Here is a 123,274-nt window from a genome sequence, read left to right as displayed (position 1 = left end):
CTCTTTGCTGATGCACACTTATATTTTGTAGAGAAATCCTTGAGGATCTTCTAACCATTAAATCAGCCCTTGAGTTCTCTAAGTCTTTCTGGCCTAAAAATTAATCTAGCTAAGAGTGGTCTTTATTTCAGTTCTGACATAGGTTCATCCATGCATACTTCTCTTGAAAAGATTATTGGTATTTCTCCATCCACGAACAAGTGTGAAACACCTTGGACATCCCCTGGACCTTCTAGGTCATCCCCCATCAAAGATTTTCAATTCCTCATTGATCAAGTATATTCAAGATTAAAACTTTGGAAATCTCATACCTTGAGCTATGCGGGTGGATACCACTTTAATTAAGTTTGCACTCTCTTCAATTTCCATATACCTTATGTCTTTTCTTCCCATACTGAATTCCATTTATCATAAACTGGATTTTGTCTTTTCCAAGTTTCAGAATGGGAATATTTCTAAAATCAACAAGTCAAATTTCATGGAGTAAAGGCCTTCCACCCTTTTATCAGATGGTGGATTAGGTTTTCGAAAAACAGAAGTCTAGAACAAAGCTTTACTGCTCAAGCTCTCTTTGAGGCTTCTCACCCAATCCTCCTCTCTTTGTGCTAGACTTTGAAAGGTGAAATATTTCCCTTCAACATCTCCTTTAACCCTTCAATTCTTAAGAAGTCTAGCTCTAAGGTCAGGTGGGTTTTAAAGTCACTCATCCGTTCCTTTCTCTCTAAAGTTTTGTGTAAGATTGGTACTGAAAATTAGTTTTTTTTCCATATGATTGTTGGTTTTCAGGACATTTCTCCTTTTATCTGGTCACTTTTATTTCTCATGTGCTAATTTTACAAGGGACTAGTGGGTTCTCTATCCTCAATGATTTGACACAGCCCAACTCTTCTCTTGTTCAAGCTCTTAGCCTCAAGAATAAAATATTTATGTGAGGCAGTAGTTGGGGTTTAAATCCAAATCCGTTGCCTTTTCGGGGTTCTTGGTCTCGGCTCTTCTTCTCTTGTGGTTTTGTTTGGGGTGGTACCTCTCTGCTTAACTCATGGGGTTTTTGGTTTGGGACTTATCTTGGTTTATGTGCGTGTTTCTTTTACCATCTGTTGGTTTTCTCCTCTTTCATTTGGTTCTCGGTCATCTCCTTCATTCTCCGTGTCTGGGGTTTCTTGCCACGGCCTCCTTGGATGAGGTCCGTTTGTGGACTGTGGTTTGTTGGTTGGTTCTGTTTCACAGTTCTTTTCACTCTATCTTTTTGTCTTGTGGTTTTGATTAGTTTTCAATAATGATGAATGAGATATTACAACCTATTTATTGGGAGCCGTTGTCATTGTTCTACTCTGTTCTTGTCCTCTCGTACGCCTCGCAAGGGAGTCATAAAGCTTGTCCCGAAGGCCTTAAATTGTTGCTTGGGCGGTCCTTTAATGAGATATCCAAATCTGATCAATTGTAGAGATGTAACAGCTCAGTTGTTTGGAGGCAACCACTCATGACAAAGTGATCTTTTCGATGTGTTGGTGTGCATTCAACCTTAGTCTCTGTGTTGCCCAAGTTGTCTCACCCCAAGGAGGGTTGATGTCCCAGCTCACATAGGGGCACAACCAAAGAACTCATTATTGTGGCTGTAACCTTATTCTTTGGATGCGATTGGTTGCTTAGAACTCATATAGGTGCTTGAAATGGAATTACCGTCGTTGAATGATGGAATTGGGCAGCTCTAGTCCTTGGTATGTGGTAGGTGAGATTGGAGCCCAAAGACCAAACCATGAGAGGTCCCACATGTCAAAATGTTTTCATCGCACTCATGCTTGATTTGCCTTTGTTGACTACAAATTGGGTGTGTTGGTCTTTTGTCTTAGTGCTCGAATTCGGCCATCGGTGTATAGTTTAGTTTTTCATGATAAGAAATCCAAAATTTACTTTTGTTGAGTAGATATAACCCATGGTGTGTCTTCCTGCAAATAATAAAGATTCCTAAATCTTTGAGAGCAAGGTAGCGGCTTTAATAATCACGATCATCTGTTTTCTCTTCTCCACATATATAAGAAAGTAGATACTACACTTGATGGGATAAATGATAAAGAGGTGTTGGTCTTGGGCCTACAGTGGGGCAAATGAACTTAATTTTGCAACTACATTTGCTTGAATTAGGATTTGCCACACACGTGATCAAGAAAGCGTGGATCAACAAACCCAGTGGTTGACTCATATAAACATCCTCATTAAGATCACCATGTAAGAAGACATTGGACACGTCAAGTTGGAGATTAGGCCATTTATTGGTACCTGCCAATGAAAGAACAACTCGGATAATAGTCGGGTTCTCATGAAAATCAAATCCGGGCGTTAATGAACCCCTTTGACACAACAAGTATAAGCCCTTGATGGTACCATCTGACCGTTGCTTAATGTGAAAAACCCATTTGCAGCCCACAACATTTTGAGACAAGGAAGAAGGAACAAGATCCCATGTTCCATTACGAAGGAAAGCATTAAATTCATCTAACATTGCTGCCCTCCATTGAGGAGATTGAAGAGCTTTGGTAGAATATGTGGGCACCGCCGAATCTATACTAGTGGCAACAAGGTGTAAATGTTCCTTGGACAAGTAACACTGGTTTTGGAACGTGTTTGCATAGGATGGTTAGAGCCAGCAAGCTTACTCAGACTAGAAGAAGAACCCAAAAGTAGTAATGACACAGTGGTCAAGCGTGGAGCAGACAAGGCATGTCCCGGATTGTCAGTCACAGATGGCGCTGTTAAAGCGGAAGCTGGTGCTAAAGGCACCGAAGATATTTGAAGCTGACAAAGCTCAATTGAAGTAGATGCCAAGGGGCCATTTGGCAAAGCAACAGGCCCATGAGGGAAAACAATCCTAGGAGGGTCCACCGTAGGCCCAAGGGACCAAAGCGGTTCTAAAGATGTCCCAAAATTCAAACCCAAGGAATCTTGTTGGGGATGGGGTTGTGTTGCACTATTTGTAGCACTATTACAAATTGAAGATGAAGGGGCTGGGGAAGTACAACATAATGACGAATCATCAATTACATCAGAAATTTCTGGACTATGCCATTGATCAACAAAAACATAAAAAATAGTTGTTGCCTTTAGAGGAAAAACTAACTCTGCAAGTCGAACATGGCAAGAAACAAACAATCATCTAGCTGAATAATCCCAACACTTATAACCCTTGTGTTGTAAACAATATCCCAAGAAAACACAGGGAACTGACTGCGGCCCAAGTTTAGACTTAGCATAAGGTTGTAGCCATGGAAAACTCAAACAGCCAAAAGTCTTCAAGCTCTTAAATCTGGTTAGGATGCGCCTAGAGGGAGATATCACCAAGAGCAGCAATCGAAAGCCTATTGAGAAGATCAACAGCAGTAGCTCTGTCAAGGCCTGACGATGTTTGCCTTAGTGGTTTCTATATGTTCAGTTGCAGCTTACTGCTAAAATCTGGTTCTTCTCTAGTTAATCCATGCCTCTTATTATATCCAGAATGCTAGAGATATTAACTGCCTTGGTGATCAATATCTCAAGCCTCTAGCCATCCTTCATGAAACCAATTCAACTACTGGATCTCCCAGCTTCAGATTCTAGCTAGATTTAGTTTACATTCATTCAAATCCCTCTCTAGACCCACCTAATGTTTCTTCTTCTTCTATTTCGTGGTCAATCACTAATGCGCCAGCAATGTAGACTGCAGGGATTGCTCGTCATGCCTTGAAAAGAAGTTGATGGTCTTTTTGTATTGTCGATCGAGGATCATGTTTGATATCTATGCAAGGGGTGTACTAATGCTTCACAACTTTTGGCAACACTTGAAGGACTTTTTGTGGCCTAAAAAAAACTTAAGTATATATATATTAAGCACATATGTATCCGAACATGTTGCCCACAGCTTTCAGAACTTCTACCTACGCCTACTAAAACTATCCCTTATGTGTTTCTACCTCAGTTTTTGGCTCTTGTATGTAGGTTTAAATGTAGAAGTGTATTTATATCTCTTTTTGTAAATATATGTTTCCTAATAGGTAATAGTTGGGAACAAAATCTCTCGACATGATCCTGTAGAACCTCCTTTATATCAATATAAATGTCCACTTTCTTTGGCTGATCAAAAAAAAAAAAAAAACAGAAAAGAAAAGAAAAAGAGAATAGCATCTTATTAATTTGCCTCCCAATATTTTCATACATAATATTTCAAAGCCACTCTAAAGAACTCCAAAAAATCATATGGGTTTATTTTACTTACAATTAGTTTTCCCAAAGGTTGAGGTTTTGCAGAGTGGTTTGCACAAAATTGGGTTACACTTGACTCTCACTAATCCTTAAAATTAAGACCAATGGATACCTTGGTTTGCTAAGGGAACAAAAAAAAAGAAAACATCTCTCCTCTTCACAATTTTAATTGTGTACAGTGATATGGAGGATGCAATGGTTGTCGTCTCATCTACAGTCTTAATTTGTTTCTTGGAATAGCTAAGCTTTTGTGGTGTGGCTAGCTCCAGAGAGCTTAGCAAGGGCACCAATGGCGAGGGAGTTGATGTAAGTGGTAGGTTCAAGCATGGCAGAGGCGGAACGTTGGTCGACGAAGTCGTCATTGCGGTCTGGTCCACCAACGATGGCTCCAGTGAGTTCGTAGGCGTTTGGAGTATCCTTGGAGTAATATAAGGCGAAGCTCATGGCGCAGTCTGTGGCGGCATTGGCTGACATCACTGGCACAGAAGAGGCTCTATGGTGTGGTTTGGTTGGTGGGTTCTGGCCGAATCCCACCATGTATGATCTCTTCTTTGGGTTGTCTCCCAAGATATAGTCCATTTGTTTTTTGGCGAAGGCTATGAGGTGAGTAGAATCAAATTCTTGGTTCCCACATTTCACTTTCTGCTGCGCTTTGGCCAATATGTCTCCATAGACGCTGAACAAGAATGCATCGCCTGTGACATATTGTGTGTTGGCTCCATCTCTCATGTGAACCATCCCACCTGCTCAATTCAAACATATACATAATTAATCTGTTCATCAGGATCATGTTTTCAAAAAAAAAAAAATCAGAAGTAATTTGATCTTGATGTTCTTGCCAATATTGGGTTTTGAGACCAATTCTGATGAAACCAAAACAGCTTTTCTATGTTAATTTTACATAGTGTGTATGTCTCCCTCGGGAAAACGAGAGAGAGAGAGAGAGAGAGAAAGAGAACCTGGTGTAATGTAGACTTGATGGTAGGGACTTTCTGGAAGCACAGAACATACAAAACTGTCTGCCTGTGTCTTGAAGCTCGCTAGAGATTTTTCCCCTTGGAAGTAAAGCTGCAAAAGAAGAAGAAAACAATGGTTGCAGGACAAATTATACCAGCTGGCTTCCTGTGAATTAGAGAGAGAGAGAGAGAGAGAGAGAGAGAGAGAGAGAGAGAGAGAGATTGTGTGTTACTTTGGAGAGGAGGATTTCGGCTCCAGCATATTTGAGATCCCAGCTAAACTCAGAAATACATGCAGTGATGGACTCATCATGTATGTAAGCCAAATACTTGGGGTTCCTACTAGCAGCGTATAGCCATGATGCTGCCCACAGTAGCTCATCCTGCATCCATTAATCTTCACTCAGTAATTCCATCAACTATATATATACAGGGAGAGAGAGAGAGAGAGAGAGAGAGTACGTTATAGCCTGAAGAAGAGCAATAGAATGGGCATTCTCCATCAAAAGTTCCTCTATATCTATCGGCAAACTCGAAGAGCTGCATGATGAATCACCAAAAAAGAAACAAAAGAGAGGTAAGTAGGTGTTTTCCAATAATAAAGTCATGCCATGAAATCAAGCAACACATCGAGTTCCAAGTTCCGGCCAATATACTAGTTTGGCCTTGTTGAGGAGTCGATGAGCATAGACAGGATCAGAACGCTTGAAGACAATGGAAGAAGCAGCTAATGCTGCGGAGGTTTCAGCAGCTATCTCAGTTCCAGGCGTTTTCTCATCTATCTGCAGAACGATTCTTGGTGTATTCATGTTTTCTGGCCTCATCCAACACTGGTGATCCAAGTTAGGGTCTCCAACCTTAATACCCAAATCAAACCAGGAAAACCAAAAATTGAATCAAAACCATAGAATCTCATGCAGCTTATCAATGGGAAAACTCTGGAGGATTTGGTTATATATCAGTCTTACCTGAACCCATAAATGGTTATGTTTCATACAAGCTTTAAGGAAATAATCAGTGCCCCACTTGATGGCATCCATTACATTCTTCATTTCTCCTGCTGCTTCTAATTCATGACCATAAAAGGAAGCAGCCCATGAGAGAGTTGTAATGGTGAAAGCCATTGGTAAACCATACTTCACGTTGTCTCCTGCATCATAGTATCCCCCAACCAGGTCTACCTGCAATTGAACTCAGCCATTATTGCATGTCAATATATATCCCTGCATGCATGCATGCATGAATCTATATGAGAGAGAGAGAGAGAGAGAGAGATAGAGAGACCCACGTTAGCCTGCTTGCCATCTTGAAGGCCAGAGTCTCCTCGCCATGGAAGCCTACAGTTGGGAGGAAGGTCTCCTGACCTCTGTGCTTCCAAGAATATAATGGATTTGGTGAGTGCCTCCTTGTAGTTGAAATCACCATTGACGACCACAAACAAGAATCCATTGAATAAAGCCAACCATGTCACTGTAGCTTTTATTGATGCCCTAGGAATAAACGACATTGCTCTAACTGGAATTACCGAGTTCGATCATCCAACAACAGTATTTGAAGAATCACTACAAGAACAACCAATAAAATTGATTTGCTGAAGAAAGAGTCTTTCATAGAAGAATAGATGCTTGAGTTTCTTATCAATGTAGGGTGAAATACTGAGGGCGCATGACAGTTATTTGGAGGCTATTCAAGGTGGAGAGAGGGAAGGAACGTAGGGTGTGAGAGGGTAGTTGTGACTGGATTTTATGAGAACCTCAATCTCTTAGTTACCTAATTTTAGTGTGTTTTAGTTTTAAAAAAATTGATGGATTAAATCTTGGGAGTTTTGCCTAGATTTTATGAGAACCTCAGTCTCTTAATTACCTTAAATTGAAAACTAATTTCTTTTCAGATTAAGGATTCCTTTGATAATCCACCAAGTGTTTCTGCTTTGAGAAACACCAAAAGCATTTTTTTAAAAGTTTTTAGAAGCTGAAACAATATTAACAAGCATTTTGTCATAAAATTTCAAGTTATAGTGCCCAACTTTGGCTTTGGAAAATAGACCCAAGATTAGTCAAAAAGTGTTTCTCTAAATAAAAATTTTCACAAAATTCATATTATGTTGTAAAAATAGCCAGAAATAGAACAAATTTTACCAAACTGTTTTCCACCAATTTTTGTAATCTCTCAAAGCAATAAATATTAGAAACTTTTTCTAGATACATTATCAAATGGTTCCTAAGTTTTTAATAATTTATGAAATCACCTCATTTATGTGATTTAAATATTACCACTGTTTAGTGGGACTTGTTATATTATTACCATAATTCTTTATTCTAATAATGGATGATGTTTTAACTTTATTTTATTTTGATAGGATTTATTTTTTCCTAGTGATTTAAAATTTAAAATATCACTATTTTATTTTTTTGGTGAGATTTGTTGTTGTTTCCATAATTTAATTTAATCATGAATGACTTATGCACTTCAATTCATTGATTAATTTAAATCTATCTAGATGGTTAGGTATGTTAGATGTAAACTATTTAACTACATGTTTTCAATCTAAAAAGCCAAAATGAGCCATTTAATAAACGATCACATTTGATTTTGATACCCTTGAGATGAATCAGGTGTTGACACATTACTTTTTGGTTCCATAAAAATATTGTTCTAGGACTACGAAGAGATAATTATAAAGAAAACAGATATACCTGAAGAACATAGATATAAAATAACATTGCTAATTTTTCCTATTTTTTGGAATTGAGGTGTCCAAATCAACTTACGTGTATTGACTAATCCTTAAGGGAGCTTATATATAATATATATATATATAAAAGAGAGGATCCCATACCCTGAGGATATTCAAGATTTGAACCTCATGAGGAATTGGTTATGCCACTCTTTGGGCTTCAATAACATTTATTTATTTATTTTAAAATTAAGGTTCTACCAATATAGTTTATGCGCATCTCAACTATATCCTTTTGGGAGGGGGGGGGGAGGCGGGAGAGGATATAGCTTTAGAGCTATTTAAATATACAGCAGGGTTTCATCGTGGCCCAAAGATATTCGAACTCTTTACTGCATGCTAGATAATTATTTATTAACATTTTTTTCCTTTTTGGAATTAAGGTTCGTCCAAGCTAGCTCACACCCACCACGACTACATCCTCACGCGGTATAACTTTTTAATTATTTAAATATGGGTCCGCCCATGACCCCAAGGAGATTTGAAACTTTTGACATCATCTTATGAGGTGTTGATCTTTACCAAGTAAACCAACCTTTTGAGGTCTTTAATAATATTTGATCTATTTTTAGAATTTAGAATTTTACATTTATGGTAGGGGTAAGGAACCATTATGAGTACCACCAAAGAGAGTCAAACCCAGACCAATTTATTAACAAGCATTGATCATCAGACCTGTAAATGGATCGGATTCGGCTTGGTTATACCACTTTCCGAATTAGAATCTAAAAAGTAAAATTGCTATCCGAATTCGATATCCATCACAAATTTTGCAGAAGGCATCCAAATTTGAGTTTAAAATTGTTGGGGGTGAAAATGTGCTCTTAGCTCCCTGGTTTGTTCCTGATCTAGTCCTGGTTCCTGAGACCAAAACAAAGGTGAGAGTGGGCCGCCTTTGAGGACGGGAAGCCACCTCCAATGATTAAGTTAGTTCAGGTAGGTAAACCAGAGATTCCATTTTGAGGAGTAAATGCTCAAGGGGATGAAGGAGAGAATGTTCTTCGAGAGTAAATGCAGGAGAGTAATGGCTGGAGTCTTCAAGTTTGCTTGGCTTACCATTACTTGTGTGTGTTGGGGTTATTTATGGAGCTGGTCTATACCTAAAATGATGGCTGATTCACTGTGGCCCTATGATCAAGATGACTTAAGTGGGCGGAGGAGATGGCCTCTTGACAGGGCTTGCACAGCCAAATGATACGCATGGTTCCCAAGACAATTGATGATCCCACAAGCAAATCAAGAGATCAACGTTAAGTTGATCTTGATGTGACACCATTCCTCAGTTGAGGGGACAAAATGGTGGTATGCAGGACTCGAAGCAGGCTTGGAGCGAATGAAAAGCTTTCGGTCTATCCATAAACATTTAATAAAATTCAGTGTATTCAATGCTAAATTAAATGCTAGGGTTTGACATGTGAGCACGGATGCGCCAAATCTTCCGCTAGCATTGTTTTTGCTGAAAAGTCATACGATGACAGTTGTGCACCATTGTGATGTGTGATTCCTAACTTCTCAACTGACATCTGCTCCGAAAGCATCATGACTAAGACCCATCAATTGGTTTACCCTGGACCAAGCTTGAACCATTGATTCGGTTCAAGTGGTCTGCGCCGATTCAAGGATTTGGACCGTAATATCCATAACAGGAACATTATCGGATATAATCCAATCCTTCGAAATCGGATATCTTCCGATCTAATAAACTATCCGATTGTTGATTTCTAATTGTCATTCTCTTTTTATTTCTAATTTTCAGTTTTTTATTTTCCAATGACCGATTACTGTTTCCGGATTTGATTATTATTCATTTTTAGAGAAAAAAATGTTTAAAACTTTACGGATAATTTCAGATTTCAATTTTCCGATTAACAATTACAAATTTTCGAATCCGATTATTAGCCATTTTTAAATAAAGAAAAAATGTTTAAAAGATTACTCTAACCGGATAAATTTTTATCCGAATATTATCCAATCCAATAAGTTATTATCCGAAGTTGAATTCAATAGAGATATTTTTGACACCCTTAAATAAATACAAATACAAATTTAGAGAAAGATTTCATCTATCCATTTATGGGTTATTGGTCGTTATCAACTAAACCAACCCTTTTGATAGTTCAATAATACTTGGAGTACTAGGATACACTTTCATTCAAAGTAGTGTATCCACACGATCAAACAAGAAAACGTTTATCTCATCTCATACAACAAACAGAAAAAAAGAAGCAGCGTTTATCTTACGCAGGAAAGGATAGAGGATTCGGAATCTATCTGATTTAGAAATTTCCGAAACTTTTCTAACGAGGTTGTTATCGGTGAAGGCCTGGCCGGAACGGTCACGGCATATATATATATATATATATATATATATATATATATATATATATATATAAAATATATATATATATATATATATATATATATATATATATATATATATATAGTCACGTGACTCACGTGCTTATTTTCGTGGTGGAAATGCTACACACCAATCCAAGATCTCAAGATCCAAGATTGGATAAACTCTTCTCTTTCCTTGTGGTTATTGTCTCGTCACTATCGTCACTTATGGTCATAGCAACAGATATATTGATGTTGGAATTAACGGTTCAGATTTCGTCTCATTTCCGTATCTTCTGACACCAAAGATATGACACGTGTTGCTGGCCGAAAGCGTCCACGTCCGGGTCAGAGCCGCCACGCCTACCATAACAGCTCCGGTTCAGTTTGTCGTTTCTTTCCAAATTTCGTCGGATCGGATTAGACCGGGGTCGTCTGATGTTAGATTTTTCGAGAGGGATATGTGTCACGTGGTCTTCATGACGTCACGAGTGACGCCAACTCCAACTCATCATTTCTTAAGATTCAACTGATCTTCATCGTTTTTTTTTTTTTTTAGAAGTTCATATGTATTCCATGCTACCTTCGTTTAGATTTGAATTAGGTTCAATTTAGGCTAATCAGATAAGGTTTGTATTGGATTGGTTTTGAAATTCTTACTAACTTTCGTATCATATCGTTTTATTTAGTTTTAAATTAAAAATAATATTTGAATCTTTTCCCTATGGGGCTTAAACTCAAATAAATCGACCTCCTTAACATTTTTGAATTGGGTGAATTCATGAACTTGAATGGTTCGATCTCGATCGTTCATTATTTCAAAAATATGAAAATATATTTTTTGAAAATAATCTCAACCTTTCGCTACAGAAGCGGAGCTACACATTAATTGAATTAACCTCGTATTGATTCGGATTTCAACAATACTTCAGACTTCATAGGTGGTGGGGGCTTCTGTTGTACACCAAAGAGGAAGCCCAATCCAAAAGCTTACTAATATTTCAATGGGAGCATGCAAATTCTTTATGTCTGTGCGTCTGATTGTTGGATGCCCTACAGATCTGCACCATGTCAAGAAAGCGCTTTGTGCTCCCTGACGAGTTTTCCACCACAAAACATGTGGGGCCCACAGCTAAAAATCATAAAATATAAAAAAAAACCAATTCATGTGAGTCTCACATGTTTTTTCTGGTGAAAAACCCGTCGGAGAGCACAAAACGCTTCCCTGACGAGGTGCATGTTCGGAATTTGATAATACTACGTACGCCTAGCTCGGACGAGAAAATTCAAATTCTTAAGGGAAGTGGCTTGGGAGAATTAGAAGTCTGAGGACCATGGAATCGGAGACGACACGAAACTGAGGGGAAGACAAAGATCTGAGGCGGGTTTCGTTGCCTGAGACTGGGTCCCACTTAATATCGCTTTAGATTTACGTCTCTGACTAGTCACACTTACACATGTCGCAACCTCAGAGACCACACCGCCTCACAACAAATTTTTTTTTTTCTTCGTTAGACGCCTCGTCGGCCAAGTCACCGCTCGTCACACCTCACGCACGCGTGCGGATCACGATGGTTTATCTACAACCCTAATATTGACCGTAGGATTTAGGGAATCTTCTAGGATAACAAAAAGTCGCAATTCTATTGGATAGATACAACAATTACATATGATGTTGTAATACAACTGGATTTATTGTATCTTTTGTTCCCATCCTCTTATATGGTAGATAAGGATAAGGTTTTGGCTTTACTTTCCCTTTTATTAATTCCGATTTTTATTTTTAGAAAATAAGTGCATTATTAATGGAAATTATATATTTAATATATTATCGTACTGAAATTAATAGCTCCATTACTTTTTCTATCTAGCTGTCTCTCTTATCCCTCTTTCTCTCTCTCTCGTCTCTCTCTCTCTATCTCTCTCTCACTCTCCATCGCCAAGCCTCTCTGGTTCCGAAGAAGAGATCTATGTTGGCCATGCCGGAGATATCGGTTTAGCTTTCTCATCATGAATCCTTCGATCATGATAACCAGGCTAACTTTTTGATCTTAATCATCCGTTAACAGTCTCTTTTGTCTCGGAAGATTTTGGGGGAACAAGTGGGATGTTGTCGATCGCTTTGGATAGCAGCATCAGTAGTAGCAGAAACAGGATCGAAGGATCTGGGTTCATTAGAGGGATGTCTTGTGTTCCGATCTTTGAGTCGCCGGTTCCCGGTAGATCCATGGCGGCTGCCTTACCTGGTGATAGTCGATTCTCATCTGGGAATCTGGCGATGCCATCGTCGATGAAGGAACAACAAAAACAACAACAACAGCAGAAACCACAATCACGGGAAGAAGAAGAAGAGCAACCTGATTCTTGTAGTTCTTCCATCGGGAGGAATAGTGATTTGTCCTGCAGGTCTTCTGACGGAGAAGATTCCGGCGAAGTAGAGGTGCAAAGCTCTTATAAGGGTCCTCTGGATGCCATGAATGCTTTGGAAGAGGTTCTTCCCATTAGGTGACTTTCTGCTCTACTCTATTTCATCTCTTAGTTGATTCTTGCTTTAATTTGAAATTTCCAGTTTAAGGTGTTCAATTTAATTGCTGCGAAAAGCCGATTTAGTTAACTTTCCACCTTCCTGTTGTTTGCTAAGAGATTCCCTTTAGGGTTCATAGAGTTTCCATTAAAAAAAATTAGAGACTAAAAAATTACTAATTAAGTTGATGCAAAGAGGACCAGTAAAACCTACTGATAAATGATAATCAGATTCAAAATTTCAATCTTTATCTTACTGGGTTTTGTTTTTTTTCCTTCTTCTGGGTCTGCGATTGCTAAAGCGGTTTTGTGTGAACTTCATTTTCTTTGCGATTGAACATGATATCTATCGCGACACGGTTTGCTTCTGACTTAGAGGGTTGACCGATGCTGGAATTATCTACTTCCTTCTGAATATTCCTTTTTCTAGTGTCCCAACTCCAGACCTTCCATTTTAAACTTTACGAGAACCACCCATTTTTTTGGGAATCATATGAGTATATTCCAAGATCTAATTTGATCAGATGAGACATCTGAGAGGGAAAATACTGATTAGATGAGAGATGCTAACCTTAAATATGGTGTAAACTGGCAACGATCGTTTCTTATTCAGGATTTGCTTTAATAAAGAGTTTTTCTTGGTGGTTGCAGGAGAGGAATTTCGAATTTCTATCGTGGGAAATCGAAGTCATTCGCGAGCCTGGCAGATGCTGCTGCATCATCCATCAGGGAGCTTGCCAAACCAGAGAACCCATATTCCAGGAAACGCAAGAACCTCTTGGCTTTTAGTACCTTATGTGACAGGAATCGGGGTTCACCTCTGAGAAGTAATGGTGGTGGAATATCAAAGAGAACGACACACTCCAGTCGAAGTACATTGGCTCTTGCAGTTGCCATGAGCAGCTCCGAAAGCAATAACTCCAGTGAGAACTCGAATTCAAACTCATCGTCCCCTACACGGTTTCCTCTCCCTCTTCATCCACAAGCTAAGCCAGCAATTGCTAATGGTTTGCTCTCGGACTTGTCTCCACGAAGAAACTTCTCTACATGGAGGTCGTTCTCACTGGCGGATTTACAGTGCGCTGCTTCAACTGGCTCGGCCATCGGCAATGCAGACTGAAAACCGCTCACTGGCTTCACGGTGTTCCACCACCCTCTACTCTACTCTCTCTCTCTCTCTGTGTACTGTGTCAAGAAACCTTTTCTCTTGGGTTATCTGTAAATTGATGTCCTTAGATTCAGTTATGTGCTGTAGTTTCTGGGCATTTTTGGCGCATAATAAGGAGGGATTTTTGATATTTGCGAACTAGTGCTAGTTCATTGCAGAGTTTCAGAGAGATTAGAGGCATTGAAGAGTCCTAAGTCTTATAAGATTCGGATTGGGCGATTGTGCTGTGTGAAATGTGTTAATAGTCCTCTCTCCGTTTACTTTAGGTCTGCCTCTCTCGACCTGCCAAATCATAAAGTTGTTGGTTAAAACTAAGAAGTCGTCTGGTTGAAGATGATGATGATGATTCTATGGTTCTTATTGATGGAAGGGGATTCAAGACTGGGGTATAAAACAGTCTTGCACCTCATAAGTTCCAGCCAAGTAGTCGAGAGTCGACCTTCAACTGAGCGAACGTTTAAAAACAGAAACCAAAACCAGGGAGACTCAATTCGAGCAACCAAGCCTGTACAGGAACTAGCATTAGTGGGCACATTCTGATCGACTGACATTGTACAAACCAACTATATTGTTAAGGATCCCATATCCTATCAGTAACCTGTCTTAACTAATTATGATTCGTTGTTGCACTAGGTTCTGAAACACTGCTCCAGTCTACATTTCTGGGTATAGCCTGCCCTGTCTCATCGAAGAGGGATGTTTCTGACAAGATAGCTGACCATATACCTCCAACATACCATACCTGTGGAAGCCACAACAGAGGCCGTCGTCACCACAAGTATTTCTTTGGCTCAATATCAATGGGACTAACCAAATGCCCGCCTATATCATGCAGTTTTTAACACCAACGTTATTTCATGATTCAGTTTTACGGGAGGATTGTTGGGGGGAGGGTCGGCGCAATATAACAGAATGCCTTGATTGCATCCACATGAAATCAACAAAGTAAAACAATGGAAAATTGGCAGAGAGTCGACAGAAATGAGGCATTCCCTAAAATGCATTCGATTCATAGAGGTTGTGCTGAGCCTTGCTGGAATGAATTATATAGAAGATGGAACTCCAACAATGATTATATTACATTGTAGCCAATTGCTTGAAGCTCAGGTAAGCAGAGTAGATTCCTATGGTACACATTGTGAACTAGTCAACCACCACTTAGAACAATCACATCCATTGGCTACCGAGCGTCCCGTGGAGTCTGGATCACATCCTGAGGATTCACAGCGATCCATTCTTTATAGTCAGCATTTGCAAATTATTGACACAATTGGCATCCAGAGTTGGATCCATCATCGAGCTGTCCTCTTCCAAATCAATTCCTGATAACCATTTACTCGGCGTGCAAAAGCCTTAACCGTGCAGAGGGGTAATCATGCAAGAATGATGGTAATTCAACATCTGACGGATCTACCACATGGATGGCCTTTGATATATCTTCCGTAGAGAACGGAATGCTGCAAACATGGAACAATGTCAAATAGAACATCACAACTTATGACATGCAAATCTGAATATCTATTTCCAAGAACATGCCATGCTGAGTTTTTAAGACTGTTTATCATTAGAGAATGCCCGAAACTGAATAGTGGCAAAGTGCAAAGTGCTTTTATCAAATCAGATCTGTAACCAGACTGCTCCGTCAAGCATCACAAAAAGCTTAATTTAGAGATGTGGAACGTCTTGTGACAAATAATTTCTCAGATAGCATCATGCATTCGAGAGCCTAGACTGGTATTGACCTAAAAAAGGACCCAAGACTGGTTTATTCTATATCCATTCCATTCTAGAATGGGGCCTGACTAATGCAGGAGTCAGCCTCGAACCGGGAAAGCTAGCAGCAGAACAATTGCAACCAGGGTCCAAAAAAAAAAAAATGAAGACTAATAATTAGAACTTTTATTTGTTTTGTTTTTTCCACATAAAAACAAAGATAGGTAGAAGGAGGGAAGGGAGATGGGCTATCTCAGCCCTGGCTCTTACCGACAGGTTATCACAGCTGTTGAGCATGAAGTTTACTCCAAATACAAAGCCACAAAACAATTTCTCCAAAAGTCTAATCTTGTATTGCAATGAAAGGGGCATATTTATAGCTTGGCTAAAGCTTTATAAGAAATAGAAACTAATAATCTAGTAACTACAACCTCTCAGTAATAATTGTTCGGGTAAGGCTGCGTAGGTAAACTACCTCCACACACACCCCCTGGAGAGCGAATCAAATACTAAAATTGACATCAAAACAAGGGAATTAACAAATAACACTAAAACTAATATCAAAACAACAGAATTGACAAGAAAAACTGGTTACACTGGTGCCGGTCCCACAGCATAAGCTGCCCCTCACCCATTGGCTGGCCTAATATCACACATAAGAGCTATATACCCTCTCCTCACCTCTTCCCCCTATTTATAACCCCCAAACCAACAATAACCCCCTCTCTCTCCTCCACATGGCATAATCCCATGGCCCTAACACTATCAGCCCTCGAAATTCACCTTGTCCTCCAGGTGAAGGAAAATCAGAAGCTTAGTCATCACATGTTTGCCACATACCCATGCCAGCTTAGAGTCTTCAAGAAAAATGGCCGTGAGATCTTCCCCTCCCCATACATCTCCAAATCAGCATAAAATGGAAGATCAGTATCTTCACCTGTGAAGCCCCTCGTCATGGCCTTGAATCCCAGTTTTCTTGAGGTGAGTGAAGCGATTCTTTGTGTGAGTTGTTTGATATAAGGATGCTAGACTTCTTCCCTTGCTCCCTATATCTATACATGATCTGGAAAAAGATTGTCTGCAAAAATTTCACAGGCTGATTCTATGACTGAAAGCTGGGCACCCCAACTACCAGCAGTCATGTCCCTCAGCAATCATCTCCACTTGGGGTAGTGGAGACTTCAAAGCATGAACAAGGTCCTCCTCAACTATCATGTGGTAAAGCCAATTTGGGTCAAGTAAGAGGATGGGGATCCAGCAACTGTATGGGTTCCCACTTTGGTATCTGCCTTTTACGACCTCAGAGACAATGTGATCGAGAGACGAAAATAGACAACTTGCAAATTGAATCTCAACTTGTGCTTGACATCCCATCACCTCAAAACAAACCCCAAATCCAAGAGTCCCAAGTTTGCAAAGAGGAGTTTTGCAGCCCTTGTGTATACCAGGGGACCGCTGCAGAAGGGTTAGTGTGAAGGGCCCCCCAAGCACTAATCATAATCTTGGTTCAATCCCGAATTGATAGCCAGACCTAACAGCAGAGTCGAGCCAAGGCGCTAGAGTTGTCATGATTTGAAAACTTTCCGCAACCATCATCGGCTCCCAGTGTCCCTGGCTCCCTGCCATTGGCCTTTGATGGATGGGGTTTGAGTGCTTGGTCTCCGCCTCCTACGGCTGCGTTCTCTGGCGTGCAAGAAGAGTCGAGAGGATACAGGTAGGGGTAAGTGAACAACATATCGGTGAATTTCGGCGAAATTTGCCAAGTTCGACACAGGGCAAAATAAAAAAAGCAAGCGATTCGATATTCCAGCGAAATATGCAAATTTTCAGTTTAGGTGACAAAAATCGGCGTCGGATTTAGCAATGGTGAAAGAAACAGGGTCTCCTTCAGTGTAACTGATTATGGGCAGGTTGGTGAAAGCATCCCTCTTAAAATTTTATTACCGGAAACTGATTCAGAACCCAAAAATTCATCCAGTTTGGCCAAGAACAATTTTAACATGCCATCATCGTGCTTCTCCATCAGAGTCCTATCTAAGATCAGTAACAACTCAGGTGAAGGAGACGGAGTTGGAGCTTCTAACTTCGAGATTGAAGCCCAAGTCTTCATGAAAAGGTTGAATCCTCTTCCAACGCAACAGGAATGGCTTCTTGTGAAGGCAATACAGATGCCTGCATTTGGTTATGATTGTGCAGATAATGAGGTGGCGATACTTGATGATAAATGAGATTCCTTAAGAGTGATTGTTTAAGTACCTTAGTTCAATCATTTAAAAAAAAAAAAAAGCGTGCAAGAGAGAGGTGATATAGAGGATGATGTTTCTCAAAGAATTAAAATAGGGTGGATGAAGTGGAGAGGTGCGTTCAGGGTTTTGTGTGATCAACGTATTCTTTTAAAGCTTAAAGGAAAATTCTATAGGACTGTCATTCAACCAACTATGATGTACGGTGCACAGTGATGGGGGGTATTAAAAATAATCATGCAGATAAACTCAACATAGTAGAAATGAGGATGCTAAGATGGATGAGTGGCAAAACTAGGAAGGATAAGATAATGAATGATCATATTAGACTTGCTCTAGGAGTAGCTCAATAAGTGATCAGCTCCGAGAAAGCCGTTTGAGGTGGCACAATCACGTTCAATAGAACCCAGTAAATGCCCCTGTTTGAAGAAGTGATATAATCCAGATTGAAGGAATTAAAAGAGCCAGGGGCAGACTTAAGAGCTAAGATAGAAAGGATATGAATAGCTTAGGCCTTGTATCTAGCATGGCCCCAAACAGAGCTATTGGAAGGCAAGAATGCATGTAGCCAACACCATCTAGTTGGGACAAGGCTTCTTCTTAATGTTATTGTTGATAGGAATTAGACTTTCTTAGGGAATAGTTAGGTCTAGGGTTATAGTCAAGTCAAGGAGGGTGTAGGAAGAGGATGATCCCAATAGGGTTTTGTTTTTAGATAAGTGGTCTGAAAGTCATGGTTGAAGGCACGATAAGATCAAGTTTATAGGTTTTGAAGATGGAAAATTAGGTTTTACTAGGGTTTAGGGGAAGTGAAGGTTGAGATAGGCAATCAAAAGTAGGGGAGAGGAAGAGAGGCTTGATTCCTAAAGAGGGTGGAGATTGGTAAAGGGTTATGGTTAGGTTTAGGTTTTACGTAAATTCTAGTTTTTAAGAAATCTGAAAATTCCAGCATTGAAGCCAGGAAGAAAGAAGGAAAAGAAGAAATAGAAAGAGACCTAGGGCTAGGGAAGTGTGGGGATTACAGATTAGGGGTGAGCAAGGGGAGGGAATGTTGCTACAGGGTTAGTGATGTAAGACAGCCCTAGGAACTAGGGTGTTGAACAAGGAAACAAGATTCAAGCTAACTAGGACACTAGGAGGGGTTTGCATAGAAAATACTTAGACCGACAATAGAACAACAATGTGGAATATAATTCAGCAATGAAAGATATAAATAACATGCAACAATTAAACTCAATCATTCCATAGAACTAGACTCGCAAAAAGGGGGGGGGGGGAGGGCATTGCATTCAAAATGATTAAAAAAATTAAAGCTTGATATGACCATAGAATTGGCTCCGCCCGTGTCACCTCTAAGCTTGATAGATTCCTTGTCAACCAACCTTGGTTCACCCTCTTCCCCTCCGCTCATGACCATTATGGTCCTCCCATTCTTTCCGATCACTCCCCCTGCTATCTCAAGCTCCTTGACCATCCTTCCTTCGGTCCCAAGTCTTTCAAATTCTTCGATATGTGGGTTTATAATCCTTCCTTCCTTCCCACTGTCATGATTGCCTGGTCCCAACCTGTCCACTGTCACTCACTCCCTCATGTGGCGTTTGCTCGAAAACTCCGAAACACAAAAATTGCCCTCCGTTCCTGGAACTTAGCTACCTTTAGTAATATTTCCCCTAGGGTCTTCAAGAGTCAGGTTGACCTCGCCAGAGTCCAATCCCAACCTCAGATTGACCCTTTTTGCCTCTCCTTGGCGGAGGAGAAATCCCTCTCCTTGCTCTCCTCTCTGGTCTCCCTTGAAGAAAGTTTTCTCCGTCCCAGGTCAAGTGGCTTGATCTTGGAGACACCAATACCACTTTCTTCCACTGCTCTCTTAAAACTCGCCACAACTTCAATTCCCTTCCTTGCCTCCTTATTAGTGGTGGTGTCTGGATCTCAAACCCCCCGAGTATCAAGGAGGAAGTCGTCTCCTATTTCTCGAATCTCTTCTCCCCCCTCTCCCCTCACCCGTCCCTCCTTCCCTCCATTCTTAATAAATTCATCGACCCCTCCCTTCTCCCTTCCCTCTGCTCGATTCCTTCTCCTGATGAGATCCACACCGCCATTCGTTCCCACAAAGCCAACCAGGCCCCTGGTCATAATGGCTTCAGTATGGGATTCTTCCTGGCCACCTGGGATTTCATTGAGCCTAACCTCATTCATGCTATTTGCAGCTTCTTCCTTAACCCTTCCTAGCTCTCCACCATCAATAATACTTTTCTTTCTCTTATCTCCAAAAAAATTGGTGCCTCCTCTCTCTGGTTTTCTTCCAATTTCGCTCTGTAATCTCATCTATAAATTCATCTCCAAAGGCCTAGCCAATTGACTTAAATTGGTTATCCCCTCGCTGGTAAGTCCCAACCAATTGGCTTTCATTGTTGGCCAGAGCATCTCTGACAATATCCTCCTTTGTGCGGAGATTATCCGTGGTTTTGATAGAGCTAGCCATTCCCCTACTGCTCTTATGAAGGTTGATCTTCATAAAGCCTTTGACTCTATTCGGTGGGATTTTATCAGTGAAGTCCTCTCGGCTATGGGCTTCCCCCCTCCTTTATCCACTGGGTTGAGACTTGTATCTCCACTCCTCACTTCTCTGTCATCACCAATGGCTCCCCGGCTAGGTTTTTCTCTTCGCGAGTTGGCATTCGTCAAGGATGCCTCCCATCCCCTTACCTCTTCACCTTAGCGTTGGAAGTGCTTTCTCACCTCATCCAATCCAAAACTGATCAGATGCTCATTTCTCCCATTTCCAAGTGTCGTTCCCTCAAGCTCACCCACCTTGCCTTTGTTGATGACCTCATGATTTTCTCTAAGGCTGACCACTCCTCCATCTCTTCTATCCTCTCCCACTTCGAATCCGGGTCTTATAGTCAACTTCGAGAATTCCACCATCTCTCTCTGGTATCTCTGATTCTACTAGAGCTTCCCTCCTTTTTCTCTCTGGGTTGAGCCCAAGCTCCTTCCTTGTGACCTATCTTAGTCTCCCCTTATCCCCAGTAGGCTCACTCGCCACCATTGCTCCCCCATGCTTGATCATATTTAGAAAAAGCTCCAACTCTGGAAGAGCAAGCTGCTTTCGTTTGCTAGGAGAATGGTGCTCATCCGTTCTGTCCTCCAATCCTCCTATCTCTACTGATGTGGTATCTTTTCCCTTCCTAAATCTATCATCCACTCCATGGAATCCATTTTCTGTGCTTTCCTCTAGAAAGGCCTTGAGTCTCCCCGCTTCCTTCATCCTATTAGCTGGAAGTCTGTTTGTCGTCCCAAATCTGAGGGTGGTCTTGGAATTCGCCGTATTCGTGATATGAATATGGCTTGTCTCATGAAGCTTCATTTGGAAGATCGCTTCCAAACATGATTCCATTTGGGTTTCCTGGGTCTATTCCTACCTCCTCAAGAATGACTCGATTTGGACTATCTCGCCCCCTCCAACCCCTCCTGGATTTGGAGGAAGCTCCTGCTTCTTCGTGGTCGTGCTCTCTCTGCCATTTCTGTCCTTGTCTCCAATGGTGTCTCCACTTCCTTTTGGCTTGACCCTTGGCATCCGATGGGTATCCTGTACACTCTCCTTGGCCCTCGAACTGTTTATAACACTTGTTGAAGTATATGTACTTTGAAATATTTACTGTTCACGTGAACAATAAAGTATGATATTTACTGTTCACGTGAACAGTAAAGTATGATTTTTACTGTTCACGTGAACAGTAAAGTATGATTTTTACTGTTCACGTGAACAGTAAAATCTGTTTGTATGATGTTAGTGATGCTACTCTACTTTCTATTTCTAATGTTGGAGTCTTGCTACATAAGTTTTGGGAGTTTTTAGAGAGCATAGTTTCTATTTTGGTGGAAGTTTCTATTTTTAGAAATTTCTATTTTAGGAGTTAGGAAGTTACTTAAGTTGTAATTTTTTGTTTCCTTTTTCTAGAGGACAATTACTTGTCTCTCAAGTTGTATTAGATTCATTAGAAGCTATAAATAAAAGGGCTTTGTGATTCTAGACTCTTAAGCAAGAATCACAAGCCTCTTCTACTAGTTCTTCATCTCTCTTCTCTTCTTCTTCTTCTCTCTTTTCTTTATTCAAGTTCAGCGGCTGTTTTGATTATTTAATGCTTGTTTTCTAACACACCCTTATCCCAAAATCCACCCCCTTTCCACGTTCATTTCCTTTGGTTCTTGGTCCCCCTGCCCCCACCCATGTCTCACACAGGTTTGGAGCTCCCTCCCCCCCCCTCTTTCCCCACACCGACGACCACATTACTTGGTTGCACCCCCACCCTACCTCCTTTTCTACTACCTCGGCTTGGAACCTCCTGAGAACCCCGTCCCCCCTATACCTTGGTCCCCCCTTATTTCGTTTAAAGGCCACATCCCTCGCCATGCCCTCTCTCTTTGGAGAGCCCTTAACCTTGCCCTACCTACCCAAGCTTTTCTCATTAGCCGCCACATCCTCGCCAACCCAAACTATACCAACTGTTGGAATAGTTCAGAGGACATTGACCATTTCTTTTTCTGTTGCCCTATTTCCCACTCTGTTTGGTCCCTAGCCCTTGCATCCATTTGGCCCAAATTGCGTCGTTCTTTGGGCTTTGCTCAAGATTGGAACTGGATGTTGAGAAATTTTGTTGGTACCTCTATCTATGACCTTATGGGTAAGCTTGTCTTTTCCGCCACTATTCACCATCTTTGGTGGGAGCGTAACATGCGAAGATGGACTTCCAAATCCCGTTCTAGAAATATGATTTGGAATGCCATCTACTTTGATGTTTCTTAGAGACTTCGTTCTCTCTCCCACCCCCTATTGTAGACTCTCCAAGAAATAGGTTGATTGTTAGTTCTTGGAGTCTCTCAGCTTCTTTCCTGTCCCCTTCTTGACTGTGACTCTCCCCTCCCCCATGATCCCATTTGTATGTGCTCCTTTTGGCTTTTAGTAATTTAATTATTTATTCATCCCAAAAAAAATAAAATTAAAGCAACTCATATATATATATATATATATATATATCCTATTCAATAAAAAATAACGTACATAAACAACGTTCAATCTCAATACCAAACCTAGACTAACATCTTACCAAGCACAACGTACATAAACAATGTCCAATCTCAATACCAAACCTAGACTAACATCTAACCAAGCACCAAGTAGGAAAAATTAGGAATAACAGGGCATGTAATGATGTAACCAGCAGTCTCAAATAATTAGATCAAACAAAACAGCAAGGGTGATTACTGTAAAGGGGAGAAAGTGAAGAGCAACAGCAGGGGGAAGCAACAGAAAAATACTAGGCAGAAAACAGTACTGCCACAAGGAGCGAAAAGGAAAGTGGGACAAGAGGTTCTTGCTCGACAGAAAGGGGAAGAGAACCAGCAGGTAGGATAAAGGTCAGAAAAATACTTCTGTTGCAAGGGTTTTTGACAGCAAAGAAAAGCAGGCAAAGTAGGAGGAAATTTTTTTTTTTATTAAAAACAAAAAACAGTTAAGGAAGATTGCCGTACTTAGAAGAAGAGAAAATGCTGGAGATTTCAGACTCGAGAAGAAATCGAATGAGGAACCAGACTTGGCTGAGAAGAGAGAGGAGAGAGTTCCGCCAGAAATTCCCAAAGCTGAATTTGAGTGTTTTTTTTCTAAATTTTTTCCCCTTTGGTGCTTTAGATGCTCGTAAATAAAGACAAATCCTTTCCTTAAATAGCCTTAATGAAATATAGGAAAATTTAGGGAAGGGGAAAGGGCTATGTGCAAAGGGATGGAGGGGGGGCTGGGATCATAAGTTTTACGGTTAGAGGATGGGGTAGGGAGGTTGCGGATGGGAGAAGAGGAAGAGAGAGACTAGGGCTGGAGGTGGGCTTCCTTATAATTGTGGAAGAAGAAGGGACCTTGAATGACTGAGTAACTGCAAAATTCATGCAAGCATGACACAACCCAGCCACAAGTTCCCTCTCGGGGAACCCACGATTCCTCACTTGCACCTTCAGATCTCAAATTTTGTTCATCAATCATGACCTCCCCTTTAAAAGCTTGGGTGGCCTTATTTATAGCCTTTACATATGTGTAATCATATTAGGATTTAACATAGGAAGGTGACACTAACCAGGACTCTAGCTAGACTTAAGACTTACATTCATACAAGGACTCTATCATAACTTATCCTAGGATGATCCTAATTTGCAAATTAAAAGTAGATCTAGGTTTCTTGTATGAGTGCTTCTTTGTATGACTTAACACTCATACAAGGACTCTATCATATTTTATCCTAGGATGGTCCCTCTCTACTCGGAATCTTACCCTAACTAGGACTCTTCAATAACTTGACAATTAAGGACTCAAATTAATAAAATTAAGCGTAGATCTGGGATACTACTAAGATACTGGATAAAAAATCCTAAGTTGACATTACTCCAGTGATGCAAAATCACCAAAATACCCCAGGTTTTAGTAAAGAGCTGTAAGGCATGGGGTTATCACTCGAGGCCCCATTCGGTCCTGATTCAGGTTCCCATCACTTTGGCACCGAGTTCACCCTTTTAAAATTACCTAGCAAGTAGTGACAATAGAATTTTATGGAAAATAAAGAGTACTTAAAATTGGAAACTACCAGGCTTTATAATTCAATTACATGCATAAATAACTAAAGTAGAGATTCCTAAAATACAAACCAAACCAAGATTCTAGATATCCCAAGACAAAATCCTCATGTAAAGATGTAATCTGATCTTGGGACCACACATCTTCTGAATATTCTTACTGAACCAAATATGGGGCTGTAAGACAGTCACATGAACAATGACGTGAACAGTGTTTGATCTTTTTGGTTTTTCATCCATGCTTTTATTTGGAGGTCGAATTGTCTTATGCCAAGTTCTATTCAACCAACAAAAACTCACCAAATTATTAGACCAGGCTGCCTCACAGCAGTAGCATCCCACAACCTTGGTGGGCAGGGTTGGAGCTTGTTCCTAAAGGTACATATGGACTTTTGATCTCCATCAAGTCAGCAGTCGATTTTCCAAGAAAATAATTGAAGCATGTTGTTAGTTGGATGACTATCACAGGAAGCGAGCCATCAACCATTCCAAGATATGTTTACCAGAGAATAGTACCATAGTAAATTAGGACAGCCTAGTTTCTATGAGTCATGCACTGCAAAGACCTGATCATATCCATCAGAAACTTTGGCTAGATTTAATCATGGAAGCTATAAAATATAAGTAAATATCCTCAGACAAGGTTTACTAGTAAGGAATAGCCACTGCAAATCAAAATCACCTAGTTTCTATGAATCCTGCCGATGCAAAGACCTAATCATATCCATCAGAAACATCAGCAAGATTTAATCATGGAAGCTATAAATGTAAGTAAATAACCACAGGGTCAAGAACCTTGTAAAAATTGCAACCCAATAACTTTTCTTGTCGTGCCTCAGCTTCCCAGCAAATCCTAGACTCCGAGTGATATTATTCATAGAGAAAAAGGAGAAAAATTGGAAGGCAATGAAAGAAGATCAACTGAGTAGCTGTATACCTTAGGTCATCATCCAATAAGAACGAATTTGTATTAAAATTCTGAGAATCCTTGCTCAGAATCTCTCTCATTTGTGCAACCACCTGCCAAGTTTACTTATCAACTTTAGAAGCAAGAGGACAATTCACTAGGAGGTGATTTTCCAACTGCAACTTACCTCAGTTGATACACTCTGTGTGCCATATTTGTCATCCCAATACATGGTACTAATTCTGTAGATTTGCCTTATCGTCAATGTCTGCCCAAGAAAGAAGAGACAAGACCAACTAAGTAAATCAGTATTAAAACCGCTTATAAAGTTCTTACAGAAAATACCTGCAAAAAGAAAGAAGCATGCAGTAGCAACAGATCATACCGGACACAAATCTTGTCTGATCTCTTCCAGAGACTTTTTCCTCTTTTGATGTATCACCTGCAAATTTCAACAATCAATTAGAAAAGGAATAGGGGAACCATAAGAGGTTTGCACTTAAAATGTGTTCCTTGCTGATATTTGTCGTGTACCAGAAACCCAACAGCTTGTCTGATGTAATTTAGCTCATGCCAAGAGGTTCCTGCATACTACATTTGTTCACAAATTAGACGCTTTAAATCCAACTCAGAAACTATATTCAGCAATTTCTCTAGAAGGTAAAAGTTACTATTTACTAACCTCCTCCGTAGCTTTAGCTATCCATTGTTCAAGTTCAGCAAGACCAGATTTAACATATTCTCCATTTGAAAATGTGCAACATTCACGCCGCAAAAGAAGGCTTTGGTGGGGTGGGGGGGTGGGGGGAGAGAGAGAGAGAGAGATCACCACTATAAGAATTACAAAATAATAGTTGGCACAGGAGACTATTGTAGCAGTTAGAAGCCAAGCTTACCTATTGAAAAGAGAGATATTGATGAAGGAAAAAACTTGGGTAATGAGCTTGCGAATGAAAAAGGAAGGCACCTAAAAGAATATATTTATCCTCAGTCAAAGAAAGTGAAAGCAAAAAAGACAGATTAAAGATATAGCTTTCGATAGCATAGAGATGTTATTTTATAATAAAAACATAAAATACACACTTTGAAACACCAAAGCTCGACAGCATTGAATAATAGGGAGCATAACGCGGTCTAATGAGGCAACAAATTCTCCAAGTTACATTTGCGTATCTTTTCATTTATTTGTTATGCAAAAGATAAGATATATGAATGAATAAGACCATCACTACAGTTGACAACCAAATATATGTCACAATTTTTTTTAATACATATGTTACTATCATAGGGAAATACTTTGAACAATGTCATATGGACAATTGAGTATCATATATACAGAAAAGCTAAATGCAATAAATAGCACTCACATAATTTTCACGCAATCGACTCATAAGAGAATCCAAGAATTTGATGATACTTTCCCAGTGACTGTTCACTGACTGCTGAGGGACATTTCCCGGTGATCTAGACAATTTCCCGGTGTGTGAACGCACAATTTTGGGCGCCTTAAAAATGACACATCAGATGTGTCAAAAACACTTGATGACACATTGCATATAATTGCATTAAACAGAGAAGAAAGACACAACTCACCTGAATGCAGAGTCCCAAAAGTGGAGATATCTCTTTCTTCAAATTATCTCTAATTAAGCCAAAAATCTTCTCTACACAAGCAGTCAGTTGCTGCTTAAATAGTATAGCCGGATAACGAGCATCAACATGCGGAGCACTTTCCTCGAATCCAATGTATTTAATAGGTGATTTTAAACCCTGAATAGAAGTCTCAAATGAAATTAACAAAGCCAGATTATGAATTGAAGTACTAGGAGGATGCAAAGTGTCAACATCGGGAACTATACTGAAAAAGAAACACTAATAGGCAAACCAGTGAGAAGCAATTATATTGATGAAGTAATAAAATTGGAAACTTGTTGGAGGCCCAATACAAGAAACTAATAATCAAAGAAGTAAGAAATAAGGAATGGATAGGTCAAAGGTCTACCAAGTCAAGCATACCAGACAACTGGAATAATGACATGTCATACAACACAGTTGTACAAATAGAAAACAGATTTCTTTTATATTTCAAGTGTAACTACTTTGTAGAAGACTTCTCACATTGGATTATCTTGCTCCAAGACAGCATTTGATTTCTTACCAAGCAAGCCCAGAGGCACCTATTTTCTACCGCGCAAACCCAGCAAAATAGGAAATATGAAGTATATTGATCAACGCACTTGGTACACTGGGGCACAGATAAACTAGGTTGTGTAATATCATACACTGTTTATCAAGCCAAAGCTGAGTAGTAGGCTTACAAGACTACGAAAATCTATTCAGCACCTCAGCCTATGTCATACCCAATTCAAATACTTAACTATTGAAGAAGAGGGAAAACTATATGCTCATTGCTAATTGGTAAAAAAATGTCAGCTGATAATCGTTTTTCTTGAGACAAAAGAATGATTCAGTTGACAGTGCACACAGTAGTGCCTGTATGTTGGTTGTCATTGTTGTCAACACAGTGCATGCATGATTTTAATGTTAACACAATGCATCTAGGTAGAGTACAGGGTAATGAGGTGGTTTATGGTGGCATTTCAAGGCAGTTACAAAGGTTAAAATCATATAGGCGAGATTTTGGATGAGTTGAGTGAGTTGGCAGCCTTTTGGTAGTGAAGAAATGTCCATATAGCTCCTAAAGTGAGTGTAAGTCCAAGGGCATTTCTGTCTACCACATTGGTGATTAACCACAGGGTATTTTTGTCATTTTATAATGATGTGGCACGTTGGACTTGATGATGTGGTTGAGTTACACTGGTAGTGTTGGTTGACATGTACACATGGCCATAAATGATGCTCACGTTGGAGCTATAATGAAGAAGTTATAGACTAGATTCTATTCCAGGCCCTAAGGTTGGCCAAGAGCATCAAAGGGAAGATATATGGGTAATTCAGATTATGTCATGTCGTCTGATACTATTCATGAGGCTATATGGAAAACATTGTGTTGGGACATGCAGTAGAATATATCAATCCTACGCATCCCATTTAACTTGATATCCAAAATTTGGATGAATGGCTGAGATTGTTTAGAAAACCCCAAACAATGAGAAAGTGAAACACGGCTTGCCACCTCTGACTTCATGATGCACTAGTAACCACATATCTAGTATCCTTCAGCCATTTGCAGCATTTGTTTTTGTTGAAAACTCTGTATGTTGTAATCATGTTACTAAGGTATACTGTTACAGTGTTAAAAACTCTACTATGTGTGGTTTGTGGTATGTTGGATGACTTAATATAGCCTAATGTTAGTTCTTTTATTTTATTAGATACCATATATTTATAATGAACTAGAGAGTATGGGATGTACACTAAAAATTTCACTTAAAACGGCTTGACCGCCTCAAAAGCGCCTCGGCAGGCGTCATATCACCTCACCGCCTCAACTAGCCTAAACCGCCTCGCATTACCTCGTCGCCGCGACAACTATGCTTTCAGTACATATAGATTCCATTTAGATTGCTTGCAACCGTACAGCATGTTGAGAGAAGAGGTTAGTGTTTGGGTTCCATAGGTAGAATAACTTAATCTTTTTAAAAATGAAATGAAGATGTCAAACCAAAATAAATTTCCATGGATTCCTAAATATGTTTTTGCATTGCCTTGCCTAGATAGACTAAGTCAACGACAAAACTACCTGACAATTAAAATGCACAAAATCACAAACAGAGCCACATAACTCACTTGTGCCATCCTTGCAATGTGACCAGAACGTTGAGAAGATGGTGTAAGAAAACCATTGGACCGTAAATTCTTTTGTAGCAGGCATAGAAGTGTTGAAGAATTGGACAACCAATATGGCAAGATAGTGCTCCCATCCTCCACCTGGAACAATTGTAAGCAACAGCAGTTAGAAACGTACCAATAGCATCCACCCTATGGGGTCTGCCATTAAAATATGAATTATGACTACAGGAAATGATGTTTTTATTGGAACAGACAAATCAATAAAGGACATCAGCTAAAAGAAACTTGCATCAACAACGATTTTAAGTGAAGTTATTAACAAATAAGTGAAAAAAATAAAGTAAACCAAATCATCATCATTCTGATTAGAACAAAAACAACACTAAACAAAATTGAATGAGGCTATGGAACAAGAACGAAACCTTGAGAACTTCATTAATCCCCTCAATTATATGGTCGAAAATAGCCGTCCTCTCAGACTCAAATGCATGTGATCGAAGGAGAAACTTATATATGATGCAAGCTGCAATTGGTTTTCCATCTTTAAATCCCAAATCTTCTTTAATACACCTTAATAAGAATTCATGATCCTCCTACGCGACAATATCATCAACTCAGGTCCAAGAAATCATAAGTAAAGAGCGTAAAGATATGCAAGGAAAGCAAGAAGAATGTAATTGCTTTAGAGAAAACCCCTTCACTTTCTGTCTATGAATAACATGGAAATTGACAGAGTGAAACACAATGGAATCAGACATCTTGATAAAATCAACAGCAGAAACCTGATGCTTGTCGGCAGTCATTTTTGATCGACGTGATTCTGAGAGGCTGTGTGGAAGAGGAGGCATAATTTTTGTAGGAGTAGGTGACTCCTACATGAAGAAGTATAAAAATAAGAAATCAGAGTAGCAGACCACGAATATATGATACAAGAACACAAACAAGAAGTGTCTTACATATATAGCATTTCGGCCACCAATGGAATGCATAAGTGCTCCAGAGTACTTCTGATTCATCAAAAACAAAGTGATTTCAATTCATTCATTATATAACGTAGTTCTTCAAAAGGCAATAGATTATTGAGGAAATGAAGATCACAAATTCATACCTCAGAGAATGACTTGGCAAACCCAGTAAGGTTGCTCATTGGAGTTGTGCTTAATGCCTGTTGTCGTAGAACTTTATTTTCCTCCTCAAAAGTTGAAAGCTTTTCCTGCAGACTAGTTATTACAGAAAGCACATGCATTAGAGAAACACTATTATGGTAGGAAGGAAACAGTGAAGCAACAAAAATGGCAATAAAAGTAAGGATATGTCCAAAAAAGCAACAGAGAACTCCATAATAAATGATAGGTAGGTAAGCCAACAAAACAGAAAAGTTGAAAAAGAAAATAATCTATTAACAATTGGAAAGTGACATGTATTTCAACAAGTAATCACTAATAGGTAGTACATATATGACAAAACACCTTTGCAAATTCTGCTCAAGCTGATAATACTTCTCTTCCACATCCCGCAGTTTTTCCATGGTACCAGTACAATCTTTCCGAGCTTTGGCAAGCTCCATCTCCATCTCTGAATTCTTCTTTTCCAAGGATCCCAGTGAACTCTATCAAAAAAAACATAAAACCAAGTAAGTGAACATCATTCTTGAAAGGATGCAAGAAACATCAAGGACCCCTTATGAAGACGATCCCTGGTGGGGTGAGACAGAATGATGATTTGGATCAAGAAGTTGCAGTCAAGATGAATGGTCAAAATGCTTATTTCACAGTTAACCATTTGTTAAGAAAATAGTTGTCAAGGCATCACCTGGGTGGTGCACTGGTGTCCAGGCACTTTGTTTGCTCTGGGTGCCTGGGTCACCCAACCAGGCGTCAATGCCTTGCTACCCTGATTAGTTTTACCTTATATTTTAAACTTCACCACCTTGGGTTCTCTCAAGGCCTTGCCAACTACAATTGAACTCATTAAAGGACAGATATCTTGCATCATAGCAGAAAAGGTCAAGATGACCAAGACTATTTAACTATCAGACAAACCTGGCCTTGGATACAACATGATAATTAGATAGAATGATGGGGGCGAAACACCCAAACGAACCATATATATTGAGGACACTGACAAAGAGGGTTTACTTGCTTCAACATTTATTATAGTTTCTCAGCAGTCCAAATATCTACATGTCAATGACATTATATACTTGTAGTCTTGTACTAGGAGTATTTTGTGCAGCTAGCTAAAGCAGTAGCTAGAGACAATATAAAGATCCATCACTTTGCTTTAGCAGTTGAAACTGTGATCTATTTAAAATGAAATCAAAGAATCTGCTGCAAGTCTGCAATTGGGACACTTCAATGGCTGAACTTGTTATGTTTGATCTCATACACGGAAAAAATTGTATTTAGCAACCAAAGAGTGAAGTTATGCTTGGATTTACTTTTTCGACAAATTATTGGAGACATCTAACATAGACAATAAATAAAGTTTATATCAACAAACATGCTTTCTCTTTTATGGAGACTGAAATAAATCATAAGAGAGACAAATGCCGCTTTTTTCCTGGGAACCTATATGGTGTAAATTATTTGGGTCCTTACGCAAAGTCAGGTTTCTTCCATATGGAAGATCATATTATAAATTTTGGCCACCCAAATCCAAAACCACCAATGGGGCACTTGAAATTGCTGCAAAGTTCTTTAAACTTTAATTTACTTGAAACATTTGATCAATTAGTTTATCCCACATCTTACATTCACTTAGTTTTCCATCAATGAAAATATTGGAGTGAAGAGTGTATTCACCTGCAAAAACAGGGCACAGGAATTCCCATCCCAAAAAAGTAGTCAAATGATGTGTATAAATCTAAATCTACTGGCTTTAAACCTTAAAATCAATTTAATATATGTTGACTCTATTATAATATCATAACCATTCAACTAATCTTTATCCCAGGAAAATGGAGTTAGATACACGGATCTTTCTCCAATGGGCTCCATATTCAAATAACATTATAGAGTAGTGCCGCACATGTTACTCTTAGTTTCCATATATGCATCGATGAAAACCTGAGAAGTAACATGTGTGTCAATACAGAGGGACCAAAATAACCCCACAAGACTAGAAAATGCCAGAGTAGGGAAGCTGAAAAGGTTTTATGTCATAAATGTGGTAATCAACTGTCTTAGCACATTCAGTAGAAACTTAATTCTAAATTTAAATTCTGCAAGAACATGAACCAGCACATTTTCATAACAATATTAATAGCACAATTTCCCAGGAAAATATTATATTCAAATGGATATATTACCAAAAGATAAATAAGGGATATTGCATTTATCAAGAACAATGAATCTTGACACAATTCAGACCTTCAAAATGGCATTCTCCTTGTCTAGCTCCTGCATTCCGACAAGTCTACTCTCCAAAGCTGATTTCTCTTGCCTGGATAATTCCAGTTGATTCTGAAGCAACATGTTCTCATTGGATTGATTAGTGGTGATTGACTTTGCTGCATCCAGCTCCATGTTCAATGACTCCATTGTTTTTCGAAGCTTTGAAATTTCTGTTAACTTGGCCTCTTCATTAGACACCTACAAACCAAAAGGTTTAATCAAAGGCAACGTATACATATGCATGAATTTAATAACACAAGGTTTTTCTTGAGAAGAAGAAACATAAACCAAAAAAAGGCAGAAATATTCAAAAAACATAAAATCACATAGGTCGTTTGACAAAATGCAGACAAGAGAATGCAGCTAAGCAGCTATAAGAAGACATATATAAGTATTAAGAACAAACTGGAGTTTAGTTCACTACTTTGGAAACTTAAGAAAGACCTATGTCAAATATTTTAATCAAAGAAATCAGAAATTTTCAGAATACTCTAACAAGCAAAAGACAGGTAATTACATCTTCGTAAAAGACTATGAAAATTTTTACTTTTATTTCTAATTTTCAAACCGGTGAACTGCTTGCAATGCTTCTATAAATATCTTTTCCAAAAGAATAGAAATGGCCATATCTGGGGCACAATGCTCCTGCATTTGGAAGGTTCTACGGAGGGCCAATATATGTGGTATCATGTTTCTAGAATGCACCAGAATGAGATTTATCCAAATAACTGGTTGAGACCATCATAAGATCTAATCGATTGCCTTTTTGGTAGAGCAGTGTGAAAGCAACTTGGGCTACAAAATTCAAGGCCAAAGCCTCTTTCTCATCATCCAGTACAACGTTTACGCAAAACTTGATTTGGAAGAGGATAAATTAGGCATGCATCAATTTCACATGAAAACTTCCTACTTGACTACTCATTCTTTCTCTTACCCCTTCAGAATTATGTTCTTAATTACATCACAAGAAACAAATGACAGCAACTAGGTAATACCTCAAACTTTTAAGAAGTAATTAAATAACACAACCAACCCACAATAAAAAATGTGTACAGTCTACCCATGATTTCAATCCAACAGTTAAGAGAATTAACTAGTCATCAACAATTTAGAAAGTCAAAAGCATAAAAGAGAAAGATAAAATGAGCAGCACAGAGAACAATAGAACTTTGTTTTGAAGGACACTTCCTCAACACAACATGTCACAAACCTAAAACATTACTATACCTACCATAGAACCACTTAAAACAATTCTCCCCAAAAAAAATTACGTCATGAGAAGAAACTATACCCGTAATCTTTTCTCTAGATGCAATCTCCATGTAAGCTCTTCCAATTGCTTCTCAAGCTTATTCTTTGCCATGCGCAATGCACCAGCTTCATTTGCCTCCTATTAAAATTGACCAAACAAATTTTCAGAACATCAAACATTTCCATCAAAAGAAAACAACAGTTTGGATACATCCATAGCTAAAAAGATTGTTGAGAAGAGTTTCTGATTTCCTGATAGAAGGAATAAATCAACAATATGTACTCAAACTTCCCATCCCCAAATAAAAAGCATAATCATTACAGATAAATAAATCAACAATATATACTCAAAACTTCCCATCCCCAAATAAAAAGCATAATCATTACGGACACTAAGCTAAGCATTTAGCAGTGGATTTATTTTCCTACTGTTTCAAGGAGAAAACTGTAAAAGCCATCATTAATATTTCACAATGCATTCAAAAAAATCAAAATAACAATACCTCTGATTGCAAGAAAGAAGAAGTACAGCTAACAGTAGGTTACCAGCAAAGACTGAACTCAAAAGCATAGGAGAACTTTTATTTGAAACTTAAGCTTACCCTCATTCTCTAAGATCTCATCATGAATTTGCAGCAATCCAAGGCACCAAAATTTTGGTTCACCCACCTAGATTAATATCAACTCACTTGAGCAAATCAATGGCAAAGTTGAGTTGAGAATAATCTGAAGCTGAGCCAATTTGATGCAGATTCATCACCAAGTGGACTCCCCCCCCCCCGGCCAAAGGGAACAAGCCTAAAATTGGGTTCTATATGTTTTTTTATTCCAACAAAATTTGATATTTTCATTTCCATATTAGTTTTTTATTGTGTGTTTCAAATTGAATCGGTCTATCTGCGTTGAACTAAAAATTCAAGTTTAGAATATTCTATTTTTTTACTATGAAAATATTCCATTTTAAGTTGCAATCGGCTTTATTCTGAGTCTCCTTAGTCCTTGCCAGTTTAACTACCTAATAAGGATTGAATTAGGCCTTGTCTTTTTTAGTGGAGAAAGTCAATTTTGGAGTCTTGTATAACAGTAGTAAGTTGGATCATCCCCAACCCCTCATCTTCTTCTTCTAATCCTCTAGTATACTCATAACCCTCCCTTTTTGAAGTTTCAGTTTTATAAACACTAGCCCCCACAACCTTCCACATCCCTATTTCACAATTAAAAACCACTCAGCCCATGACTCCTCATATCAACCCTGACACTTGATGCAACTGGCTGCCAAATTCTTCCAAATAAAACCCTTTTGAGTTGACCATAATTCATGAACCCAGTTACCATAGGGAGCATATCATGAATATCTATGAATAACATTCAAATATTTTTATTTTCTTTCTCTTCCTTGAAAGAAAGGTATGCATCAAGGTATCCCTTCCAGTCAAGAATTGGGGCCTCACAATCACTAGCCAACATGCTTTTCTCTCATGCCTTTCTTCTTTCATAGTTCGATATTGTGGGGCCCTAGGTGCGGAACCACAGAAATCCATCCTGAACTTGGTGGCTAAACTCGAGTGCAGTGACAATCTGTAGGGAACGTCCTACCTCGATGCCAGGACGAAAGAGGGGTTCATTGAAGACTTATTCCAACAACTACTCGACAAGAATTGAGAGCATCGGTTTCAGCTCATCAGGATAAGAGCAGACAAAAGAGAGATTTTCATCGTTTGTGGATCACTTAGACAAAAGCAGTAAATCATGAAATATTTTTTTTTTTTGGTAAACCTAATTGTAAAATACTTGCACAAATAACTATATCAAATCAACGAGGACATTTTCTACTCCACCCGACTAGTTCAGAGTTTGAATCCATTGCCATTTGGAAATTTTACTAAAGAAAAATCCAATTTGTATTCTATTTTCATCTTTGAATAAAGTATTTTCTACTGCAGCACCCAATACGCCAACCACTCTCATCACATGAAATGGGTTTAAGGTCCAATCATAAAACCCTTGGAAGAAGAGGATGAATCGAAATATAGCTGTTACACCAAATTCCATCAACCTAATGATCCTAAGAGTGCACTGGATTTTATCAACCCTAACCTCAACCAAAGACCCTAACAGTGCAGTTCTTTACACAATTCCACGGATTTGAAATCTGTGAAATCATCAGTCTGATTTTTAATTAGCTTACTTTTGTTAAGTAATTCGCATCAGAGCCCAAGTTCAAAATTTTGGTTGAGGCCGGATTCGGCCAGCCTCAAAACCGAGATGGGGGCAAAATTTTGGCATCCGAACCAAAACCTAGTATATCTTCATAAAAGAATTCGATGGCCAGATTCGTCCCTATTTTGATGGGGTTTTGACCTGGATTATTGAATCAACCTATTTCAAGCATAAATAACATAATGGAAGAGGTAATTTTGCATTTAAAAAAACAAGAAAAAGCACTTATTCATATCCTACCACTCCAGAGACGTGTGACAGTTCCGACAAATACAAAGGGTTCTAAATTGAAACAAAAGTACTTTAAATGTTCCATGCAATCAAATAGAATGTTAAAATACACAATGTTGATCAAACGGAATCCTACCATTTTGCCTTTTTAAAACTATTATTTATCATTATTTATTAACTACATAATTAACTAAATTTAATTAATACCATAAGCATCATCATAATAAACCACACCAATAATTACATACATACTTATACTAATATTTTATTATTTCTAAGTACTTGTACAGTTGTACTAATATATCACAATTTTTAAGGACAAAACAGAAAATAAGAATCAAGAAGCAAAAAAAAACCAAAAGATGGCTGAAATGGGCAAAATCTGCAGAGGCGAGTTGAGACGAGATCTGCAATACCTACAGATCTCGTTAAACCTGGGATTTTTAAGTGTAAAGTGGACCAAAATGAGCTGAAATAGTTCAATAAGGTTGGGAGTTGAGACAGCCCATCATGGTCAAAAACCCAACCGAGATATGCTGTATTTATTTGACACTGGAGTTTCATCTCACTTTTCGCCAGGGCCAGAATTTCGGCCCGTTTCAACCCAAATTTGAACAGTGATCAGAACCAAGAACCATGTGAACTTATGGATTTTGCCAAAAAAGTTGGAATCATTTGGATTTCATGATTTGAGGTTAAATCTACAGATTCCTCCAACTTGAACCCAACTCCCTCGGTATGAAAGCCCTTGATTCACATAGTCATGGTATCCACAAGATGAATCAGTTGAAGGGATCAGCGTAATCGAACAGTTGATGCTTCAAGGAACTACAATCCAATGGACACTGATTCCATGGACTTGAAATCGGAGTCAATTCAAGTATCAGTGGAATTAAATAACCAAATACTCTATAAAAGAAAACATGAAAGGATGTAGGGGAAAAAACTGTGCCCGGGGATAAACGAGGAATATGGACAGTAGGAAGGTTTGCAATCACACACAGCTTCACACCAGAGAAGCAACTATTAAAAAGGCCTACTAGTACTTCATCCAATTCTGTTCTCCACTGTATACATAAGGAAAACAAAAACATATTAATTGAAACCTACTAGAAGTTGAAACTAAACAACCTAGGCATCGTCTAAACTCTGAAGAAGCTATCCAAAGAACTAATACATAATCTAACAACCCCAACAGGGAACACAGTAAATAAAGATTACATCTTATGTAAGCTACCCGCCCCAGCTGGACCAAATAACCATGTAGACCAGATGCTTCAGTTCTTGAATTCCTGGTCAAGCTTTGGTAAGGCAAAACTCTGTTCCTAGCAAATCTACCAACTTATGGACTTGTTGGAACATAGGACCCATAATATCCTGTTTTTCTACCCAGCAGCTTGGTTTGCTGCAGAGCACTTTTAATTTGGTTATTTTAGTTGTTTTATTTCAGCTAATAAACGGGCAGTTTGATCTCTACGCATCCACTATCATTTGTACTAAAACATTGTCCCATGATTCAGGGTAGTTGTTTTAAGTCATTGGGACTAGCTCTCCTAAGAGTTAGCTGTTAAATGAGCCCCGTTTTATTAAGAATCTATTTCCTGAGTTAGTTAGGAGTTTGTTTGTCAGTAACTATAACACCGTACTCAACACGCATAGTCTACATAAACAATCCCCCCCCCCCCCCCAAAAAAAAAAATCAGAAGAAACCCTAAAAAAGAAAAAAGGAAAACCAGAAGAATAAAATTACAGTTTATTTGACTTGCAAGCCTGCCCTTCGAGTTCTTGCATGGAAACCATCCTTGGAGGAATTCAATTCTTGCTTCCCAGTGGTTCAAGTCCAAGAAAGCATCATGGTGCGTTGGAGGGACCCTATTTCCATCTGCTGACTGTGGAACCAGCCTACACCCATCCAGCAATAATCTTTCTCTGGTCAGTTAGATATTAATCCTGCATCTTTCCCCTATTAATTTCTATTTTTTTCTGATCCAAGAAACCCTCCATCAAGCCAACCCTAAACCCTTAGGATCTGGAGACTTGACCATCAGAATGAACCAGTATTTCATACAAACCATCGTACCAAAGTCCTTATGTTCGATCCAAGTTGCAGGTCGAACGGAAAACCAGTTCTCGCCATTCTTGAATAACCCTAGTTTGTCAAACTGAAAATCAACAAACAATATAACTTCCAAACTAGCAATGGAAAACATCCAAACTTTATGAGGACAAACCTCACACCCCAAGAGAGAGAGGGGGGGGGGGGGGGGAATTCGACCAATTCTAGAACCAACCCAAACACATCCAAAGAAGTTACCCCATAATCAACCCATATCAAGAAATCTTCCCAACAGCCGGTAAAACTAACCCATTCTGTTTGAAACCTAACCTAAACTTCCCAGATTCCCATCTGACATTACCTGGCCAAACCACTAAACCATCCCCACCATTAACAAAACCAGAAGCCACTTGAAACCACACCACCACAGTTACAACATACCTAGCCAAAATTTCCATAGCCCAATCCTATTTTGGAAGTGTTTCTGAATAAAATCATCGTTACTGATCCTCATACAGCTGGGGCTACATCAGTCCTCTCCCCCTCCCATCCCCCCCCCCCAAAAAAAATAAAAAAGAAGGAAAAAGAAAACCAATGAAACCACCCCCAGAACACCGTAAAGAAAAAGAGAAAGAACCATGGTCCTACCCAACACGATTTGGTTGCACTTCATTTAACTTACCCCCATTCATACAAGAGCCCTGCTCCATATACACCCAACAGACGAACACCCATACACAAACACACCCAGAAAAGAGAAGGGAAAAGAGGGGGGGGGGGGGGGATTGCCTATTGTATCCCAAATTAGTCTCCCACCATTTGTGCTAGGAGAAGCCCATACCTTGTTCTTAACCAAACCTCCACTCAATGCCAGTGGATGAGAGATAAGAAGACCATCAGGAAAAATAAATTCAAAAAGCAGGAAAGCTAGCGAGAAAAGCATCGAGAATGGGTAATTGGGTTAAATGTAACTGAGGAAGGGTATTTTCTCCACTTAAAATGCATTCAAGTTAAATAAGGATATCGTTGAACTTCTTTTTTTATATAACAGTTTTGTTTCCCTAAACATTTTTATCAACACAAAACTAGCATGGCAATTATCAGATATAAAGTTTACTACAAACAAGGGAACTGCAAAAGCAAAACTAAGTAGGAATATTAGTATAACTCATGGAATATGGGTCATTCAATAACTCCCACTTTACATACTAACAGTCAGAACAGACTGAAAATGGAACATCCATTTCAGAGACAGAACAGGAAACTAAAATAAAGATCAGGAACCAAAACAAATGCATATGTACAAGCCAGAAGAAGATTGAACAATAACCTAAATGGGACAGGGAAAAGAGAGAGAGAGAGAGACGCAGAGTTTGCACCATTATGAACAACCCCCTCCCCTTTTCTCTCCCCACAAAAGGCCCCACATCGGTGGAGCCACATTTGATGGGTACATCCCCATGCATCCAACATTACCCAAGATTTTGAATAATGGAGAAGTGATGAAGCATTAGTATTGGTGCAATAGAGTTAGCAGCCAGAGTAAAAAAATAAAGATATATGGATACTTGACAAAAGTTTATTACTCTTAGAATCCAAAGGTAAACCCAAAGGTCAAAAATAAAAAATAAAATGCGACATCATTGTTGCAAAGAAAACAAAAGGCAAATGAAGGGCTAGCTAAAACCACCTCATATGAAAGAGATGGTGGGGGGACACAAACCATCAATTACCACAATATTAAAAAGTATGAAAGACGTAAAAGACCAACCATTTAGCAGCATGGAACAAAACTTTATTCTCTTCCAGATATTTTAATATTTAAATTCTAAGCAGTTCAAGCATGTAATGTACCAAGTTGAATTCTCCAATTAATTTAAATATAAAATAACAAAACAGATTTTGCAATTAAATTAAAAGTAAATGCAACATCAAAACTTAACTATGGACACAGAAACGTTGACTCCCTTCTTACCAGTTTTAGCCTCCGAAGCTCTCTTTTTGCCAGTTTTTGCCTCCAGAGACATTGCACTTTAATTACAGAATTTTGATGGCATCGGAAAGAAGAACGTGCCTTAAACATCCTCCATTGGGCCTACATACCAGTCAAGAAAAAGAAATAGAAGCATCAAGATCAGTACATCTGATCACCACAGATCCAAATGCTAGTTGGGAAAATAAAAATGAATATTCAAGTCCAGAGAAAAACTATGAATATTCAAAGAAAAACTAAAATCACATCTCTTTCTTTTGCCAAGTGAATAACTGGATATATCCAAGTCAATTGTCACATCCTACACAAGTAACGTGTCATATGCTTAAGTGATGCTTTCGCCTATGTGAATATAATACAGATAACCATATGAGTCAAAAGTATCCAAGTTCATGCCCAAAGGAATAAACAACCATGTAAGATCAATGGATATATAATTGTGTGTTATTACAAACTTTATAGGCCCAGGAGTTATTTACTCGTTCTTTAACAAAATTACCTGGATAAATAAAGCAGCTCTATGTTCCCTTTTGTGAAGAAACTTCCAACGGGTTGATGAACCTCGGATGCTAGATTGTAAAAGAACAACAGCTGAATAAAGTCTCAAATATGCACGGCGGGATAGCCACATACGAGCATTCTTTTGTACTGAAAGAGCAGCTGCAGCTTCACGTTTAACAGAAAACAACTGTCGACCAAGGCAACCTGGCAAATGCAAGGGAAGTCTCAAAATCTTGGCAGTTCTAGAACTTCTACCAAAAGATAATTATATAAATAGATAAAACAAGGGTTATATCAGTGTCCAAGGATTGATTTAACAACCAAATCATCTCTTCAAGAGTAAAACAGAGCATCCAACCAATCAACATATAATCCATATGGAAATCAAAAATGTAATTACCATACCAAGAAACTTTTAAGTCTAACCTATTGGGAGAGGGGCTGTATTGACCTAAATAGTTGAGACCTTTAATGGTAAGAGCTTTTGGGTATGTGGTTGTATATATAACTATAGGGGTATGATTGTCAAATCCCCTGCAGTACTTCATTGCAATTGGTTGATCATGATAGGGGGTGCAACATTCATGGTCAATTGAGTCCTAAGTGTTATGTTTTGGTTTTTCTTTCCCAGCTGAATAAAACATCAAGTATCAATCTACCAAGTGTCAATGAGTTATACATTTAAGAGGGGGGGGGGATTCAGATTTCTCTTTCGTTTCACATGACATCCTGTTTTGCCACCAGGTAAGTCGATCCTTGGTTTATCTTAAAATACAGGATCGGGTTCGGGGTAACCTATCACAATTCAACCCAGCAGACAATAAAATTACAACAGAATGTGCCGAAAAAGAAAACTATCCAGAAACTAATGACAGAATAAACACTACCTTGAATCCCCACAGTAATACTCAATTCAAATTCAGAAATCTAATCTTAGTATGCAAATCAACATTAAAACCAGACATCTCAAATCAGTTTGCTTAAAGCTTTAGATCAAGAAAAATAGAAACTTGTAGTGAGAATACTAAAACAGACATAGATTACCATCAGACAAACATCTAGAATAGAGAAATAAAACCCGAAAGTTTCAACCAATTCTGACCAGCCAATTTTTCAGACAAGTAATATTCTGATTATTAAAGTTGGTAGTTTTTGGAGGATAGAATTAATTAATCGAAAAGGACACCAAGGGAGCAAGTCATGCATATTGGTCCATTAATTCCAACCCTCCAAATTTCTAGGCACACTTACTTGAACCAATATGATCAGAAGTACTAAGCAAATCTGAAGTAGAATTACAAAAAACAAATCCATGAATGAAAACACTAATCTGAAAAGAAAATCCAATGGAAAAACCCCAGTTTAGAAATAAAACTTTTCCATATTTTTTTCCTAGACAAGGGCAATTCTTGGTAGTAAGACCGCTGATATGCAATACGAATTAAGGAGTCAATAGTCACTAAAAACTTTTCATGATAATGAGCAGTAAAAATAAAGTGGACCAAAAACCTCTGCAGTATGATTGGAGAACAATTGCAGCTTCACGAGCCAAAATGAAGTTCCTTTGAGCAAAAAATGTCCGCAACCGACCCTGAATAAGCCTTGCAGCATTATCCAGAACTTCAGCCCTTTGAGAATCTAAAACTGCAATCTGACCGGCCCTAAGGAAAACTTTGCTCTTACCCAACTGTAAAGAGAAATATTTTCCACAGAGAAAGAATATTATACTGAGATACACATGTAGAAACCATATTGTAAAGCCTAATGAAGCGAACATCTAAAAGAAAATCAGAAATTACTCTGTGAAAACCTATCATGTTACTAATAGACAATTTGAGGAAAAATATTTGAACGCATACTTGGAAGTTCTCAAGATTTAACTTTAGAAGAATCCGTTGTGTCAAAGTCTTTTCATCAAAACTGCAAGCCATAAATAAAAATAAGTTAAAGCAAATAATCAGAAAAGAGAACAAGGACCAGCAAACATGAACCAAGACTGCATTAATCCCCATTGAGGACAGATATAACCAAAGAAACTTAAGCTCTAAGTGCAGTCCAAAGAGTATGGCAATACTCCATGTGAAATCAACAAGCACAAACCAACAGCCATATTCCTTAATTCAATTAATGGAATTACTCCCAAGTCCCACCAATGATACCCAATATCATTCAAAAGATAAGGCACTTACAGAAACCTATATTAAAACGAAGAAATTGGGGTATGCATGGTTTGGGTGGTGTTGAGTCTAGCATCTATGTTTGCTAGGATGATGTGGGATGGATGAAAACAAAGGGTAAAATCAAGATTAAAAAACTTGAAAAGAAAAAAGAGGAAGAAAGAAGCCTCAAATATAAACTCAGTGACATATGGCAACGTCAAACATCATATTATGAGACATGAAGTGTCTCAAATGATAAGATTTCAAACGTTGGGCATCTTATGAGCAATTTCTCCAAACATTAGGTGCTTTAGGTGTCATTAAGCCTTCCAATGATTGAAAAGTAAGTAAAATATGAAACTGAAAGCAACTAAACAAGCAAAACTTCCAACAACACACACATCAGCACCTATGATAAGAAACACAGAAGAAATAGAACAGGCCCAGAAATATCATTCAAAAGGACACTCAAAAGAAGCATTAGAAATATAATTGTTGAAAGCACCTTCCATCCATAAGTTCTGGAGCTAAAATCCCAAAACGATCAAGAAACTCTGAGTAAGTCCTTCGAGTGGGGTAACCAGCAAGGCTTATTCGAACAGCCTCCAGCACACCCTGTAATTAAGATCAAATCTCAAAAATAAATAAATAAATAAGCATATACTACAATAAATAAACAAAACTGACTGGAAGGCAAGAATCCATGTAGTCAACCCCATTTAGTTGGGACAAGGCTTATAGTTGTTGTTGTTGCTGTTGTTGTTGTATACTACATATAATTTGAGATAGAAATTGGTTACAACAAGATTGTAACATTTCTGCACTTTTAGTACAATAATTTTTTCTGCAATGAAGGTAAATCCTGTCTTTTCACATAAATAAATGCATTAAATGACTTTCAGCTTTTGATTATCCTTTTCTATGTTGCATTAAATAACTCTTAGAATAAGATGATGGCTAGTTAAAAGAATGTTACAGCTTAGTTCACCACTTTGATGACAATGGACTATGCCTTAAAATGAATATCAACAATTTAAAGGAAAACAAGAATACGACAGACGGACAGAGAGTACAAGGCTACATGCTTACATGATGTATTATAAACTAAACATCATCCACCACAAAGTAGACAACCAATACATATAAACTTTAAAATCAACCATATAAAACTAAAAAGATGAGGCAAGCTAACCTTATATGTTTGAGAAAAAACCAAATAAAAAAGATGAAGTGGGGACTTGTGCATGTACATGAGTGGGTGGATATTGAGTGGGTGTGCAAGTGAACGTTTGGCCACCCATCCAACAGAAACTGTAGTACAGATTACATAATTCCTATGAAACATTTATGAGCAGAAACATGTTGATATTTTAAAGCATTATAAATCAATAGCATTAACATCATTCAGTAACTTAATTGCATTGGCTTTAGATAAGTAATGTCAGTTCAATCTATTTATTATGGATTCAGCCAAGATTGCAGTATCTTCAAATGTTATGATCATAGATATTTTAATCCTTGTGCAAAAAACTTCCAAATTCTTCAGAATTTTGAATGCATTTCATTTCCATAAGGTCTTCTTCACTCTTATTCAAAAGGTCCAATAATGTATGTATACTGGACCTTTTGAGGCAATTATAGGCCTTGGGAGAATTCTAATGGTCAATAAAAATATGTTTCCATGCCATTGCTTTTTTGTTTTTGCTTAGTTTAGCCAATTTATTATGAAAGATAAAAAGGGCAAAGCCACCCTGTTTTGATTGTCCTTTAACTTGATATCCCCTTCTTGTGCATATAAAAAGGGGATAAATAAATCAATCAAATTCCAAGAGGCTTCATAAACTACTTCTTTAGGAGTTAAACTTCCATTCGTCCATATTTGGAGAAAAAGGATCTATTGTTTCTTGTTTCCATTCCCATAAGAATGAATACTATAATTCGCATTTCTAACAGGCATGAATACAGCATCTATAGGAATATAGGATAACTTCCATTTTGAGAGTTATTTAGTGTTTTCATACGATATCCGCGCCTCCTCTCAATTTGTAATTCATATATTCAATAAAAAAATCAATTGGGTCTGTCAGGTTAGTGTGTTTCAAACAGACAAGAAAACCTCAACAGCCTTTGATATATCACAGTTCTAAAAGAAAATGAACTAAAAGTGTTAAAAGGTAGTCTATTTACGTATTCAACTTTATATCATCATACTCTGTTTTACTTTGTATAAAGTAGGTAGCGTTTGCCAAAGGAAAAAATCTGGGCACGTAATAATGCAGTTTCATTATGTTTTTCTCTGTTCATACCATGTAACCACCATTAATGACCACATTGTGAGGATATAAATTAGTAGCGTTGACCATGGTTGTCAAGGTGGCAAGGCGACCAAAGTGATTGGAGCTATGCCTAGGCAATTAGGCAACAAAGCGGCACCTAGGCGGCAATAAGGCTACCAAAGCGGTTGGGTCAAAAATTTTCAATACAACTACTTTCTATAATAAGCTAAACAAATATTCTCAAGTCACATATTCTATTGCCGACAGGCACGGGGGCCTAGGTGGACGTTTTGACAACCATGGCGTGGATTGTGTTGTGTAGCTTCTTCCCCTTTCCCCATTATTTCTGTGCAATTTTCACATCTTGACTCTCCTTCCCTTTTTTGTCCTCATGGCTTAGATGCATAATCTCATTTCTTGAGGTAATTCAAACCCTGTAATAGCAAGACTCTTCTTTGGTAAGAGCAAGTTCTGCAGCCATACATGATTTTCCTTCTTTAAATAAGAGTTCCGTTGCTGATACTGTTTATAGCGTAATGGGTAAAGATCAGGGTGCTAATACCTGGCTTTAGAAAGTGTTAGTTGTAATTCAAGGCCTTAATCAGGCTTGGTTTTCCTGCTTGGGGATTTCTCTGGTGAAAGTCCTAACTCTTTCCCATTGAGGCATCAATCACTCGTTGTTCCCAATATAACCCCCCCCCCTCCTCTTGAAGAATTCAATTACCAAAGTGTTCATCTCCTTTGCAACCTCAGGATATCTACAGAGTTCCTTGTTTTCTTGTATTTGAGTTCTAATTGTCTCAGTAAGGCCCATAAGCGACCCCAACTGGGTTTTAGGACACCAGGATTGCATCCCTATTTGAAAGGATAGGTACTTTATTCATCTTACTTATAACTAGTAGCAAACCAAATTTTTCCTCAAAATATTCATTAACATAAAGAACCATGAATGTTCTAAAATATGCGAGTAGAAGTCTGAATCTACTGACCCCACATCGTAACTGATGTAATACGCTCTGATTCTCGAACTTTTGAGGTTGGTTCACAGAGTTCGGCTTTACACAGCGAATGTAATGAGGTTCTGTTGAGTTGAGGGTTTCCATAAGTGCTTGAAGTTGTTGCTACAAACAAAAGTAGAATCACTATCAGGATACCTTGTCAGGCATATTTTAAGCAAGAGAAGAAAGATTCACATCTTTCTAACAGCACAAAAACTTAAAGCAGGAATTACTAATACCAATTACCTGTTGAGGAAAAAAAGTAATTCGATACTATCTATTTCCAACAAGAAAGAAAAAACAACACCTATCAAACACACCTCAATGACAAATAACATTTATCAAACACACCTCAATCAACTTGTCATTGGGACTAAACTTGGAGCAGAATAGACAAGACTCAAACCAGCTCATGCAACCCATTGGAAAATGGGAAAAGATAATAATAATAATTATAATAATACCAACATGAATATAATACCTATAAGGAAATAAAAGATACTACTATTCCCTTACTGTAATTACCTTAAATCTGGAGGCAACAGAAGAAAACTTGTATGATGATCTAGCAGATTCCTCCGGAGAAGGAGGGAAAAGGCCAGCAACGAAAGAGCATTTAGAGGAAGACAATAGACTGCAGTGTTCTACCACAACATAATCTCTGTTTTTATCTAGGAAAGAATCTGTGTGATAATTAACCTACCAAAAGAATACCAAAAATTAGAAAAAATAGTGTTATCAGATCCAACAGAATCCATATCACAAGATTAAGACGTGTAACATGCCTTGCCAGCATAGTGTGAAATGGTAAAGTCTGTTTCTGAGAACTTTGCCTTTTCCAACCGAGGATGTGTATGGAAGCTCTGAAAAAGCTTCATAGCAAATGTTGCATGGGTTGATTTTGGAAACATGCTGCTCAGACAAAATGCAGTAACAATAAGAATACCATGAAATAAATTATTCCATCGCCAAATTTATGATAGAAAATTGTTGAACAAACAATACCAAGCCTCATCCAAGAGTGCAACTATTCCAACAGGTCTCTGCAAATAAGATACAAGGCAGAATTAGTGAAACAATAACCCTTACAGGGAAAATAATATATCACAATACAAACCTACTTCATAAGAAATTAAGAACTACACTAACAATGCTTCCAATATGAAAAGGAAAAGAAAAAAAAAACCAAAAACAAGGAGAATAATATTTAATATCTCAAGCATGCAATTTATCAAAACACCAATCTAAACCATTGTGTTAGTGATTCCCTCAAGGCCCCACCTTCCTTGTTTGCTGACCTTTCAGTGTAAGGAATTCAAAACAACCCAACTTATCTTGGGGCAAACAGGTTCCCTATCCTGCGTTTCTATGACCTAAGGCAAATACTCAAGACAACCAATCTGCATTCACTGGCTAAGCTCTCCTCTCGTATCACCTGATGGTCCCTAACAATACAGTCTGTTGGACCTTCTAGGCTCTAGCTAGGAAGAAATCTATTTAGCTGACGTGTTGTCACTTTTGTAGGTAACAATAAACCTCTTCCTTTTCTCAAATGATCTCTTCTCAATAGACAAGCCATAGCCACAGAAAAATCAAAAACTAATAATGCCTCATTTTTCTCTTAAAAGCTATATCATCCACTGATGGAGGTCCAGCATCAAATTAAGCTTCTACACTTATGGAAAAGCCTAGGGAGAGGTCATATAGGTCATGTGATGCAGTAAAGAATGTCCAAAGGGGTCAATTAGGTTTGAAAGACTTAATTTGGGCCCATGTAGGTTCTACAGACATTAAGCTTCCCATTTTTGAGTTTACTGATGTAATGGACCTGATTTGTAAGCCCAGAAAGTGGAGGTGATGATGGTGCATGGGATAAGGTGTTAAATCCAATATTTGATTTGGTGCTTCAGTTAGATAAGGATACTTATTTTTTAGATACAATTCTGTTTTGATTTTATTTACTTCGTTGAGTCTTAAAGAGTGATTAGCAGTCCTCTTATCAGTCAAATTAGGAATTTTAGAGTGCATATATATGTAACGTCTCCCCCCCCCCCCAAAAAAAAAAAGCAACTATATGAATCAATGAATTAACTTTTGCTTTTATTTATTGCTGCCAATAAGGTACAATGACATAGCAGCCATCCCCCCCCCCCCTTCTCTACACACACACACACACATGCAACTTCTTCTCCTTCATGTTACTTGAATTTCTAACAAGATCAAATATCCTTATCAGCAATTTAACCTGCGGTTTTCTTCTAAAAGAGCAAGCTGTATAATCCCCATCCCAAATCTTCTTCTGAAATTCTAAATTCCCCAACCCTAAATTTTTTTTCCCCCTTTCTGTCTTTGTACTCCCAAAAGTAACCCAAATTTCAAACTAAGACCCACACCATTCTAACCGTTAGAACAGACCCAAACTTTAGAGATCATCACCGATTCACCATATATGATTACTGTCAGGGATTGCCAGCCAGCCCTTAATTTTGATGATAACAAATACAAGGCATTAATGCCTTATTCAAGAAATGCCCAATTAGGGCTAATACAAATTGATCGAGCCTAGCGAATCAAGTCAAGTGAATCAGATCACAGCAAAGCAATCAAGACATGGAGGGGATCAAGGCATGAATCAAAGGCCAAACCTAAGGCTCAACAACTGAATTGGAGTGCATAAACTTGAAGCTTGAAGACTACATGAAGAATTGGAAATCAACAACAAGGACCAACCAAGTTCAAGTTGATCAAATGCACTTACAACATTCTAATACACTTGTAATATTGCACACACTCATACATCTACAACATGCTAGAAAGGCTCAAAATGGATTTTGGGATGGCTAGAAAGATGAAAGTCCTATATTATACAAAGCCCCATGCTTGATGAACAAATGGCAAGCTGTTTCAGCACAAGCAAAACGCTTGCAAAACGGCACGCCGTTATCTCCAAATGGCAAGCCATTTCCCCAAACGCAGGCCGTTTTGTTTATGTAATTCATGTATTTGAAAAAAATTTCAATTCCAAAGACCAAACGGCTAGCCAATTCACAAAAGAGATGCCATTTGAACTCCAACGGCTATTTTTCCAACAGTAACATTCTAAAACGACAAACAATTTGATGGAAAATTTGAATGTTATTAATCCATTTGAAGATGCCATTCCTAATACCTCTCCTATATATAACCCCTCACCTTGCTAGTTAAAACTCTACCTTTCTACCAATTTTGTGCCCATCTTTAAGTGACCAAAAGTTCCAAATTCTCACTTACAATAATTTCAAGCCTCTCATCCCTTGTGCACACCTTGAAAAACTCTTCCAATGAATTAAGCCCATCAAGATTGATTGTGGATGTGGTGAAAGAAGGCTAGTTGGAAATCAAGTAAATCCCAAGTAGTGCAACCATCTCACTTCTACAATTCATTCCACATTGCATCACAATTCAATCAATGGGCAAAGTATCACAACCCTTGATAGGTAACTTATACCTTGTATTTTTCTTTTATTCGAATTCTAGTTCAAGGTTGAAAAGAAATTGTAAAGGGTACTATTTCCCTGGTAACAAAGATTGTAAAGGTTTTTTCACTACCCACCATATTGAAAGAGAACCACTAACAAAATCTCTCTAGAGGCCAAAAGAGGAGTGCATTCTTGTGAACGCTTCTCTTATTCTTAATGCTCGACTTACATTAATGCTCAACTATTCTTGCCTATTGTAGATACCCTTGGGAACCAAATTATTGCATTACACTACAATTCATCATTTCAAAAGTACCTGAAAGCTCTTAATCAGAACTCCAACCATTGCTTCAAAGACTTGTTTTGATCCCAACTCCTCTATACTTGATATGACCATGGTGGGAGATCTCGCGAGATATCTCGTTTTTTTACATAGGCGAGACGAGATGGAGGTCGAGAGCAAAGAGTTGGGATATCTCGCCCTGAATCTCGCTGGAACTCTCAATTTTTTCCTTTTTTGTGAATTTCGACTAGATTTTCACTTGCAACTACTCTTAACACATCTACAACATCGAAGGAAGATCAATCATTCTCTTCTTGTCTGATGAACTTATGATTTAATGACTTATATAAAACTTCTAATGGTTGTATAATTTTATTATTCTATTCTTGAAAATTGAGATTGAGATACTCATATGGATGGAATTTAGATAACATTAAGGTTATTTGATGCATTTGATACATTTGCTCTTCATTTATATGCCTTAAAGGTTTTATATTACATGTTGAATAACCTTTCATTCCCTAATCCTACAACATTTCAGTTTCACACTATAGGTAGACTTAGAAATCACACATAGGGTTGTTTTCTGTCAAATCCAAGGCCACCAATGTGTTCGAAATGCCTTAAATAGGCTAAATACCAAGTTTCAACCCAATTGGGACCCTAAAACCCATCGAGATGGGTCAACGAGTTGACGCCAAAAAATTGTATATCTCAACCAAGATCACGCCGACATGGTCAAGATCTCTCTTTCTCAAGGTGGCGAGATCTTCTACCATGGATATGACCAAGATTTTAGGGTTTTGAGATGTGCAATTTAACTCCCTAAAATTACGGTTACCCCATAATCTGTCCTTCATGAACCAACAAATAAAGAACCAAACCTGAGAATTAGAGATTCTTAACAAACCTATATGGGATGGGTCTGATGGTGAAATTTTGGATGGTTAGGGATTTGGGAAAATTTTGAGGTTAACAAAAACTTAGATTGGATGAAATTGAGAAGGAAATAAAGTTATGGTTTAGCAAAGAAATATGGGCAGTGTTAGGATTTTATCAAGGAGAAAAGCTAGGGTTTAAACAAATCAATATGGGTTGGGTATGAGATACCAAGAATTAACCCAGAGCTAAAAGGAAAGTTTGTATGATGTGAAACCCAATTTTAGGGTTAGGGTTTCTCAATTGATTCCCTAAAATTAAGGGTTGCTCAGAATCTTCAAGCAAAGAAGTCTAAAAAATAACATAGGATATTTATGGATCTCTAAGAATTTACGGGAAAGCCCTAGAGATAAGTCAGAATTGTTGACCAGTCACCCAAAGGATGGTATGGATACCCAAAATAATTATGGGATGAAACAAATATGGTATGGAAAATACTGTTAAACTAAAGATGGAGATCCAACTCCATGGATTATGGGTGGGAGATGGGTTCAACAAAACTAGATGGAAGGAAGGGAAAGGGTTGAGGCTTAACAAATACGGCTTGGATCTTGAAAGAAAACAAAAATTTCTCTATCTCTTCTTTGCTCATACCTTTTCTCCTCTTTCTTTCCTTTCTCTTCTTTCTTCTTTTTTTCTTCTTTTCTTATCTGTTTTTCTGCTTTTCTATAATCGCAAGGAAGAAGAAAAGAGAGGGAGGGGCCAAGAGGTTTAGAGAGAAAGGGGGTTACCCGTAGAGTAGGGGAAGAGGTACGGAATGGGTTATAGGAGTCATAGGGGATAGGGGAGGGGATTGGGGGTGTCGTAGTGCCCTAGGGAGGTTGCTGCCAAGGTGCAGCAGCAAGGGAGTGGGGTGGGGGTGTCTGCGCAGAACCAGGGAAGGGCAGGAAGCATCTTGCAGGGGCAGGGGAAGCTGAGGGAGGAGCTGGGGCTTGCTGGGATTGAAGGAAAAGGGGTGGGGATTACCTGCAATGGAGAGTGCGAGAGGGGAAAGGGGTAGGGCTTGCTGTACTTGGAAGACCTTGGAAACTAGCTGGATTTCTGGAAGAAAAGTGATAAACAGAGTGTTGGTGCTTATCTTTGAAGAAACTCAGTTCTTAACTCAACCATGGTCTCCTCAACAGGAACCACGGTCCTCAACTCAAATGATATTATTCAAATAATTAGACTTTTAGACTACAAAAAAAGAATAGGCCTATTTATAGCCTGCTAAAAGACTCTAAACCTAAGTAGGATTCCTTTATAGATTAGGATCCCATTGCATTGAATCACAACCAACCAAATATATAATAAAAGATCTAATGGACTCTAACACATGCTGAAATAAAATCCTAATTAACTAAAGACTCTAACAGACACATGTTGCATTCTATTTAACTAAAGACTCTAATTTACACATGCTGGAATTAGAAAAAAATTAAAGACTCACAAGCTGAAATTAAGACTTAATTCACTAAAGACACATGTTGAAATTAGTCTAAGGGGGACTAAGGAATTTGTGTAGAAACTTATGCACTAGAAAGAATGGAATCTCCAATTATAGCCCCTCTGGAATGTAAAACATTTCTCTTCTCACTACCACCCCCACCCCCCACCAAGGTTCCGCCAGCCTAGGGAGGCTTCCCTATAGGTGTGGGTTTTGGGCCCAACTTAGGGTTTTGGCCGACGGAAGAATTTTCATTCACATCACAGCAGTTGGCCTTGGGGAGGGTTAAGAGTACAGAACTAATTCTCGGGTAAATCTTGGCAGGTTCCTTTTCTTGGGTTCTTGGTTGAATCTCTGGATCTTGCCTCTTTTACTCGATCTCTCTTTTGTTCCTCTTTCTTTTCTTTCCTTCTTCTCTCTCTCTTCTTTCTTTCTTTTCTTTCTTTCTGGATGCTGCTGCAAATCAAGAAAGGCGGAAAAGGGGCGGCAAGGTTTGAGATGGGTGGGGGAGGAGATCTATGGGTGCCGCAAGGGGGAGGGCGGGTTCCTAGGGTTGCCACAAGGGTGAGGAAAGGTTCTTGGGTTGCCACAGTGGTGCAGGAGGGTTCTTGGTGGTCTGTGATGGGAGAAGAAGGGGTGGTGAAGGGGCCATAGGCTAGGGGAGAGAAAGGGAGGGCTGGAAAGGGCAGGGAGGGCTCTACTTACTGGTTTAGGTTAGTTTGCTGCTGTGCGTGTTGAATTGCCATAGGAGATGAAAGAATCTTGCTGAAAAAAGATGAACTTCAAAACCCGTCATGGCCTTCCAAGAAAAGCACAACTTAATTTCCTTTAAGACTCTGATTTCTTTTTCAATTCAATGTGAATTACAATGAGGTTGGGTGGGCTATATATTGCCTTACAATTGGAGGGAAAAGACCTATACTCAATCTTGGAAACCAATCTTGACGGGAAAAGACCTATACTCAATCTTGGAAACCAATCTTGACTCAATTAGGGAATCCCTTATAGACTAGGATCCCCTTTACACTCAATAAAAAACAACCACAAACCAAAGAAAGCAACTTGCAAAGTAACAACTAATTATTCAAAAGGAATCTTAATTTAAAATAGATTCCAATTGGGACTCCAACTCTAACTAGGACAGTCAATACTAACTCAATTAAAGAAATGAAATTAGATATAGACTCACAAAAATTGGAGGAAAAAAAAACATTAATTAGTGAACTACAATAATAATCAAAAGAAGTGGGAAAATCACAAAAAAAAAAAAAAAACACCTTGTAGGTTTCATCCAGCCCACCAGGTGTGCCACTTTGGCTTGAGTCTAGGGCCTAAATTGCTGGTTTGGCTAGGGGGAGGGGGCCTGCCTACATCAATATTTACCACTAACTTCATAAGAGCTAAATACCTTATAGACCCAGCTAAAAGTTATGGAACTACATCGAGAACAATTTGCGGTCAAGCATATCAAAATAAAAATAAAAATAAAAATAGTACAGTTCCCTCTACTGCTTTTTTGGGTGAACTTATAGACTACATTGTTTCCCTTTCTACTGTTCCACTGTTCCCCTACTTGGAAAGTGCTCCATCCTGTCCTTCAAAATTTAATGCAATGTTTCTTTTAGTGTCAACCAGAAGCCAACTAAATTAAAACAGGTTGAATCCATTCCAGCAGATACAAAGAAACACATTAAGAAAAATGAAAAAGAGATCTGCTGAGGTTAAGTTTACAACTGAACTTTCAAGTTTCAAAGGATGGCAACTGGCATCAATCAGATTTTGGCTAGGACTTTGCCAAAAGCACAGAAGCACCAGAAACAAGAGTAAACCTTTTCAATCAAATCCAAAACATCTTGATTATCAATGAACTCAATATAGCTCCAATTAATTTCTTCTTTGCTGTATTCCTCCTGCTCCATCTTGAACACATGCTGAAAGCAAATGGAGAAAATAAGATGATAAATTAATAACATATACGTATAAGAAGACCAGATTAATGCTAAAGAACATCTAAGGTTTGCAAACCTCATTGAAATGTTGCTGCAGTTTCTCATTTGCAAAGTTAATGCAGAACTGCTCAAAACTGAGAAGGGGAAGGGAGTTAGAATTAGTTCAAACTCAATGCAAGCAAAAAATTTAAAATATAAATCAATTAATTAAAACACAATGATGCCCAAGCTATGTTGATAAACAAGGAACAATACAGTGCTGAATAGAAAGATATAAACCCGGCGGTCCAAAAAAACACAGCAAGTTGTTGAACAAAAGATGTCCGTCCAAAATCTGTCTAACAATTCCATACTCCTACTTATAATATGGAAGCAGAAATAATATCACTAGCAATCCTTGTTGCTAGAATTCCAGAGTTTCCTTCAAACAAACTAGTAGAATAGACCTGCACTTAGCAATATGTTAAATAACCAATCCTTGTTTGTATAAAATGGGAGACTAGATCATAACGCTTGGAACCTACTGAATGTGATAACGTTGAACTAGCTTAGACCACGAGTGCCTTATAATAAAAGACTCTTACATTGTAAGGGATATATTGATTTGGATTTCATACAACTGAGCAACCAAATAATAACTAAACGTTGCATTGCAAACAATAACCAGAATTCCCACTCCAGTGTATTATCAAACCTTGCAAATGATGACCAAAATATTGCTGACTGATAAGCCCCTCACAATGCACGTGTACAAGTGAAAGAATAAAAGGAAAAACACAATATCAGTTCCAGCTGCTGCAGGGGATCAAAGGGGAGAGGAAACAGTTGGCAACCTCTTATTGGACAGCAACCAATACTCTGATTTCAGCAGAGGAGCAGAAGGGACAGTCCAGGTGGCAGAAGGAGATTGGGTAGATGTGCAAGAGTTTGATAGAATCATTCGGTTATGTAAGGGAAGAGAGGGGAGGAGAAGGGGGGGAGAAAAGATGCAAGCGAGTGCTTGAGGAGAGGGAAACCTCTGGGGAATGGCATAGCCATTGTGCAGTTCTTGTTTATCTGAGTTTTGATTTGGTTTTCTTAATTTCAAAAGTATTTTATCAGTTAGTAGAATCAGTCTGTATTCATCAGCTATATCCAATTCAGGGATGCTTAATGAAATTGACTGTTACTCCAATATTGTTCTGCTGTTATGCTGTTCTGAGTTCATAGCTTTCAGGAGATAATTCCTATATGTCTGTTAGCAGTAACGGATTAATGGGGATTCATTGAGGGTTCTATCACTGACCAAATACCATCCTTTCATGCATAGATGATAGAGGTAGATGGAATAATGATACATAAAATTATAAGAATTGTCACCCAATCACATCCAATTTATGGTTCACTGCCAATGTTAGAATGCTGGTCCATATGAAAATGTAGAATCTAGATGTCATTAGTACTAGTGTTGTTCAGCCAGTCTTGATCAGACTTGCTGCCAGCTTAGCAGATTTTGATACACTATAACAACAGAAAAGAATACAGCTCAAGTCCCACTCCACACTTTAAACAACAAAAAAGATGAGTGCAAAGAGCAAAGAAAGTTTACCTATTATTCTTAAAACATTCAAAGCCATAAATGTCCAAGACACCAATCTGTATGCGGGAATTCTGATCCTGCCCCACAGACCTATTTATTTTTTCAACTAGCCTAGGACATGCATTTAAACTCAGTTAGTCAATACGCTAATAATGCACCAAAAAGAAAGTGTAGGGATCTTGAATATTTAAATGACAATAATACCATTCAAACAGACGTGCATAAACACTCTTTGCTAAAGCATCACGACTGCCAACAGCACCATTGCAATCAAGAGCCTTAACAATACTTCCTTCATGAGTCTGAATTGATCGAGTACAGAGTGTTGTGCGTAAAAGATCAGCATCACACCTGAGGAGAATAAACAATTGTACGAGGATCAATCAGATGAAAGGCCTCAAAACAATATGACATCTGAAATATTAAAAAAAAGTGGCATTTAAAGATTACATAATTACTCCAAAAGTCAATTTATAAGTATCCATTCATATGAATACAGACTAGGTGCCAACTAGAGAGGAAGCTTTTTAAAAGCAATTGTAAAAAAATAGGCTTATAATTGCTGGTATACATAGAAACAAGAAAGCCCACCATAGGATTTTGAAGAGCAAATCAGAGTTCAGCTTGACTAGAAAATTGTACAATGGTGGTACAGGAATCCACACACTCCACTATCATCGTTCTACTAGAGAATGACCTAATAGCAATACAATGACCACAACGGCCTATCGACCTAATTTCCTCCACCAATTGGTAAGCCCATGATAAACCACTACTACAAATTCCTCAGTGGGATCTGAAACTCCATATCCTATCCCTTTGAATTATGTCTGGAATTTTCAAAGCAATACCAGTTTTAGCTATTTACCATTAAGCACCCCTAAACAACAGCTTCCTTAGTTCATCACATTCAGGCTGACAGAACCTTCAGTGTTGAACAAAATGATCCAGGAGTCAAGACCCACACTAAGTCGAGGGCAAGGACAAGAGAAACCTAGGGCTACTGCCCAACACCTACGGCTGCTGCCTAGCAGCATAGTAATATATTGGTTGCAAGCTTTCTTTCTCCAACGATAGTTACAATACAAACAAAAGCATGCTTTGTCTTAACATCCTCCATAATAGTTGCCTCCAACCAAGTTCCAAGATCTCGCTCTCAAGGGCAATCTCACCCTTGAGAAAAAGCAAGATCTCGCGCGAGATCTAGTATTCTTTCCCGGCCAACTTGAGTGAACTCAAGGGCCCATCTCATGGGGTTTTAAGGGTCAAATTGGGCTCAAAGTTTCTATTTAGCCTAATTTAGGCCTTCTAAACACATTGGTGGCCTTAGAATGTGAGAAAACAACCTTAAGTATGAGTTCTAACTCAACCCTAACTTTGAATCAATATGCTGCATGAATGAACATGCAAGGTTATAAAACATGAAATATAGAATCATTAGGACATATAAATGAAAAGCAAGTGATAAGATACATCAATTAACTTAAATAGTAATAGAGTTCCATCCATAAGAGCACAATAGAACATCACATTCTCGACTCTCAAGAATACAATAATACAACCATAATAAGCTCATAACAAATGTGTTGGGCATGGCTCATGCTTCACATTATGTTGCCAACGACCTTCCCCACAATGCACATAGAATTCTTGGTGGGGGTCACAGAGGGCAACGCCCCCAGGCCTGTAGAGGCCTTATATCACTTTTTGCCTAGGGATTTCCTTTGTAGTTTGGGCTTGGGACCATGAATAGCTGGCTTTGGGAACCTGTCAGTGAAAGGTGGCGACAATCCGGCAAAAAATGAACTTGGGGAGCTATCAGTGACTTGGGAGGCAAGAGAAGGTGAGACAGGTCGCGACCTACCTCGCTCAAATCTTGGGTTCTAAGAGAATGGGTGGACCAAGATCTCGGTTGAGATCTATGATTTCGAGGGGTCTCGCCTGAGATCTCGTCTCAAGACCTCACTAAAGCGAAATCTCGAAAGAGATCTTGTGAGATCTTTACCATGCCTCCAATTACTCTTTGTCTTGCTTTTATTTCTAAGCTCGAAGGTTTCTCCATCCGAAGATGCTTAGTTGTTGCACAACAAGCTAGCTTTGGAAGCAAGCAAATTTCTCCTTTCAGTCAAACTGGTATCTTTCCCATAAAACAACATAACTCACTCCTAGCATATGCCCATCTCTCATCTGTAAGCATAGTTGTCAAGGCATTGCTTAAGCGTTAAAGCGGTCTTAGCCATGTCAAAGCGATTGTCGCTTTTTTTGAAGTCAATAAAGCAGTTGCTTAGGCATCATGGACGCTTTGGTCACCCAGCCACTACTTTATTGGCTTATTTTTTTTAAATCTTTTTTTAGGGCAATTTTTCTGTTTTCTTCTTTGAGATTTTGAAATAATACTTAATTGTAAACCCAATATCAGTATATCACATCTTTCGTTATCAATGGTAAACCCAACATCACATCTCTGTGATTCTGAAATAGAATTTATTCTCTGATATTCTGATATTGGTTTTTTTTTACATGTTACTTTTCTTGGTCATCAACTGGAAGCAAGGAACGAAATCTCGGCTTGATTCGCCAGTTCGCTACATGGCGAACCCGTGAAATCTCGCGAGATTTCGCCGAAATATGCAAAAGCAAAACTGCAAACTGCAAAATGCAAATGTAAAGTTTAAATAATAATAAATAATGTAATATAATCATTGCAAAACGTTAATGTCAACTGTCCGTTTTAAAAAATAATAAAATAAAACTTAAAAGCAAATAAGTCAAGTCATGTCCTCCACAGTCAAGTCATGTACAGAGAGATGTTTATTATTTTTTTTATATATACTTCCATGGTCTTACATGAACCACGTGTGTGGCTCAAAATATGCAATCTACTGTTCATCTTCCTCCTCCATCCTTGCCTGAACAAAAGCCGGAATCCAAAAGTCTGAGTTTGCTCTTCCGAACACCAGGAGCATCAACGATGTTTGCTCGCCATGAATAAGCTTCTATACGGACGGTGGTGTTGCGACAGTAGTGTTATCGCCGAGAAATCGTTATTTTCGGCATGTTCGGCGATCTCGGTGATATCCCGCCAGATTGAATTTCAGTGCTGGGTTCATTTTGCACGGCATTGAAATCACCGAATTTCGGCGTAAGCGATTTTTCTTACCTTAACTGGAAGTGAATGCATAATGCCTAAGTTATTTATTCAACTGGTGTCTGAGTGACTTTTTGTCTCCTAGTAGGGTTGTTTAGTTGTTTAGATTTTTTGGTTGTTAAACCTTGAAGTTGGATTTGTGACTTTGATGTTGTTATATTTGAAGTTAATGACCATGTTACATTTTCTAATCTTATACACTCATTATATTAATGAACTTTTTATTAAGTTTGCAAAATGTTTCATACTTAAATGCCAGGAATTTTATGTAACTTTTGATATTGGATCAAATATCAAAAATATTAACACCAAAACACTTTGACCGCTTAATCATCGCTTTATTGGTGTTTTGTCGCTTTAGTACCTTAGAAGCCCTCCATCGCCTTGGTTGCTTTGTCACTTTGACAACCTTGTCATTAAACTTTGTAAAGATACTGCCTCACACGAAAGAACTTAAGGAGCATGCAAAAAAAAGGTGGTTTCTACTTTCTACTCTGTCCCAACAGAACCAATAGTTATCTTGCACTGTAATATTCCTTAAAATCAGATTGTCTCTAGCTGGCATGGCATCTCAAAGACATTTCCAGTCTGCAATGGACTGCCTAGGGATATTATCAGTAAATCATACTGCCTTCCACCTCTCCAAACCTTCCCCTCTCTTGCTACACCTTGGAATTTTCACAAATTCTAGAACCACCTATCCCCTCCACCAATCCTCATTCCCTCTTGGACTTAACCTTTAGCCTCAGTGTAGCCCAAACCCTATCCCCAAAACCCTAGAATCTCATCTCTTGATTTCCCATGAAACCTAAACCCTAGAACTGAATCTGAAACTGCAAAATACTAAATTCAGATTCAACTTTCAGATAAACACCATCATAGAACCTACTGGTGAACCCTGGACAGCAACCCTTTCAACCCTAAATACCTCAAGCCCCTAGAAACCCTAGCTGCAGGGTTTACAACCCTGTTTACCCTAGCCGGAGGGTCTAGAAAACTTATTCATGTCTGTCATTCATCAAGAATCCTAATAAAATTGGCCCTCTCCTCCTTAGTTTACATCATATCTCTTTCCAAATCACCAAGTCGGTATTATCCTGGTTCAACCTCTCCACCACAAGAAAAATCCCTCCAGACCTCCATCAAATTTGCAGATCTTTCATGGCATATTTAACATTCAGTGTGCGCTGAAAACCTGCACCAAATTTTATTTTGTTCCCAGATCACTTGAGTAGGACACCTCTGGATGCCAATTGTTCAGCCATTGCAAGTTCCATTCTCATCCCCAATGAAGTGAATAACATATCCTGCCTGATATTCCCAGTTGTTCCTTTATCTTTACCCACAAATCACTCAGCTGAAAAATTATGGATTTATGACATCTAAGTTTCTCAAACCTACACTAATTTTATATTCTAAAAAGACCCAAAAAAAAGGTGAAACCTGGGCGAAAGCCGCCAGGATGCCCAGCATGTGTCATCCTTTCCCTCATCTCTTCTGAAAAGAACCCCTTGCCTCCTGTTTCTAGACATATGATTGGTGCATGCCAATGGCCAACAAAAAACTAGTGTCACATCTAACCCTCTCCAAATCAAAATTTAGTGCAACCTATTCGACTTTTTGTTCTCCATTCCATCTTGAAATTCGATTGTAAACGTGGACAGCAGGAATTTGTCCTGCATCAAGCCACCATCTCTCTGGAATTGCATAAGCAGTTAACAGTGTATAACAGTTTATAAGTAATTACAACTCAAGAACATAACCAGAAAATTATAATATACAAGAGACTGATGGAGTTGAAGCTTCAACATTCTTTTACAAAGTAACACGGGACAGCATCCAACATTAAAAGCATGGTTGTCATGGAATCCAGGCCCTAGCAGGAGCTAGATGCAAAGCAAAACTCATAAGGTCCCCAGGTGTCCGAGGCACCTGAAACCTACGGTCCTGACAACTATGATGAAAACAGAAACATCACATATGCAGTTACAATTTGAGGTATGGCATTCAAAGCATCCCAGCAAATAAATAAAAAGGAAAGCAATCTTTTCTGGTCAAATAACTAACATAAATAAATCAGCAGCCATCTGAAGATGAAAGCAAGATTTTTGGTCCTTAATAATTGATGAATCATGCTCTTTGCCTGGAGAAAATTCAATGTTCCCAAGATGTAGAATAGCAGCCAAGGTGCGAAATATGGCTTCCTGAGAACATTAAAGGAGAACTTAAAGAGGAGATGTAAAATAGCCTGTCATCAAAAGGTCAGTCAAAGAAACAAAAGAAAAAGACCGAGCAGTCATTAAATAACTATGGAAGTATAAACCGTCTGAAACCTGATCATCAAGACTTATACCGACTATGTCCATTGACCTCCTTGTCTTGATGTATTCTTCTGAACTGTTCACCCCATCTAATTCATATGTCTTACTTTGATTTAAATAGTGAAAGTTTCTAGGATGGCCCAGGTTGTACTTCTCTGCATCCTGGAAATATGATAGCATCATTTTAGGACAACTGAGTAAAACCAATGGCCCGAAAATGCTTAAAAGTACATATGTAAGGCATAACAGAATCAAAAAGCAGTAAGACAGAACAAACAGTGAGTTGAAAAGATGAGTATAAAATCATTATCTACAATTTCAGCAACATTGGGAGGACTACGGAAGTTCAAGCAAGTACGATATTTCAATAGCCAAAAAAAATTACAGGAAATAAATGAGACAAGTAAATATATCTGCCTGATTAATAATACAGAGACCAGCAACATTGATAGAGAGGAAGCGAGAACGAAGAAGATGGAGGAGAGAAGGAGCAGAGAAGAATGAAACGGTAGAATGTTGAGTGTTGGGGTGACTCTCTAACACACCCATATAACTAGATTACTTTACTAATGAAGATCAAATAACATTACACAGTAAGGGCAACTGGTTAAAGACCAGTTCCTAAGCTATCCTTACATTACATGATCTTTCGCAAAATAATATATAGCATCACCAGTAATGCATCACTAAACTAGCATAGGCAACACTGAATTATTATATGATTGCCTGAGAATCTTCATCCACACATGCAGATAATCACATAAAATATAACTTTTTATGGGAAAAAAAGCACATCTTGCCAGTAGAAACAAGTCATATAACTGACAAGAGATGTTGACAAACAACCCATAACAGAAGCCCACATTAACAGTCACCAAAGTCAATCTTATGGATATCATAAGCATCACCATCCAAACTTCTATTTAATCTTTTTTTTTTTAGGATCTGAGACTTACCTTCCCTGAGGCACACAACTGATAAAAGCAGTGATAATTCCTTTCAGGATTTGTTATCTGCACCACGCGTGACCGCTCCAAAAGGTAGGTTCTGATGGCAGCACCAGATATCCTACCACTCGTGTCAAACTGGATCTCAACGAACTTGCCAAAACGACTAGTGACAGCCCCAACAAAACAAACAAGAGAGAGAGATAATATCAGAACTAACAAAAATAAAACATACAGTTGACAGGAATTTGATAAAACAGAAACAGAAGCTAGAGAAAATAATGACTAGGAGGAACACCAATCACAACAAAAAATAAGCAGCTGATAAGGGATCTCATTCACATATCAGCATTAATTGTAACAGAAACAGTTACACCAAAGGGAAGAAAGTTATCCAGAGCACAAACGGTGTAAACCAACTGAAACACAATAAAATAAAAAATAAAAATAACCATTTAAATATCATGTATGTCAGCAATTGTTATTGTTACACAGCAACCAAAAAGTTGCAACCCAGAGAAGATATGGTGAGACAAAAGAGAAAGAAAGAAAGGAGAATGGAAAAGAAGTGAGGATAAGAAGAGGAGCTGCAGAAGTGCAGTTCTCCCCTCATATTAACAATGGAATAGCCTCAGTTTATGAAAAGTTTCTAAGCAGTTTAATTAGCAATCTGAAAACATATCAGATCAGATCTGAGACAATCTGGAAACATATCAGATCAGATGTCCTAAATACAACATTCTAAAAATACAAACATGAAATTTGGAACCAAAAAAGTGTCAAGGCTAACCTGCGACTCCTAGCTCGACACCAAGAAACAGTAAAAAAAGGTAGAAAGATAAAAGCAACTCTCACTTAATAATCCTTTAATGGTTATGTTCCATGAGCTAACATTTACTATCATACCAAACTAGTCCACTAAAACACACTTGGCAACACCTTGGGGGGCACTATATATGCCTTGAATCGCCTGGGCGATTCAAACTAGTCCACTAAACCTACGCCATGGAAGGAGAGCTGTATGGATAAATTCAACCAATGCTTCTAAGTCCCAAATCCACCCACGCATCACTTAGGATGGCAATTAAGACTAATAGATACACAAAAGCCTCTAACTATTAACAGATTGATATACTGAGTAAGTAACGAAATATATGCATGCTAAAAGGATTCATGCAATGCCAAACATGGTATGCAATCACGCCAAAAACCATTGAATGGGGACATGATTACCATAGAACTACCAAAACCAACCCTATTTCCGAATCATCAACAGGAGAGTCCCTCCTGTTCATGAATCTCTTTCAGAACCACATACAGATATGTTCTCCAGATTGGTGATCCATCTCAGCATCATGAAGCGCACCTAACATCACTGACACTTTCACATGCAATCCCAATTATCTCTCCCAACTATCACAAACCCTAAATCTCTTGCTCACTGCTCACAATCCACGCCCAAAATCTCTCTCGCTTATTCTCCCACCCTCATTTGACTACCCATTACACCACACCTCCTTAAGCATAGCCACTCTTTAAAGTTTCAAATTCCAAGTTTCCTTTGTTTTCTTTTTGTCCTACCAAATAACCTTCAGAATTTCTGAATGTCAACTGGAATGCCATTACCTTCTTGATTGGGGTATGTACCTCAATTTAATTACTAGACTGTCACTGCCATACACACTGACATGTGAAAGCACTTGGTTGGGCCACTTGCAAACCCAAACAAGATTTTGAACCCAAGATTGTTTTAGTTATTTACATAATTGCCAATGGACTTGAATATTTGAGAACTGTATTCGTTTGGTGGACCCAAGTAAGAATCAATTTGAAATCATTTTCCAACAATATGCTTGCTTATTGCATTTTTCTATTGCGATATTCACTTTTTGAGACACTGAATATTGGCTTTCAGTATTTGTCCATGTGTAATGCAACATGTGAGTGGGAAAGTGCAAATTATTGTTTTCCTTATTATCTTATTTGCTCAAGTCATTCGCTCAACCTATTTATATCTGAAGATTACCATTATGTATTTTATTTTTTAGCATCCTCAACTAAAGTTTTATACTTGAAGATGGTATTCAAGAAATATTCATATATATTTGATCTACAACAAACTGATGCATTAAGGTCTGCATCAACATATATTGTCAGTTTGGTTTGCAGCTATCCGCAATGCTCATTTAATATAAACAGATAGGGGGAATCGCCCTATCTTGTGGTTTTTCTTTATTGTTTGAAGTCTTTAGCTGTTAGTTTCCAAGTCTATATTTCCTGTATAGGCATTAGCTTAATTAAGTAAGAATAATATTCCTTATGCAAATCTATTTTGATTTAATAGTTGGCTGATACAGTAGAATATAGTCTATACACTCTATCACTTCCTTCTTCCTCAATCTCTCTCCTTTTCCCTACTCTTCACCGAATACTAGTTACAAGTTCAGGGATTGTTTACATAGTATCAAAGCTTTGATACCAGTTTGTGATTCTTGCACTGGTTTTCACTTTTGAGAGTTGCTTAAGTTTCTGGATTGCAAAAGGAAACCCTATTTCATAAAATAAGTAGTAGGGTTTCATTTTGGTTTTTTTCTTTTTTTTTTTTTTTGGGCAGGGGGAGAGGGGGGGAAGAAAGTACAAAAGCGAAGAGAGGAGGTGCATTAACTCAGCTCTAAGAGAGCAGGGACAAATCTAAACCCCAGGTAAGTAGGCAACAACCATATGCCTATCTAGAAGGGTTCTGTGAGGGATCAAAAAGAGCTTAGACTAGAGATCTTCACAGATGGCCTTCCAAATTTGATCTAGGGATCGGTGTACCTTACGTCAATCTACCATGTATACAGAAGATTTTTTTGTACCAGCTTCTTCTACCTATACCGTGGTTGAAGCACCCAAAGGAGAATTTGTGTCTTTCCGATCAGTAATGGAAGCAATCATCCCTACCGTCGTAAAATAAGAGCACCTGGCTCTGCCCATTCACAAGGACTCGATTCTTTGTCCAAACATCACATGCCAGCAGATGTGGTCCCCATCATAGGTACTCAAGATATTGTGTCAAAGAGATTTGGTAGTCCATCTATGGAGACCCCGCTCTAGCCAGATGTGAAAAATACAAGTGCTAAAACCAGCTTCACGACAAGGTCTCCGATGGAGTAGCCCAATGCCAGATGGAAGCAAGACCAAGGAACATATAGGCTCAGAGAAAGGGTAGGCAAAGAAAAGATGGGGGAATCCCGCTACCCTAAGTGCAAGGGGCACATTCGGGGCAGACAAGGATACGCCGATGAATAAAGAGGGATTGGGTGGGGAGGCAGATAGAGAGGGCTCTCAAAATGGTGAAGGCATGATGTGACCTTTGAACCAGACGATCTTCAACTAGGGGACAAGGAGAGGGGTGCAGATATGGCTCAAGTTCAGGAATAGAAACGGAGGGGGGTCCAAGAGCCATCGAATATGAAGAGGGAGAGGAAAGCTTCATATAACTAGGGTTTGCCCTCTAAAATTGGGCCCAAAAAAACAAACCCAAAAGAGGCACCTAAAGCTGGCCAAATACCTCGGGTATTTTGGGTCACTTTTTCAGCCCCTTTTTAGGGTTAGATATGGGTCTTGATAGAATTCCCTCAACAAAAGGATCAAGGATCTACTTTTATTTTTCTATTTGAGTTCGTGGCTTGAGAGTTATAGTCATTTAAAATTATGTTGAGTTAGTTAATTGTGGATAAGATTCCTTATCTAGAAAGGGAACTTATCCTTAGAGGTTGTTCTATTTGGAGTTAACTCTCTTATCTCCAAACTTTGGGTTCTAGTAAGTCCAATTTTATTTTATCTTTCGATGAATAAATAATTATATTAAATAAAAGAAAGCAAGAGAACAATGTTTTTAAGGAGAGGACCGAAAAGAAGAACTAAAACCCCAGGAGACAACAATAAGCCTGTTCCTTGGGGTATCATCAACAAGGGGATGTGGAATAGCTAACAATCTATAAGAAACATCAAAATAGATGGCATTCCAAATCCTGTTTATAGATCGAGATTTGGAGGTCCATCTTCGAAGATTGCGCTCCCACCAAAGGTGATGAATCAAGGCACAAAACACTAGCTTACCAATCCGATCGCAGATGGAAGAACCTGAAAAGTTTCTCAAAATCCAAGACCAATCTCACCCAAACCCATACGAACGCCTTGAACAGGGCCAAATGGAGGTAATGGCTTTTCCCCAGATAAATGGAGGTGCTCAAGGTTCTCCAAACCGGACCAACAGAGGATGCAATTGGGGTTAAAAGGGATGTGGCGGCAAATAAGGAAGGATTGGGTGGGAAGGGCGAGGTTAAGGGCTCTCTAGAGGGTTAGGGAGTAACAGGGAATGTGGCTTTTGAACCAAACCAATGGGGGCCATGGGGGTTTAGGGTTGTGGGATCTAAGAAGGTTCCAAGCTGATGAGGTGGAGAAGGATTTGGTGGGGGAAGGGAGCCAAATGGTGAGGTCGCAAGGAAAGCTAGAGAGAGTAGGGAGAGATTCCCAAACCTGTGTGAGAATGGACAGGGGGATAGGGATCTAGGATCCATTAGAGATGAAGGCTGCCAAGGGGGTGGATTTGGGGATACGAGTGTTATAGACTGTGCGGGGGCCAAAATGGTTATAGAGAGTGTTATAGTAAGTCCTATTTTGGTAAGTATTTGGATCCCAATTAGGTAGTGATTCATTACTTGAGTGTAGTATGGTTTGTGGAGGCTATAAATTGCCTAGTCTTTGATGTAATTTTTCAGTTATTGATTATTGAATGAGTTGAGTTAAGAAATGGCTTTGGTAAAGTTGTGGGATCCCTCTTGGGTACCCTACAGCTGGTTTGAGTGCTTTCATACTTCAAGTTCAACACCTCCATTGCCTTCTTCAAGCTTCCATCTGCAGATTCCCGCAATTACCTTCAACCACACGTGAGTAAGAAGACCCCTACCCCTTCCCCTACAGTCCCAGCCCTTCCCTACTCCCTGTCCTAGCTTCGTGACCCTCCTCATTCTTCCCCTTTTCTCGGCGTCACAGCAAGCTTCCCTCCCCCATTCGACCTTCATTCCCAACCCCTTTGGACCCTAAATACCCTTCCCTAGTGCCACCCTATCCCCTAGAGAGTATCCCCAGTAACTACTGTCCATTCAACCCTAATTTCACAATTTCTAAAATTCTGCAACTCATCTTCCCCAATCGAGTTCTGTAGGATTTACCAAACCCTAGATCAAACTAATTTTGATCTAAAACCTCAACTCCAGCCCTTGTTTGGACCTAGAACCCTTCCTAAACCCTGTGGCTGGGTCTAATTCCCATGCTGGACTTTCCAAGGCTAACCCTAATTTAGGGGAATTACCTAGGAACCCTAACCCTAGATCTCGGGTTCCATTAGTGGTATCAGAGCGAAGATTTCCAAGAGCCGTACACCCTTATAGATGAAGCAATAAGCATGGAAGAATTGACTAGAGACTACTACCAGTATCACCGTATCTATAGAGGGATACAGCAAACACAAAGACCTCCAGAGATGTACAAGTTATCAACTTATAATGGTGTCCATGATCTTCAGAAGTTTTATGAGTGGCTATATGATTTAGACAAGTACTTTGATCGATATTGTTATTCAAAGCACGGCAAGATGAGGGTTGCACATGGGCACACAGTGGGATACGCCCGTGAACAATGGAATTACAAAAGGGAGAAACTTTGGTAGTGGATAAACTACCCCTTATGTCCCTCCCTAATTAATTAATGGATATATGTTGGGAGTTTTTTCCACATCAGCTTCTATCTAAAGACCTATTGTACACCAAGGAGTTCCACCTCCTTTTAGTTTGAACTTTCGGGATCAAAACTTTACATAGTATATAGTGACACAGTGCACACTCAGCGAAAATCCAAGCATCCACAGTCTATACTGCCACACTTGCAGGGTGGAATTGGAGTTCAATCCCGATTCCCACATCAGCTACTAACTAGCCTATACCCCAGTAATACACCTTGGGAGTCCCTTCACCTACCAAATCAAACATTTGTAACAGGTAAAATCGTAAGCAAAAAGATAAAAATACTGATCCTGCTGCGATGATCCACTAAGTTTTAGCCCTGTGTACATTAATATATTTTCGCCTCCAGTTCAACTAAATGTTCTCACTATTACAGAAGGGCAGCAAGATATTATGCATCAACACTCTCTTGCACATGCAGGCAAATCTCATGGTCCATATTCATCCAACACAAAATGTTATGGTCCATGGAGTTCATGCAGTATTTCTTTCACACAGCACCAAAAGACAAGAAGAGGCCAGAAAATCACTTCCATTACACTTAACTCAAGAATCAACTCCTTGACCTCCACTCTTTGATACTATGTTCACTACAGTTTTACCTAAAGCTTGAACTGGTAAGAACAGTGGCAAAGCATACATAAACAACAAACAATAAGTCAAGAACCTTTAAGATTCTGTTCAATTTAGGTCTACCACTGCTTGCTATTGGGTTTCAACTTTTCAGGTTGGCCCAAAGTGATCCAAAACGGAAGTTTTGAACCACGTTATTGCACGAAGTTTAATAGCATATCAGTGCATGTCCTTTTCTGCAGATCATTTTTTTTTTGTACATTAGTGATACACTAATCGAGATTTACTACCAAAAATGAACATTTGTTTCTAGAAATACTATGCCGGCACAACTTTATAATACATTATCAATTCAATTTTTTTCTGTATCACAGCTTAAAAGCAATGTTGTTTGCATGCATTTCTACTATGGGTTATTCAATTTAAACAAGATCATTTAAACCCAGTACTCGAAGACAAGCGTAAGGCTCCCTCTGAAATTAAAGATGATATAGACGAAGATCATAACCCAGAAAACACAATGAACATGGTAATAGATGATTTGACCAAGACTATAACACCACCAGCACCACCACCCCCACCCCCCAATAAAAATACATATATATATATATAGAAACTAAGTAAGGTTGACTACTGGAGAACCATAATACCCACCTTGAGTTATCATTTCTAATCGTCCTTGCATTACCAAATGCCTCCAACAGTGGGTTTGACTGGCAAGCAACAAAAGCAAACTATGAACTGAACCATAAACAAATATTAATCTGAAAGAACAATAGAAATTTTTTGACCAAAAGGGAGTGCACACTGTATAGCAACAGGGGCCCCTAAACTTGTTATTGACAATCTGTTTAAAATAGTTATATGTGAACTAAACACATCAAATACAGTAGAACTAAATACATTAAATGCAGTAATGCACTACAACTCTTACTTCAAGAACTTGCTGCTCCACTGTCCGATCATCACCAGCAGCCCGACCACCGACAAAAGTCAAGTACTGCATAATCAATTTTGTTGTCTCTGTTTTCCCTGCCCCACTTTCTCCACTCACCAAAATAGACTGACTACGAGTCTCGTTCATCATTGCCCTAAATTAAGAAAGAACAGTGTAGCAGAAACACCTTCAAGGAGAGCCCCCCCCCCTCCAAAAAAAAAAAAAAAAGCAACAAAGAGAGAAAAAAAAACAAAAAAAAAAGGAGAGGGGACGGGAACACATTTTGTATAACCACAAACTTACCTGTAAGAAGCATCAGCGACTGCAAAAACATGGGGACTTAACTCACCAAACCGAGCTCCTTTATATTGCTCCATCATATGCACATTATATAAATGAGGAAGCTTTGTAAATGGATTTACAGCAATCAAGATACTCCCTGTATACGTCTAGCAAAGACATAAAAATACTATTTTAAGAACATGACAGCAAAATAGATTAAATTGACTTCAGTAACATAAAAATAAAAAATAAATAAGAATAAAAACATGACCCAATGAAAAAACACTTAGCATATTTGATGGCTGATGATGTAAAGAGACGGACCCACATGCCACTCACAAAGATTAATATTTACACTTTGGAAAGAGGAATTTTGCAATCAGAACATCTCCTGACAGCTAAATGCTTTAAGTACATAATTAATCAAAAATAGTTTAACAAAAAGTGGTGAACCTGTACAGCTTTATGAACTTCCAATCACAACTTGGAAACATGATAAAATTGTGATAAATATAAAACATGACGATGGGTGATGAAGAAACTGAGGATAATAGCTCTGTTTGAGTAGCTTCTGGACCAACCCAGTTTTATAATGGAGATAATTCTATAAATGGATCAAAGATTTATGTGAGGGTGCAAAATTGATAATTAACACTTAAGAGAACTCTTTAAGTATGCAACTGGTTCACTTGATAGAAAAGGATGTAATGAATATATAATATTTACTGTAAGAGGGCAAATGTGGAAGTGATCTAAAGTCTACAAACAAAAATAAAAGGATGGATTGAGAGGGTGTTTCAGGAAAAAAACAGAACAGGAATAATAATTATATAAAAATAGGAAGAATGACGCAGGGTTGCCTTCTTCCTTACAAAGAAAAGTGCACCAGCAAACAGAAGAAGCTTATGATGATGAATACTCCAACAAGGCAAACCAAACCAAGCCATGACTTTGGGACTACATTTGCCACTCATTCCCATATAACATTCAACGCAGTGAAACAGCCACCCAATCATCAAAGAAGTTGCCTGAAATTTTTTCTGATGTTTGATTTAAAAAAAAAAAAAAAAAAGAAGAGGGCCTCAGTTAGGTCTGACAACTATGATCAAAAGGGCATATCCAGGTCTTGGGCTTGGGGGATTTAATTGCCTATAGACGGCTTCATATAAAAAAACATCTCAGAAAGAAGATGTAAGGGAGAGAAGAGTTCAAAAGCAAACAAGAGACATGCTAGAACCACTGGAACAGATTAGAGAGGTAAAAAAGTAAGAACAGTAAGTCACACAAAGAAGAAATGGGAAGGAAAGAAGTAGGGAAGTCACACAAACCAGGCAACACAAGCACTCACAAACTCAATTCATTTTTTCTATCTAACATTGGTGGATCACATGCATATATATAATACTACTACAACAACAACAAGCCTTGTCCAGATACATGATCTTACCTTCCAATCAGCTCTATTTGAGACCATATTAGATACAAGGCCTAAGCTATGCATATCCTTTGCTATGCATATCCTTTCTCACCACTTCTCTTAAGATTACCTTAGGTTTGCCTCTAGCTCTTCTAGTTCCTTCAATCCGAATCAAACCACTTCTCCAAACAAGGGCATTTAGAGGCCTCCATTGAACGTGGCAATGCTACTTCCAACAACTTGCTCATAGCTTATCATTTATTGGAGCTGCTCCAATACCAACTCTAATATTACCGTTCATTATCTGATCCTTCCTAGTTTTGCCACGCGTCCATCTTAGCATCCTCAATTCTACTACATTGAGTTTATTTGTATGACTTCTATGGGGGGGGGGGGGAGGGAGAGTTTATCTATATGATGCTTCTTAACAGTCCAATACCTTGCACCACACATCCTAGTTAAGTCGTATGACAGTCCTATAGAATATGCTGATCACAGAAGACCCCGGGTGCACCTCTCCATTTCATCCAACCTATTTTGATTCTTAGGAAACATCAGACCCTATATCACCTTTTTATTTATGATATGATTAAGCCAAGCTACCTAAAATAATCACTTTGTGGGCTCTCCCCATCAAGTTTGATCACCTCATCATCCACCGATCATGACCAAAGTTACACACAAAATATTCAGTCTTCATTCTACTTAGTTTAAAGCCTTTTGAAAGTTGTTCTCCATGATTCTAACTTGATATTAATCCCTACTTGTGTGTATCATCTGTCAAAACAATATCATCAGCAAAAAGGATACACCAAGGACCCTCCTCTTGATATCTCTGGTTAATTCATCCATTAGAAATACAAATAAATATGGGCTTAAAGCTACCTTGATGTAGACAAACTGTTATCGGGAATTCACCACCTTGTCCCCTCATTGTTCTTACACTTGTCACAAAACCATCATACATATCTCTATGTCCACATATTTACTTGCAATGTTTCTTTTCTCTAGTACTTGCCAAATTAATGCTCTAGGGACTCTTATCATAATCTTTTTATAGGTCAGTAAAGACTACACGGCTGCTGCCCAACCCCTATGGTCCAATCCAGCCGCACAAGTCTTTAGCAACAAGGGCATTTCGGTCATTTTGGATACCCCTAGTCCAACCCAATTTGATAGAGTCAAAATCAAAATCATGTTAGGAGTCTAAGTCTATCTTTATTTTGTTATTTGAATTCTTCTTTGTTAAGTTATGAAAGAGCCTTAGTCTAGTTAGGAGTCCTACTAATGTAACCAGCATAGTTATCAAGGTGATGAGACGAGGCGAGGCAATAGAGGGCAACAAAAACCAAGGCAACACCAAGTCGCCTTGACTCAGAAAAGGGCAAGGATGCCTAGGTGTCACCTTGACAATAGGGCAACCAGGGAGGACCCTGCCCTGTTTTCCTAAAGCCCTCCATGAAGGCCAAATCTAACTAGCAGCAAAAACTGGTGGGAGCCATATCTACTTTTATTTTTGAATTTGAGTTCGTCTTTGATTAGTTATAGAAGAGTCCCAGTTAGGTTAGGAGTCCCATATAAAGAAGGATCTCTCCTTACTTGCATTCCAGTCTCTACAAGGACTAGAGATCTACTTTTTGCATTGGTTTCAGTCCTTGGATAGCAAGTTATGACAAAGCCCTTGTCCAATTAGGAGTCCCAGTTGGATTCCCATTTACAAATTGGATTCCTTCTTAAAGTAGGAAGTTTTATATTGCAAGTTCTATTTGTTTAGGAGTTCTTAAAAGAATTCCCTTCTAGTTATCTAAGTCAGTCTTATTGTGAGGAGTTCCAATCCAAATTGAATTCCTTGTTGGGTCCTAAGGTGTTTTTTATTTGTTGTCCAATTATGATTTTGTTCATCGTTAAAGGCTATAAATATAGCCCTCCACACATGTACATTGAAGGTTGACTATGGAAGTTGTGGGTTCCTAGGAGGAAGCCCACGGCCTCGGAGATTGCAATTTCCCAGAATTCCCTCTCACCCTCAAGCTTGTAGTAGCCTTTTGAAGACCCTCAGTCCAGCAATTGACTTCAACAGTCCCTTCCCCCATCAAGTAAGTCATTTCTCCAACCCCCACACTATGTCCCTCTCCCCCATCAAGTCATTTCTCCAACCCCCACACTACTCTAAATCCTTTCCTCAACCATTGCGCAAAACACCCATCCTTTCCTTCTTCTATGAGGCACTGATCCCTAATTCCACTACCTCTCCACCATATTTCCCTTCCCCTAGGATTGCACCTCCCCTCCCCCTCTAATCACACCCTTCTAACTCCATTACACCCTATCCCCTCATTAGGTTACTAAAACTGCACTTCATCTTCTTCCTTCTAAACCCTAGAAACCCTGGTTCATTCAAATCCCTATATCTCCCTTTTAGAAGAACCTTCCCCTACCCCCTCTCTACCTTCAATCCCAGCCCTAACCCTAACCCTACCATAGAAAGCCTGGAAATTACAAAACCCTAAATTCCATAACCCTAGCTTGAAATAACTCTGCAAATTAAAAACTGTTAAAACCAGAGTTATTTTCTTCTAATTTTAGTCCTAATACAGCCTAGCCGAACCCTAACCTCCCCTCCAAAACCATTCCCCTCTTAACCATAGACCTCCTAACCCTAGATCCAAGGTTTGGAAGTCAATTTTCTCAGCTGCAGAGTTAGCTGAGCAAACATAGGTGATGTCCATCAGAAAACTACATTACAGAATTTTCAAACCCTAAATCAGCTGAGAAACCTGAGCCACAGGGTATATTGGAGTACACTTAGCTGCTGTCCACTAAAATTTGATTTGAAATCAAACCTCCAACAACAAGGTTAAACTCTAATTTACTGCTGGTTCTTTAAAAGAGAATCCTAAAGATTGGCCCCTGACCTGGGCTACATCACCTACTTATATGAGGATTCCGGTAGGCTGTAGTTGTAGTCCAAATTCCACTGGGGAACTAGTCCTACTGTTGTTTTACAATGTGAATCATCCTAGTTTGAGTCATGTGATAGTCCTTGGTAGAATGACAGTCTTATGTAATCCCAATTTGATTTGCTTTCTAATGTTTGAATCCTAGTATGAATCCTTCATGCAATGCTATTGATAGAACGAACACCAAGAAATCCCGGATTGAAACAAAAACAAAACGAAAAAACACAAAGAATTAATGTGGTTCACACATTAACGCAGTGTGCTATCTCCATGGGCAAAGAAGAAGAACTTAACAAACTATGTAGAAGAAAAAAAAGGAGATCTCTCAACCAATCCCCAGAGCGGCGTTACAAGAACTCTCACCAAAACCCTAAGGCAAAAATCCGAAGTCTCAAATGACCTCATAGGTGAACATAGGGTACATACTTATAGATTTTAATTGGGTAAACGGATCGATCCATTGGGTTGGGACATACCGTACAACCCCAAACCCTCTATTTCCATCACAGATCTCCCAAATCAGGTAATTCAGGTCGCCCACCATAATATGTTGGTGTGGGTCCATCTTCAAAGTTGGGTACAAGAATTCGGGTCACAACATAACAACTATAAATATAAACCTTCGCTTGTAAAGAAGACAATTTATAATTATTGAATAAACTTTTTAAGGAGAATTGATTAAGTAGTGGGCTTCCAAGAAGAGCCCTGCAGCTGCTGGTGCTCTTTATTTCTGCAAGTTTTCAACTTTCTTCTCCTTCGCACCCTTCTTCTTCCCCCTCCCCTTAGCCTGCGGCAGCCTTTTCTCATCCCCTAACCCTAGTCCTTCAAACCCCCCCCCCAATTCCCCAGCCCAAATTCCCCTTCCACAGCCCTAGACCAACACCCAATCCAACCCCATTGCACCTTCCACTCCCCCACCCCAATTCTCTCTTGTGTCAACCATACTTTTTCTTCTCCAAACCCTAAACCCTAGATCTAGGAAACTACTCAACTATATTCCACCCTATCTAGTATTTAATAACCTCTTCCCTTCCCTTCCCTCCCCTAACCTTCGAACCCAAACCTAGCCCTAATTTGCTCACCCAAAACCAAAAATTCTGCACTTTATCTTCTTCCCCAAACCCTAGAAACCTAGGCTTGCTGATATGAACACGAAATTCCCTCAGCCGAAACCCTAACTAGGGCCCAAAAGATGCTCCTAAGAAGCCTCCCTAGGCTGGCTGAACCCTCTAGGAGGGGTATTTTGGACATTTTCAGCCATATTTAGTTGTTGGAATTTATTTCCAGTTCAATTTTAGAGTCCAGTTTGGTTAACAAGTCTTGAATTGAATTACTAGCTGAGTTAGTAATTGAGTCCTTAGTTCTTTTAAACTCTAGCACACGTGTCAATTAGAATTTTAATCAAATAGAATTTAGCATGTGCTTATTAGAGTTTTAAGTTACTTAAAAGTTTATTTCAGCATGTGTCAATTACAAACCTTAGATCATTTAATTTTTATTTCAATGGATGAGATTATGTGGTTGGATCCTAATCTATAAAACAATTAACGCCTACTCTTTCTTTGAAAGTTAAGTCTTATTACTGAATGAAAAAGTTATTGAGTTGAGGACTGGGGTTCCCGTTGAGGAGCCTCGGCGGATATTTAGTAAGTTGTTCTTCAATATTCAGCACCTCCCTTCAAGCTTCTTCAAAGTTCAAGCATTCCCTCTACAGCCTTCAATAATTCCAGCAACCTTAAGTACAACACACCCCCACCCCTTGCCCTCACCTCCCAAGCCTATCGCATCCTTAGGCAGCCCCTTCCCCCCCCCCCCACTCCCCTTGCTGCAGCAACACAGCAGCAGCCCCATCCCCTGCAGCATCCCGGATCCCTTAGCCCCTGGCCCTCACCCCTACTTCCCTCCTAGCCCATCCCCCACTCCCCCTACCCCTTGCAATAGCCCCCCCCCCTTCCGTCTCTCTCTGACTCTCTTCCCTCCCCTCTCTGACCTGCAGCAGCAGCAGCAGGCCTCCCCTGTTAAGTCTCTAATCCCCCACACCCTTACCTCCCTTTTTCTTCTAATTGGGTCATATCTTGTCCCTCATCCCACCCCAACTCTTAATTCCGCTTAAAACCCAAAAACCTAACACTTTTAAGATTCTGCACTTCATCTTCTTCATCAAAAAATTCTACAATTCATCTTCAACCTCTAGACCTGAACCCTAGTTCAATTTAAACCCTCACCCACAACCTAAAACCATTAGAATTAAGTCTGAAATTACAACACAGCAATAACAGCCCGCTCCCATCTAGCCAAAATCCCAAACCCCTGGTTTTCAAGCCCTTGTTAAAATTCAGACCTGAATTCAGCATTACAGCAACGTTTTAAGTGCTTAAAAGTTAAAACCACCTTACACGTCCTAAAATAATAATTCTCTTTGATGGAAGATACTGAGAAGCCCTTAGTTTCAGGGAAAATCCTCAAAAACCCTAACCTAAGACTGGGTTCACATCACCTTCTTTCACCTAGATCTTTCAAACCCTTTACCTGAATCCAACTTCCTCTTGGATCCATTATCCCCTACCTCCCTCTACCTTTGGTCCTAACCCCAACCTACCCACCCTCTAGAAACCCTAAAAACTATAAACCGCTAGTTTTCCGAAACCCTAACATGGAGTTTCAATTCTGAATTTAAAATACAGCAAGATTCAGATTTGAAATTCCATACACCCTTGCTCCTCAAACATAACCAGACCCTGCCTACCCTATTCCTGAACCCTAGAACCATTCAAAACAGCCCTAGACATAACTGCAGGGTTTGAAGAACCTTAATTTTACTGCTGGTTCAATTGCATGATCACTGAGACTGAATCTCAATTTGGGGGTGACATAATAAGGCCTGCTCTTGGTTTTAGGTCCCATACAGACATGGTTGCCCTGAATTGTGATGGAAGACTGGAGAATGCAATCGCATCATATGCAGGGAAAGGAAAGGACTTGTTGGTGCTGGGAATGGAAATGAAAGCTATCCACAGAGGAGTTTTGTAATGTGTAGAGAGAGGATTGCTGGAAGTATCAATTCAGTGAGATTCTAAGTTGGCAATCATGAGTCGCCCAAGTCCATAGAAGATTCAAGGAATAAAGGAAAAAATTTACATCTGCTAACCTTATTGAGTCATTAAAAACCTGCATATGTGGAGGGAGCAAAATCAGCCAGCTGATTTTATGACTAGAGTACAGGTGCCAGACTGAGATTTGATATGGAATTTCATTTGGAACAGATATGATTAAGAAGGATGCTGAATTCCAGATTTATTAAAGTTTGTAAAGGGGTTTCAGGTTTTGCTGGGGATAATGGTCAGGAGGCTGTGCCTTTTGTGATTGGATACCTTCCCCTTCCTCGGGGTTCTTAAGAAATCTTTTTTTCCGTAATGAATCTTTCATTACTAATTAAATTTTACTTATCAGAAGGAGAGAGAAAAAAATCTTCTTTCACTCTTTACATTAATACATCAAATACTAATAAATCATCCGAAATCATATGCAAATATATCATTCTAAATTTCCAGTTCTATCATGCAAACAAGTGAACACTGGACCAAAACCTAGAGACCTCAGCTGAACCTGCCAAAGCAAGTCTTTTAAAGTGACAAGTAGGTTCCCATGTCACAGCGCTGCTGAAGAATAACTTGTACTCATCCACACAACAAGAGTGGAGTCATCAACAAACTGAAGGTACCCTATCTTTGAGTATGGAAGACGCAGAAGATGTAGGTTTTCTTTTTTCTTTTTTCTTTTTTCTTTTTTTCCAGAGTTTCTATACCAAAACCATTGAGATGACTTACATAAAGGTGGAGTTATTCACAAACTAAAGGTACTCTATCCTTTGGGTATGGAAGACCAAGAAGAGGCAGTTTTACATTTCTTTTTTGGAGCTTCTTGCCACAACCAACTAGACAACCGAGAGAAGTTTAGATCTTGACCGGTCTCATTCAGTTAATGCATAATTTATATGGGGTAATGGATCAATCTCGCTCAAAACTGGAACCTTTACCAAAACTGTGCACTTCTTCCATTTCATATAGCATCTCATTCTGAATTCTCAAAAAACCAAGATATTTCAAGAATTCAGCTAGTTCTCAAACGATGAAAACAACACTCCCTTTTTTCTCTCCATTTTTAGGAATTTGAGCCTATTCCATGTTTTTATCCTTATCCATCCTACTGGCAATCTCAACTCATCAACACCCTAGGACAAAGACACTATTACTCAAAAGCAAAACCTTAACGTTGACCATTTATGACATCTTTTTCTTTCCATTTGCGTCTAAAACATATCTCAAGAGTTTCAAAATGTCCTGTTCAATCTAACTTTCCATAGAAAACCTAAAAGAGATTTATGTTTAACTAAATTAAGAAATCCAATTAAGTTATTACAAAAGCAAAGATAGAAAATTAACTTCCTCAGCAGCAACACGTATTCAGGGGAGGGGGGGACAGAAACAAACATAAGAGAGAACAAGATGGGACATATTTAGATGAAAATTTTAGAAACCACTACAAAATCAAACTCAGTGATAGGATAATGGTTCAGGCCATTTCTCCTTCACTCTCCAAACTTTTCACAATCATTTGTTAATTGCATTTTATTTTTCATTTGCATTTATAAGTATTTCCTAGAACTTTTTCCCGGTTTTCTGTAATTTTGCCCTTTATTTATTTCTCGTTTGAGCCTCAGTAGATAATTTCACATAAGAATTACTATTGGTTTTTACTAGCTTTAGATTAATACATTTGCTTATTACATTGAGTTCCCAAAGAAATCTCCTCCCCCAACCCCAACCCCAACCCCCACCCCAAAAAAAAAAAACCCTAGAGTGTTGTATTTCCTGTCTTGTACTGTTCTTCTTTCCCAACCCTACGAGTATAAAATCCATCCATCTACACTAGATTAATAATTACTCAAAAGAAAGACACACCAACTGCAAAAAGCTGCTGCCGCAGCCTCAAGCTCTAGGAAGGATCATAATTTATGCAGCTGATGAGCATACCCATTGACTGATCCAAATCCATTTGGGAACCCCAATCAAAAACTATTTTAGTCCAGAAACATATTTAGCATTTCATAAATTATTTTATTGGGAAAATTATGTTAGCAAAATTAAAATTTGATTAGGACAAGTAAGAGTAAATTTAGTAGGTTTTAAGACAGAAAATTCCTAGTATAATTGTATACCCAATGTCATTAAAATCATGTCCCATTACTGCTGATAGAGAAAAGTTGTATAACCACCGAAGCATGATTAATATCCAACTATTGTTCAAACGGAGAGAAACAACACTCTCACACTATCTCTTGGGATATCATCTGCACCCTCTTACTGATGGAGGACTCAACTTTAAAAAGTTGAAAGCTTTAAACTCACTGTTCTAGCTCGAAAGGCATGGGATGTCCTCTCTCCACTTGATTCCTGGTGGGGTAGATTAATGAAACACAAATTCTTCAAGCATAAAAAGGAGGCCACTGATACTCCCTCGGCATCTTGGAAGTGGTGGAAGTCAATACTGCAAGCTCGGGACCTTCTCAAGAAGGGTCTTCTGCTCCAAATAGGCTTCGGTATGCAATCTTCCTCTAGATTCTCATTTGGCTATCTGACTCACCGCTGAATATGGGATGCTATCCTGCTAGTCACTTACCTCTGAAGGTTGCAGATTTCATACTACAGAGTTCGTCCTCCTGGGATAGAGATAAAGCATTATCTTGGTGGGCCCCACACCTAACTCATAAGATTTTCATGTCCGTATACCTTTGCATCCAACCGAAGATAAATTTATTTGGAAGCCTACTTCCTTGGGGTAATTCTCCATGAAATCAACCTATTGCCTCGCTTTCCAACCCAACTCTTCCACCCCTTAGTTCCTCCTCATGAGCTTCTCCTTCAACCCCCCCCCCCGGGGGCATTCTCAACTTCCTATGGAAAGCAATATATGAGAAACTACCTACCTCAAACCTCCTATCCTCCAGAGGTTGTGTAAGTTCGCAATTCATGTTTATTCTGTGGATTCCAATCTGCCTCAGCACAACATATATTCGTCTCTTGCCCATTCACATCACAAGTATGAACAACCTTGGGCTTTCCTCTGCGGCACAATTCCATTTCCTTAAGCTCACATATTCGACAACGTATCACTCACCCTATATCCCACTCACCATAGCCATTCTACCAGTTCCATATCCTCATTTCACTATGGGTACTCCGGAAACAGTATACTTTTCTTTTCAAGCCGCTATCTCCAAAGAAAATAGTGACTGAAGTCATGTCTTCCATCTGTAGTGCAATAGCAAAATACGCCACTGATACTTCTCCACCCCACAGCAACTCTAAGCATCTTCTTCTGCATTGGCAGCCACCAGACCATGGCTGGCTGGGTGAAAATCAACATCAACAGCTCCTCTGTTTCAGATTCCCAACATATAGGTTTTGGTGGTATAGCATGCGATCATAGAGGCCGCACCCTTTTATGTTTCAAACAAACCACAGGTATCCAAGAATCTCTTATTATAGAAGCAACAGCTATACGCAGAGCTCTCTTCTGAGCAACAGACTTTCAATTACCACACGTACTCATTGAGAGTGATAACCAAGCCATTGTGAGTCTACTAAACCACCCCTCCCAGACCACTCCATAGAAGATCTCCCTTCTTCTACGAGATATCCGGTGCTTTGCATTGACCTTCGCAGATAAAGTATTCCTCCATACTCACCGAGATGGCAACTTTGCAGCTGATGTACTTGCAAAGACTGCAGCTAAAACTCAAGAATCCTTTTGGTATCTTCAAACCCCACCCCCTTCCTTGTATTGGGCTCTACTTCTAGACTCTCTTTCTTGTAACATACCTCGTGGGTTTGAAATTTATAAATAAATAATAGTCACGGCTTTCTTTCCAAAAAAAAATATACATATATATATTAGCACATGGTAAAACCTACATTTTTAAAGTATAGAGTTTAAAAGGCAGATGAACCGACTAGAGCTGAAATGGACTCATGTTTGCCTCAACAAAGCGGATACAAAACCATGTTCATGTGAATGGCAGTGCCGATAAATGGGCAAGTTAAGTCAACAACCAAATACAAATCTACCAGGCAGCAGCATTATTGAGGTGGGATGGGCCTTTCTCTAACATCTAACAAAGAGAGATCGTCCTTTATATACTGATGACACTCTTTAAGGGTGGTCAGCAATGAGGAAGTGTCACGAAGCCGTAATCATTTACTACCTCCTTTGCCAATTTTACCAACAAACTGGCTAGTACTTATCCCGTTCCCTGCCCAGGTTTCGGCTCAAGTTCTATTTTCATAATCATCCAGATATATCACTGTATCTTCAATTATTAAAGTTCGCATTGCAAAAGCAGCAATGGAGTAGTTCTCTCAGTTAAACACAAACATTTCAGGACACAGTTCACTTACATAAATATCATTGAGTGCATATCTTCTAGCCAGATTATACAGTACTCCGGGCTCATTCAAGTACGTTAGTTTCGTCATGTCGTCAACTCCAGCGTGGTCGGCGTCAGGATCCCTCAGAAGCAATTTATCACTAGAAACCGTGAGCTGCGAGAGAAAAAATTTTGAGCAAATCACATCTAATTGAAGCGAAAAGAAAAAGGAAAAATACACACAGAAATAGAGAGAGAAATAACAGTATGAACTCTGAAATGACTCACCTTCCGTCTTGAATCAGTAACGACTTGAACTTGTTTACCAGAAACACCAACTACTTCCGCCGCTACCCAAGCCAAGTCCTTATCTTCAACCCAGACATTGGAGCCCTTGCGAAAACTCATCTTCGCTTCCGAAGAATCGAAAACACCACTTTTAGAATCTAAAGCCCTACGATTTCATCTACATAAGCAGAGCCTAACCCGAAGAATATAACATATAAAATGATTTGAAATTGAAAAGACAAACTATTAACAGAATATGAACCCTAAAACCGATAGAACAAAATAGAAGAACAAGATTTGCGGATAAATTTCGTTTTCTTCAACTTCCCGCTCTAACAGATGGTGTAAGCGGGCAGGACTCTCCGAATACCCTTTTCAATCGTATTTAACACGTAAAGTTTAGAACAAAAAATGGAATACGAAAACAATAATTATTATTCACTAATTAAATTTTGTGAATTGTGATTTGTGATTTAAGATTCAAAAATGAAGATTATGCGCAGAAAAGAATCTCTAGAGCCCTGAAATCCGTGCATGTGTCTTTGTATTTGTCCGCCTCTGTCGTGTTTTCAAAACAGAGCACTGTTTTTGTATCGTTTTCTCTTTAAAGAAATTAAATAAACCGAAGTCGGGTAACCACACCGCTTACACGCATTCGAATTTTCGAATTACTGGGAATCAATTTAAAATAAATGACCTTCGTTGCTACTGTAATAACGTAAATGCCACTGAATCTTCATAGAATATTATAAAATATATTATCAATATATCCCCTGGATTTTTTCAACTGTTATTATTATATTTACACTATAACCCAAAAAAAACAAAACGTTATATTTATACCCCTTGGCCCTTTGAAACTTTTTTTATTATGTGTACATCCATTTATGCTTCAAATTGTATATCAAACATAACTCTAATGTGAGAATAATAGGATTAAGTGATAAGTCAACGTCTTCTTTCCAAACTTATAGGGCAAAGAAAAACGAAATATGGAAGATTGCTACATCTTTCCATTGGTGGACTACAACGATTGATTCTTTGGTAGTTTTCAATTTTGTTTTAACTTATACAAAAGACTCAATGATGGCAATTATCTGTCTCTCTCTATTTAAACTAATGACGTTCACACAACTGGATGTTTGTAGTAGAGAAGTACAATAGTTTGCAAACCCATTGGTGGCAATGTATAATTTGTTCAACATTGTAATTGTGTAACCAGTGAAATGATAGAATTTCTTATGCGAATGAACATAGGATAATCATTTACAAAAATAGAACTAATCAGAACACTGGATTTACAAAACTAATCAGAACTAATCAGGCTAAAATTTCTTTAAAAAAAAAAAGCTAAAATTAACACTGGATTTACAAAACTAATCTAGAAAAATTTGACCACAAAAATAGTGACTTTTCTTTCCCCCCCCCCCTTAAATGCTTTTACGCATAAAACTAATCATACGTCATATTAGGCAACCATGAAAACAATGAAAAAATAGAGAGCAAGTGGGGATTCTTGGGTTTGGGGTTGCTGAAAGAAGATGATGGTTACCGATAATGACAGTTGTCTAATGTGATGATATTGTTAGTTTTAAGGGTAAAAATGTCCTAAAGAGAGGAAAACTCACTGTTTTGGTTAGTTTCAAAAATTCAAGTTCATGTTAGCTCAACTTTGTTACTTGAAACATTGAGTGACTAATTTTGTAAAAGAGAACCTAAAGTAGCTAATCATGTTTTCTTTAATTTTTTTCTGGTAAAGTGTAAAACCTTATAATTTTTGTGAATATGTAAAATGAAAACTCCAAAATAGTAAGAAGTGGAAGGACAAAAATCCATCTTCTGCCTTTGTCATGTGTTCTTCATATAACCGTTCATTTTATTTTTTATTTTTTTTTATTTTTTATTATTTTTTTATTTTTTTATTTCACATTTTTAGTAAAGAGAGGAACTAATATAAGCATTGACTTCTTCACGGCAATTTATATAAAAGCACCTTTGTACAAAAAAAAGACTTCTTCACGGCAATTTACAAAGAGAAAAAAGGACTCCTTCACGGCACATCTGAAGAAGCCAAGAATTAATGTTATACTTGATGGTTGGTAGCTCAACCAAATCCGCCCCCATTGATTCTTGTTGACTTATTGTTTTTCTTTTCAGAAGGCCTGGTTATACCTTACAAATGATTTATGGACCTAGATTTATATCCATATCTTCACCCAAAGAATTAGAAAAGCTCATATCAATATATATTGCATTTCTTTCCAAATCTCAAACAGCCGAGCCAACCCATCCATATCAATAAATCTTTTTTATTTTGGGATAGAATCTATATCAATACTCCCTTACCAAAAGTAAAAATTCCATAGATCTCAATGTCCATTAAAAAGAGAAACCATGCATCATGTATGATTTGTGTGAAATTTTCAAAATTCGAATCTTAATGTATGGATTCAACATTTTCTAATTATTCCACAAGACGCCCGCTACTGTGGTGGAGCTCAAACCATACAGAAATACTTGGGTCATAATTTTAGATTGAATATGTTATATACATTATGGTTCAAATCATTGAACAAATGTGAATTATACAATTGAGAACATTTGGCTAAAACCCGGTTCGAAGGATTCGTCTAGCACTTCTCAGAAGAATGTTGGCTTTAAATAACGTTTATTAGTAAATGCCACGTGGCATTTAGGACTTCTCAGATAAAGCCTTTGTCAAGCGTTTGAGATGCTACACCTTGAAAAGTAACGTTGTATGGGGATTTGACTCATCTTGATCCAAACGTCAACAATCAATGCATTAAATCAACATTATTGTTTGCTAAATGTTGGATCTTTTCCTAAATGGCCAATAGGTGTCTCTTTTGGGAGGCTAGTTTGTTAGCTAACAAACATGCCTTAAGGGAAGAGATATGTTATTTAAAGACAACCTTTGGTGTCTCTTACTCTTCTATATAAAGAAGTGAGTGTATTGTTTTGAGGACTACCGTTAGTTTTGTTTAAATTGTGTCATAAACAAATTGGTGAATATACCTTTACGGATATCCCTTAGTCCATCAACTACGGAGTGCACCTTCCGTGATTGAGGGGTTGACTGATATTGGGGGTGAAAACACATTTAGAACTCATATGCACTATTCGGGGCGATTAAATACCTTAAAGAAAGTACCACTGGTACGTTTCAACTCCGCAAAATTGTTTGCGTATCACTAGATGGATATACGTAACTATGCTTTCGATCAAGATATTGTTCATACCATTTGAAACAAGATACAAGATAGTTTCATGCTTATGTTGCTACTTTATTTATTTGTCTTATATGATTTTCCATATATAATGATATTATATTTTGTCACATCTAAACCCATGTGACTCTGAGCTCATGATCATTTTGGGATAAGGTGCAACTAGCTTGTAGCTTATACAAAAAGATTGAGTCCATAACTTGGTGATTAAGTAATCCAACGTGAGAAATCTCAACCCTTCATCCTGATTTAGAAAATTGGATGGCGACGATGCATCTTTCCAACATCAAGGGTATGTAATTGATATATAAGCAATTACATTAAGCACAAAAGAAAGGTAACTCCAATTACAATAATTCTGGCATTTATTCTCCTACAAGTTCCAAATAAGACATTCATTCTTGGAGCATGTACTCATTCATACGAGAATTTGTGCTTTTTTAAATCTGACTCAATCATTGGAGGTGGTTTTCCATTCTCAAAGACAGTCCACTCTTACTTTCTTTGATCCTTAGGAACCAGGATTGGACCAAATTGCAATCAGGCAGATTTCGGTTCGGAACAACATAATCAATCAATTTTTGTCGATAAACAAGGTATCACTCGGAGTCAATCTGACTCTCCAATAATAAAGGGTAAAATTATGATTCACAAGGTATCACTCGAGCAGCCATCCACCAATTGGTATCTGCCATATGCATTTTTATACATAGCATAACCATTGGATGTGGAACTTTACCCAAGTTGAGACATTAGATCTTCAATATTAGGTAATAGTGATACATAATGTAGATTCAGTACCAAATCAATTGCAAAATATATGAAGGATAAAAGAAAACTAACTTTTAGTTTGCAGGAAGCAATGGAGTGGGCATTTGAGAAAGTGCAACTGAGATTGGACTTGCTTACGTGCTTCAGTGCTGCGCATTAAATGCGCAACACGATAAAGCGCACGGTCGAGATCGAAATCTCGACCGAGATTTCGATCTTGACTGTCCGTCTCGACACCGAAACAGATGGTCAAGATTGAAATCACGGTCGAGATTTCGATCTTGACCGTCTTGCGCATCTTTGCGCATTAAATGCGCAGCATACAACTCACACTATGTTTACGACCATCGCCACGAATTTGATGTATTATGTTTTGAGCTAAATGCTTTTTTTTCTTTTTTTTTAACTACACCAACATATATATCAATGTACGTAAATCTCGTTTAAAAATATTTGAATGGACACTTTCCCAACAAACCCCAACCAGGAAACATATGGAGAATGGTAGCTGGATCTAATTAAATAACATTTAATTAAGTTGACCAAAGATGAGATATAATGCAAGTGAAGCCAATATGCATGTTCATAAGAAATGAGGTATAAAATAAAAGCAAGTAGTTGGAGAAAGATTAAAAATAGGTCACATGTTTCGAAATTTTAAATTATATGGGCCCACATAGCCACACTATATTTGATGTGTTATTTAAATAAGACAAAATTACATTTACACCCCCTTATTTCTGCAAATAGTTATTTTGACATCTCATGGAATTCGTCTTATTAAAAACGTCCCCTATTAAGTTGTTTTATAATTTTTTTATTTTAATTTTTTGGTAAAACATCACTTCATTTAGATAACTAAAAAAAATACAAACACATCTGCATGAGTACACAAGGTTCAAATCGAACCAAAGAGCGGCAAATGACCAAACTGTCGTACATGCAATAGACAGGGTCAACCAGGGTAAGGGTTGGGTCAAGCCCAAAGTGGATCACGTCCACAAAACCCTTAGAACAACAACACCAAGAAAGCACCAACACCCTCAAAAGGGGACATACTACACGCCTCAAGGGCGGACAAAACACCCTCATAAGGGGACAACTTACACGCCTCAAGGGCGAACATAACACCCACATAGGGGGACAAAATACACGCCTCAAGGGCGGACCCAAAACTCCTATAGTTACAGCGATGGTAGCAGCGAAAGTGCGGATAAGGTTCAGACCTCCATCCATCGATACCGTATAGGCGTACCGGTCAAGCTCGACGCAGAAAAACTTGTACCCAGACTTGGAGTTGTTCTGCGGTGTGCACCAAAGAGCCGCTGCAATCAAAGGAGCAGTAAAAAAAATAAAAATAAAAAAATAAAATAAAATAAAAAATCTAAGGGGAAACCCTAGATCTGGTTATTGAAGCTGAGACGGGAAAGAGGGAAACGGAGAGACGGGAAAGAAACACCAGATCTGGTCGACAGGAAATAGATAGAGGAAAATCTGGGAGAGATGGAAGCGGAGAAGCGAGGTGGAGATGGGAAGTGAGCAGATGGGGAAGATGGGAGAAGAAACAGAAGAAGAGAGGCTGAGATGGAAGAAGAAACAGAATCGCAGATGGGGAGGCCAGAGACGGTAGGGTGAGAAGCGGGGAATGCGAGGCGGAGGGGGAGAAGCAGAGATGGGAGATGGAAAACGGAGGCGGGATGCGGGAAGAGGAGCCGGGAAAGGAGGCGGCTGGGAGAGAGACAGAGAGGGAAAGAAGAGGCAGAGTCCGTAGGCGCTGGGAGATGGAGAAATAGACAGAGAGGGAGAGAGGAAGCAGTGAGGGAAACAGAACCAGGGAGCCTCTCCGCCTCAGTCATTGCGATTATTGGAGGCGGCGATCAGGTTGAGAAACAGAGAAAGTTGCAGAGAACTTCCGTCGCCCTTTGTATAATTAAAATCATAAGAGGAATGGAACATAATGGAATGAATTCTAGGAGGTGTAGATACAACTTTTTGCAAATATATTTGGGTATAAATATGATTTACTCTAAATAATTACTTTTTGGGAAGGAGGTAGTTGAACGGATATGTGAATATGTTAAGCGGTTCTAAATATCTACCCTCAAATCTATTAACTAAATCTGAATCTTTGAATAAAATTATTATTTTTCCTCCTATTATTTATGGGTTAATTAAGTTAACATTTTATCACCAATTAAATTTTCACGGGTTGGTGGTTTTTTCTTTCTCTGTCCTTCTCCTCCTCTATTTCTTCCTTTGTTTCTTATCTATGAAAAAAAAAAAAGAAGGAAGAGAACATAGAAATACCTAAAGATAATTTAACACAGATAATTGAAAATCCCCGTATAATATAAGATCTTGATAAAAGATTTATGAGGGAAGTTTTTCTATACCGTTCTCACGATAGGAAATATCTCATTTATATTGGAATTTAGGGAGAGTTACAAGTGTATTACAATTCAGGGAAATACAATTGAGTTTGATTGAGACTCAAGTTTGTTGAGTTTCTAACGGGGTGGCTCGCATGGAACATTCAAATTTTGAATTTTTGAATGTTTCGTTACACCCATGCAAGATAGTTTATTTTTTAAGAAATTAGCAAAACCTCCATTTAACTCTGAAGGGAAGAAAAAATTCTCTCAAAACCTCCACGGTTTAACTCTTGACAAGTAATGAAGAAATTCTCTTAAAACCTTCACTGTTGAACTCTTAACAAGTGAAGAAAAGGTCTCTCAAAACTCCATTGTTTCTCAACCAGTGAAAAAGAAATTATCTTAAAACCTCGAAACAAGAAAAGAAGAAATTCTCTCAAAATATCCATGACATGATGACCCAAATGAATAATAGTAGTTGTAGTTGTCAAGGGCTTTACCCAGTTGGTCCCTTTATCAGAATAACATGGCCAAGAGATTTTGGTGAAGAGAACATCAACAACTCAAATTCTATCAATCCAAGTTCCTGTAGCCAGCTGTTGCCTATTCAATCTTTCCATGTATCAATTCATCCAAGTTCCTATAGCCAGCTGCCTATTCAATCTTTCCGTTGCCTTATTACAAAGGGTTTCCACATCTTTCATTTTTAATCTATACTCAAACATAGCCTACTTTGTTTTTTTTCTCTCTCTCGTAATCCAATGTGGTAAACCCATTCGATCTTGGAAGCCAATTTCTATCCATCAGAATTATAAACAAATATTGTTTCATCCAATTTTCAGAAACCTATCCCGTACCCCACTATCTTAACTGATGATGTCGTTCTATCTCCATGGGTAAAGAACTCCTCCAAGCTTCTTGATGAACGCAGGTGAAAGGATTTTTAGAGAAGTTGATAGAAAATGAATAGAAGAAGAAGAAAGAAGAGAGATACGCTTACTGCCAAGAAGAATCGATAACACGTGATATTAGGTTAAACTGAACTAACCCATAATGGGAGAAAAAAATATAAATTTTATTGGACGATTCATATGTAATTTAACAAATCCGACGATGAATATTTAGAGTTGTTCAACTAATCTATTAACACACTGTTCACCTACACTTTAGCCTGATGAATATTTAGAGTTGTTCAGCTAACATATTCACACACCGTTCAGCTACACTTTAGCCTTACTTTTTTGATCATATTGGGCAAAGATTTTTTTATTTTCTTAAATCAGCGGAAAATTTAACCTTAAATTAGAAAGGGGTAAACATCATACAACACAAAATTCATTTAGAATACTAGTAATTGGATATGTGTACATGCGTAGTCTCCATCTAGATAAATTGATAGATAGAGATCCCTATTTACAATGTACAAAAAGTAATTCACATAACAATATGGGATTGGTTTTTCTGGCACAGGTAACTATTCATTTATTGTTATTATGAGTCATTGTTTTCCACTTTATTTCTAGGTCTATAAATGACTTTGCAGATTTTCTAACTAAGGGGCGCTTGCCATTTAAATTTTGATAGAACACGGTGGGGGGAATTCCACCGGCTTTTATTGTTAACCCATCACTGCTATCTTCTTTTCCTGTTTTTAAATTTTGAATATTTTAAATGAATGAAAGGTTTCAGCCGTTGATTAAAAAAAAAAAAAATCATTTTGTTAGATAAAAAATCCACTAGTTCTCATTGTTTCATAGATAACCCTTCATTTAATCTTCTTCACTTCATCAATGAAAAAAAAGCTACTTAAAACATGAAAATTCCTTAAAGAAAATAATATATTAAAATAAAAAAATCCAAAAAGAAGCATGCCAATTTAACAAACCAGCCACCCTCATGCAAACATTAATGATCTATTTGATAACTCACCAAGTGTTTCTATTTCAAGAAACATCAAAAACAGTAGCAAGTATTTATGAAAGAAAGAATTTTTTTTTAGATATTTGATAAAACATGCTTTTGAACGGGCTGACTCAAAATAAGACTATAAACTAACTATCTCGTCGAGGATTCTGTTACTAAACCAATCCATAGGTTGAGTAAGCCCATTAAGAGCAAAGATAGCAACCTGACAGTTTGATAAGAAAGTTAAATTATGAATATTGTACAAAGTAGCTAAATAGGGAGAATCTCTAATGCTATGGTTGATACTCCACAACAAGCCATCGATCTAGCACCACCAAGTTTCCTCCTGGATCCCATACAATATAGTTGTGGTCTCCTTCTTTTGTTGTAGGATCCCAAGCTACATTACAAAATATTCTAAAGCTATGATCATTAGTTTCCATACAAGGTAGATCTTGTGGATGGTTCGGTAAGTAGACATGCACATTTAGAGCCAAGGATAAGTCGATTTTGCATAAAATCTTATTGAGAAACAACATGGAATTAGATAAATATGTATAGGTGCTTTGAAACATAAACTAGTTTCTAGCTAGCCAAATTACCCACGGAAGAGAACTCCAAATGGAGTGAATCTACGTCCCATCTGACTAAAGCTTTGAAATCTAGAGATTATAAAATAACACCAATTCTGAATTGTTTCCCCTTGAAAAATCCCTTATGTCAATTCTCAATATAGAAGCCCTCCAACATGCTGTTGGATGTGGGCAATGAAACAACGTGTGAGCAAGGGTTTCTTCCCTATGATAGTATATGAAGCACATCGGGGTTAATACATTGTTCTTGACAAAAAAGATTTTTATTAGTGGCTAAACCATCATGAGCTACCCTCCAAATGAAGCTCTTGATATTGGGAAGATAACTAATTTTCCACATATTCCTTCAAAAGTTGCCACCAATAGAAGTTGCTAGGAATGACCCTTGAGAGGAAGAGGAGGTGAGAGCATATAGTAGGCAATTTTGACCAAAAATTTTCCATGCCCAAAAGTCCTCAAAATTTTGGGAAAGAATTAGGAGGGTCTAGATTGTTTTGCATTCGTAAGGGGTGAAAAGAGCCTTGAGCAAAGAGGATCTCCACGTTTTTTCCTCCTCCAAAAGAAGATTCATATTAGATACTCCAAAGAAACGCCCTTGAAGCTGGCAAGGTTATGGTCCAACATGAACAAGGGTGGACAGTTCCACTTCCACCAACCCTAAATAAGTTAAAAGTTTCAGCCCCACGGGCTATATAGCTAGCATAAATATTACAATCTTTACTAACAAAGTTAAAAAGACCGAATTAAAGGAGTTCTTAAGCCTAAGAATTTCATCTACCAAGCAACAACATGCCCAGTCCAAAGAGTGGTCACTACCATTAATGACATCAATCAAACTCTTGCAATCTGAATGTAGAACTAACTTAGTGATTTGCAAATCTATAGTAAGTAGCAAACCATCTCAAACGGCTTCCAACTCCACCATTGCAACCGAGAGGCTCGAACCATGACAATGATTTTCTGCAAAAAAAACTCCCATGGAAATCCCAGATAATACATCCTTGTCCTCCCTTTCTACTATGTTTATCCCAAGCTCCATCTACATAAACCTTGAAAATGAAATTCAGTATTAGGAGAGTAGTAGAAAGGGAGGATAATGATTTTGGAAGTATATAAAGTCACATATTACTGAACCTTCCCAGATAATACATCTTTGGAAGGCTCCCTAAGAGCATTTTGGGCTCCCAGGAGGGTTGGAAGTATATAAAGTCACATAATTAGAGAGAGCCCAAAATGCTCTTAGGGAGCCTTCCAAAGAAGGCCACTTCCCTTCAAACAGGAAGTCATTTCGAGCTCTCCAAACAATCCAACAAAGAGTACTCCATATGATGTCAATAGATGATAAATCATCTGTGTTCTTATATTTGGCATGTAAGAAAGCTATCCAGTCATGAATAGATGACCCAGTAAATTTTAAACAGTTAAGTCTAAGTGGGGAAGCTTGCCAACAATATTGTGAAAAATCACAGAAAACTAGAGCATGCAATGTAGATTCAATAGCTTGACCACACAAGAGACATAAAGGAGAAAGACAACATTATCTATGAAATAAATTTCACTAGTGGGAATGGCCTCACTAGCAGCTCTCCATATAAAGTTTTTGATTTTTGGGAGATTGGGGATGTTCCAGATCTCCTTCCAACATGATGATAGAGAAGAAGAGGAGGCCATATAACTAGTATTAGGAACCTGTGAAAGGCATAGAAAAGTAAGCTAACCTCATTGTGAATTTGGCTTGTACTTGCTTTGTCCAATATCCAAAGTCAGGGGTAACTTGTGATAGTATAGGTATCATCATAATCTCTTCCACTTCCAGTGGGAAAAAGAGGGAATTCAATTAGAGTTTGTTCCATGAATTTTCATTCCAATTTATGAGCTCACTAACATAAATGGGTCCATTAGGGAGGGGATGATTCAATATAGTTTTGCAAGGAATGGAGGGAATCCAGGGATCTAGGTAAATGAGTGTGTTTGTGCCATTACCCACTTTCCTTCCCAAACCCAAAAGCAACAAGTCCCTCCTTGCGACGACACTTTTCCAACCCCAAGGGCAACTTCTTGGTAGTCCCACTCTTTAGAAAAACTTGGTTTCTAAGGTATTTGGTAGACATGACCCTAACCTAGAGGGAGTCAGGGGTGGTAATAAACCTTCAGGCCTACTTGGCCAACAAAGCCTTATTAAAGCAATTAAGGTCCCTAAATCCCAAATCCCAAATCCCATCCATTTTCCTTTTACACAATGTCTCCCATTTGATTAAGTGTAGTCCCTTCCTTTGATTGTTTTTTCACCAAAATTGTTTGATTTTCTGATTGAGTTTATTATAGAGATCCTGGGCATAAAAAAACATGACATAACATACATAGGTAAAGCACAAGCCACAACTTTAATGAGAATTTCTTTCCCCTCTTGGGTAAGATGTCTCTCCCTCCAACCATATAACTTAGAGCTAAGTCTACTGAATGAATGAAAAGGTACGGGATTTTGACTTACCAAAGGTGGTAGGAAGTCCTAGATAGATGCCATGTGATTTTATCTCCTGGATATCTAGTGTAAAGATTACCTCGGTTCTAGTGGTTGGGAGAGTAGCAAGAATAAAGAGTACTTTGGACTTTTTAGAGTTGATGTGAAACCTTGATACTAGATTCATATTCCTGCAACAAAACATTCATTTATGAAGCATTTTGGATAGATGCAAGAGTGAAGATGAGAGAGTCATCAACAAAAAATAAATGATTCATTTCAGGACCATGTCTAGATATGCTGAAGCCTGGTAATTTGGGTATTCCAACATTTGAGGAGAGCCTTTGGCTAAGGGTCTCTTGGCAAAGAATAAAAATATATGGGCTCAATGGGCAACCCTTCCTAATACCTCTTTGAGGAATAATCTTTTCAATCAAGTCCCCATTAATCTTCAACTAATATTCCATTGTTGTGATACATTGCATCACCCACCTAGTCCATTTGTCTGCAAAGCCAAATCTTCTAAGGATAGCCTCAATAAAGGGCCACTCAAGCTTATCATAAGCTTTACATAGATCAAGTTTCAAGGCTATGTAATCTTTTTTTGATTTAGACATTTTCATGAAGTACAAATACTTGTGGGCCAAATATATATTATCTGAAATAGCCCTCCTTGATACAAAGGCTCTCTATGTTTGGCTAATAAGGTTTCCTAAGATGGGTTTAAGACGATTAGCCAAACACTTTGCCATCATTTTATAAGGGATAGTACACAAACTAACTAGTCTTAGGTGAGCCACTTCCTGGGGATTTGATTTCTTTGGATCAAGGTTAACACACTTCTTTTTGGTTGCCAACCCGGTCCAGGCTGCCCGCGGCGGGTGTCTCCCGGGGGGATTTTGCACCCGGTCGGGTCCCCAAGGTTAACACACTTCTATTAAGACTTTTGAGCATATAACCCCCGATGAAAATTGTTGGATCCCTTTGATAAGATCCAAACCCAAATGGTCCCAATTTTTTTGAAAGAACCTCGTAGGGAGGCCACCAATTCATGGGGCGTTGGTCCCCTTCATTTGGAACAGTATCTTACTAATCTCCTCATTGGTAAAGGGTTTGCACAATGCCTCATTATCTTGAGTTCTAATGCACTGAGGAGAGCTTTTGAGAAAGTCATGTGGGGGGGGGGGGGGAAGGGTCAAAAGATCTAAACAAAACAGAAAATTGAGACCAAATCTCAAATTTTATTAAGTTTTCCTCAGTGATCCAGGAGCCATCCCTATTCTTAAGTTTGAGAATAGAGTTATTTTGTCTTCTTTGAGCAGTAGATGCATGGAAGAACTTAGTGTTCCTATCCCCTTCTTTCAACCATTGAATTCGGGATCTTTGAAACCAATATTTTTCCTCAGCAAGTATTGAAGATTCTAACTTTGATCGAATCCTCAATTCTTCTTGAGAATTCTAGTCACTAGGGGCTTGCTGTTGATATATTTATAGGTCATTCTTGAGGGATGTTATCTCCTTGGCAGCAAACTGAGAAGTGTGCTTACTCTAGTGTTTGAGGGTATTTCTACAATTATTATTTTTAGATTGGAGCTTAAAAAGTTCTGAACCAGGGGAGAGAAATTCCACCCCCTATGAATTTGGTTATGAAGATCAGCGTGGTCTTCCCATTTCATTTCATAATGAAATCTAATGGGCCATCTTTTAGGGGGTTCAAGGTTTGTCTCAACTGGGGTATGGTTTGAGCCAATCATGGCATGCCTATGACCTTAGAAACCTCCAAAAAGATGTAGAAAGTCACTATTAGCAAAAGCCCTATCAAGACACTCTTTGACCAAAGCTCGTCCTTGTCTCTTGTTTGACCAAGAAAACTTGGCCCCAGAGCATTTAATTTTATTCAAATGACACATATCAATGGCCTCTCTAAATCTATCCATTTGGGCTTGGGGTTCTGGAATCCCACTAAATTTATCATCATGGATTAGGGTTTCCTTAAAATCACCACATACAAGCCAAGGGATACTTACAGTGAATAAGCTCGAAGACCTTTTGTGAATCTAATTAAGAATATCTACTAGTCAAAGGAGGGATCCTTAGAATCCACATATCTAAGAATATTGTAGTAGTCTCACTATTCCCAATGCCTCTAATTAGTCCCAAAGATAAGACCTCAATCCCATCAAGGAGACTCCTCCACCCCCAAAAAGCACCTGAGAGAGAGAGAAAGAGGCATTGAGGAAGGATTTATTGGAAAATGATTTTGCTTTAATAGTTCTCGCCCACAAAGAGTTGGGTTGGTTAGGGTAAGAATTCTCCATCCCTACCTAGCGAGGAGGGCTTTATTAAGGAGATGGAGATCTTGGAAACCCAACCCCCCCCCCCCCCCATCTTTTTTGGGAAGGCACATTTTCTCCCAACTAACACAACTAATCCAAGAATTTGTATCATTCTTCTACCAAAATTTATTGATTTGAATGGTTAGTCGATTACTCATTTCTTTTGGTAGAAGAAAGGAGGGCGGGACATAATTAGGGGAGAGTAGTCACCAATCACCGTTGCGTTGATTAAGACCTCCTTTTAGCAAATGACAACAATTTATCTTTCCATCTAGCAAGTTTCTTGTCAAGTTTTTCAGATGTGAAGGAGAACATTTGAGTCCTTGATCTGCAAAAGGTAGAGGGTAATCCAAAACATATTCCATGAGAAGAAACCTCCTGGATCTGTAGGATATTACTTATATATCTCTAGTTGTTGATATGCTGACTAGCTTGAAGCCTCCTTATATTCTTGTAGAATATCTCCAATTCTTATTGCACACTCAGCCTGTGCTAGTGTAAAGATGAAACAATCATCTACAAAGAAGAGGTGATTAATTTTTGGAGCTTGTCAAATATTTTGATTCCCAGTGATTTGGGCAATACCCACAAAGGAAGTCAACTTACGGGATTAAACCTCATGGCATAGGATAAAGATGTAGGGGCTAAGGGGGTATCTCTGTTGCACCCCTTTGGATGGGGTGATCCTATCATGGAGTTAACCATTAATTTTGACCTGAAACTCTACCCAATTCACCCATAGCCTACTAAATCCTAGTCTACCCAAAGTCTCTTGGATGAAATTCCACCCCAATTTGTCATAAGCCTTGCACAAGTCAATTTTCAGAGCCATGAAACAAGTTTTGGATTATGATTTCTTCATATAATGCAGGCATTCATGCTCCAAGTAGATGTTTTCTATTATATTTACATCCTTTGTGTTTCAAATTATATATATCAACATACTTCTATTGTTTTAGAATAAATGGATTAAATGATGAGTCAACGTCATCTTTCTTGACTTTTAAGGGGGGGAAAAAGAAGAGAATTTGGAAGGTCATTATGTCTTCCATTGGTGGACTACAATATGACTGCTCCTTTGGTAGTATTCAATTTTGTTTTAACTTGTATACAATACTTATCAAGGAAAAATATCTCTCTCCATTTAAACTAGCGACATTGGCACACCGAGATGTTTGTAGTAGGAGTATAATAGTTTACAAACCCGATGTTTATATATAATTTTTGTTCAACATTGTAGTTATGTAACTAGTTGGACAATAGAATTTCCATCACCAATGAGCACATGATAATCACTGATTATTGATAGTTGTGACTTTGGAAAATAAGAGTAATACATTAATATGAATTTGCGACTTTGTCTTGATTTTATCATATATTGGTGAAATTCTCCATCTGTAGATTTTCACATTCTGATCCTAATTTTTATCGAAGCAATGTATGCTATTGCATGCTTCTATCTCTATAAGTAATTAACTACTCTTCTACCTACAATTCATTTTTTTGTAGTGCACTTGGATACATATATTGGTTGCTTAAAAATTATTTCCTATAAATTATAAAATTGGGGTTTTTTACAACAGTTAGATGTGCTAGAATAATCCAATATATAATGAGGCAGGTTTTTTGTTAACAGAAAATGATAAAAAAAAAATTATTGATAAAAAATAAAAATAGACGCAAAAACATCTTTCAAAAAAATTAACAATTAAGGGAAAAAAAAAAAAGTTTACAGTAGTGAATCGAATTAAAACATGAAATGGCTGTGCTTTTGGCACAATGACAACAACCTCCTATTTAGAGATCTTCAAAATAAGGAGGTCTTGGGTATGAACTTCTGTCCCCCACACCTTCTCCCACCACCCCTCATCCCCTAGGCCAATGGGTCCCAATCCTTGTGACGGCTTTGTTGATGACAATAAAAAAATAATTTTTTTTTTCATGTGAACACAAGAAGATTAATATTAAGTGATAAAAATAATAAATTTTGAAAAAATTGCATGATTAGCTACTGTAGGTTTCCTTTTACAAAATTAATCACTAATGTTTCAATTAACAAAACTAGTTAAAATTGACATTGGGTTTACAAAATTATCTAGAAAAAAATTAACCAAAAAGACTTTTCTTTTCCTTTTGACACTTTTACGCATAAAACTAACTACACCATCACATCAAACAACCATGAAAACAATGGGGACAAATAAAAAAAAAAACAAGAGCAGGTGGGGTTTCTTGGGTTGGGTTGAAAGAAGATGATGATTGCCGAGAGTGACAATTGTCTAACGTGATCATATTGTTAGTTTTAGGGGTAAAAATGTCTAAAAAGAGAGGAAAACTCGATGTTTTGGTTAGTTTTGTAAACCAAAGTTTATGTTAGCTAGTTTTGTTCCTCGAAACTTGAAACATTGAGTGGCTAATTTTGTAAAAATGAACCCAAAAGTAGCCAATCATGTAATTTTTTCTTATAATATTTTTGGGGAAAACCCTATAGTTTTTGTGAAGATGTAATGAAAACTTCAAAATAGTAAGAAGTGGAAGGATAAAAATCAACCATCTGCCCCTCATATATACCTACTATAACCTTTTTATTTTTTAATCTTTTTCTTTTTTGATAAGAGAGAAATTTATTGAAGGGTGGAAATAATACAAGCATTGATTTATTCATGGCACATTCGAAGAAGCCAATAATTGGTGTAAATCCGCAAGTAAGTTGCAAGATTTAGCATGAAAACAAAAACACAGGACAAAATCTTTGTTTAAAGTTGTTAAGAATTATCAACCTAACTACACAGCGGAACAGATACAAAGAAACAAGGAAAGAAAGAAAGAGACAAGACACAAGTATTTTTACTTGGTTCGGTCAATCGACCTACGTCCAAGGATGAGTTAACAACTTATCAAATCATGCAATCATCCAATAGGTAGAGAAGGAGGTTACAGCCTAATCAATCTACCCAACAAGAACCCCAAGCATGAACTAATCAAGAAGAAGAAGGCAACTCGGACATGTGCACTGACCGGAACCACTCTTCTCTTCAAGGCTAACGAGCACACCAACAGGGAGAACTCACCCTTCGGCAAGAGGCTTCAAGGTCCAAGCTTCACGTTCTTGAAGCGCAGAAGATCAAGCCCGATCCCTTTAGCCCTAGATTAGACCTCACAAACCATAGCGGCCTGAGCGGGCGAGAGGAATAAACTTAGAAATCGCAAATGAGATGAATGAACCGAATGCTACCTCTCTCCTCAACCCCAATAGATATAACACATACATCATTGTGTAAAGACCAAGCTGCCCTTAGAAACATTTACATAAGACCTCCCAGTCCTAATCTAAACCAAAAGACAAAAATACCCTTTACAAACAACAAAGTTTGCATATATCATATAGATAACCTTCTTTTATTGTTATGTACATTGTGGTTTTAGACCACTAAACCCGCAAGTAAGTTGCAAGAGTCGTTTGTTAAACATGATTTGAAGGAGTTGCTCAAGTACTTTTAAGTATGTCACTTTTCGGAGGAATGCTGGCTTTGAAGAGTGTCTCTTAGTGAATGCCGCGTGGCATTTGGGACTTCTCGGTTAACAGTTTACATGGCTCCCGAGATGTGACTTCTCGGAAAAAGTAATGTTGCAAAGGGATTCGGCTCATCTTTATTCACACGTCAATCAGGGGATTTTGATGGCATTAAATGCTCTGAGACACATTAAATGCCCAACGCTCATCGGAAGGCTTCTCATTCGCTCATGTCTTTTCAAGTGTTGTTCCCTATATTTTGTCTGCTGGATTAAGGGATGACTGTCACATTTGAGCCCACGTGACTCTGAACTCCTAATCAATTTAGGATAAGGTGCAGCTAATTTGAAGCTTCTTCAGAAAGATTAAATTCTTAACTTGGTGATTAAGTTATCCATTATGAGCAATCTCAACCTTCCATCTTAATGAGAAAGATTCTATGGTCATGATACGTCTTGACAATATCAGAGGTATGGAATTGATATATAAGCAATACACTCAAAACAAACAATGGATGGTTTCACTAATTAGAAAATATTCAATCTATCCATTAGATTCGAATTTTGAAATTTTCATTCAAATCATACATGATGCATGGTTTCTCTTTTTAATCGACAGTAAAATCTATGGAATTTTCACTTTTGGTAAGGTATATGATATATGATTTATTGATATCTTGATATGGATGGGTTGGCTTGGCTATTTGAGATTTGGAAAGACATGCATATATTGATATAAGCTTTTCAAAATTCGAATCTAATGTATAGATTGAATCTTTTCTAATTATCTAATAAGACTCCACGATTGTGGTGGGGGTATTGGGGCTCAATCCATGTAGAGATACGTGGGTCGTAATCTTGGACTGAATGAGTCAATTTTTGTCGATAAATAAGGCCAATCTATTCTCCAGTAATAAAGGAACAATAGTGGTGAAACCAACACCTCTTAATGAAGAGGTCGTAGATTCGACTCTTATTGAGGCATATTAATATTCTCATAAAAAATAAAAAAAAATTCAAACAGTCATCCACCAATTGATATTTGCCCTAACATTTCTATACATAGCACAACCATTGGACGTGGTGGTGAGACATCAATATTAAATCTTCTATACTAGGTAATTAGTGATAGATATTATAGTATTGACACCAACCCAGTTGCAAAAGATAAATAGGTTGAAAGAAAAATTAACTTTTTAAACAAAGTTTGCAGGATGGACTAGAGGATTCTCTGATGTGCACAGCAGTGCATTTTTGTACCAAATGATTTGCTGAGATTAAAAACTTAATTTTTAATTTAAAAAATTTTCAATAGTTTTATATTTACTTTGTTTTTTCAGCCAATCATTTGATATATATGTGTACTGCTGTGCACCACAGAGGATGTTTCCCTTCAAAGAACCTGGGTATTTGATAACATGCCGGTGATGTCGGACTTGCTTATTGCCATCATTGCGATTCCAAATCGTTATGGAATCCCTTGGTCAGCGTACGACTTGGTTCATTAAATCCGGGGGTTGAGAGGTCTTTGAACAATTGTATAAAATTTCTACCAATCATGTTTGTGGGCTAAAAACAGGGGTTGATTTTTTTGCAGGGTTTTGGGATGTTGAAAGTTATTTTATTTTATTTTTTCTGATTCTCTTCCAGAGGACCTGTAGTGGAGGATATATACGTTAGAAGCCTAGAACTCGCTTTTCCTTTCAAGTCATATAAATAAGCTATTTTTCCCAAAAGAAAAAAAGAAAAAAAAGAAAAGAAAAAGGAAACTAGCAGCCAAATAGCCCAATATTAATCTAAATAGTATTTTGGACTTGATTTCTATAGGCTGTGTTTGTTTGCGAGAATAAAGATGGGGGTGGGAAAATTCTTGAAAAAAACAAACTTTTCTTACGAAAAATGTAAATTGTTTAGTTGTTTGGGGTGGGAAAGTGAGCTTGTTTGGTGATGTGGCAACTCAATTTTCCTATCTCAAGCCTTTTCAAAACATCACAAAAAATGTAGAATTTTGTGAAAAAAGAAAATATGAGACCCACAATTAATATTTTTTCACACTTTCCTTTTCTTCACCTTTACCCCACTACATATGGGGCCTACAAGTTTTTTTTTCCCACTCCGCCTTTGCAAACAAACGCAGCCATAGTGTTTGATTTCCATTAGAATTGACGAATTTAAATGACCTCTCAGGAGAGCAATATGCTTCCAAACACTTTTTGAACCACATAATAGTGGTAAAACCCACCTGTAAATATTGAAAAAAAGTAAAATAACGGTGAAACTTTTAATGAGTCTCATATGAACTCCACTCCTATGTTCTCTCCTGACAGAGAGCTGCTGCACACTCTAACTAATACGGGTCTTGGGCTCTCAAGAGAGAAAGCCTGATCTTGTGTAGCATATGACACCTACTTATATTTCCATAAATTTTTGAATGGACACCTACAGTTCCCTCCCATTCCCCAACCAACCCTAACCAGAAAACTTATGGAGAATGGAATGGTAGCTGGACCTAATTAAATAACATTTAATTGAGCTGACCTTAGATGGAGTGCCAGCGCAACACAAGTGAAACCATTATGTATGCGTTCATAAGAAATGAGATGTACACTCTACCCAAAAAAAAGAGATTTTTTTTTTTTAATTTATAACTCACTAGGGTAAAACTCTTGTTGCTTCCCTTACGCAAAAAAATTACTTGTAACTTACTCTTCTATTACTAAGGCTACGTTTGTTTGCAAAGGTGGAGTGAGAAAAAAGAGGTGAGAAAAAAAAAAACATGTTGGTCCCATGTGTTGTGAGGTGAGGGAGAAAGAAAGAAAAGAATTTTGTGGAAAAGTGATAAAGGTGAGTCCCACTTTTTACTTTTCCCAACTTTTCCACAAAGTCCTACCAAATATGTAGTTTTAAAAAAGCTTGGGGTGGGAAAGTTGGGGAAATTTGCCTCTCACTTTCCCACCCCAAGTAATCAAACAATCTACCATTTTGGGATTTAAGGAAAAAAAAAGAAATCTACATTTTTTTCAAGAATTTTCTTACCCTTTTTTCCACCCCACCTTTATTCCAGCAAACAAACGCAGCTTAAGAGTTCACGCATAATAGACTCACTTAGATTCTATTAAGGCCTGTTTGGTTACATGAATCCACAGATTTCAAATCCTTACAAATTCATGAATACAAGATTTATACCCGTTTGGTGGTGAAAATTCTTGAATTCATGAAATATAGAGATTCATCTTTTTATACTAAAAACCTGAATATGTAGATTTATTGGTATGGGGTGAAATCTTGAGATTTCATCTCTACCATAAAAGCGCTAAACATTTGAGCATTCACAAAAATCACATCAACCAAATAGTTTTCCGGATGAATTCACAGACTTCATTCCACAGATTTAGGTTAACCAAACAGTTAACTTTATGAATTATGACTCCATAGATTTGAAATTCCTGGATATTTGAAATCTCTAGACTCATGTAACCAAACAGGCCCTTAAGTAATTCCAATTTTGAATATAAATGATAAAATTGCCCTGGTCTCATCCCTCTTCTTCACCTTCTGCTTTTGTCCCCTTGGGTATTCACCATAAACAGAAATGTCCCAGCCAAGACTTTTTGAGATGACAACTTCTCTAATGATCTTGATTTCATGCAACTGATATTAGTTCCAGGAATTAAAAAATTGCCTCGGTTTAATTGCCACAATTCCTTACTGCAAGCCTTGACAAATCAAATATATCTCTCTAGAAGATGACCTTGTAGCTTTGGGCCTTAACCACGATGCCTTTTTGAAAAGTGGCTTGCAGATCTGACTGAATTCTGCAGGGTGCAAAGCCATGAGAAGGTAAGACAGACATGAAAACACAGAATAATATGATTATGTGCAACGTTTAGTAGCTAGTCACCTTTAACATCTTCGCTTTCAAGAAGCTTAACTACAAGATTTCCCCCAGGTTGCAAAATGCCATTCCTGTCTATCCCAGAACTGGAATCATCCAAGTCCTCAGCATCACTGTCATCTGGGTGACAAAAGGCAGCTTTGCCAATGGCCAAATCTAGTGCCCGCATCCCCAACTCCACAGATAAAGCAGCGTCTTTAGTTGTAATTCCAGAAACAAGGGGGCACATATCAGATAGAATCACAGAAAATCCTTTCCCCTGAAAATGATAATGTTAAACCCATGTTAGTACTTAGTGCTACTTGGGAACAGATAAACTACTAGGTTCCTTCATTGCCTGAACCATAGCGGTCATGACGCCTGGGTAACCAAGGAGTCTGAAGCGGGGAAATCAAGGCAAAAACCAAGGCAACACCTGGAAGCATAGGTATCACCAAAGCACCCCGGGTGTCTAGGGCAACACCTTGACAACCATGGCTGAATCTAGATAAACATTCTCTAACTGATGGTCACATAAGATGGTACCAGAAAAGGTTCTGACAGTTCTTCCAGAGGCCAGTCATAATCCATCTCATCATGGAAGACAGTAACACTAACACCTTGACCCTTTGCATGGTAAAGTGATGACATAAACAAGAAAGCAAGAGAATTAACGCTCCCTAGAATTTCTAGTTCTGCAAATCTAGAGAATCCAAGCTATTGATTTCCAAGAGATCAGAGTTTCAAACAATTGAACAAAGAAACGAAAAAGAAACTGTTAACATAACTTCAATAGATTCATATTGTATCAAAATAAAAAAATAATAGTAATTAATAAATAAAGACATTTCACTTTAAGGAGATAAAAAGAAGCAGATAAATTCCAAGGAAAGTAAAAGGCAAGGTTTCAACCAGCCACTGGCCCATGTTTGTGACTGAATCACTTATTTGTTTCTCAACCAAAACTGTTCAATTTATGCACAACCAACTTGATCAAAGAGGATTTGTGGTATCTTTCAGGAGGAGGGGGGGGGGGTTGAATCCGGGGGCCGCTCCACCAGTTTGTACCAGCTTACCAAGGGGCAATTGCTAGGTTTCAGAACGCTGCTGAAGGTAACAATTCCAGTATAATACTATTTCCAACTTGAATTCAGATCATTAAGATAACAATCAAGTCACAAAATAAATTTTGGAACATGTTCTGTTAAAGAAATGTTTATCGGAAGTGAGGAGTCAAACTGTGTGACCATTGGGTTATGTAGCCTGCAAGGGCAATTTAGGGTTTCCTCCCACAGCCTAGTTAAGAGTCAGCTACTTATCTCATTGTTGCCAGTAGATATTTCACATCGAATATTGCAGGTACCAGTGTTAAACTTGTTCAAGAATGTGCAACTGGACACCTTTTGGGGGTTCCCCTTTTATGCATATCATAGGTACTAGTGTTAAACCCATTGGTGAATGCCCAATCGAACACACATAACTGCATCATTTGCAACACCCCCCCCCAAAAAAAAAAAAAAAAAAAAGAAACTTAAGATATATAGAATTTCCATCTTGTGAAAAACTTAGGTTGTAACATTTCCTCCTGTGCATGGGGGTTTTCCTATTTTGCTAATTTTCATTAAGTTAAAATAAAAAGGGGTTAAGGTTCCCCTTTTATTTCTTGCTCTGATATTTATCGTTCTGTTATTTCCTTTTGCATTTTTTTTAATATCCTTCCCCCGATCAGTGGACTGTAAGCTAAGGTAAAGGGTCCACGATCAAAGGCATTTAGCTACACTCCCCTTCCCTTGATCTTGAGCTGACACTCGAACCACTTCCTTGTTATTTATTTATTTGTTCTTTGTATCTATTATTCTTATCTTTATTTATTTATGCATTTTTTCCAATGGTGAATGGTTAGATTATATTTGTTCTTTTTTTTTCTTATTCAATTTCGTTAGATGCATGTGTTAGGACCTCTAATTTAGTTTAAACAATTAATAATAAAATTTTAAATTTTGCCTACTCGTGTTATTAGTAAGAGGATTAAAATATAAGCTACATGATACCGTGCACTTGCAGTTAATTTTATTTTATAAACTGTTGAAAACATGGACTGAGGTTTTTTAATTAGAATAGGATTATGTTTCCTAATAAGTCTAGAGTTTTATTTCTATTTGTTTTATATTTCCTTTTCCTACTTAGTATAGGGCTTAACTAGGTTGTAACTATAAATACCCTATTAAGGTCTTGTGAATAATATACTTTGATGAGCAATTCTTCACATCATGGTATCAAAGCCTAATTTCGATTAAGGAAGAAAGAGAGAACTAGAGAAACTTTCTCTTGATTTCCCACTACCTCTACCGTTATCGCTGCCGCTAACTGCCGCTGTCGCTGCTTTTTTTCCTTCTTTTGTTGTCACTATCGCTGCCGCTGCTCCTGGGCAGCATCACCATTGCAGCAGAATTCCTTCTTCAAACCCTGCACCGTAGTCAAGCTTTTCCTACCATTTCTTTGTTGTATATGGACATGCACATATTCTTTCGATCCAGCACCTGAGTCCTCAGCATTTGCCTCTGCAAAAGGATCGAAGGCAGTAGAATCTGGACATCGAGTTCAGACATGAACCTTGGTTTCGAAGTTTAGTAGTGACAGGTGAGGCTTTCTCAGTTTTAAACTAAGGGTCCATTCAGAGCTGGAGCTGATGCGAAAAGGCAAAGAACGGAGACGACGAACAAGAAACCCTTTGCTATCTAATCTCTCTTTCTCTCTTTTCTACTCTCTTCGACTTTCTTTTCTCGATTCACAGATTTTTCGTAATTTAGAAATTTTTGGGGGACTTTTTCATAATTTCAAAAAGTTCAGGGACTTTTCTGCAATTTCAAACAATCTCATGGACTTTTTGATAAGAACCTACTAATACCTCTGAAAATTAATATGAAAATACAAGAATTAACAAGATAGATTAGTTTTAATGGTGCCACTCACCCCCACACCCAAAGGTGCCCCTCAGCCTACAGCTGCCCAAGAAAACTCTCAAAACATTTGATCCCCTCTTTCATCAATTTCCCTTCTATTTATCACTCCTCAACTAACCCTAATACTCTCTCTCCTCCACATGGTGTCCTCACTCCTCAAGGGGATGGAAATTTTGAAGTGTAGACTTCACATGTTTGCCACAGTGATTGAGAGGTTGGTGTCTTGCAATTGCCCGTGAGTCGTGTAATTGCCCAAAAATACCCCCAAAAACACCTTCAAAATGAATCTGATGTCGAAAGGAAAATGCTAAGAATCAAAAGCATCATTCTTCGCAAGCATTACCAAGTTGGCTCCAGGATCTCCCTTATCTGCAATGGTCTGAAGAACAAAATATGAAGAGGATGATGAGAGAACAGCTTTCTTCTCCCGTTCTAACTCTTGGTGTAAAAGTTCTCTGTTCGCTATTGAATCCTGCAACTCTTGCTTATGTTTCCTTCTAAGCACCCTAAGCTCTTCCTCAAGCTGGCTGGCACGGCCTGCATGAGTATCAGCATCCTCCTTTGCCGCAAGGTATTCCTGTCTGTTCTCAGCAGCTCTCTGCCTTTCATTTTCAATGGAGCGTCTTAGCTGTGTTTGCTCTGCTCTAAGACATGAGATCTGAGCTTCAAGAATAGTAATGCAAAGATAAAGTTTGTGATAGCCGTTCATTCATGGACCGCTCATTTTCCTCAGCAGCTGCAGCTTTGGCTTCGGCCTCCTGCAGCCGAAAATTCAGGGATCTCTCAACAGCAGCCCATGCTTTTGCCCTTCTGGCATTTGTCTCCAAGTTGGCTCCAGGATCTCCCTCAGTGCTGCAGCCCCAACGTCGCTGCCTCCCTTTCCATCTTGAAGTTCAGAGGTTGAAGACGATTGTTCGATCGGACCGTTACTTGGGTAGGTCCTTGGTTCGTACTAGTCTTGGGGTTGGGTCTTGGTCCAACCGAGTTATTTGGGTCCAATTTAGAATGGATAGAAACTGGGTTTTGTGGTGATGAAATGGGCCAGGCCCATAGTGGGTCTTTTGAGTTGGTGGGGTTCAACCACTTAAACCCATGAATGGAAAATGATAAGCTGGGTATTGGGTGAATGGAGTGGGCTGGGCCCGAGGTGAGTCTTTTGAATGGGTGGGGTCCCAATTCAAACCATGGGTTAAGAGAAATAGGTTGGGCGTGGGTTTGATGGAATGGATTGGGCTTTGGGTAATAAGAACGGAATGGGCCCAAAATAATTCTGCTGAGTGGGTTAAGAAATATGTGTTAATGAAATGAGATGGGCTTGGGGTTAATGGAATGGGTTGGGCCCAAGGGGGTTTCTTGGGAAAACTAACGGCCCAATCTTTAAACTTGGTTTTATTTGGGTCTAAGTTTGATATTTTGCATACCTGGGTTGGGCCCAAATGATAAGAATTTTGGCTCTTAATATGTGAACCAAACCCATAAGCCGGTTTGAGTTGACCCGAACCAACCCCAAAAACCCTAAAACTCCATCGTCTTCTCCCTTTTCTGTGATCAGACATCTTCACCATCGCCTGCTGATTCCCGCCAGGCGCTTCCTACCAGCTTCCAGTCCCCGTGTGACCCTCGTTTTGTATTCCATTGCTAGGAGCAATAGCCTCAACCATCAAACCTTTATTTGGCACTCTTCTCATGGTTCGGTGAGAAACACCTTCTGCAACTAATTAGCCATAACCCTCGGCAGCTTCCTGCGCACACTTCCCTGTGCTTGATTGAAGTGGTGCTGCGATTCCTCCTCTCCAAGAACCGATGCAGATTTGATATGAGGAAGCTTTGCATCCTTCCTGTTACCGAAATTGATAACCAACACCTTCTTGAAGTTTGTCAAGGTAAATTTCATCCAGTTTTTGCAATAGATCTAGTTGAGTGCCTCTCCTTCCAAATGTTGGATCGCCACCCTCAACTACTACTCTTCCTCGATCTAGTTCTCCCAGCAAAACATTAGAACCTCTAGAATCCATCTCTAAACTTCTCCTTCACCAGAAAACGAAGGCAGTGCCATCACTTCCCTAGGATCGTGTTTGCTCTAATTACCAATTGATAAGAACCTACTAATACCTCAAAAATTAATACAATAATTAATACAAGAATTAACAAAAGATAGGCCGGTTTTATCGGGCCCCGCCACCCCCACACCCAAAGGTGCCCCCCCCCCCCTGCCCAAGAAAACTCTTAAAACATTCGATCCCCTCTCTCTCATTTCCTTCCCCCCTACCCAATGTCTCTCTCCTCCACATGACATCATCCTAGGGCCCTAGGATGACGCCATGTGGAGGAGGGCCCTCTCCCACCCCTCTCTTTCCCTTCTATTTATCCTCCTGGAGCAGAGAGATCTTTAGGGCGGCCCTAGGATGATGTCATGTGGAGGAGAGAGATCATTAGGGTTAGTTGAGGAGTGATAAATAGAAGGGAAATTGATGAGAGAGGGGATCAAATGTTTTGAGAGTTTTCTTGGGCAGCCGTAGGCTGAGGGGCACCTTTGGGTGTGGGGGTGATTGGCACCATTAAAACCAATCTATCTTGTTAATTCTTATATTTTCGTATTAATTTTCAGAGGTATTAGTAGGTTCTTATCACTTTTTCGTAATTTCGAAAAAATTCAGGGACTTTTCTACAATTTTGAACAATTTCAAGGACTTTTTCATAATTTTGAAAACGTTCAGGGGAGCTATTTGTAAATTTGAATGATTTCTCCTTACGATGATGGCTGATCGCATATCTCCCTTATCTGGTACATCTGAAGAGTCTCCAATGTCTTCCATTCATAGGGATCGTGAGTTTTCTCCACTTCAGATGACCACTGTGAAACTTAATGGGACAAATTATCTTAGATGGTCTCGTTCAGTTTCCCTCTCTGTTGGTGCTCGTGGTCTTACTGGCCATCTTGGTGGGACTTGGTGACTTTGCCCATAAGAAAGTAGACTGTTGGGTGCAAATGGGTGTTTGTGATCAAGCACAAGGTAGATGGGACTGTTGAAAGGTACAAGACAAGATTGGTGGTCAAAAGCTTCACTCAGACTTATGGCGTTGACTACCAGGAGACATTTGCCCCCATTGCCAAGATGAACACATTTCGTATTATTATTTCATGTGCAATTAATAAAGGGTGGGGTTTACAACAATTAGATGTGAAGAATGCTTTTTGCATGGAGAACTCCAAGAATAGGTATATATGGATATACCACCTGGGTATTCTACTACAGAGACTTATATGAAAGTGTGCAACTTAAAGAGGGCTTTATATAGGTTGAAGCAATCTCCAAGAGCGTGGTTTGGAAGGTTCCATAAGGCAATGATATCTAATGGCTATAAGCAAAGCAATGCAGACCACACTTTGTTTATTAAAAGAGATGGTTCCCACACTATTATACTTTTAGTATATGTGGATGATATTGTGATCACAAGCAGTAGTGATGATGAGATTTCAGCATTGAAGACTTTTTTGGGAACTGAATTTGAGATCAAAGACATGGAAAAACTCAGATATTTCCTAGGTTTAGAATTGGCATATTCTACTAGCGGTGTATATCTAACCCGAGGAAGTATACATTTGATCTTCTTGAAGGAAATTGGGATGCTAGGATGTAAGCCTGCTAAGACTCCTATTGAGCCTAACCTACACTTGAAGGCATAGGAAGGAGAACTAGTTGACAAGATAAGGTATCAAAAATTAGTGGGAAAGTTTATCTATCTATCTCACACTAGATCTGACATCACATTTGCAGTTAGTCTTGTTAGCTAGTATATGCATGATCCCTACTCACATTTGGATGCAGTATATCGGATCTTGAGATACTTGAAGACTACTCCAGAAAATGAATTTTAATTTTAGCTCATGGACATTTGAAGATTGAGGCACATACAGATGCAGATTGGGCAGGATGTCCAGATGATAAGAGGTCTACCTCTAGGTATTGTGTGTATGTGGGAGGTAACCTTGTGACTTGAAGAAACAAGAAACAAGTTGTGGTTGCGTGGTCCAATGCCAAGGCGGAGTTTAGGGCAACTGCTCAAGGCATTTGTGAGGTACTATGGCTTAAGGGGTTGCTTCAAGAGGTTGGGACAGATTTGGATATTCCTATACAGTTATACTCAGATAATAAGTCAGCGATCAACATAGCTCATAACCTAGTACAGCATGATAGGACTAAACATGTGGAGATTTATAGACATTTCATCAAAGAGAAGGTTGAGGGTGGGTTGATCCATATCACCTTTGTTACTTCAAACAAGCAACGGACTGATGTGCTCAACAAAGAGCTTGAGCATGAAGGTATTCAATTACATTATGAGCAAGTTAGACATGATAAATATCTATGCTCAAACTTAAGGGGGAGTGTTGAAAACATGGACTGAGGTTTTCAAATTAGAATAGAATTATGTTTCCTAATAAGTCTAGTGTTTTATTTCTATTTGTTTTATATTTTCCTTTTCTTCTACTTAGTATAGGGCTTAACTAGGTTGTAACTATAAATACCTTATTGGAGTCTTGTGAATAATATACTTTGATGAGCAATTCTTCACAATACAACAATAACCAAGTTTTTAGGCCGTTGCTGGGGAGGTATTATCTGTTTATTTTTCTCATTCTTAAGTAAATCGAAGTGTTCTTTAAAAAAAAAAAAAGAATAAATAATTAATTTTTTAAACTCTTAATTAGATTAGAAACAAAAATGTATGCTAGTCCCCACTCTACTATAGCAGGATCCCATGTAGGGGTTTCAGATTCGATTGCCTAGGTGGCCTATAAAGCAACAAGCTATACGGCAACCTTATGACTTCCGAATCTTTGTAATCATTTTTTTTGTCAAAGGCCTTATAAAAGAGATAGCATACAGAGTGACCCATGACCTCTCCACGAGCAACCATCTATGACTCCTCCGGAATCTTTGTAATCATTGTTTAAATATTTGAGGGAAACTTCACTAGTTACTACTTCTCCTTTAGTTTTTATTTTTTTCCCCTTTCTTCTTTAGTTACTTTATTTTTAAAAAAAAATCATTCTTTTTCTTTTTCCATTGAAGATCATTGTAAGAGCCTTTAATTGCATTAAGTGGTTAGTGCATGTGTGTCTAGACTCGTGATTCTATCAATTGACTTGTTTGAGTATCTACTTTGACCAGGTTGCTGGTTTTCTTTAGTAAGGGTTGTTAACCTGCTGTTCTAGATTACTGCTATTTATTTTAATCCCAACTTATGGGTAATTATATAGCCAATTATCCATCCGTTTCTCTATAAACAGCTACTGTACACAAATTTGGGCCCCATCTAAGCTGCCATGTAACACATAGTGAGCACGAAACAATCAAGTATCATTACATGCTCTGTGCCTCTCTCTTTTCTTAAAATATTTATGGAAATTCTAAAGCCCAATTGTTTGTAGACTGACAACAATTACCACCATTAGCATCTAGATATTTTGAAACACTCAACAGTACAATTAGAAGTTAGAACTAGCAATCTCAATGTATAGCAACTAATGGTATGAGACAGTACAAGTAACTGCTTAATACCTGAGGAGAGAGTGCCCTAGCTTCATTCTTCAAAAGATTCATGACATCAGCACAAACAGTTTGTACTCTTGCATCACAATGAAGAGAAGGAACTTTCACCTTCTGCTCTGAAATCCAACACGTTTACAATAAAGGGGCAAAATATTTTTAAAAATATAAACATTGAGAATGAAATGCTCACTTTTCTTGATTTGATAATTATTTTTCTTTAACTTCATTACTTGTTAGCTGAAACATGTTTGATTCCTCACCTTTAGATCAATACCCACAACAACCCCACCATTTTTCAAGGGACCTAAGCTCTGACAAGCTACCTGCATTCAGTTTATAAAATAATATATTATTCAGAGCAGAGAAATCTAACTCCAAGGTGGCACAGATTATTTCTTTCTCTTTTAAGGATGGAAACTTACCTGAAGCCATGCGCCGGGGGCACAACCAAGGTCTAGAATAGATGCCCCAGGTTTTATTAATTTGTATTGCTTTTGCATCTGCAGTAGCTGTGCTTGCAAGGAAACATAGAAAAGGTTATTGATTTTCCAACAAACAAACCAGTCAAAATATAACCTGAATAATAGTTGGATAAAATTTCAACCTTGAAGGCAGACCGTGCAACATAGCCCAGGCGCTGAGCCTCTCTACAGAAGAAGTCTGCTGTTCCTGTCCCACTCATGTCTTGTGCAGCCAAAATTCCTTAATTGCTATGCTTTAATTAAACCTTCACCATTACAAAACATTTGAGACTGATCCAGCAACCAAGCAAGGAATGTATATACAGTAACACACTATATATTCAAGTTCACCTTATATTGGATATCACCTCTCAAAAAAAGCACCAACTTTCATGTTTTCTGGAGATTCCTGTACAGCCTTGACACACTTGTAGGATCCCACTCAAGACTGAACTTCTCAAATGAGTGGTAGCATTACCTGTAAACCGCATATGGAATATCCATGAAAAATGTGGAAGTTGTGGTTTTTAACAAAATTTATTACATGAACTCCCAAAACTGCAGTTCTTTTAAAGATCTTAAGTGAGCAGAATAAAAATGTTCGTCACTGTAACTGTGTAACACATGAGTATAAACCACTAAGAAGGAGAGAGAGAAAACTGGGGAATCAATTTTAATAGTAAGATAATAGATAAAATTAGCATAAACAAGAGGAACAGAGCTTGCTTATTGAAATGCATAATGGTTAGTCCCAATCGAGTCAACTTGAATTCAATTCATCATCAGTTTAGGCATCTTTATATGTCCCTGCATGTGCCTCAGATATTATGTGCACTCCCAACTCTGACTAGGAAAAGTTCTAAAATGAACGATACATGTACATATTATGATTTTCAGGAACATCACCTTCCATAGTTACATGGATAAATACCCAAAAGAAATTTACAAAATATCTCTGATGATTTTTGGTAAGAAAAATTGGTTCACTACGAATAAATATATAAACAATAGAAAGAATAGAAACAACAGAAAACCCACCCAGAAATTTCTTTTCCCTTTTTGTCTCTGAGCTTAACAATACCAATTCGGCAATTCCTTATGATTAAAACAAACTTAAAAAGCATCCAGTCCACGGCCATTAGAAACACACAGACTTTATTCAGATCAATTCCAAGTCGATGGAACTTACACCAACAGCAACTCTTGAACCAGAAAGGGCGCACTGAAGCTTGCTGCTGTTCACGAATTTATTTTTCCCTTTTTTTTTTTTTTTTTGGGAGGGTGGCCTGGTGGGGGAGGAGTTCATGAATTTATCATAGCATACAATTTGATGCACAAGCTACTAAAAGTGGCTGTTTTGGGTGTTTCACGTATCAAATGAATCACCTGAGCATGAAAACGAGATATCTACCAGCCTTAGTTCAGAGCAAGACAAGCAGCTCCGTTCACCAAAGAAGATACAATGAGATCATCCACAACTAGAAATACAACGGCAGAGGACTTTCATCGAACAATGGCAGTCAATAAATCGGCGCCAAAATAAAAACTAAGCAGGAAAGGGGGAAAAAAGTAGGGATTGAAGTCGGTAAATACACCTTTGAGCGGCCGCGTTGGGATTCCAATAAAGAGCAGAAAAAAACTCCCTTGTGTCTACTCGAAGAAAACGTTCTGGGTCGCCAAACCATGTATGCCTGATGGCAGAACAGTAACGTCTTCTCCCTCAGTATGTTAATTTGGAAGAAGAATCGAAAATCGAAACTCAATCTTGACCCAATCGATTGAAGAACAGGCTTTCTCGTGTATAATTTTTTCTCAGTGTATAATTTTACCTTGAAATGGATGGATTGGATGCTGATTCATTGTTCAATCACCTGCTCAACTTACCATCTACAAGTCATATTATTAGGAGTTTTAAAATTTATTTATGATTTTTTTTTAAATATGAAGAATGGAAATTTCGATTTCTCACTGGTATTTTAAAATGTTCAAACTATCCTTTGTTTTTATCTCATTATCTTTACCTTCTTTTCTCCTTCTCTGTAGAAATTATTTTTTATTTGAGTGTTTTATATTTCTTTCTTTTGTTATTTTTTATAGAAAATTTTCTTTTAATTTTTCTACCTTTTTTCTTTTTATAGGAATTCACAAATGTGATTAAATGTACTTTAATTCTTCTTCCATTTTTTATAATAATTCATTAAATATAAGTAGATGCATTTCTTTTTATTTATCCTCCTTTTATAGGAATCCATCAAAGGAAAAATAAAACATAAATAAAAATTAAAAATAAAAACCATCTATAAAAGATGGGAAAAGGAAAAAATAAAAAACAATACCCTAATATCATATAAATGAATTCTTATAGAAAGAAAGAAAGAAAGAAAGAAAGAAAGAAAAAATGTTGATGGGGGGGGGGGGGGGGGGGGGGGGGGGGGGGGGGGGGGGGGGGGGGGGGGGGGGGGGGGGCCGGCAAATAAAATTGCCAAATAAAAAAAAAAAAAAAGAAAGAAAGGGGAAAAAATTTTTTCACCCGGGGGGGCCCAGAAAAAAAAAATAAAAAGAAAAAAAGCCCCCCCCCCCCGCGGGCCCAAACCCCCAAAAATGGTTTTGTCGACTAAAGGGACAAAACTAGAGTAAAATTTGGCTATTAAAATTATTTTTTTTGGGTCAAATGGAAAACGATATTATATTAGAGCTTCTAGTGTAATACTAGAGGAAAGGTCATTGTTATTTACAAAACCAACTGGCGGGGACTGCCACCAAACATTGTTCAGATGGAACTTCTTTGCACCACGGATTAAGAAGTCAACATAGCTATTACAAGTCCTGATGATATAACAAAACTAAACATACTGGAGAGAGCAAGAAAGTCACAAAATATCCTCGACTAACCCATCACTAGACCAATCAAGGACGACAACCTGGCCATTCAAGGCTTGAATGGTAGGCAGACAATCATAAGAAAAAATAACCTAAGTAATATTAAGATGTGAAAATGCAAATAAGCTGTCTTGAAGAGCTTCTCATTCCATAGAATGGACAAACAAACCAAAACTGAAGGTGGAGTGAGCTACGACAAATTGCCTTGTAGAGCTCCACATGATATAGCTTCTACTTGCATGTGATGTAGCACGTTCCAAAGCTGCATCGGAAAAGACATGGAAGCTAGTGCAAATTGGAGTAAAGCTTTGAGTACCAAAAGCATTGGCTTCAGGAGGCGGTGAATGACACAACACGGCAGGAAAACTATTTAATGTATAAACATGTGGTAGCACACCTAAGGTGTTGAATTTTGCATCTAGAAAGTGCAACCAATTGTGAATACTAGTACCACGAAAGGCAGATGTATCAATACGTAATGGAGAAACTCGCTAGCAAGCAAGCGCAAAATCACAATGAAATAAAATATGGGAAATAGTTTCAACCTGAGATGCACAAAGTAGACAAATGGGGGATGGGGTGTTGTTCCTAGCAAAAGGGGTCTGCTGGGTACAAATACCGTTAAGAGCTACTCTCCAAAGAAAGGTTTTTACTTTAAGGAGGGTTGCGGTGTACCAAAGTTTACTTCATTGGGGGGGGGGGACCGGCCTGGAAAGGAAGGCTGTTGGGGGTGGAGAATGAATTAGTTGTAGCATGATAGGTGGATTTGACCAAGAAGCAACCATCCTAAGAGATTTTCCTAATCCATGTGTCAGGAATATCGAGAGATAAGACTGGGATGGAAATATTGGCCCGTTGTTCTACTAGAGTGAACCAAGCATTAAGGAGATGCACATTCCATGTATGTGTATGAAAATCAATGACATCATATACTACAATTGGAGCGGTAGGGCTAGGGGACCTTGAGGGGTGCGGGGATGGAAGGAGGGGTAACTAGGGGTCAAGGAAAATGTGGGTGGTGAAGTCGTTGCTGATACATCTAAGGAGCCCAAGCTTCAATACTTTGCGGCATGCCATAAAGCTTTTCCAACCCTAAGAGGCCCTTTTAGGAACAACAACATCCAGGAAATGGAAGTGTAAAAGGTACTTTGCCATAACCATGCGCACCCAAAGGGAGGTTGGATTGGTTAGGAGGTGCCATCCTTATTTTGCCGATAAAGCTTTATTAAAGGAGTGGAGATTGCAAAAATTAAGGCCATCATGTTGTTTTGGGTGGCACAAGGTGTCCCACTTAATCTCGTTAATGCCAGAGTTGTCCCTATTTGTCCACCAAAAATTGAAGATCAACCTAGATAATTTATTTGTCATTTCTTTGGGAAGGAGGAAGTTTGACATAGTATATGTCAGAATCTTAGTTGCAATTGCTTTAACAAGGATTTCCTTCCCAGCGTGGGAGGAAAGTTTTTCTTCCATTCTTCTAATTTTGTACGAAGCCTCTCATATAAGAAAGAGAAAACCTGGGATTTGGACTTCCTAATACGAGGGAAGGCTGAGGTAGACTCCATGAGAAGGGACTTCCTGAATGTTTAGGACTTGGGAAACCAGGCCTCTTACAGAAGAGGGAACACCCCTACTGGATGTTGGCTTGGTATTCTTGAAGAATTTGGGTTAGTAATGCCGCATTTTTTTAATTTTGCGGGGTAAAGAGCATGCATCATTTGCAAAGAAAAGATGATTAATTTCAGGGGTAGTGTGGGCAATTTTAAGTCTTGGAAGGTGGGGAATTCTTGTAGCAATGGTCTGCGTTGGGCAATATCAATTAGTGAATATCAACTATTGATGATCATTTTCCCTTGTTGTCGAAGGGTCCTCCGCTCTCCTGCCGCTTGCAGGTCTCCCCTATTTCTCTCATTCTGCTTTCAATGAGTGAAGGTCCAACAACTCTTACAACACTAGTAAGCTTATCATCACCGTACTTGTTGGCTCTCTTGAAGGCAACTCCTCTGGAAAGTATCCACTCTTCTGCGGTGGTGATAACGCTTTTTCTACGTTTTCTCCAAATGCCGATTTGCATATTGGTTCTTTGCATTTTCTCCAAATTGAGCGTTTTAACCGCTTAACTACGTTTTAATACATGCTTTTCTGTATCTCTGAAATTTTGCCTTCAGAACTATAACCCCACTTTAAAAACGATGCTTTCACCGATTTACTTTTCCCCATTTATTTTCAGAAGGTCCCAACACCAACAGCTCCACTTTGATTTTATTGCTATCTTATTTGTTCTACACCTTACTGATTTGTTTTCTTTAGCAATTTACTACCTACTTTCGTTTGCTATTTGTCACTTGTTAGCTTTTTAAAATAGTTTGTTTGCTTATGCTATTCTGCTATTTGCTATTTACTTTTTTTGTTTTGTTCTGTCCATTAACACTACCTTTTCTATTCACTATTCCCTCTCTCTCCTCTTGCTCTCTCTCATGGAAATTTCAATTTTCGGTTTTGATCTCTTTCCCTTTCAACTATTTTGTTTGTCTCCTATAGCTCTTCAACCGAGCTATTAGCCATGCTTTTTACACCCATATATTAACTTTTCCATCTTGCTTTGCAGGTTAACAATGGACATCTCTCATTGCTGCCTAATGTTAAGCACAATGTCCTATCCGACTTGGAACTGCATCCCTCTTAACAGAATGTTCCCTCTACCCCAAAGGTGGTTTTGCCTGGGCCACAGTTGTCTTTGGCAAGGTCTTCCCCATGAAATTTGTCTCTCTTGGAACAATGGCAACTTCCCTTATAAATGCTTGGCATCTCCCACATCCAGTGGAGGTTAAACCTGTAGGCGACAATATGTTTCTGGTTAACCTAAGTACAATTGAGGAAATCCGCATGGCAACCAAACAAGGCCCATGGTTAATAAAAGGCAATCTAATGGTTTTCAAAGAATGGTAGCTGGAAATCTAGCAAGAGAGGTACGTCTTTGATAGGTGTGAAATCGGAATCCATGCACTGAATATTCCTCCACATCTATACAAGGAAGACTTTGCACTGCAAATTGGTGGTAAAATGGGTGTAGTTATATCAATTAAAATGTCTCATCGGTTCCGAGACTTGGGAAACCTATTATTTTTAGAATTGAACCCCATATTGCTAGCCATTCAAACCAGGGTTCAAAGTTAACACTGACGATGGAATCAAATTCTGGATCGACCATGAATTTGTCAAGCTACCCAACATCTGTTATTATTGTGGCGTAGTAGGACATGATCTGCACCACTATTCCATAAAGGCTTTAATAAGTCAACAGGGATTTCCAATATTACCTCTATGCCTGAACTTGTGACATAGTGGATCTGTAGTAAACACTTTGGTGAAACTTTATGAGGGGAATAAGAATATATAAAGAATAAGTATAGGGGAAGATAGAAACTTTTTCAGAAGAACTTTTTTTGAATTACAATTAATTACTTTTAATTTTTCGTTAAATGTGGAGAGCACTTTGGAATCAAAAGTTTTTGAAGTAGAACGAAGATGATTATGTAGTATGTAACTTTGATCATAATCAGACGGATAATAAAATGGTGAACTTGATGAGGAGATTCCACAAAGCCTTTATTTTAGGTACCTTGGTTCAATTATAATAGAATAAATAGAAGAAAGTGATATAGAAGGTGATGGTTTCCAACAAATTAAAACAAGGTGGATGAAGTGTAAAGGTGCGTCCGAGGTTTTGTGTGATTGACAAATTTCTTCTTTTTTGTTGATACAAAAGAGTTTTTAATGTATAGGGGATGATGATATTACATGTACCATTAGCAATAGTCGAACCCACAACTTCTTCACTAAGTGGTATTAGTCATTATATATTTCTTTAATGCTTAAAGGAAAATTCTATAGGACCATCGTACACCCGTTTACGATTCATTTATAGATTGTGGGAAGCATCATATATGTGATTTAGTGTTTTTTTTTTAAATAATAATACAATATGGTAAAATATATAAGGTTTTTGTTGTTGTTGGTAAAAATCAACATTCATTTAAAAAAATAGGAAGAAGACAAGGTGTCAAAGTTATAGAGATCCAACAACCAAGTAATGGAATTTGGCTAGTTAGTCCTCCCTGTCAAGGTAACTGCCTTCCTAGCTAGAGAATGAGCATCAGTGTTGCATCCCCTAGGAATAAAGTGAAAACTACAATTCATAAAGTAAGAAGAGAGGTGAATGCTATCCTCTACAATATTCAAAATATCAAAAGGAGTAGTAAATTATAATTTAGAACATTGATCAATTGCTGACAATCACTCTCCACCATGAGATGATCAAACCCCTCCACAACTGCACCTAGAAGAGCCTTACGTATTCCCAAAGCTTCTCCCTCAAGAGATGTAGAAAAAGAGTAAGGGACAGAGAACACACCTGAAGGAGCTCCCTTGTGATCTCTCAAAACAAAACCCAAACCTCCTTTCTTGTCTTTGAGGGCTGCATTTGAGTTTAGCTTAATAACACCTTTAGGAGGAGGCTTCCAAAACTGGTTTGAGTTACTCACAATGGCAACAGAATCAATCTTCACATCTAACACCCAAATAGCCTCTATTTGAGCCCTAGCTTCTTTTAATGCTTGCTGAACTATATGGCCAAGAAAATATTTATCTCCTTCAAAAATCAACCTATTTTGAGCTTGTCATAGCTCCCAACTAATGAAAGTTGTAATGCAAGAAATTTTGTGCACTTCCTATTTATCATTTCCAACCTTACTCCAAGCTTGAATAATACCTGAGAGAGAGAGAGAGAGATTAGAGTGAGGAACTTTATAACCTAGAGGAGAAGAGTGCCAAACAACTTTAATTTTAGGACAATGAAGAATAATATGTTCGACAGTTTCCTCTACCACACCACATCTAGGACATCTAGCATCATTTAACAAATATTTGTTTTTTAAAGCTACAATAGTAACTAAACCACCTGAGAGTGCCCTCCAAAGGAAAGTTTGTAGTTTAGGAGGAACTTCACATTGCCACACTAACTTCCACACTTCCTTGGGAACCTATGTTTGTTGAAGTTTAACACCACTAAAATGTGAAATTTCCTTATCTCTCAAATCACATAACATATGATATGCTGATTTTATTGAGAATATACCATTATAGGTAAGCCCCAAAATCATCTTACCTTCCCCAGGAAACAAGGAAATCTTTATGTTGTGTATAGCTACAACATCATCAGGATGAAAAGAGCTCCAAATCAAGTCCTCTCTCCGAATTCGATTAGTTTGATCAATCAAATCAACCACCTATGTAATTTGATCAGATCGAACATCCGGATGGAGAAACTTGAAACATGGATTTTTTGGTAACCAATTATCCTCCTAGATCGTTACCTTGTTTCCCTATTCCAATATTCCATAGGAGTCCATCCTTTAGGACCTTTCTTCCGTCAATGATCCCCCTCTAAGCCCAAGATAGATTAGGGGTAGGATTAGCTTCAAAGAAATTACAATGAGGATAATAGATTTGTTTAAAGAATACAGCCCAATGAGAATAGGGGTTAGAACATAATCTCCACGCAAGTTTGCCTAAAAAAGCTTTGTTCTGAAACTCAAGGTCTCTAAACCCAACCTTCTTTGTATCCACTCATTCTTCTTCACGAAACCCAACAAATTTTCCTATCCTATTCATTATTACCCCAATAAAACTGAGTGATGACACTTTTTAATCTGTTGTGATAAGAGACGAGCAGCTTGAAATGTGATGTAGCATAATTTAGGCTACTCAAAACAACTGACTTCACTTAGACTACTCAAACCAACTGACTTCACCATTACTTCTTTACCAACATGAGAAAGAAGCATGCTCTTCCAACCTTGGATTCTACCTTGAGTCTTTTCCTCCACCTCTCTAAATAAGTCCTTCTAACCAATCCAAATTCCACAGTTAACCCCAGATATTTTTTTGGGCCATCTCCATAAGGGAATCTTTAATATTTTAGAAAACCACCTCTTAAGCTTACTAGGAGTGTTAGGGCTGAAAGTCAAAGAGGATTTCTGACAAGTGATGTTGCCCACTAGCTAGAGAGTAGAAGTCTAAGCAAGCTTTCAAATTGTGGACTTCTTTTAAACCCACTTTAGCAAATAAAATGATGTCATGTGCAAAAAGCATGTGTGAAAGGGGAGAACTTCTATTTCTAACATTGATACCGTGGATGAAATTATTCTTTTCTACTTCTAATAGGTTGCGTTTGGTTCCGCAATTCCTTGGAATTAGCTTCCAAGGAATCATGATTCCACAAAAAGAAAAACCATTTGGCTCCACGATGATTTGGAATCCACGTGATTCCATAGAATCAGGTATTCTATTCTTATTTTTATTTATTTATTTATTTTAAGAATATGATTCTACACAACCTAATTCCAAAGACTCATGATTCCCTAGAAACATGATTCCGAAGCCGATTCCAGAGAATTGCAGAACCAAACACAACCTTAAAATTCCACTCAGACATTGAGAACAAAGAAAATATTGTAGGGGAAAGAGGGTCCCTTTGCCCAATACCTCGACTTGGAGCGATACTTGGTTGGGGAATGCCATTGACAAGTATACTATATGTAACACAGGTGATGCAAGACATAACCATATCTGTCCATTTTCTAGAAAATCCCAAAGCAATGAGGACCTCTTCAATAAATTTCCACTCTGTTCTGTTGTATGCCTTTTTCATATCAAGCTTATTAGTCATCAACCTCTTTTTTCCTTTTTTCTCCTTTTTAATGTAATGGAATGCTTTATGTTCCATTCAAACATTGTTAGAAATAAGTCTTTGGAGAATTAGGGCTTAACTGAGGTGGAGAAATAATAGTATCACAATGAACCTTAAGCCTTGTAGCTAATATCTTACGATTTTGGAGGTGACATTACATAGGCTTATTGGTCTAAACCAGTCCACTAATTCAGGTTGATCAACTTTTGGGATTAAGCAAATGTACATAAAATTTGATGTAGGGGGCATACAACTAGAACTAAAATATTCAAGAACAAATTTAGTAACATATGGACTTACCAAATCCTAGAATTTGTGGTAGAAAGCAAGAGGAAGTCCGTTCGGCCCTGGAGATTTAAGAGGAGCCATATCCAAAACAACATCTTTAATCTCTTGCTCTTTATGAGTACCATCAAGATAATCATTCATCTCTTGAGTCACTCGCTTTGACAGAGCGAACAAGGCCAAGTGAAGAGCCTCTTCATTAATTTGTTGAGAAGAAAAAACAATATGGTATTGTTTTTTAATAAGCTCTTGAATCCCTTTGTCAGAATCAACCCACTCATCTTCATCATTTTTTAGGACCAGGATTTTATTATGTTTTCCTCTCTCAATAGCCCAAGTGTGAAAGAATTTAATATTACGGTCTCCCTCTTCTTCCCAATGAAGCTTAGCTTCCTGTAACCAGTGAATTTCTTCTCTCTAAAAAGCAATCTTCAATTCAGCATGAACTTCATCTTCTTTAATCTAATTTGCTTATGAAGGTGGAGCATCCCGTAATATTTTGAATTCAGCCAGTAAATCTTCAATTTTCCTCTAGATGTTATCAAATACCTTGTTATTCCGGTGAGTAAATACCTGCTAACAACTCCGATTTTTTTGTTGAAGTACCTCAAAAGCTTTGCCGTAACTAGGAATCTTCCAAGCCTACTCTACAATATTTTTGCATTGCTCATGTGTGAACCACATGGCTTCAAAACAAAATGGTCTTCTACCCTAAGGCATTTGACAAGTATCCAAGATGATAGGAAGATGATCTGAACCAATGGTACTCTGAACACTTTCACTTCTGCATTTGCAAATTGCATTTCTCAAGTTTTATTGGCCATCAAACGGTCTAATTTAAATTTTATATTTGCATCTCTCTTTCTCCTATTAGACCAAGTGAAGATAGTTCTTTTAGACTTAACATCGAGCAGGTTACATGCATCAAGGAAGCTTCTAAACAATCCCATTTTTTTAGCATTATTTTTCAAACCACCCTGTTTCTTTGCCCATGGCAAAAATGAATTTAAATCACTTGCACAAGCCCAAGCTTCATCCCTTCCTCGCCCTAATTCCCAAATATCTTTTCTCCCTATCAAGTTCACCATGAACCAAGGTAAGGCAGAAACTTGCTTCATTTCTAGAGTAAATTCTAGTATCGATAATCCGTTGATTTGCAAAAAGAATCTGCATATTAACTTCATTATTCCAAATGACCAAAAGACCACCAGCAACATTCACCGAAGGAACATTGAAGGAATTTTCTATCTTCAATTTGTGCTCAATTACCTTTATTCTTTCTCAGAGCAATGAGATTACATAAAAAAAAT

At 38.3% G+C, this 123,274-nt stretch overlaps 4 protein-coding genes across 6 annotated transcripts; 1 reads left to right on the top strand and 3 right to left on the bottom strand.

Moving 5' to 3' along the window:
• Window positions 1–4,473: 4,473 nt before the first annotated feature.
• LOC149011926 (endoglucanase 16-like) lies at window positions 4,474–6,696 on the bottom strand. The gene is made up of 7 exons (XM_089162798.1): window positions 6,478–6,696; window positions 6,158–6,370; window positions 5,846–6,046; window positions 5,652–5,729; window positions 5,423–5,572; window positions 5,193–5,301; window positions 4,474–4,976 (listed from the first exon to the last, which is right to left on the bottom strand). Exons 1-7 carry the CDS (start codon window positions 6,694–6,696, stop codon window positions 4,474–4,476), a joined length of 1,473 nt encoding a protein of 490 aa, XP_089018924.1.
• A 5,620-nt stretch (window positions 6,697–12,316) lies between these two features.
• Window positions 12,317–14,285, top strand: LOC149011925 (protein OXIDATIVE STRESS 3 LIKE 1-like). The gene is made up of 2 exons (XM_089160359.1): window positions 12,317–12,771; window positions 13,441–14,285. The coding sequence occupies exons 1-2, from the start codon at window positions 12,374–12,376 to the stop codon at window positions 13,907–13,909; spliced, it is 867 nt and encodes a 288-aa protein (XP_089016485.1). The 5' UTR covers window positions 12,317–12,373; the 3' UTR covers window positions 13,910–14,285.
• Window positions 14,286–14,861: 576 nt separating this feature from the next.
• Window positions 14,862–82,553, bottom strand: XI-I (myosin). The gene is made up of 38 exons (XM_089160358.1): window positions 81,994–82,553; window positions 81,737–81,880; window positions 69,924–70,069; window positions 69,618–69,774; window positions 69,338–69,396; window positions 62,331–62,487; window positions 61,387–61,536; window positions 61,121–61,257; window positions 56,110–56,256; window positions 55,915–56,016; window positions 54,403–54,460; window positions 54,207–54,308; window positions 47,277–47,314; window positions 47,057–47,183; window positions 46,797–46,970; window positions 46,263–46,394; window positions 43,503–43,612; window positions 42,698–42,758; window positions 42,348–42,525; window positions 40,837–41,042; window positions 40,320–40,439; window positions 33,878–33,976; window positions 32,563–32,784; window positions 30,661–30,800; window positions 30,300–30,411; window positions 30,148–30,198; window positions 29,974–30,063; window positions 29,614–29,784; window positions 29,189–29,329; window positions 27,032–27,208; window positions 26,806–26,943; window positions 26,335–26,405; window positions 26,121–26,220; window positions 25,973–26,029; window positions 25,824–25,880; window positions 25,626–25,706; window positions 25,469–25,551; window positions 14,862–15,414 (listed from the first exon to the last, which is right to left on the bottom strand). Exons 1-38 carry the CDS (start codon window positions 82,111–82,113, stop codon window positions 15,291–15,293), a joined length of 4,539 nt encoding a protein of 1,512 aa, XP_089016484.1. The 5' UTR covers window positions 82,114–82,553; the 3' UTR covers window positions 14,862–15,290.
• A 19,933-nt stretch (window positions 82,554–102,486) lies between these two features.
• LOC149011923 (FtsJ-like methyltransferase family protein) lies at window positions 102,487–113,933 on the bottom strand. 3 transcript variants are annotated; one of them, XM_089164292.1, is made up of 9 exons: window positions 113,878–113,933; window positions 113,644–113,739; window positions 112,400–112,526; window positions 112,192–112,314; window positions 112,010–112,096; window positions 111,848–111,910; window positions 111,597–111,698; window positions 103,094–103,346; window positions 102,487–103,007 (listed from the first exon to the last, which is right to left on the bottom strand). In XM_089164292.1, exons 4-9 carry the CDS (start codon window positions 112,267–112,269, stop codon window positions 102,898–102,900), a joined length of 693 nt encoding a protein of 230 aa, XP_089020418.1. In that variant the 5' UTR covers window positions 112,270–112,314; window positions 112,400–112,526; window positions 113,644–113,739; window positions 113,878–113,933; the 3' UTR covers window positions 102,487–102,897. The 3 variants fall into 3 exon arrangements, with proteins under 3 accessions (XP_089020418.1, XP_089020416.1, XP_089020417.1); XM_089164290.1 differs by lacking the exon at window positions 113,878–113,933 and having other exon boundaries at window positions 113,644–113,862; XM_089164291.1 differs by lacking the exon at window positions 113,878–113,933 and having other exon boundaries at window positions 112,417–112,526; window positions 113,644–113,862.
• Between the last annotated feature and the right edge of the window lie 9,341 nt (window positions 113,934–123,274).

This window comes from Hakea prostrata, chromosome 7 (genome assembly GCF_041222555.1).
Source record: "Hakea prostrata isolate BN-2017 chromosome 7, UWA_Hpros_2, whole genome shotgun sequence".
NCBI classification, from domain to species: Eukaryota; Viridiplantae; Streptophyta; class Magnoliopsida; order Proteales; family Proteaceae; genus Hakea; species Hakea prostrata.
Note: the sequence above shows the minus strand (reverse complement) of the source record. Positions and strands in the feature narration are given on the sequence as shown.

Bases quoted from the DNA above. Each gene is read 5' to 3' on its own strand.
- LOC149011926 (XM_089162798.1), bottom strand. From the start codon at position 6,696: ATGTCGTTTATTCCTAGGGCATCAATAAAAGCTACAGTGACATGGTTG. The intron at 6,047-6,157 runs GTAAGACTGATA...TTGGGTATTAAG, and splicing joins ATAACCATTTATGGGTTCAG to GTTGGAGACCCTAACTTGGA. The intron at 5,730-5,845 runs GTATATTGGCCG...TTCATCATGCAG, and splicing joins TCCTCAACAAGGCCAAACTA to CTCTTCGAGTTTGCCGATAG.
- LOC149011925 (XM_089160359.1), top strand. From the start codon at position 12,374: ATGTTGTCGATCGCTTTGGATAGCAGCATCAGTAGTAGCAGAAACAGG. The intron at 12,772-13,440 runs GTGACTTTCTGC...TGGTGGTTGCAG, and splicing joins GAAGAGGTTCTTCCCATTAG to GAGAGGAATTTCGAATTTCT.
- XI-I (XM_089160358.1), bottom strand. From the start codon at position 82,113: ATGAGTTTTCGCAAGGGCTCCAATGTCTGGGTTGAAGATAAGGACTTG. The intron at 30,801-32,562 runs GTCTGAATTGTG...TTTTTTTGATAG, and splicing joins AGGAGAATGCCATTTTGAAG to AGTTCACTGGGATCCTTGGA. The intron at 30,412-30,660 runs GTGTTTTGTCAT...TGTAATAACTAG, and splicing joins CTTGAGCAGAATTTGCAAAG to TCTGCAGGAAAAGCTTTCAA.
- LOC149011923 (XM_089164292.1), bottom strand. From the start codon at position 112,269: ATGAGTGGGACAGGAACAGCAGACTTCTTCTGTAGAGAGGCTCAGCGC. The intron at 112,097-112,191 runs GTTGAAATTTTA...TTGCAAGCACAG, and splicing joins TTGCACGGTCTGCCTTCAAG to CTACTGCAGATGCAAAAGCA. The intron at 111,911-112,009 runs GTAAGTTTCCAT...AACTGAATGCAG, and splicing joins CCCCCGGCGCATGGCTTCAG to GTAGCTTGTCAGAGCTTAGG.